General features: G+C 37.9%; 10 protein-coding genes and 1 pseudogene across 14 annotated transcripts; 10 read left to right on the top strand and 1 right to left on the bottom strand.

Moving 5' to 3' along the window:
* Positions 1-2831: 2831 nt before the first annotated feature.
* LOC146674568 (uncharacterized) lies at positions 2832-9390 on the top strand. 2 transcript variants are annotated; one of them, XM_085397124.1, is made up of 7 exons: positions 2832-3053; positions 5041-5156; positions 5357-6496; positions 6585-6821; positions 6920-7144; positions 7399-7462; positions 7854-9390. In XM_085397124.1, exons 1-7 carry the CDS (start codon positions 2918-2920, stop codon positions 8924-8926), a joined length of 2991 nt encoding a protein of 996 aa, XP_085253250.1. In that variant the 5' UTR covers positions 2832-2917; the 3' UTR covers positions 8927-9390. The 2 variants fall into 2 exon arrangements, with proteins under 2 accessions (XP_085253250.1, XP_085253242.1); XM_085397116.1 differs by having other exon boundaries at positions 2832-3092.
* A 727-nt stretch (positions 9391-10117) lies between these two features.
* On the top strand, positions 10118-14673 carry LOC146674567 (E3 ubiquitin/ISG15 ligase TRIM25-like; annotated as a pseudogene). Its single transcript, XR_014910629.1, has 7 exons — positions 10118-10648; positions 10923-11282; positions 11438-11533; positions 12002-12235; positions 12441-12575; positions 12680-12739; positions 12837-14673. The product of XR_014910629.1 is annotated as an E3 ubiquitin/ISG15 ligase TRIM25-like (transcript).
* Positions 14674-19254: 4581 nt separating this feature from the next.
* On the top strand, positions 19255-32697 carry LOC146674566 (solute carrier family 12 member 3-like). 2 transcript variants are annotated; one of them, XM_085397082.1, is made up of 28 exons: positions 19255-19280; positions 19502-19659; positions 19912-20062; positions 20207-20323; positions 20445-20520; positions 21002-21097; positions 22696-22835; positions 22968-23078; positions 23216-23327; positions 24024-24154; positions 24249-24333; positions 24515-24672; positions 25537-25644; positions 26334-26457; positions 26550-26651; positions 26980-27138; positions 27278-27377; positions 27636-27747; positions 27926-28060; positions 28671-28777; positions 29296-29378; positions 29469-29537; positions 29636-29740; positions 30139-30250; positions 30645-30731; positions 31014-31149; positions 31245-31312; positions 32345-32697. In XM_085397082.1, the coding sequence occupies exons 2-28, from the start codon at positions 19520-19522 to the stop codon at positions 32481-32483; spliced, it is 3063 nt and encodes a 1020-aa protein (XP_085253208.1). In that variant the 5' UTR covers positions 19255-19280; positions 19502-19519; the 3' UTR covers positions 32484-32697. The 2 variants fall into 2 exon arrangements, with proteins under 2 accessions (XP_085253208.1, XP_085253217.1); XM_085397091.1 differs by having other exon boundaries at positions 19267-19280; positions 19502-19596.
* A 14523-nt stretch (positions 32698-47220) lies between these two features.
* Positions 47221-53351, top strand: LOC146674565 (leukotriene B4 receptor 1-like). 2 transcript variants are annotated; one of them, XM_085397050.1, is made up of 5 exons: positions 47221-47376; positions 50382-50942; positions 51091-51291; positions 51410-51450; positions 52345-53350. In XM_085397050.1, exons 2-5 carry the CDS (start codon positions 50391-50393, stop codon positions 52646-52648), a joined length of 1098 nt encoding a protein of 365 aa, XP_085253176.1. In that variant the 5' UTR covers positions 47221-47376; positions 50382-50390; the 3' UTR covers positions 52649-53350. The 2 variants fall into 2 exon arrangements, with proteins under 2 accessions (XP_085253176.1, XP_085253184.1); XM_085397058.1 differs by lacking the exon at positions 47221-47376 and having other exon boundaries at positions 47437-50942; positions 52345-53351.
* A 2285-nt stretch (positions 53352-55636) lies between these two features.
* On the top strand, positions 55637-60620 carry LOC146674564 (leukotriene B4 receptor 1-like). Its single transcript, XM_085397036.1, has 4 exons — positions 55637-57352; positions 58069-58593; positions 59280-59547; positions 59806-60620. Exons 2-4 carry the CDS (start codon positions 58121-58123, stop codon positions 60181-60183), a joined length of 1119 nt encoding a protein of 372 aa, XP_085253162.1. The 5' UTR covers positions 55637-57352; positions 58069-58120; the 3' UTR covers positions 60184-60620.
* Positions 60621-66547: 5927 nt separating this feature from the next.
* On the bottom strand, positions 66548-75520 carry LOC146674563 (kelch-like protein 33). The gene is made up of 6 exons (XM_085397072.1): positions 74872-75520; positions 72732-73174; positions 71638-71880; positions 71306-71556; positions 68406-68576; positions 66548-68215 (listed from the first exon to the last, which is right to left on the bottom strand). Exons 1-6 carry the CDS (start codon positions 75518-75520, stop codon positions 67687-67689), a joined length of 2286 nt encoding a protein of 761 aa, XP_085253198.1. The 3' UTR covers positions 66548-67686.
* Positions 75521-77405: 1885 nt separating this feature from the next.
* LOC146674562 (solute carrier family 12 member 3-like) lies at positions 77406-90162 on the top strand. The gene is made up of 28 exons (XM_085397024.1): positions 77406-77532; positions 78493-78692; positions 78960-79116; positions 80362-80493; positions 80950-81025; positions 81683-81778; positions 82003-82142; positions 82288-82398; positions 82504-82615; positions 82744-82874; positions 82968-83052; positions 83290-83447; positions 83630-83737; positions 84202-84325; positions 84453-84554; positions 85296-85451; positions 85619-85718; positions 85905-86016; positions 86157-86291; positions 86442-86548; positions 86759-86841; positions 86947-87015; positions 87468-87572; positions 87782-87893; positions 88226-88312; positions 88403-88538; positions 88811-88878; positions 89136-90162. Exons 2-28 carry the CDS (start codon positions 78511-78513, stop codon positions 89272-89274), a joined length of 3123 nt encoding a protein of 1040 aa, XP_085253150.1. The 5' UTR covers positions 77406-77532; positions 78493-78510; the 3' UTR covers positions 89275-90162.
* A 7870-nt stretch (positions 90163-98032) lies between these two features.
* LOC146674561 (C-type mannose receptor 2-like) lies at positions 98033-99835 on the top strand. The gene is made up of 4 exons (XM_085402401.1): positions 98033-98066; positions 98169-98543; positions 98673-99026; positions 99489-99835. The coding sequence occupies exons 1-4, from the start codon at positions 98033-98035 to the stop codon at positions 99833-99835; spliced, it is 1110 nt and encodes a 369-aa protein (XP_085258527.1).
* A 7277-nt stretch (positions 99836-107112) lies between these two features.
* On the top strand, positions 107113-109209 carry LOC146674560 (uncharacterized). The gene is made up of 3 exons (XM_085401084.1): positions 107113-107463; positions 107557-107712; positions 109111-109209. The coding sequence occupies exons 1-3, from the start codon at positions 107113-107115 to the stop codon at positions 109207-109209; spliced, it is 606 nt and encodes a 201-aa protein (XP_085257210.1).
* Positions 109210-118636: 9427 nt separating this feature from the next.
* On the top strand, positions 118637-120293 carry LOC146674559 (macrophage mannose receptor 1-like). Its single transcript, XM_085402400.1, has 4 exons — positions 118637-118709; positions 118875-119267; positions 119409-119765; positions 119890-120293. Exons 1-4 carry the CDS (start codon positions 118637-118639, stop codon positions 120234-120236), a joined length of 1170 nt encoding a protein of 389 aa, XP_085258526.1. The 3' UTR covers positions 120237-120293.
* A 12175-nt stretch (positions 120294-132468) lies between these two features.
* On the top strand, positions 132469-134299 carry LOC146674558 (C-type mannose receptor 2-like). The gene is made up of 4 exons (XM_085402399.1): positions 132469-132502; positions 132881-133273; positions 133412-133768; positions 133953-134299. The coding sequence occupies exons 1-4, from the start codon at positions 132469-132471 to the stop codon at positions 134297-134299; spliced, it is 1131 nt and encodes a 376-aa protein (XP_085258525.1).
* The last annotated feature ends 8590 nt before the right edge of the window (positions 134300-142889 follow it).

Here is a 142889-nt window from a genome sequence, read left to right as displayed (position 1 = left end):
AAACTTTTCACAATGAGTACCACCTCATAAAATATATGGCTCTTGAAGTACCTCCCTTATGACCGACATTAAAGTACAGTTGCCTCAAGGTGCTTTATATTGTAAGATTTAAGGCGCTACAATAATATAAAAAAATGAGAAAACCCCAACAATCAGATAACCCCTTATGAGCAAGTGCTTTGGCATCATTGGGGAGGAAGGACTCCCTTATAAAAAGAAGAAACTTCTAGCAGAAACAGTCTCAGGGAGGGGCAGCTGCCCTCCCCATCTGCCCCTCCCTGCTGCTGCTGTAAAATCACCATTTTGTCATATTCATCCATCCATCTTCTTCCGGTTATCCGGGGCCACGTCGTGGGGGCAGCAGCCTAAGCAGCACCTCATTGTGGTGAAGGGGTTTGAGAAAACCATGGAGGGAACACTTCACCCTGCAATTCCTGTTTTTATTTTTGCATGTTTGTCACACTTGAATATTTCAGATCAATCAAGTTTAAATATTGGACAAACATAACACAAGTAAACACAAAGTGTTGTTTCTAAGTGAAGGTGATTATTATTAAAGAAAAGAAAAATCTGTGCTGCTCCCTCTTGTAAGATAAATTAACTGTGGTGTATCACATCTTTGGAAAGCAGAGTTCAGTTTCTCTAACCACACCCACACCTGACCACTGACACACCTGATCAGCAGATCATTTAAATAGAGCCTGCCTGACAAAGTGGAGTTGACCAAAGTGGGTCTGGGATAGGGTTACCGGGGCCCCGCCCTGGGGCAAGGCCCAGGGAGGGTGCCCAAGGGCGAGCGTCTGGTGGTCAGGCCTTAATCCATGGAGCCTGCACAGGCACAGCCCTAAAAGGGGACATGGGCCCATCCTCCTGCAGGCCCACCAACCACAGGAGGCACCGTAGGGGTCGGGTGCTATGTGTGCCGGGTGGCAGCCAGGAGCAGAGGCCCTGGCGGACTGATCCCCAGCTACCAAGACTGGCAAGCATTTTGTCAAATTTGAAATATAAATCTAATATATTATGTTTCCTAATGTAATTTTCTGTAAAATACACTATGTGTTTTTAATATTGTAAATATAATAATCCATAATTATGTGGATATAAATATTAGATCGTGTAAATAATAAGCTAATACTACTTTGTACTATAAACTATAGTGTACGCTGTACACCCTACTTACTGGTTTTTGTTGCATCAGTCTGCATCTCTCGATTAATTCTTGTGTTTCTCCAACAGCTTCGCTCCAACAAGGCGGCAAAAAATGCCCATGCTCTTTGTGAGCTCATTCCCAGGTCTTCAGTAATAATGAAGCTCATGTATAAGTTAAGTAAGGAAGTAATCACTCATCTGCCTGCTTTCCTGTGTGTTCAGCTGCTAGTCTATTCTTTACATCACTTCCACTTTCCCATGCTTACAAAATCAGTGCTGGCATCATTACTCTCATCCAATAATTTTCTTGCCTGCCTTCTGTTCTGTGTTTAAAATCTCAGTGCTTTTCTGTCTTTGTGCAACCCACCTCCTTCTCATCTTCATCTTCATCACCACCAGCATCAAATATAACAGATTGTAAAGGTATACCAAGGCTATGAATACTTTAAAACTAATGCAAAACTATGAGTGTACACTTAAAACAAATAATTGTTTCACCCTAACTAACACCCAGTAAATTTATGTAAACTGTTCTGAGACAATGATTGCCATGTATTGTAACTTTAATATTGATTCAGACCTCAAATGTACAGATTCAGTACTGCAAAAAACAACAACAACAAAAACAAATCAGTATTCATCTAAATTTAAGAAAGTTAAAACTACAGCCATAATTAAGAACTGATTAAAAAAGTGAAAATAAAGCATTGTAACAAAATGAAAACTTAAAACCCCTTCTATATTAAATATAGAATAAATCTAAAACAAAACCATTTTCAAAATCAATCAAATCAAATCTTTCATAAATGTCACAAACCCATAAACAATATATGAAGTAGATACTATGAAAACAAGTTTTGGGAACTAAATTTCCTCTAAGAGTCAGAAAGTCTGTTATTTAATCAGAGGTGTTGGCAGAGATAGTACATCTTCTAGTTGTAGTGTTTATGTAGAGTAAACATGTTCAAATTAAATGCAGAATATTTCTCTAAAACTAAAGTTATGATAACACATACGTCTTGCGCACTGGTTTTCAAAGTTAGAGCACATATTTCCTTTTGTTTTTTCTATGTGAACACATAAATGCTAAAAAAGTCTTGGATTCTCCTTCCCATGGGGATGTTGAGCAGGATTAACAAACTTTATGTCCCTTATTGTCTTTGGTCTCTTTCACATCATTGGTCAGAGTGGTCCCACAGTGATCCACGCTACTCTAATCTGTGAAAATAAGTAAACATAAGATGAATTAAAAACACAACAATGGATGTTCAGTGTAAAAAAAAAAGGTTGTTCAACAATAGTATGCAAAGGTGTATACAGGCTAGATATAATGTGTTAGTAAACAGATTTACATTGCATATATACATATAGAGGACTTGCTGCGACTTGATGTCCAATGTTTAATTTTTCTGCTTATATATAAAAAAGTTGTCTATTTGGTATTTGTTTCCTTCCAATCATATTCTTTTCCCATTAAGATCAGGATAAAAGTAATATCTATGGGACAGGGCTTTTATTTTTAACCTGTGTACCAACATTCATTAGGAGAGCAATTTCCTGGACTTGCTGGTTGTTTTGTGCCCTAGAGCTGTTTACTTGCTGCTGTTCTAAATTTATCACGAATTTCATGCAGTTGTTGGGTCACGTGGCCCCCGTGACGTACCAGCACTCATTTTGCGCCCGTGTCATAACGGCACAACTCATCTCTCAGGATCAGCTGTAGATCTGATACCTGCTACACGCTCTACATAGCTTTAGTTACAGCGGGATGATGGGTGATATGTACCATTACCCGGTTTTCTTTGAGTGCTACGGTCTCCGCGAAGAGCATATAAAAGGAATAGAAACATATTTCCGTCGCGCCATCTCGGGCGGAGGAGACTGCGGCCCACTGATAAGACTGGGTGAGGACGTCTATGGTATTGCTTTCAGATATGAAAGGGGTAGGTAAATCATTAATTTTAATATGGGTACATATATTTAAATATATTTCGTATGCTTTTTCACGAGACGTGATATAGTTGTCGAAGTATGCAAACGGCCAGTCATAATTATTTGTTTATTATTTTCCTTTTGCTAAAATTTGCTAAAAACAGTAAGAACAACGAGGTTTAAAATTTTGAGGAAAAACTTAATGATGAGCTGCATGAAAGAAAACCTGAACAGGAAGAGTCTATAAGGGTCTATCGAAAGTGAAAGTTAACCATTCAGTTAAGGCTGTGCGACAGAACTGAAACTACCAGTTATTATGTAACTGGTGGTATCTTCTTCTCTATGGATGAGTTGTTAAGGAGAAGACTGGAATATTGCAGTACACTCAAATACAAATGCAGTTTTTGTTGCATCAGTGGAACAAATGTGGGTTGACAGAGGTAGTAAAATCAGCAAGTAGGGGAGACCGGGGATAGTTGTAACATTTTTGACATTTCTGTCTGTAAATTGGAGCTCTTTTAAGGTGGTGGATTCAAAATGTAATGCAAAGTATTTACATGTCTCTGCTATTAAATAGTGCAGCTATTTTCTCTGCAGCACAATTACCCATTGCATGGTATGGCCTCAAACACAAAGAGTGAAATGTTACAATTAACCCCATAGTCTGGGTGAGTTGTAACATATCCTGGGGTGAAATGTAACACAATGAAATAAGGGTACTGACAAAACATTAACATGTAATCTTTTTTATTCAACGCATGAATGCACTTACATCCATTTATGTAGCTATGTGTGTGTGTGTGTGTGTGTGTGTGTGTGTGTGTGTGTGTGTGTGTGTGTGTGTGTGTGTGTGTGTGACAGAATGCAGAAATCTAGCTTTTGAACATATTCCAACCCCCCAAAAAAGACAAATTATGGAATTTTCTGCAACTGAATATTTCATTAATTTTGGTTGGTCTTCCTTGAGTTTGGCCTCATTGGCTCAGTGGGCATTATAACCTACAACTCTTGCACCAATTTTGAACATAACAATGAAGCTCAAAAAATGTAGTTGTTCACCAGCATCGCAATTCCATTACTTTTTATCCTGGCTTACCTTGGTGTGGTTTGCAAAGTGCTTCAGAAAGATGAGGAAATCTGTTTCGTGCACCCATCCTGATTTATTTCCACTACCAGTACTTCCTACTGGTCCATCTCTGACACAGTGGTCTGCATAATGTATGTGTGGGAACACAAACAGTGGAGGAATTGTGTTGCCAATGGCATTAACCGCATATACAAAAGCGACCAGTGAACCTCTCTCTGCTGATGTCATTGCCCCAAAGTGTTTAATATAAGTTAAAGTAATAGTGTGGTAAGTTCTAACATCTGCATTATTGTTACAACTAACCCAGACTGTTGCTGTTACAACTGACCCAGACTCCTATAGCCATGAACTAGCTAACATTACAGCCAACGGCTAAAACACTAGCACTAAAGACCTACACAGAATATATCCCCATAGACATACAAATAACATAATTTAAGTTTGATGAGTTTAACTGCAAAGCAGATAATGCTATTACAAATTGAAATAAAGTAGAAAAACTTACTTTTTGGCATACAAATTACTTTTTTTCATGTTAAATTGTCTGTGTTTGATAAAATGTGCTGATTTTTCACATGTGATAGCAGAACTGAATTGGGCATGTACAGGATGAGTCACATCATTTGAAACTTAGCCCTGATTGGAGAAATTGGAAGTGTTACAACTGACCCATGTTACAACTATCCCCGGTCAAGTAAAATCGGCTATAAATCCAAGGGCAAGTTGTTGAAAGGCATTTGTAACATATGACAGGCATGGGATGTAAAGAATAAAAGGAAGGAGGCTTTAAAGAAAATAATTTACTATATATATAACTTTTTTAAGTAAATGTAAAACAAATCCACTGTGTAACTCCAGATGTCTGTCTACAGATCAGCAGCGAGTCCTTAAAAGATCAGAGCATGTTTTGGAGCTTGGAGATCGTCATTTGGTGATCACAGTCCGAGAAAGTCTGGAAACTTACACCATCCCCACTGCTACAGTAGCGGTACATTTCGTATATTAATTTAATCAAGGTTTTTAAATGTGGAATAGCTAATAAATTTATAGCTATAAGAACACACACAACACACACACACATCATCAGATCATCAATTTATATATACACATATATATATATAAGGTGGTAAGGTGGTCTTTGTTGCCGATTGATACCTCCTCTTATTTGCATTTTCTTCCCAATCACAGACTCCTGAGAACATTCCCGCCTCGTCTCTTCCACCAAGCGATGAAGAGTATGAACTACACGTTGATAATTATCTCCTTCGTTACCTGAAAGAATGTCCACATGCTCAGCAAGAACTTGAGAACATGCTTGCCTGTTTAGCCTGCTCTGCTGATCTTTACTGTGAGGAGGGGAGAGTTTTAGTCAGGAGGCGAGCTCAACCTGGTGCTGCAGATGAAGTTAGTGATTGGAAAGCTGAGGTAGACGCTCTCTTTGGTGGCTACTTTTGCCATTATGAGGTCAACCCTGACAAAGTTGAAGCTTTGGTTCAGTCCAGCAGCTCTTGTCAGACTGCAGGTGAGGTGAAGGTGTACACAGATGAGTCTGGGATGGCTGTTGTTGTTGGAGAACTGTCTCTGGTTCATGCCAGGTTGTTAGACATTGAGCAACCTTCAAGTTTACGTGACAATATGGCATCTCTGAGTTTAAGAGAGGAAAGCACAACCATTGCTAGCTACAGCCTTTGTGATGGGCTCCAGGTGTTTGTGTGTCAGGGTGACATCACCAAGCAACACGCTGATGCTCTGGTAAATGCAGCCAATCAGGACTTGGAGCACTCTGCAGGTGTTGCTGCTGCACTGAGTCGAGCTGGTGGTCCTGAAATACAGAGAGAGAGTGATGAATTAGTGAAGTGTTTGGGGAAAATTCCCATAGGAGAAACAGTAGTGACCACAGGGGGTAACTTAAAGTGCAAGAAACTGCTTCATGCAGTTGGGCCTGTAGGTGGAAAAGCAAGTGACAGAGATAAGATGTTACTGGAGAAAACTGTGCATTGTGCTTTAAATTTATCAGAAATAATGGAGTTTCAGTCCATAGCCATTCCTTGTATCAGCTCAGGTGTGTCTGGGGTTCCTCTCACTGTGTGCACTGAGGCAACTGTTGCTGCTGTGAAGGACTTTGGCAGTGTGAGAGGTCGAAGTGTGAGCAAAATCATCCTGATTGATAACAGAGAGGAGGCAGTGAGGGCCATGCAGGAAGCATGTGACAGGCTTCTCCAAGGGATAGATGCACCTGATGAAGATACAGCAAGAGGAGCCACTGCCAGAGCTCCTGGAGGCAGAGTCCACATGGAGGTTATTCAGGGATCGATCGAGAGCCAACAGGTGAGAAACGCTGCTGTAATTAAAATAAACAACACCTTGCAATAAAACACATTTTCTAAGCCCACCAAATCTCCTGCTCTTCTCCTAGGTGGATGCTTTGGTGTCTCCTATGGTTGGCCATGATCCTCTCTCTACCCGTGTTGGAAATGCTTTGTTTGAAGTAGCTGGACCACAGCTGACCACAAGGTTTAGAAAGGAAGCAGAAGATGAAACAATGCCTGGTGACTCAGTACTGCTGGAGGGCTTACCTGGACTTCAGTCTAATGCAGTCTTCTTCCTCAATCTTGTTCCCTGGGATGGTGACCCAGACGGAGTTGCAGTCCAGGTGAGATAGTAAAGGAGGGATTTTATTATTCTGTCTGTTTGTGAGGACATTTTTTAATGAAGCCATTTGTCATAATGCAGCATTGTTATGTGTTATAGGTTCTTCGAATGGGCATCAACACAATCCTATCTTCTTGTGCGAAGAAAAGATTCAGATCTGTTGCTCTTCCCGTCCTCGGTGCTGGGATGGCCCTGCAGTTTCCTGTCAGTGAGGTGGTGAGGGCTTTAAAGGAGGAAGTTCATGTATTTGAAGAGGAGCAGGTGGGCATCACACCACTCCTGATCCGCATCGTCATTCACCCCGATGACGAGGACTCACACAAGGTAATGACAAAGCACTTTTCCTTAAATATTGGCTCCTAACCATTAGTGTGCTGAGTGTTGAAAAACACTTTGGAAAAGTAAAGTTACGTTCCATATCAATATTTGTTTCATTTTACTTTGTAATGAATCGTTTTTTCTTCACTCTATTACATGAACTACACAAGATAATAATAATTACTTTTTTCATCTGCATTTCCATCTGATGAGTTTTTACAAGGATTGCTATTGATGTTGATACTTTGTTGTCTTTGCAGGCATTTGATGTTTTCCAAAATGACAATTTCACTCAACATGTTCACCAAAAGGTCCACGATCTAGGTGAGTATAGAATACTGAGAAAGAATGAAAAATAATAATACCCAAAGTGCTGGAGTAATGCATGTAAATTTACCAAATTAACAGCCTGAGGGCAATAGCTCAAACTCTTAATGGAGTGGATTATTCAGACAGTCCAATATTTCATTATCCTTCCTAATGATTTCCTTTTATTAATTACCAGATACTTCTTCCAGTAAACCCCTTTGGCTCTAACACTAGTTTTTCATTTAGAAGTGTGTTTTTTGTAAGTAAAACTATAAACTATCTACTGCTTTCTGTTCAAAACCTCAAACCACAAAGAAACGTCTCTCTTTGCAGCAGCAAAAAAAAAAAAGAGAAAAAAAACAAGAGAGAGACAAATGTACTTAACAGAGTCAACTTTCTCCTGTAGAGTCAACAACGATGAGGTTGGTCCTGCTGGGAAAAACTGGATCTGGGAAAAGTCACCTGGGTAACACCATTCTTGGAGAGGAGCACTTTACCTTTTATGACTCTCCAAACTCTGGAACAATGAAATGCCAAACAGAAACCAAAACAGTCAGTGGAAGAAGCATCACTCTGATCGACACCCCTGGTTTCTTTGACACAGGAAGGTCTGAGGAAGATCTGAAGCCTGAGATAATGAGCTGTATGACAGAGTGTGCTCCTGGGCCTCATGCTTTTCTCATTGTGCTTCAAGTGGGTAAATTCACAGAGCACGAGCAGGCTGTCATCACTAAGATAGTTCAGTATTTCTCAGAAGAAGCTCTAAAATATGCTGTCGTTGTTTTCACTCACGGTGAACAGCTTGAGAAAGAGATGAAAATTGAAGATTTTGTCAGTCAGAACAAAAATCTGAGTGATCTGGTGTCAAAGTGTGGTGGTCGGTGTCACGTCTTTGATAACAAACACTGGAACAACAACCAGCCAAACAACTACAGGAGCAACCAGTTCCAGGTGGAGGAGTTGCTGAAAACAATAGAAAAAATGGTGGTGGAAAAAAACGGAGGTTACTACACAAATAAAATGCTGCAACATGTGGAGACGGCAATACAGAAACGGGTCGAGCACATAAGGCACTCAATGCCAGATAAAACTGCAGAAGAGATCAGAAACCAGGCTAAAACTGATGTGTGCAACAGGTTTCTGACCAAACTGACAGGGATTGCAACAGGAGCTTTGCTCGGTGCTTTTTTTGGTGTAGCAGCACTGGTTGGATTAGCTGTCACAGCCATGAATAACGTAATGTTAATGAACGCTGTAAAAAAGGCTCCAGCATTAATGGGAGTGTCGTCAGCAGCAGCAGGAGAAGCAGCTGTAGGAGTTGCTGGAGCAGCTTGTGTGGCAGTAGCAGCAGCAGGAGGAGTATTTGGTGGCTTCATTGGAAATGAAGCAGCTAATGATGCTAAGTCCCCATCAGATGCTGCACAGAGAGCGTGTGAGGCTATAGTGGAGAAAGGAAAGTCTCTTATCAGGTTTAAGTGAGATTTTTATAATTATCATCCAGGTAGTGGAAGGGAAAAAAGCATCTTATTATTTCTTGATGTTCTTACACTACACATAATAACTGCATAATAATACTACATACATCGAAGAGAACATGTTAAATTATTTGGAATCAGGTTTGTTGGCAAATTGTTGAATACTTATCTAGCAGTTACCTTTTTTGTGGACTTTTTGCATAATCTTCTGAGGGCCTTAATGCATTGTAGTCATATTTTTTTTCCTGTGGACGAATGTCTCAGACCGAGAAGCATCACAGACAAACAAGTCAACAAGTAAGTCAAAAAACTGTGGTGGGAGTTGGTTTTGTTAACTTGTCATGGAATATTTAGTCATGTTACATATTTCTAAGATATTGTTGACCCTGTTTTGTCCCTGTTGCTTTTAAGCAATAAAAAAAACTAATTTCTGGGGAGTTTTCCATTTTGTCCAGTTCTTCTTTCGTTTTGAGAATACTGCTTTTAGGCAGGATTGTCATACTGCACTTACATGCTCTGATCAATGGGGGGAACTCTAGCAAAGAAATGTATGTGTGTCATGAGATGCCACTACCAGCAATAAGAAGGTCTATTAAGTATGTTTGCATATGTGAAACACCCACAAGGCGGTGAGAGGTCAAGTTCTGGATCTTAAGAGTAAAGAAAGGCAAGAGCAGTGTGTTAGTACTACATGAAATGTTGGATGTTTGTGGTTTGTACTCGTAGTCCATATATTTACTGTGCAAGACTTGGATAGTTACCTTATTTTATTAATGAGCAAATCTGTCCTGGATGTACAGTTTGGGTCATCCCGCATTTACATTGTTTTATTGTATTTTTAGCTTAATCTACCAGCATTTAATCTCATTGCAGATTTAGTTTTTCTCCAAATCTGTTTTGCTAGCTTTTTTCACCCTTACAGACTTGGCAACCGTCAGTCTTTAGAACGACTCCTTTGTGAACTTGAGAAAAAAAAAGAGTGAGTTTGCATTTTTTGCATTTTCTTGTTACACATGTTTTAAAAACATGCAGTTGATTCTTGGTTATTTTAAGGTTACTTTGTGGTTAATAGTAATGTGTAGGAGATGACACAACAATGAATGGACAATACAAACAAGGCAACAAACAGTACTACAGTGTAAAACTACAATGTAAGCCTTGTTATTCTTCCCCAAGAGCATTCCTCAGACTCTGAAAGATGCAAATGCAGCAGTGAATTATAGACTCTGTATGCTCGCTAGTCTCTATGACTGATAAACTGATTTGTTCTATCTTCCCCTTTAAAATGAATCATTAACGCAAATGTGACGACAATTAAAGTGGGTGGACATTGACTGCACTTCAACACTTGACCTGTTTCCACTTCTCCACTTCTGCTGAAAGCAGACAGTTGCTGCTTTCTTTGCCAAGATCTTCAGAGATATGTCAACTCAGGGACAGTCCAGTTCTGTTTCTTAATAATACCACAACTAAAATGTCTTGCAAGCAGCAAAGTCAGCAAGATGAGCCACATGGAGTTGACCTGGACTGCATTCAGTTTTCCTGTTCAGTGTGTTTGGATCTTCTGAAAGAACCCGTCACCATTTATTGTGGACACAGTTATTGTAAAAGCTGCATTGAGCATTGCTGGGATGGAGAGGAGGAGAAGGGTGAATACAGCTGTCCTCAGTGCAGGGAGACATTCAGCCATCGGCCTGTTCTCAGGAGGAACAACATGCTGGCTGAGGTGAGGGGACAGAAATGAACTTAGCACAGACTCTGTAGTTCACAGATAACGTATTAGTCGTATTGTTACATAAGAAATCATCCCCCCTTTTTCCTGTAATTGTGTATATAATTAAACAAGTGGAACTGGTTTTGTACCAGTTTGTACCAACATATTTATTTGAGCTCCAGAGTTTAACCATTTTTATGTGAACACACTTCCTTATGAAGCCAGCCTCAAAAACATTCTATTTCTATTTACAGCACATCCTAACAGTTTCTGTCTTTCTGTCTAGGTTGTGAATAAGCTAAAGAGCACAAAGTCAACATGTCCTTCTCTGGTCTATGCCAGCCCAACAGATGTTGCCTGTGACTTTTGCTGTGGGATCAGAATCAAAGCCACCATGTCATGTTTGACCTGCTTGGCATCTTACTGTCCCACTCACCTCGAGCCTCACTACAGTGTTGCTGTGTTGAAGAAGCACGAGCTGGTGGCAGCTACAGTGTCAATACAGGAGAAAATGTGCACGAAGCACAGCAAGTTAAAGGAGCTCTACTGTGAGCAAGATGAGCAGCTTGTTTGCTCTTTGTGCACAGTGGATGAGCACAAGGGCCACGGATGTGTTTCTGCTTCAGCACTCAAGGATAAGGCAAAGGTGGGGGCAAGGAGTCGAGCACATAATGCTACCTTTCAAAGTCCAAATGTTTCTGTGCTCCCAAACGACACGTGGCCATCAGACGTACTCGTTAATAACATTACTGATTACTAATATTTAAATGACTCACTGGATGCAACCATGCCTTCTTGCAGAATCAGCTGGCTTTAAATCAAAGGAAAATCCAGGACAAAGTCGAAAAGAAAGAGAAGAAGCTGAAAGAACTGAGCCAAGCCGAGGAGAGTCTCAAGGTGTGGAAAAGCAATGTTTTCAGATCTGATATGTGCATTCAACTGCTGGGTGAATGAGATAGCTGCTGAAATGAGCTTTAGTGTGTTAACATAGTCTCAGTATTTAGCTCTGATCAAACTTGCAATAAGATTTTTACCCACTTGAGGGCACAAACAAGCACTGCTCTCAGCATTTGTTTTTGATTTGCTCTTTTTACCTTTACTTTGAGACACGTGCTGTTGATCTGCAAATTCATTAGCATCATCAACAAACACTGATTCCTCTCATCTGATGACTTTTAGTTTAGCATTCTGTCTTTAGGTGTGATTTGTGCACCACAGGTGGTTGTTAACTTAGCGTCTTTTAATGCTTAACATATCCTCTACAATTGTCTCGGTCTGTGGGGTTCAAAGATCAAGTCGGGTTGTTGTTTTAACTGAATAAAGACAAACTTTTAAACTAAAAACAGATCTGCGATGTGCCAACAGAGTTCTGCTCTGATTTCCCTGAACGACTGTGACAAGATCTTCGATGAGCTCATCTCTTCCATGCAAAGAAAACAGAGTGAGGTGAAGCAGCTGATTAAAGCCCAAGAAAAAACTGCCACCGCTCAGGTGGAGGACCACCAGTCTCAGTTGAAGGAGGAGATTACAAAGCTGAAGAGAACATACGCTGAACTGGAAAAAGCTTCGGATGCAGATGACCTCATATATCTGATGCAGGTATAGCTGCTTACAACATAGCAAAGGTTTTCCTGTAAAATACCTGATTTCAAAGGCCTAAAAAAAGAGAGAACTGAACACAATTCAATCCAAATGGCCAAAATGAACATCACACCAGATATTCTAGACCTGCATGAGATCGTTTAGATTTATGATGGGTTGCTTAAAAAAATGACCATTTTTGTCTTCTCCTTATATTTCACAGTATCTCTCCACTTCCTGGGATTCTCCAGATGGCTCACCTGGAGCTCCTTTAAAGACATAACCGAGTGTTTGTCTGAGCTCAAAGATAAACTGGAAATGTCACTGAAAGAAACATGGCCCATGATCTCAGCCACAGGTAACAGTTGGAAATGTAAAAAGAAAAAAGAAAGCATTGTGGATGAGTTGCTTCATAGATACCCAGTGATTTTTTTTTAATAACTCCAGTTTGTTTCTTCACAGTTTCATATGTTGACTTCTCACTACCTCCGGCCCCCAGCAGCAGAGAAGAGCTTTTACGTTGTATGAAATTCACTTGAAACATTATAAAATCATATAGTAGTCCGTTACAGTTGAAAATAGTGGTAATATTGATCGTACTTGCTATATTTTTTGCCAGATGTTTATCCCCTCACACTGGATGGGACCTCAAACTATCGTTATCTCCGCCTGATATGCGAGAATCGCAGGATGAGGCCTTCACCCGGCCAGGCTTCAGCGCATCTGGACAGGTTCACTAAATTTCCCCAGGTGCTGTGCAGAGAGGGTTTGTCCAACCGGTGTTACTGGGAGGTAGAGGGACATGCTCGCATTCTGTCTGTAGCAGTGGCTTATAAAAACATCAGCCGGACATCAGATGAGTCACAGTTTGGCAAAAATGACAAGTCCTGGAGTTTAGATTGCACTGCAGATGGCTTTTTATTCTGTCACAATAATGTAGAAACCAAGGTGCCCGGCTCTGGTCTCTGCAAGATTGGAGTCTTCCTGGATTATAAAGCAGGTACTCTGTGTTTTTATCGTGTCTCTGACCCAATGATTCTAATCCATCAAGTCCAGACTGCATTCATCCAACCTCTTTATCCTGGGGTTGGGATAAATTATGAATGGTATGATACTGGAGTATTTGCACAGCTGGTTAAGTTATGGTAAATCTTTTCGAAGTGATAGAGATGTTAAATATTTTAAGATCCCATCTCTAAAGGATTTTGTCATCCATCGCAAAAGCGTAGCACATGAAGTTGGGAAGTATAAAAATACAAATTCTTCGTTACTATACTTAAGTAGAATATTCAGGTATCTGTACTTGAGTAGTAGAGATACCTGTACTTGAGCTTCAACCTTTTTTAAACAAATATTTCTAGTGTAATTTCTAGTCTTATACTCAGGGATTAAAGCCGGAACGAGTGCAGGTCCTCGTAAATTGTGGCTGTGGTACCTCAGCATATATTTAGTGCTACTGAAAAGCAGCAAATATAATGAAAGTATTTTTTTAAGTGGTAGGTAATTTCAAATGCAACATTTCTATTAGCTCAACAAACGTCGGCAAAACACACACAAACTGTTTTAGCGCAGTGTGTTAACCCTAAAGGTTCAGCTGCTGTATCTCACAGTGTGACAAAGTGGGTTAACAGTTGGAATACTCATTACTTGTCTCATAAGTATTAACTTTTTACACATTTAGCACATTATTCTCCACATGTTAGTGATGGCCATATGGCACAGATTCAAGTGGCTCTGCATATTTTTGGCTGCCAGATGGCACCAGATAGGACTGTGTTGAAAAGCTTCTAGTGTTGAATCATGTTTTGATAAAAGCTTCAGTTTTTTTTTTTGTTTTTTTGTTTTTGAAAAAATAAATAAACAAATAAATGCCTGTCTAGAGTTTCTGGACTTCAAAGGGGTGATGAGGTCATGTCTGATGTACCCAGGCTAAACCAACACGTGCAGCATTAGGAATGTTTTCTTTTGTTTGTTTTCAGGTAACGAAGTGATTTTTCAAGACTATCTTTAACTTTAACAGAGCCATTTAGCTGTATTTATTCAATTCAATTCAATTTCATTTAAATAGCACCAAATCACAACAAAAGTCGCCTCAAGGTGCTTTATATTGTACAGTAGCTCCTACAATAATAGATACAGAGAAAAACCCAACAATCAAATGGCCCCTATATGAGCAAGCACTTTTGTGACAGTGGGAAGGAAAAACTCCCTTATAAACAACTGAATCAGGTGCTGAGCCTGTGATATACTGAATGAAGGTTCAGACGTCACTCATCATGTGGCTCTCGCCAAACGAACCAAGCCTCGACACAGTGCTTCTGAAGGAGTGTGTTATTTTTTTGGACACATGCGCTTCAACTTCAAATGGACCATCACTGCTGTAAACCCAAAATGTCTGCTGATTCTTCTTATTTACACCCTTCTTTGACACTTGAGCCAGACTACTTCCCACACAAGGAGAGAAAAGAGTGTGAGAGAACTTTACTCAGAGATAGAGAAAGATGTAACAAAAGAAAGGACAGGAAAGGAAGCCGAGAGCTTAGATTTAAACGTAAGGAGTGCTCATTCATGCTTGATAAACTGCAGACTTAAAGATTACATGTCATGTTGTCATTTGTAATCATATACTGGATCTGTATGTGACATGTGTTTAACCCTAAAAGATCGTTGGGTTTCCCCACCTGTGAATCGCACTTTAATCCTGGACTATACTAGTTTTGTGATTAGATGTGGAGGTTTAAATCAGACAACAGAATCTTTTTGTTTCTTTTACTGCTTGGTTCCTACATAACGCTTCACTCTGACCACTTTCATTAGAAGTACAATCCAGATTTAAATAACATTTGTATTCTTGTATACTAAAATTGTTTTGTTTTTATATTAATATAGCACAAGTTTCACATACATGTGCTTAAAAACAAATGGTAAAAATACTTTTAAGGAGCTACTTTTTTTTTACTTGGAGTACATTTCAGAGGCTGTTTTTTTCACTTTCACTTTTACTTAAGTTGACACATGTATCTCTATCTCTAAAGTTTTAACTTTTTAAAGTTAAAGAAAAAATCTGCACATAAGCGGCTTCTGTGGGGACCCCTTTCCCTTCTTGAGACATATCTCTCTCTTTTGATTTTCTTTTTTCTCTTTTGAATTTGATTTAAAACAGGAACTATATTTTCCTCATAATGGTGGCCAGTAATGAACTGTTCATGTTCCACCTTCAATAAAAATCAAATGAGCTCACCTTAGGCACATCTAGGCAACATTGGGGAGGGAGCTGCTGCTGCTTCGCTCTCTCTGACTGTATCTGAAATTAATAGCCATACATCTATTTGGATAGACATAGTGTCACAGCTATCACTGGCTTGCTGTCTTTAACAGCTGCCGATAGCTAAACTATTCTTAATCTGTTAATTGTATTCTGTTCACTTTTCTTTTGAAAAAAAAATATTATACCTGACTGCTCCCAGTTTGCTTTTTTGTTGGTCATTTTCATATCTATAATTTGCCTGAGAACTTGCCTTGATTGGCAGCTGTAGCCAATCAAAATTACTCTAAGAGTGCATTGATGATTTATCTACAAGGTCACAAAAGAATCTAGAACAACATCTAAAGAATAGCAGGTGTCACATTTCTTACTGAAGGTCAGGGTTAATGATTAAACAACAACAAGGAGATCAAATAACCATCCTCTGTCCTTTTGAACAATACTTTTTAAAAACACTAACTGGAAATGCTCTTGGCTTTTACATAGAAAGTTCCTTCTGATCAAACCAGTACTGGAGGTGACATTTTTGTTATTATTATTATCTTTTTTATTATTATTAATAATAACTGTTATCCTGTGTATATATATATATATATATTCTTGAACCAAAAATACAAACTGGAATTGGATGATTTTTGCACTGTGTGCATTACATAATGAAACAGTGATTCATCTTTTGAGGAACTGCACCCACAAAAAAATCTCCTGGACTGATAGGATGACCTTTGTTCATGAAAATGTATTGCCATGTCAGTGCAATGCAGTGTGCATTTTCCCCCGTTATGGAAAATGTGTCATTCATACGATGGCGTTTTCACAACAAGGACTAACGTTTAGCGTATTTTTAGTCTTTATACAAATAGCATGAAAGTTAGATGTAAACTCAAAGGAAAGGTATCTCTGGCATTGCTTGTGCTCTTGGTTTATGTTAAATTGGGTAAACTGTCTACATGAATTAAGAGATTCTAAATTCCTGTTTCAATTGATTCTCACTTCCTGATTTTTTTTTAACGTAATTTAAATTTTTGACTTTCTTTGCAGTTTCTCTGTAGGGAACACCTACATTTTTAAATATTATAAAGGTCTGTCTCTCTTCAATTGTTAATTGTACAAATTTGTCCTTTAAAAAGATGCTGATGAACCTGAAAAAAAATAATTCTAACAGTCCAGGACATTCTTGTTTGGGTGCAATTCCTGAAAGATGAATCACTGTTTCATAATGAATTTTATAAAGCGAATCTAAGATAAGATAAGATAAAAAAAAATCTGAGGGTGATCCGAGCAAGCAGGAGGACAGGCAGGTTGCAGACGCAAATGCTGGATCGTAACCACTGAGGGGTGATTGACGGACAGGCGTGGAGCATCCGTCAGCGCAGGGTTAAACGGTCCTCCAGGTAATTGTCCAGAATGGAAAGCAGGTGTGCAGGTGATGGCCCAGCCCGGGGGTGTGGCCACCAGGGCATCACACACACTCCTCAGACACAGGGCCATGGACCATGACAGTTCAATTACATTTTTTTAGCTGAGTCTACATAAAATGCCACAGATGGGATACAGTTTGAGATGCATCAAATAATATGACTCAGCTGGGTCTTAGCTGAAGACTTGGCATATCTTATGGTGTGCAGTTCGTCCTTAAATATAAAAATATGACACAACGCCATTATTTAACACGTGCTGTTTGCTGAAGCTTCACAAGAAATGGTTTAATGGAAGTATGGCAGTCAAGAAGATAAACATAAGGTAAACAGGGAGAAAAAAAAGTTATTCCGAATTACCAACAGTATCCAATACCATCTAGAAATTAAGATTGGCAACAACTTAATTTTTCAACATGTTGTTGATCCCAAACTGAGCACATTAAAAAAATGCATTCCACTTCTAAAGCAAAAGCAAATCAATGACTCCCTAAATCGGTTGCTCACAAATTACATGGAAGAACTGGTCACAGCTGTTTCCTGATCCACAGCTTGAAGGGAAAAAAGGTATACAACAAAATTCTAGTGTTTGTCACAGAAGATGGTACTTGTCTCCTGAAGCGAACAATAATTATATGTTAATAAAGAAAGATTAATATACATGAAGATAACAACAAATAAAAGTGAAAATAGTTGCAGTGCAATAGAAACACTTTATGTTACTAAAGTGATTTAATAATAAAGAATAACTTTAAAATTAATCCTAGAAACAATAATGTGATTCTTTGTCGGAGTTGTGTCTCTGTGTTCAGTCTGTGGAGTTCCTGTTTTATTTTGAAGGTTCATGTCTTATGTCAGTGTTTCCAGTTTCGCTTCCTGTCTCATTAGGTCTAATTTCTCCCGGCTGTGTTCCCACCTCTTCCTCATTCCCTCATGATCTTGCCTGTGTCTTTATAGTGTGTGTCCTCCATGTTCAGCGTTGCGTCTTACCCTTAATGAGCTGTGTGTTTTGCTTCCGTGGTCCCTCGTTTTCAGGTTTTTCTAATGTTTTATTAGCCTCATGTTTTCAGTTTAGGTTTGTTCTTGTGAGTTTATGTTTGGAGTTTCTGCCACAGCACAATAAAGCTGCCTCTCTTCGTTCACTGTGAGTCCAGTGTTTGGGTCCTCTTCTCCTGTCTGCGCACAGCACACCATGACAGCAGCACTATCAGTCACCGATTTACCTCTTCAGTGCTTGTATCTGAAAGTTGTTTAAGCAGCGCAGGATCATCTTGAGAAATCCCTGTGAAAAATAAGGCTAGACTAGTATTTAAAAGCACCTGCCTTGAAGGTTTTTAGATTTTTCGGACGTTCGTGATGAAACTATTGACATTAGTGTCAAACAATGTTTATTAATTCCAACAAAAGATATATGAACCCCCGATTTTTCCTCTCAAATAAAAGATGGTCAGGATGCAAGGGCAATGGGACATGTTTTTTCTGCTATGTGGAAAATAAAGTGTTAGTAATGTAATGTCAAATGTGCAAATTAAAGTCCTCAAAAAACAATTCAACCTAGGGAAATATTAGACACACGAGCAGCACATAATTCATATTTTGGACTAAGAGGAATCTTTGGTAAGGATTTGTTCAATTCATTTCAATTTTATTTATATAGCACCAAATTACAGCAACAGTCGCTTTATATTGATATCTCATTTTAGATTAGGTCCCGATATACATCTACCTACCTTATTCTTGCTTGTGGTTGTAACAAATAATTTTTGACAAGGGCACAATGACCTTATGAGAATGCTGATTGCACAAGAAATCAAAGCAGGGTCAACTATAGCATTGCACTGCCACAGTGAAGGCCATGCTGCCAAAATTTTGTTTCAATTTTAAAACACTCAGGCAGCTCTTAATCACAAAGTCAGTAGTGTATGCAAGAAAATGTTGTATATTTATGAATTACAGGCAAGGAAAGAATACCAAACTGTTAATAGCTTCAATTTTGATTGAAGCTGGAAACACTGCTAGCTCATGAGGTCCCAACAATTCTGAAAAACTGTAGGGTGATTCAGGTTGGTCAGGTATTACTCATGTTAAACTTAAATAAAATAAAAATAATCATTCATTTATGTTTATATTTCAAATGTTGGTGAGAAACATGACTACATATTTTTGTTTTCTCTTTTATTTCCTACCAATATTATAAATAGATCTTTTGTTTTTGTTAGATGTCACACTTCCTGTAAAGCAAATTGCGTAGATTTCTTTTTCAGAACAGAGGGAGGGGATGTCACATATCCCACCTATTTCATGCAGAGTATAAAAGCTGAGCTATGAGATGAACAAAGGGACATTTTTGACCTGTTGATTCTTTTATCAGGGGAAAACTGTAAGTATTGTTTTTTGCTTGTTCTTTTGGGTTTTTTTTTTTTTTTTTAGATATCTTCATTAGACATTATTACATTATACTTACATGATTTAAACAAAAGTCTTTCTCCAAGATTTCAATTTCATTAAAATATTTTTGTCTGTGCAAAATAAATAAATAAATAAATAAATAAAAATGAATCAGTCTTTCTCATTCATCTTTTCTTCCATAATCTCCAACAGGCATAAGTGAGACTATCAATGGGGCAGCTCAAGTCTAAGATTACAGGGTCAGGCCCAGGTATTCACCAGGCAAATCCTGAAGAAGGACCTCCCAGGTACTCCTCACACCATTTTGATAGCAGTATAAATCCAAACTCCACCATCTCAGGCATGTCAAGGTTTGTTAAACGCTAGATTTTTTTCTTTATTTATTCTCTCACTTGTAAGTCTTACATGATACTATTATATCACACTGATCCTACTTCAACTAGCTAATCTATAATCTGTTAAATATGTAAACATAAACAAAGTAAATTAATAAATAAAAAAAGAAAGAAAATCTAGCAATCACTGAAGGAAATGCAGTTTCAAACAGTTATGGTTTCATTATTTATTAACTTTTTCTTTCTTTTTTTCACTGGAACAAAAAGCGAATCAGGACAGAAGGACATGGAGCTGCGAAAAACTTCTATCTATAACACCATAGACATGGCACCACAGTTAGATTATTATGCAAATACACTGCCCCACCAAGAGATCAAAATCAGACCTTCCCTTGATGTTCTGCGCAAAACATTTGAGGTGAGATTTCCACCTGTGGAAAAAAGATCTCACTGTTGTGTTTTTTTAACTGTGCAACTAGTTTAATCAAAAACTGACATTTTATTATATTTCTATTCAGAAAACTAGCAGATCTATTTTCTAAATTATTTATTATTGTTTTAGGAAGTGGAAGCAGAAAAGGCTGCCGCAGATGATGCCGCCGCAGAGGATGAAAATGAAGAACCCCAAGGTCCTCCAGGGAAACCGCCTACTAGATTTGGCTGGTTTATTGCAGTCTGGGTGAACAAAGCTTTTGTGTATTTAAGTCTACAACATACAAATGGATAGAAGACTAACTAAAAAAAGGAACAATTAAAACAAAACAAAAAAGACATTTATTTTCTTTTCTTTTTTATCACAGATGCGCTGCATGCTGAATATCTGGGGTGTCATCCTCTTTCTCCGGCTAACATGGATTACCTCTCAAGCAGGCATTGGTGAGACAACATTCATTCATTGTTCAGCATATTGGGTCCTTTTCATTCCTGCTTTCTGCTGCCAACTCTGGTATATATAACATTGATTTAGGCTGTTAATTCTTGATAGTAGATATACAATCAAACAGAAAATGATAATTTGGGGTTGAATAAAATACTCACCTTGATTAAAATTTGTTCCTTTTCATCCTGCAGAAGGTACTTCATACTATTGGCATGAGAAATGTAAAAAATCAATAAATAAAACAAATTTATATACGTTGAGAGTACTTACCTAGACCATTTTTGTGGATATATGACAAAATAAATACAAAATGTATCATAATAACAGAATTGTATAAGATCTGTAGACAAGAAAATTGATACAGTACATGTAAAACATTCTTATTCAAGCCCTTTAAACAGGACTTTGATATAATAATTAAAGACCTCCATGATCATAATATTATAATACTGAGTCCTAACTTGTTTCTTTTTTTAGTGTTGGGCTTGGTTATCATAGCGCTGGCTGTGTCAGTGACCACAACAACTGCCCTCTCAATCTCTGCCATCGCAACCAATGGGAGAGTGAAATCAGGTGAGCCCATGTGCAATTTAAGAATTCCAAACAAACCGTCTGAAGTAATCTGAAAGTATGAATACTCTGGATTCCTGTTGAAAAATCGCCATTAAGTCTGTAAAAATGGAAATTTTCAGTTGGGTTAAATTTTTAATTTATTTATTTGAATATTGCATCTTAATAACTTTATTATTAACTGTGTATTATGTATATACACTTAGCATTCAAACTAAAAACTCCTAAAATCACAAATTGAATAAATGATTTTAAAATGGAATGACACAAGTATACGTGTGAGAGGACGCCGCTCAATCTTGCCTTTTAAAATCATCCCTTGAATTTCCAGCTTCAAACCCACAATCCTGTCTGACACTCTCTTTATCTCTATAACACTTTTAAGAAATGTTTCCTTTAGGAGTATTCTCACTACATTTATCTTCACATCAACATTATCATAGAACAGCTCCAATGCTCCTGGCGTTGCTTCCCTTCTTCCTGGTCCCCATTCAAACACAATATTTTTAGTATCCCCCATTCCATCATATCAGTGAGCTCTCTTTTTTGGTGAGATTTGCCCTTAACATTCTATTCTAGAATACTTATCCCATTTGAACTACAAATTTAAATGGAAAAGGTTTTATGCCAGATGCCCTTCCTTATACAACCCTCCACATTATCTGGGCTTGGGACTAAAACTAAGCAGATTGATTTGTCGCTTGTTTCCAATTAAGGCAATTCAGTGGACGGTGAATGGTTTTCTTCAAATGCTCTCGTCCAAAGTAGCTCAAGTAAAATAAAATTGGAAACCAGCCAATTCTGGTCTCTAACTAGGAAGTTTTTGCATCTTTGAGAAATAATATATCTGTTGGTCAAGATATTAATCCATTTCAAAAAGTTCAAATTATTGTTCTGCATCAAATAAAGAAAAAGGAAAATCCATTTGTTATTTGGGTGTAATATTTCTTAAATAATGATAAACTTAGATAATTCAAATGTTTGGTTAAATATAATCATTTTAAAATATCACAGTTATGTTGGATATTGAAAATAAGTGCTTTTCCACAGTCAGAATGTGAAAAACAGAAAACTCAAGAAAGAAAGCCTCATCAATGATATATATATATTTTTTAAAAACCTGAAGAGTAAATATGCGTTTGCTAGAAAGCATAATTTGATGTGATGTAAATTTAGATTTAGTGTTTTCAAGAGTGATGGGCACATCACTAAAAGAGAGGTAAAGTAAAAAAAATAAAAGAGTAAAAAGACAAAACAGAGTCACGGTACATGCCTGTATCATTAGCCAGAGTTTTCTTAGATTAATTTTTCATACTGATGCTCAAAAAATGAAGTCAGCTGATTGATAAATCTAACCCCATTGAGAATATTTGGAAAATACCGAATACTTTATGTAGCTGTTTGATTCTCCCATAATCATAAGAAGATGGTAACAAATAAAAAAATATTTGTGGACATAAAAATGATATTCCATAAGCTTATCAAAGTTATGTTAGAATGAAAGGTGTATCAAAGCTAAAGGCTGTCCAATGACATATTAGAGAGCGTGATTTTTTTTTTCACTTTAACAGCCTTGTTTCTGCTTATTTTTAAATATTTAGGTGGGACATATTTCATGATCTCTCGCACACTCGGTCCTGAACTAGGAGCATCAATTGGGTTGATCTTTTCCCTTGCCAATGCTTTGGCTGTTGCGCTCCATACTGTTGGCTTTTCAGAGGTTGTACGCGATCTGATGAGGGTAAACAAATAATAATATAACTAATAATAATAATAATAATAATAATAAATAGGTAACCACATCTTGTAAAATAATGCATTCTAAATCTTTATACTTTCATATTCCTGTTAATAACTTGTTGATTTTTTTTAGAGCTATGGTACCATAATGGTGGATTCGCTCAATGATGTCCGTATTATTGGTGTGGTCACGGTGACAATTCTTTTGTTCATTACGTTCGGTGGAATGGACTGGGAAGCCAAGGTAAGCAGACCCAAACACATTTCACTTTGTTTGCTGGACATGGGTTACAAATATTGTTGTTTCTTATTAATGTTTACTCTTCATTACACCTGTTTCAATTATCCCTCTATATTCTTTTTTCACTTTCACTCTCGTAGGCTCAGATTTTTTTCTTCATAGTTCTCATGGCTTCCTTCGTTGATTACCTTGTGGGAACACTGATACCTCCCACCCTACTGAAGAAGTCACAGGGCTTCTTTGGATATGACAGTAGGTTTATTCTTCTCACAACAATCTATTTTCCAAAATGTATCTTTGAAAAAATCATTTTGATTAAATTACTTTAGTTATCAGTACTTCTAATAAGTTCTGCCTACCAGTTCTAATGCACTAATCTTCATTCTCTGATGTCAGTTATTCTGGACTGTCACTGACAATATTGAACACGTTATAGGATTGACATGAATTAATTATTGGAAGTAATAGCTGAAAGAGCAAACTTTCAGCTACTTTACAAAATCCTGACGCAACTGAGTGTGCCTTTCATATGCTGGAGAAGAAATCTAAAAGGGCAAACAACTGAAACAAGTACAAGTTGAAGGTGGCTGCAGTTTTCACCAGAGAAGATTCTCAGCAACTGCTATTTTACATAAATTGTAGACTTCGAATACTCCTTGTTTGCAAGGGATCTGCAAAGAAGTACCAAACATGACTGTTTTAACATACGTAATATTACATTTTGTCAAACACTATGGTGTTCTGTTACTTTGAATCAAAGTGTGGAATGTGCAACTGCACTTTAGATCAATTTTCGATTTTACACTGAGGAACATTTGTTGCTCATGTGGGGTTACTCAACGAAAAATATTTATTTGTCCCAAACATCATATGTGTTTACAATAGGGACATGTTTTTAATAATTTAAAGTTTAATACTATTTAAGCTAATATCTCGTATCTTCTACAGGGGATATATTCATAGAAAACCTCACACCAAGCTGGAGAGGTCCTGATGGCAACTTTTTCCGTCAGTTTGCAATTTTCTTTCCTGCATGCACTGGCATCCTGTCTGGAGCCAACATCTCTGGAGACCTCAAAGTATGACAAGCATCAAGAAAGCAAGATGGTTCTTCCACTGAACCCACTAAGGTTTATATGTGAGTGATGACTCTAAAAATATTTTCTTTTGTAGGACCCTTCTACTGCTATCCCCAAAGGCACCCTAATGGCCATATTTTGCACCACTCTCAGCTACGTTGTGATTGTTATCACTTCTGGTAATTACTCAGTTTCCTTTTTTTCTTTGCATTAGACATGGCTGGAATCTAAACTTTAAAGCTTCATTCAGATTCTGTGGTATACAGGCATTTTTTTTCTTGTTGAAACCACCCGTGAGAAAAAGGTCAGACACTATGAAACTGTTTTTTAACTCTGTTCTGAAACTAAAATTGACTGCAGGCGCAAGTACAGTGAGGGATGCCTCTGGAAATATGACTGACCTCATGACTGGAAACAGCACAAGTGGCTGTTTGGGACCAGCATGTAAACTGGGCTGGAACTTCACAACCTGCGTCCAGTCACAGGCTTGTTCACAGGGTTTGGCAAACTACTCGCAGGTACTGGTCAGCTAAGAGATAAATAGCATTTATGTTCATTGAAATTTTAACCAGTTTTTTTATTTATTTAGGTAAAATAAACATTGTTATTGGTTGTGAAAGGTTGGATCAGGTCTTAAGTTATTTTTTATATTTACACGTAAAATAATCCCATGGATGGTTTTCGATTCTCATCTCACCTTTGGATCTAAAGATCTGAGTTTGAAACATATTGAGATTACCATGCTTTCATGTCTTCTATTATTGTAATGATCTTTTAACAGGTTAACCCAAAAGCATTGAATTGACTATAAATTAAATAAAATGATGTATCGAGGTTCATTAGAAGAATCAATTAAAATGAACATGTTACATTGTTTTTAAGGAATTTGTACTGACTGTCCACTACTTTCAAGATTTAAAATTGATTTACTAAAATTGATTACTTGTTACTTTTTAAATTGTCATTTCCTAGCGCCAGAATATATAGTTCGCCTTCTTTGCCCTTATCAAACAGTGTGCAGCTTTCACATACTTAGAAACTGTATTTTGGCTTCTTTGGTTCTAGAATGAGCTGCATAATGAAATCTAGCTTGCCTTATTAGTATCTACTTTTAAGTTATTCTTATTCTCACTATAAAATTGCCCTTGACTCTTTCATGGTCTTTTTTTGTAATCTTTTTTAATTTCCTTATATGTTGTCTTTTGTTCGTTTAGTGTTTCTTTTCTGGAACTGTCTCTTGTAATGCTGGTTCTATTTAAAAAGTGCTTATTTATTGCTTATTTAAACTGTACTGTTTATTTTTGTGAGCATTTATATTAAATGTGTTGTTTTGAATACATTATTCCAGTTTTTAACAATTTCATTTTGAAACTTTTCTACAGGTAATGGGCCTGATATCTGGTTCATATTACCTCATTGTTGCTGGTGTCTTTGCAGCCACCTTGTCTTCTGCTCTTGGATTTCTTGTTTCTGCCCCTAAAATTTTTCAGGTGAGAACCACCTGAAAAAAAAAGATATATCACAATGACTGAACCATATGTTTTATTTTTTAGACAATAAAATATGGATTGTCTTAACCAAATTTTCAGCTTGTGCAGCATAAAGTATTAATTTTGCAGAGTAGAACAGTGATAGACAAACATCTGACACTAGCTTTCACAGTTCTACTATTTCTGCCATAGTATTTATAAAGATGATCATAGCATTTGAGATGGAACTCAGTTCTTAGCCACATTCATCTTAGCTTTTATTTTGTTTTAATTCAACCTGAATTAATTTAACAGAAAAACTACGGGACACTGCTACCTCATGGGCTCGTGACTTGTCAGTCACATGGGGAAGCACATTGTTTGTTATCACCTTCCTGGAACAGATGGTGACCTTAATGACAAAGAAGCCACATACTTTTTTCCACATACCTTTACACAACTGGTTGCCTTTTTGACACAGATGTCAGAGAACCGATGATTATTAGAAATAAATCAGATTTCCGTCTCTCCAGCATTGCTTCAGCAAGGTTCTGCAAAAAAGAAAAAAAACTTAATTTTTTTGGTGCAAATTCCTATATCCCAACTAGAATAAGCAGCAAAACAATGAAACATGTAATATAGTCATCTGTAAATGTAGTAAAGTTATTATTGTTAAAGAAATGATGTTTGTATTTTATTTCATCCCTCAGTGTCTGTGCAAAGACAATGTATACCCGTATATTTCATTCTTTGGAAAGGGTTATGGCAAAAATAATGAACCACTTCGGGGCTATATACTCACCTACCTCATTGCTGTGGCCATCATTCTAGTTGGTGAGTGTAATTCAGAACTGTCCTCCTACTGTTATTTGAAATATTGTTTCATATATGTGCTGATCGTTTTTTCCCCTTTTGTATTATTACAGCTCAACTAAATATCATTGCACCCTTTATCTCCAACTTCTTCCTGTGTTCCTATTGTCTCATAAACCTAAGCTGCTTTCATGCATCAATTGTCAACTCCCCTGGTAAGTTATGTACTCAACTATCGCACTGCACTAAGACTTGATAAAAGCTCATGCCTATTCACTAAACAAGAAATTAACTATTTCACCAGGTCAAAAGTGATGTCTAAGATAGGTGATACTTAACAAGCTGATAAGAAATAATGTGAAGATATATTCCTTTGAGCATCACTTCAATATTTTTTGTGCTTATGCTTAGGGAGGGCAAAAAGAGGGGTTTATATTTCAGGTTTTTTTTGCATGCTGTACTGGACACAGTTCTAGAGATCTAAAATCAGAACGTTTGCATTATGCTCAGATCTAACTGTCCTTCTCTTGTCATCTCTTAAAGGATGGAGGCCAGCATTTAAATACTATAACAAATGGACAGCTTTGTATGGAGCAATGGCATCTTTTGCTCTGATGTTTGCGTTTACCTGGTGGGCTGCTCTAGTCACCTGGTTCGTCATCTCCCTCCTGTTTATATACATTACATACTTAAAGAAACCAAGTGAGTCAAAATCAAGCATAGGTTGGAAGTCAATGTTGCTTTAACAAGAAACATGTCTCAGATGGACAAGTGAAATGCACTGTATTACCTTTCATTTATACTGCATCCGTTTGCATAATGTTTTTTATTACATCAACAGATTTAAATTGGGGCTCTTCACTACAGGCAAGTTCATACAACATGGCTTTGTCATTCTCTGTGTCTCTTACTGATGTGAAGGACCATGTCAAGAATTTTAGGTGAGGGATCTTAAACGTTAAAATGCATTTGTCTGTTTTTTATTTCATGTGTTCTGTTTTCAAAGAGTATTTGTGTGATCATTGTTTTATTTAAAAAAAAAACAAAACTGTCAAAATAAATCCTGCTAACATATGCAGAATGGTGAAAGAAGGACATATCAACAAGTGCTGATCACATATCTCAATTAAACATTAGGATAATTCAAATAGACAGTAACTCCCGGACATTATCTTTGTTCTCTGATGTCCTTTTATTAGACCACAGTGCCTTGTCATGACTGGACCTCCAAAACAGCGCCCTGCACTGGTGGATTTTGTTGGCTGCTTCACTAAGCAAGTAAGCCTTATGATCTGTGGAAACATTATAATGGTGAGTTTCTTTGTTTCATGTTTATTTATAAGTTATAAATGACAACTGATTGACATTTTTGTATCCACTTATTAAAAGTCCTCACAATGGCTTTTTGTTAGAATTTTTTTTTTTTTTTTTAATTGCACATGCTCAGTTCCTTCTGCTTTTCATGGAAGGTTGAAATTGCCTTTTCCAGGAGCCAGACAAGCAGACCCAGTTTCAGGATTCCACAGATCAGTATGTTAAATGGCTAAACAAGAGGAAAGTTCGCTCGTTTTACACTCAGTTTACAGCTAACACCCTCAGAGATGGAGTTCGATATCTGATGCAGGTAGGTCCTCTATTTGACAAGCAATTGTTGCTCACTACCCAAAAGAAACTAGAAAATGAATAATGGCTTCTTACAAGTTATACTGTATGAGTCTCATAATGTTAGATAATGTTAAACCGTTTTTATCAGCATGTGAGTGGCTCTATTGAGCCTGAAAAATTAAAGGTTTCTCGTTGAGTTGCAGAAGACACAAATACCTATGTGGATGTGTCAAGAATGGCATTCTACTTACAAATCAGCTTTTGGTTTGTAATCATGGCATATCATTCCTTTTTTAAACTATAAAATGTTATCAAACATTTCAGTACTATAATACAATTGAAGCAAAGGGTTGTGTTTAAATGGTCTGTTTAAAAAGAAATGCTATAATTTATATTCTTGTTTAGGGGTGGATTTATGTGTTTTTCCTGCATCTTATTTATGATGTCATTTTAAAATTCCACTATCTTGAAAATATTGTAAAGTTTTTTGACATTTTCAATATAGATATCCAAGAGTTTAACTCAGTTTAACTTAAAATGTAAAATGCCTGAAATCCCTAAAACTTTTGGATGTTTCTGACAGCTTATTATTATTATTATTACTATTATTATTATTTTTTTAATTCAAGGCTTCTGGTCTCGGCAAGCTAAAGCCTAACACGCTGGTCATTGGCTTCAAGTCAAACTGGATGGAAAGTTCTCCTACAAGCATTGATGATTATATCCACACTATATAGTAAGCTTATCATTTTTTTCATATTCTGTATGTGTGAGCATCATTCTATTGTAAACATCAAAGATTACATCTTTGAATCAATTCTGAAAAAAACGTTATGGTGTTGTTATGGTTTTCATTTTGGGAGATGAAGAAAACATGAAGGAAAGCCGTGATGCGTAGGTTTATTCTATTTTAACCTCTGTTTTGGTATTTGAATTGACAATATCTGTATTTTTGAAAAACGTTATTCATAGATAGGTAGGGTGGGGTCACGTTACCATCCACGAAAATTTGGCTTACATACACCGTGGTCTTAAGGGTCAACTTAATGATTTGGTCTAAAATTCATAAAAAGCCTTTTAACGATTCTTTTAAAAGTGTGGTGTGCATTTTTAGCATATCGAAAGTACCATACAATATTATGACAACTTCTACTTAACACTGAAATGAATGCTACACTTTTTTTTTTGTTTTTGCTGTAAAGAGTCCTTAAAAGTATTTCTGTTGCTCACACACTCTCTTTTACTGTTCTTCAGTGATACATTTGATGCCAACTACTGTTTGTGTATCTTGAGGATGATGGATGGGCTGGACATCAATGACCATGCTGATTTTAAAGGTTGGATACATGGCCTAGAATTCTTTTAGGCATCAATTCCCAAACGTATATATGTATAATTTATATATATAATTTATTTTTTAACGTTAGAAAACCAAGGCTTTGAGCCTGATGAAGCCATTGAAAGCAATGACCATCAGCTTCCTGAGAAAAACTCTGGTAAGCACTTCTAATACAAATATACATTATAATTACTGCTTCTTAAGTACGAATATGGAGTAATCTTTATGATAACACATATCTATTGCTTTTTGCAGCTAATGACATTTCTGAAAACAGCAAAAGCGATCAGGTCAAGACTGTGTTTAAGAATGCTGGGGGAACAAAGACTATCGATGTCTATTGGATAGCTGATGATGGAGGTGAAACATGGCACACGGGTTACATGACAATTTATTAATATGTGTGTAACACTTAGTTGAAACACTGAGTTGATATAAAAGTGTGTGGATTGGGTATCTGGTCAGAATTCCGGGCCACCAGTTTGGGATTCTGACCACTTACTTTGGTCATCTAACTATGATGTCTCTTGGACACATTGTGAATGTGAATCAAAGGATGAGTTGGTCTGTGAGCTAATCTGGAAACACCTAGATCAGTCAGTAGCCAAAGACAAGGAGGTCTCAACATTTCAACTTAGACTGGTGGATGGATAGTTGATAGATATAATTTTAGTGCCAATATTGGCTTTAGTCAAAACTGAATCTTCACCTATCATGTTGAATATAAAATAAACCACCGCTATCTTGCTCTTCTCTAGGACTAATTCTACTGGTGCCTTACCTGCTCACCAGGAGAAAATGCTGGCGAAGCTGTAAGATTAGGGTATTCATTTTGGGAGATGAAGAAAACATGATGGAAAGCCGTGATGCGTAGGTTTATTCTATGTTATCCTCTGTTTTGGTATTTGAATTGACAATATTTGTATTTTTGAAAACCCTTATTCATAGATAAATTGAAATTGAAAGGCGTGGAGGTAAACATTCTTCCAGTAAGTTTTTATTTGTGATCTATTTCTTTATTGTTAAATAATGTATTGATTAAATTGATATAATTTTTTCCTTTAGAAAAGTTTAAAACTGTATATTTTAGATGTACAACACACAGTCGGCGATCAAATTTGAAATAGCACCAGGACTGAAAGAGCGTTTCCCTGCATGCTGTTCAGATTGGGGTGAAAATGTTTAGGAATGTTTCAGGTTATATGACATGGTGTTTGATTTTCAGAAACTGAAGTGCTTTAAGGTTGTTTTTGGTTTCTTTCAGAATGATGGCCCTGCTGAAGAGATTCCGTATCAATGTTACTGATGTTGTCGTCATGACAGACACTGAGAGGAGTCCCCAACCCAAAAAGTATGAAAATCTTACCATCTTTTTCAAATAAGACAAAATATACACTTTTACAAAACTCTGTGAAGCTTTTAACCCCATAAACAAACGACAGGCATGGAATTTCACCTTAACGTTTCAATTATGAGTCCCATTTTTATTTAGTGAAAAAGATATTTTTAAACATGATGTTGAATTAACTGTAATAGAACACTGGAAGTAAAATTATTTAGAGCATGTTTAATTCTAGCAGGGTGTTTCTTTCCTTGCCAGCAAACTCATTTGTGTCTTTTTGATGCCTTGCAGTATGAATAGGTTTTTGGAGACTGTTGCGCCCTACAGGCTATATGACGAACAGCAGGAAGATGTTTCGGTTCAGGAACTAAAAAAGAAGGAACCATGGAAAATATCTGACAAACAGTTTGAAGCTTTTAGACTTAAGGTCTGTCTCTCTGTACCTCATTTCTGACTAAAGGAGGAGATGACATGCATATGATTGTCCACCAAATTAATTTAAAAAAATTTTTTTATTTACAGTCTGAGAGAAAAGTAAGGCTGAATGAAATCATCCGGAGGAATTCACAAAATACCACCCTCGTGCTTGTGTAAGTCGACTGTTTTTATTACCGGTGAAATTCAGAACCTTTTTTGGTGCAAATTTGTTAAAACTGTCTATTATCTATAACATCGTATATGCTGCCATTGTTTTGGTGTATATTTAGTCCCAGAATTTAGGCAGTTTTATTATACATGCATACACCATTTAACATTCCCTAGATGGTTTGTATTATACTATAATGTGGTGTATAATATATAATATGAAAATGCAGATCAAAAATAAAAGGGGATAATTGTAATGGATTCAGCAATGCAACCTTCAGGAACTAAATGACTTTACATCTGTTTACCATTATAGTATATGTTTAAAAATTTTAAAACATAAATTGCATATTTTAGCTATAACAAACATGATAATAATAAGATCTAATATTTAATAAATATTTTTAAATACACAAGGGACAGTAAAAGGCATTATTAGGATCTCAACCCACTCTGCCTAATAGATATTGGAAATTATATATATACGTGTGTGTGTGTGTGTGTGTATTCATATATATATACACACACACACACACACACACACACACACACACACACACACACACACACACACACACACACTATTGGTCAAAAGTTGTTTCGTTTTTAACTGTAGTTGCTGATTTGTTTCTATGCTTTCATTTCAGAGTACAATTAAACTGCATAATAAAAAAACTGTGGTGTTCTAAAACGTTTGACTCGTAGTGTACAGTTACAATTAAAACAAAAAAGAAAAGAAAAAAAAGATAATTTTATGCCAAACCACTTTGTTCTTTAGAATGTAAGATTTCAAATACAAAACAAGAACAGTCTATTTTTTTTATGGTACTTCATTTATTTTAATGCTAAACCACAAAATACAGTGTGTTTATAAAAAGAATAAATAAATAAAAATAAAAATAGAAGAAGTGTATTTCTGTAGTTGCTGCAAAAAAAGTCCCCAAGCAAGGTTATTTTTAATTTATTTTGCCATTTTTTTATGTTGATTGTAATTCAATAATCTTTTTTTTTTTTTTGTTATAATTGAATTATTTTAGGAGTCTTCCTGTGCCGCACGGCGACTGCCCCAGTGCTCTGTACATAGCCTGGCTGGATACTCTGACCTGTGGCCTCCACTGCCCTGCAGTGCTTGTACGAGGAAACCAAGAGAATGTCCTCACTTTTTACTGCCAGTAAATCCTATGTTAGTGCAATGAAATCTACAGAAACAATATTTTTGATACTCTAAAACGATGTCCTGACAATAAAGGAGAAAAAAAATCACACAAGACAAATAAGTAAATAAGAAAAAGCATAAATGCGTGTAAATGATGTGCAGTTGTTACAATGATTAACAAATCTGATGAATAATAAAGAATGATCAAAAATGGAAGATAACACCATTGTGGTTATTCACTTTGTGCTGAATAATTTCAAACTGTGTATTCCACAAATAATCACATACAGAGCTTACCCAGTGTATTACACTAATTCAGTGCCACATCACAACAATATATATATATTAGGGGTGCAACGATACACAAAATTCACGGTTCGGTTCGGTTCGATACTTTGGTGTCACGGTTCGATATTTTTTCGATACAAAATAAAATGTTCATGCCTTTTTAATTTGTCATTTATTAAAATTATAAATATATATTTTAACTCAAAAGTACAGTTTTTAAATTTAACCCTAACCCTTGTGCATGTTTTTTATTTTGACAGCGAATGCGCACCTGCGGACCACTTATGTGCAGCCCTGGTTATTTAGCTCGTCATATTGCAGCCACAGAAATTCTTTTGTCCATGAAACCATAAAGCTGCACTTTCTTTTTGCCTTATAGTCTGATTTGTCATAACTTCTCCGTTTTGTGGTAAGCTTTTCTTTGGCTGTCACTTCTTCACCCTGACCTGTCTTATTTGGCTCAGCAGAACTGAAATATATATCCTGCTGCTTTTACACACACACTCAAATAAGCTCAGCGATTCTCTGCGCGATCAACCTCTCACATGTTTAAGCTTGCTGCGGGAGATTTCACTTGTCATGTTTGCATAGTAAGCTAACGATTAATAAAACGATGTCAGAGGAATTGGTGCACAAATTATCATCACTCACAGATCAGTGCTGTCGCTCTCTATACACAGTTCGCAGGATTGCAAAGTGAAAGCAAAAAAACAAGCACAAATTCAAACGCGATTTCAATATGTCACATATTGACAGTGGCTCACCGATGCCAATGACATAATTACCCATCTACATTTCTGAAAGAATGCAAAAGCATTGACATATATTTTTCCTTCCTACAATAGCCCGACGGGCAGGGAAGAGATAGATTTTGGTAGCCCGACTGAAAAAAATCGCTAGCCCCAGGACTTCGGGCTAGCGATATTGCAAGCCCTGTATCTGATTGAGGAATCACTCATCTTTGGAAAAGAGAGTTTATTACAGAGAAATGTCTCTTTCCAAAATAAAAGCTATACTATCCGCTTCTTCTGGGCTATATTCTCAGCAGCATAAGGAGAATCATGTGCTAACAGCTGTCTAAATGACTCGGCTAAAGTTAGTAGCATGCTTGTTGTTTTTGTCTTTGCACTAGGATGATGTCGGCGTAAATGTGCAGTCATATTCGTTGTGTTCCCACTAGTGCTTTCAGGTTAATCTCGTTGAAATGACCTTAACGCCACAACACGGCAAATCTCCGTTAACGAGCTACCACCGATCACCCCGTGCATGGGGCTAGACGGCCAACACGTTAACGAGCTAACTGCGCTAACACACTAGCTCCCACCCATGTAATTGAGCATTGCGTGGCACATCCAACATACTGTTTTACTTTAGTCCATGACTCGCTTACCTTCAGGGTCATACGTCACATGAAAACCAAAATAATTTCAAACGCCAGATCTGAATGAGAGTGGGGGAGGTCCATGTTGCAAGGAGAGCTTAACTTCTGTCTTGCTAGCTTGCCCTGCGCTCTTCCTTCTGACTATGCTGTCTGTGTTGAGCGCTCAGTGGATCTGCGCTCGACAGTGCAGCCTAGGCGGAGTAGTCGAACGCAGATTCACTGAGCGCTCAACACAGACAGCATCGTCAGAAGGAAAGTTGATAAAATAAATTACAAATGTTGTATTGTTCGATACATATGCGTACCGAACCGAAAGCACTGTATCGAACGATTCAATATTGATACGAATATCGTTGCACCCCTAATATATATATATATATCTATCCCATCTGTAACAACTGAAAATAAAATAAAATAAATAAATAATAATAACAAAGGTAAATCAATTGGACCAATACGGCAAGGTTGTGATGATCCACTTGGTAAAGTAAATCCGTTGGGCATCTTCTTTGGCCTTCGGACAGTAATTCTGACAGCTAAAGAACCAAACGGGACAGGCCAAAGGAAAGAAAGAAAAAAAAAAAGCAGCAAATGAATTTTTCATGCTAAGTAATAATCTTATAAATTTGTGACACGCCATTTCATCTCTGCTTTAAGGTGCACATTTGAGAGTTATACAGGAGAGTCAAATACTTCTAATTTGAATAATTGTTTTTAACAGGAGCTACAGTCTCCAGAGACGTATGTAGTGAAGCAGTAAAATTATTAACAAGATAATCGACCTCTGTTGGGGTAGCGTTCAGATAGCTTCTCTGCTCTATGTTAGTACAGGGCATTGAAGATGGATTACATTCATAAACTTAGTTACAGCACTTTCAGAAAGACATCTATTGTGATAAAGTCTACTCTCCACTGCTGTGTAATCAATTATCATAAATGTAAATGTTATCAGGAAATGATCAGACAGGAGAGGGTTTTCAGGAAACACTGTTAAATATTCAGTTTCTATGCCATATGTTAAAACAAGATCTAGAGTGTGATTAAAGTGGTGGGTGGGTTCTTTTACATTTTGAGAGACGCCAATTAAGTCTAATAAAAGATTAAATGCCATGTTGAAGCTGCCATTTTTAGCATCTACATGGATGTTAAAATCACCCACAATAATTATTTTATCTGAGCTCAGAACTAAATTAGATATAAAGTCTGAGAAATCAGACAGAAACTCTGTGTAAGGCCCAGGTGGACGATAGATGATAACAAATAAGACTGGTTTTTGAATTTTTCAGTGGCGGAAAACGTGGACAGGGCTAAGCATCAGACTTTCAAACTAATTAAAAGTCTGTCTTGGTCTTTGGTTGATTAATAAGCTTGTGTGGAAAATTGCCGCCCCCTCAGCCTGTGCTTCAAGGATTCTGATTGTTAGTATGACTTGGTGGTGTTGATTCAGTTAAGCTAACATAATCATCCTGCTGTAATTGCAGTGCAATTATTTGCAGTGTATTCAAAATAGCTAGATTTTTCATTTCACAGTACAATACACATTTTCTCACATGCCCTCTTAATGTCCATTTATACAGTGGCTACAAAGTGTACACGCTCAGGGCGACCGTGGCTCAGGGGGTTGGGAAGCGCATCTGTAACCGGAAGGTCGCCGGTTTGATCCCTGGGCTCTCTGTCCTGGTCGTTGTGTCCATGGGCAAGACACTTCACCTACCGCCTACTGGTGTTGGCCAGAGGGGCCGATGGCGCAATATGGCAGCCTCGCTTCTGTCAGTCTGCCCCTACAACTGTAGCTTGCCTCCACCAGTGTGTGAATGTGAGAGTGAATGAATAGTGGAATTGTAGAGCATTTTGGGTTCCTTGAAAAGCGCTATATAAATACAATCCATTATAATTATTACTCCTATTTATTTAGGGATGGGTATCGTTTAGGTTTTATCCGATACCGGTGCCAAACCAGTACTTTTGAAACGGTGTCGGCGCTTAAACAGTGCTCGAACCGGTGCTTAAAGAATGGAGAACACAAAATTGGTCCAAAAACCTCTCATGTTCAGCTGTTTTTTTTGTAAAAAGATAACAATGTTAGCCTTTTTTGCAGCTATAGGGCATATATGGTATCACTCTTGGCTGGAAGCAGTGCTTAAACAATGGAAAAAACACAAACTTTGTCCAAAAACCTCTCATGTTTAACTGTTTTCCACTTTTTCTTTGGTCATTTTAGCCTTTTTGGCCAGGGTGAAGGGAGTATCTGCCATCAAACAAGAAGACAGCCGCATGTAACTACGACGGTGTTTGCTAGTTCACCTTACATGCATTAATGTAATAACGTGGTTAGCCTATTCAATGTAAATTATACACAAACAACATTAAGCTACTCACGCAGAGAAGAACGGCTGCTGCTGCATCATCATCCGTCATCATTTCTGCTACACTGGCAGGGCTAGGGGCCAGGACTCTACTCTTCGGGTTTTGGGAGATGTTGCTAACTCTGTGTTCGATAACAGGCACCACACCCACAGTAGATCAGTGTGAGGTCTTGCAGCAAGCTATCAAATACAGTTCATTTCTCGGCTTTTAAAAAAAACGCTATGCGTCGCCAGTGGCGGTCCTAGCCTGTTTGCCGCCCTGGGAGAACACTCCATCCATCTTCGATTGGTTTTAATTTTGCACTCCAGTATGAACACAAATCCCCCAACTTGAGGATCAGCACAACATAACCTAATAGACCTACACCTTAGTTCACAGATTCACTTTGTCTAAAGCAGGGGTCGGCAACCTGCGGCTCCTAGTGCGACTCAGCGTAGTTTGGGAAAATAAATTAGAATATTTAGCTGAAGTGTATTTTATTTATGTTAGTTCTTTTTTAACTTGTAGTTCTAGAAATATAAAAATAAAATTATATTCTATTATTTTTTCATCGCTCAAAATAAGAGTCACACTTGCGGAAGCCGGTATACCCGCCGAAACGCCATGCATTTATCGAGACTTTCAACCCCAGGTAGGCCAATTATGGATCTTTGGATCCACATTATGTCAGCAGCTATTCTCCACTGTGAACTATGTTAAAAACAAACACCGCTCACGCCTCACAGATGACAGCTTACAGTCCTGCCTAAAGATGAAGTGACTTCTTACAGATTTGCAGACGCTGTGCGCAGACTGCGGGTGTCGCTCAGCTCCCCTACAGCGGCGCTGCAGACCACGCCCCACCACACACATTAACCAGGTAAAATACATATTTAGGCAGAATTTTACAAATATCTATTTTTCATTTTTTAGCAGCAATAATTCTTTTTTTTCCAATTATTTTTTAAAAGTCAGGTCAAGGCTCCAAAAGCCCAAAGGCGATATAACAGTTTTTGTTTGCTACACGGATCATTTTAGTTCAGCTGGGTGTCTTTCCTTTTGTTATATTTTTTTAAGAGTTCAAAATGTGTTAATTACATAAATAAAATGTCATTTTCTCTGTAGCACTTCATGGATTTCATAAGAAACACACCTTGTTTGTTCACACAAAGCATAAAGGTAAAAAACAATATATACAGTGTTATCTTCATTTTAGATGTGAAAAAGTATTTGCGGCTCCCAGTGTTTTCTTTTGCGTGGAAACCGGGTCCAAATGGCTCTTTGGGTGTTATAGGTTGCTGACCCCTGGTCTAAGGCGTATTTCTGGGATTTCACACAACCCAGGATTCAAATCATGAATACATAATGGGCTTGGATTTACATCATTATGAATGAAATGCGCTCTATTTGGAAGCAGCCGCCCCCCCTCCCCTTTCGACGGCTTGTGTGTGAGACTTTAAATCATCAAACTGTAAATTTTAAATTGTTATTGATCCCTTTACCCCGAGTCCTAAAGTGTATATTTATTTTCTTTCTCTTCTTATATTTATTGTTTGTTTACTTGCACTGCTGTAACTGGAACCTCGTCGTCTTGTCTCTCTATATACTGGACTGTATGTAGCGGAGATGACAATAAAGTTTACTTTGACTTCAGCAGTGAGCAGGCGCACCGAGGGCTCTCGAGAATTTCGAAAAAACATCGGTGCAAATTATAAGTCTGTATCATAATGTCCGCTGTTTTAGTGTTTGTTGTTTTGTTTTTATTTTGTTTTATTTTGTGATTTGGTATTAGATGCCGCTCCAGCCAGCCAGAGAATCCCCCGCCGCCCCGCCCTCTCCTCCCTGTGCTGCAAGCAGCAGGTGCACCTCGCAAACGGAGGGCGCCCTTACTCCCAGCAAATGGGCGATAGAAAACCGATCAGTGCCTATGCCATTCCCAATATGCGCTGGCTGATGTCGGGGCAGCATGAGTACGAGCAATTTTTTTTTTTTTTTGCCGATGCCCGTGATGCCGCCCCCCACCACGATGCCACCCCGGGAAACCGCCCGTGTCGCCCATATCAAAAACCGCTATGGTGCGTCGCAAGGTGTTTCATCAGATTCGAGGTGTTACCTCCTTAAATCACCTTAAAGCACCTGTTGCAGGCTGCTGAGTTTGCATCCTTTGCTGTGAAGCCAGACTTTTGACCACTTTGCGTTGGGCATTTTTAATCTGTAGCTCTGCTCTAAAAGAACGTAGGTACCTGGGCCCGCCTACTATCCTCGGAAAGGTAAAATGATTGGCTAGAATCCAAAGTGTTTGACATCTCAGGAAAGAAAAGCACCGAAATGTGCGCTGCTTTTCGTTCTGGTTACTACCGTTTATGTCAGAACCTACCCATCCCTATATTTAATTGCCATTTTTATAGTAAAAATTAAGAATGCAAAAAAAAAATCCATTGAAAAACATAAAAACATGTACAGTATAAGTAACACCCTTAAACGAATACATTGTTAAAGCACATTTTTAGTTAATCATAAAATTTAGTTTTTTGGGTATACAAACCCCATCATTTAGAGACTGATTTTTCTGACATTTACTCTCTTAACTTCTAAAATAAAAGCCATGGTTTTGCATATAGGTTTCAAAGCATCAAAGATATATCAATATTACATTAAGATCTCTTAATATTTAATCAATATTAAATTAATAAATAAAGAACAATTTGTTTGGTGCAAAATGAACACTACACCTCACCAAAAGAACGTACCTACAATGCCCAGACTGAAGCACGGCAGTGGCAGAATAACGTTTGGAGGTTGCTTTTCGTCAGCCTCAACTTTTAAGGTGGAGGAAATTTAAGTTTCCAAATAAAAGTCACTTTTGATCCAAAACCAGGCATCTACTAGAGAGATGAAAATGAAGAGCAATTTCACCTTTCAATGTAGCAATGATCCAAACCTTCACCAGAAGAACTTGAAGGTTTTGAAATGGCACGGCCATTGATTGGTTCAGACCTAAATCCAACAGAAAATCTGTGGGGTAACCTGAAGAGGCTGTCCACAAGAGATGCTACACTCTGCATTAGTGATGTGCAATACCCCTGATTTCTTTTCCGATCCGATACCAAGAAAAATTCAGGGTGGTATCGGCGATACTGATCTGATACCGATATTTTGTACAAAAAACTTAATGTTTCATTGTATTTCATATATATTTGTATTGTGTAATTTTAATAATAATATAATAATATAGCTTCATAATGATTAGAGGACATCAGACTACTTGTTCTTATTGCTTAATAATGCAGAATTATCATATAGAAATAAAAAAACTTGAAGTTGTCCGCTATTTGAAAACGCTGCCTGCCTGCCTGCAGCACTAAAGTACTCCGTGAGAGACGTCTGTCTCGCCCTAGAAGCACCCTCTCCTATCCCTCTCCTCCTCTTCAGTAGTGATGTGCGATACCACTGATTTCCTTTCCGATCCAATGCCAAGTAATATTCAGGGTGGTATCGACGATACTGATCCGATACCGATATTTTGTACAAAAACTTATTTTATTTATTGTATCTCAAATTATAGCGTCATAATGATTACAGGACATCAGATTACTTGTTCTTATCACTTAATAATGCATAGTTCATCATATAGAAATAAAAAAAACAGAAGTTGTGCGCTATTTGAACACCTTGCCTGCCTGCAGCACTAAAGGACTCCGTGAGAGACGTCTGTCTCGCCCTAGCAGCACCTGTCCCTCTCCTCCTTTTCAGTTCGTCTCAACATACATATTCTGAGCCCGTTCTCACTCACGAGGTGTAACATCCCGACGTTTTGTCACGTCCCGCGGCGTACCTGAGGAACGCGAAAGGTGACCTTCCGCGTTCTTATGGTACGCGCCGGGTTCCAGCCCTGTATTCCATAACCTTATTTCTAACCTTAACCAGCACTTTAATGACATGAAATAGTGTTTTCCCAAGCGATTTTAAGGGAAAGAGCAAAGATGTGTGGATTGAGTCCAAACAGTTCTCACGTGTCCTCAGTTTTCCGATGTCGTCATGTAGGAACGCATTGGGTGCCTGAAAACGTAATATGTTGGTGATTTGTCACCTAGCGTAAAATCTTACGCTTTGGGAGTGAGAACTGTTAGGATGCCTGGGTCGTTGACCCAGGGTTTTTGAATTTATTCAGAATCAGAATACTTTATTCATCCCGAGGGAAATTAGGGTTACAGCAGGCAGCACGCTAATGGCGCATGCGCACTTACAAAGGAACCTTCTGACCAACTTTACACAAACATCACATTGGGCAGACATGTCAGAAAGGTAGGCTGATAGGAAAAAACAACGAAAATACACTACATGAGGTAAGAGGAGGAGAAAAAAAACTCCACTCAGACTGAGCTCCTGGTGGGAGAACAGTTTGATAACAGAAAAAACACCTCAGCACAAAAGCACATGACTATCAATACACCATAGAAACACAAGACAAGCAACAGGGGCGGGTAAAGGGTAAGAGAGAGCCGGTGTAGACAGCGCATCCGGTCCTGCAGCATCTGTGCTGGTCCAGTTGACTGCTATTTTCCCCGGTAGGGCACAAGCATCGAAGGCGTTGGAAAGGGAGGGGGGATGAGTGAGTGCTTATCAGTGTAAGTGTGTGTGTGTGTGCGTGTCCATTGTTTAGCTGAGACAGTGTCCTTCGGCCTATCAGGCTAAGTAAACAGTCCTCCAGCCAATCCAGGTGTCCTTGCATGGGATGGGAAGAATAGCCGTAACACAGTCATTATCAGGGAGTGATTGTTCGGCTCCAGCCTTGGGCCTGCAGCTGGCGCCGTGATGGGGATCCGCAATGTTTATGTTGGTTTTGTTAATTTCCATGCGAGCAGCCCAGGAGAATTTTTCAGGCTGCTCTTTAACACACTGGCCTCTCGATCTCCCGTTGGAGAGTCGCGAGCCTCCCCATGATGGTATCAAACTTCTGTTCCATGGTGTTATCGTTCTTTTGATTCTGAGACCTCACAACTGCAGTAATCCGTTCCGCGATGTTTTCCAACTGTCGCTCAAGGGTCTCATTTTGAGCAGGCCTCTCTCTGATGTTTCCCCTCATACGCTCAATGGTGTTGTTTTGAGCCTTCACAGCAGCTGCAAGCGTCTCCAAGGTGTTGACCATATTACAATTATTATTATTATATTACAATTATTATATTATTATTATATTATTTATCATTTCTAGTCTTTGGTTTCTTTGAGTTCTGTCTTATGGTTTATGTTTCTGTCTTCTCTAGTTGCTCTGTCTCCCCTGTCAGCTGTATCCCCTTGTCAAGTTCGCGTCTCTGTGTATCCTTAGTTGCTATATCCCCGTGTCCAGTCAGTGTCTGTCTGCCCTGGTCCCGTCTCTGTTCCCTCTGTTGCAGTGCCTGCATGTGAGTCTGTGTCTTTAGTTCAGTCTGTGTTATGTTTCCTGTTTTACTTTGAAAGTCCGTGTCTCATGTATATGCGTCTGGTTTTGCTTCCTTTGTCTCGTTAGGCCTGATTTGCCCCAGCTGTGTTTCCCTCCTGTTACCCATTCCCTGATTGCTCCCCTGTGTATTTAAGCCCTGTGTTTCTCTGTCTGTGTTGTGGTCTACCCTCATTTAGGCTGTGTGGGCTGCTTGCTCATGTAAGTTTAGTTGGATTTTTGTTACGTTTTGCCAGCAATAAAAGCTGAGTTTTAAAATACACTTTTGCCTCCGAGCGTCTGCACTTTGGGTCCTCCTTATCACCACTCTTGCCTGCACACAGCCCTAACCTGACAAGAACGTGTTGATATTCTATGATATGATTTACACTGAGGTGTTTGACAAGATTAGTGATGTTGCCACAACCATACATGCCAACCCTCCCGATTTTTCCGGGAGAATCCCGAATTTCTGTGCCCCTCCCGAAAAACTCCCGGAGCCACCATTCTCCCGATTTTCCACCCGGACAACAAAATTGAAAAACCATATCGCAGAATTCATAGCGCGGCCCAGCCAATTCCAGTTTCCAACAATGGCGGCAGCTACTTAGTTTTAATATTGCTCTTATTTCTCTTTCTGGGTCGCAAAATCTTTTAACATATTTTCAGGTGAGAATGTAGCTGTGTAAACTTCAAATATCTGAGCTGACCGACACATCGTTTTCAAACCCCCGCGGTCTTTCACTACTCTGGTTGAACATGATATATAACTCACTTTGATAACTTAAAAATGTTATTGTTTGGCTTTTTCAGTGTTTTATTTGTTCGTGAGTAAATCGGTTTGGCTGAGATTAAAGTTATTAGATTAGATTAAATTAAATTTAACTTTATTAATCCCTCAGGACGGTTCCTCCGGGGTTTTCACACAGCTGAATAAACGTCAAACAGAAAACTGATTAAACAGAAGTGTGAGACGGTCGAGAGTTTACGTCAGCGCCCGGTTATATTTTAGATAGCAAGGAGCAGACGGCAGAGTTTCACTCCACTGAGGGAGCTCATGACGTACTACCCGGGTTTCTTTAGACCACGAAGGCCGGGTCCTCAGGTGGAAGCAGCCTCTGAATTTGGACACCCCCGCGGTTTCCGGGCCGGCCAATAATAACGGTGACATTTAATGTATTTTATCAGATAAATAAACACTGTAAAATGTATTTATCACCCCCCCCAACAGCCCTTTTGAATGTCTCCCTAATTCTGAGGTCTCAAGGTTGGCAAGTATGGCCACAACACCTCACTTTTTTGCCACATGTATCGCAAACCACGTCTCAGCTGTTTGTGGAGGTAAAATACATCCACACAATTACACTCAGCCATTGTTGTGAGTGCGCACGCCAAGGGGCTGCGACACATTTATACAGCCGTATTTCGCACATGACTATAAAATCATATATAGTTTATAGTTGAAAATAGTGGGAATACAGCACTCGCTGTATTTTTTGCCAGATGTTCATCCCCTCAAACTAGATGGGACCTCAAACTATTGTTATCTCCACCTGATATTAGAGAATCGCAGGATGAGGCCTTCACCTGGCCAGGCTTCAGCACATCTGGACAGGTTCACTAAATTTCCTCAGGTGCTGTGCAGAGAGGGTTTGTCCGACCGGTGTTACTGGGAGGTAGAGGGACATGCTTGCACTCTGTCTGCAGCAGTGGCAAAAATGTTTGGCAAAAGTGACCTATACTACAAATATTTAGCACAATGCTCCATGAGAAATCAAGGGACATATGCTAGATGAGAAAACCAATTAAAAAAACAAACAAAACAAAAATCCTTCTTAAGCTGTTTGTTAGACACACACACTGATTTTGTCTGTTTTCGCACAGACAAAATCAGTGTGTCTGTGTGAACGTAAAATGAAAGCATGCAGGTTATTTATTTTCCATAGGGAAAAAAAAATGTTTGTGCTGGCAAAAAGATCCAAAGGATTGTCATCACTGAAAAGAAAAAAAAAAACTTGCAAGTTATTACAGGCCCTAAATCCTTGCAGTTACTCGGATTTGGAAACTTTGCCACTGTGGCTTACTTTATAAAGCCGGACTGTCAGCTTTACTTTGTGGGGAACATAAAGCCCAACTGAAAGTATTTTAACATGTAAAAAAACTTTTTTTTTTCATTTTCTTTTCTCTTAGCCCAAACAGTTAAAACATTGTAAAAACCTGCAATTCATTTATATCATTGTTGATCCATCCATCCATTTGCTTCCGCTTATGCTTTCCGGGTCGCGGGGGGTGCTGGAGCTTATCCCAGCTGTCATAGGGCAAGAGGCAGGGTACACCCTGGACAGGTCACCAGTCTGTCACAGGGCTAACACATAGAGACACAGACAACCATTAGCATTCACATTCACTCACAGATTCACACCTATTGGCAATTTAGATTAATCAATTAACCTATCCCCACTAACTGCATGTCTTTGGACTGTGGGAAGAACCCACGCAAACACGAGGAGAACATGCAAACTCCACACAGAAAGACCCCGGCCTCATGGTGGAATTGAACTCAGGACCTTTTTGCTGTGCGGCAACAGTGCTAACCACCATTGTTAGCATTGTTGATAATAATGGTAATAATAATAAATCAGTCTGGATGTCTTAAAAAGAAAAGTGGAATTTCAAAAAAACCCAAATGACTTTATTCTTTAGATCAATGAATTATGGAGTTAATATTTACACTTTTTTTTTTCAAATAACTGCATTTAACAAAATAAAATAAATGAAAAGATACACTGCATATAGGGAATACATCATTAAATTTTATGCAGAAGCTGCTGCCACCACATGTTGGGCCTGCATGTGCATCTGTGAATGCTCAACTTCCCCCTTAATCGTCAACAATGTGAAAGTTTTTCTACTTCTGTTTTTAATTATAATTTCTTAATCACTTTTAAGCACAGATTCACTATCTCTAATCCCAGTCATTGTTAACATTATGCATTTGCCCTTTAAAACAATGGCAACATGCCCAGTTTTCACCAGGCACATCTGGGTTTCTGTTGACTGCAGAAACACTGCTCGAGTGAGTTCCACAGAAAAGTGTCAGTGATTTCTCTACCAGAGGAAGTAAGACAGTTATCTTTGTGTTTTAATGTTTCATTTCTAAAGGATGTTGTAATCAGTGCTTGAGGCGTAGCACAGTACTCTGTGCCCTATAAATAAGCTTCTTTGGGCCTTTCTTCCTTCCTTGATCTATATCTCTCATGCATCTTTTGATTTTTTTTTCTTTTGATTTTGAAGCAGCAAACCAGGAACCTTGTAGTGCTAACAATAAATGAACTGTTTATATAAAATGATGATGATATTTGAAAAAAATCGATGATCCATCCTCACATTTTAACTCTAATTTCTCAACACGCTGCACAATTATTCCACACTTACTTGAAGATTTGCTTAGAGTATCAACCTTAAAAGTGCATCATTTTCTTCATTTTCATTTAGGTATTAATTTTAGTCCTGGATCCTAACTTTGTACCTCCTTCTCGCTCATCCTCTTCTGCCTTGTCCTCTTTCTTTCCATTACCCTTCAGGACAACCTTAATTCTCTTTACTTACATTTTAAACTAGTGCATCTTGTCTCAAAAAGTTGATTCTGTTCATCTGGACGTAGCGTTTTGTGGGAGAAACGTTTCGTCACTCATCCAAGTGACTTCTTCAGTCTCAGCTGACTGCAGGTTTCCCCAATCTTATAAACAGTACATTTGCATAATGACTGAAACCAGCCCACTGAAGGAACAATTGGCTGGGAGGTCAGTTCCTTAATCATAATTATGCAAATTCTCATGACCATTGATCAACAACCACTGACCAAAACCCACTGATCAATGGCCATGAGTACCATTCACAGAGAGTTGGGGAATGGCTGCAATCACTGCATTGTATGATGGCGAAAGATGTACCCTTAGGCCCCCTCCTCGATTCAGAGATGGTCTTTCCCTTTTCATGTAAATGGCCTCCTTGACCGAAAAGCAGCGCACATTTCGGTGCTTTTTTTTCCTGAGCTGTGATACACTTCTAGCCAATCATTTTACGTTTCCGAGGATAGCAGGCGGGGCCAGGTACGTACGTTCTTTTAGAGCAGAGCTACAGATTAAAAATGCCCAAGGCGAAGCGGTCAAAAGTCTGGCTGTACTTCACAGCAAAATATGCAAACGCAGCAGCCTGCAACAAGTGCTTTAAGCTGATACTGTGATACTGTCAAAGGAGGTAACACCTCAAATCCGAAGAAACACCTGGCGACGCATAGCGGTTTTTTTTAAAGCCCAGAAATGCGCCATATGATAGCTTGCTGCGAGACCTCACACCAAGCGCATCTACTGTGCGTGGGTTGCCTGTTATCGGACCCGGAGTTAGCAATATCCCCCAAAACCCCCGAAGAGGAGAGTCCTGGCCCCTAGCCCTGCCAGTGTAGCAGAAATGATGACGGATGATGATGGCAGCAGCAGCCGTTCTTCTCTGCATGAGTAGCTTAATGTTGTTCGTGTGTAATTTACGTTGAGTAGGCTAACCACGTTATTACATTAATGCATATAAGGTGAACTATCAAACATCATCATAGCTACATGCGGCTGTCTTCTTGTTTGATGGCAGATACTCCCAAAAAGGCTAAAATGACCAAAGAAAAAGTGGAAAACAGTTAAACATGAGAGGTTTTTGGACAAAGTTTGTGTTTTTTTCCATTGATTAAGCACTGCTTCCAGCCAAGAGTGATACCATATATGCCACATAGCTGCAGAAAAGGCTAACATTGTTATCTTTTTACAAAAAACCAGCTGAACATGAGAGGTTTTTGGACCAATTTTGTGTTCTCCATTCTTTAAGCACCGGTTTGAGCACCGTTTGAGCACCGGCACCGTTTCAAAAGTACCGATTTGGCACCGGTATCGGATAAAACCTAAACGATACCCATCCCTAGTTATAGCCCTAAACCACGAAGGATGTGTGTTCTTGTTCAACAGTCATATGGGTGCAAGGTGTGTGTGTGTCCTAGTAGTAAAGTGAAAATTTTAGTTAAGGTTTTGACATATGCCTCTAAAACAACAACTGTTGCTTTGACAGCAAAGGTCTAGAAACATTTTGGATGCACTAAACAGTGGAAATGAGATGAACAGGGATTTGGATGAACTATCCTTTTACTGGTTTGCTTTTGGGTTTATCTGCTTGAGAATGTTGACGAACTACCAGAGCCAAGAGAGGCGAGGCATAATGGGGACACACCTTCCTCTGCTCCCTGCGTGTTACAGCAAGCATGACAAGTCAATGGAGAGAGGGCTCAGAGAGAGAAACAGAATGAAAGTAGGTGGGGGAAAGTGAGGTGGGACCAAAAGGTTAAAAGAAAAGGAAGAAACTACAACATCTTTAACATATTCAGACTCCTTTTCAAGCACATGGTGTTTTCTTTTCTGTATTGGGATTTACATTTAACTTGGTAAGTCTTTTCTTTCTTTTCTGATCTGGGATTTGTTTGTTCTTATTAATGATTCTTTACAATAGCTCATTTTCTGCAGCCTAGTGAATTATATATTTATTTTGAGACTGCATGGCATATTGCATGTTTCCATGGCTGATACTGTTCTCATGTATATTAGAGCTTTTGAAAGTATGAATATGTCAGGTACAGCTACATTTCTGGACACTTATGTTCAATGTGTTGTACCCTTTCTGTGCGCGTCCCCTTTCTCTGTGGGTGGAATAGGTATGCATGTGAATCACAGAGCACACAAACACACCCTCTAAGTTAGGCATGTTTTTATTAATCATGTGGTTTAACAGGAAGGTCTGTGTGTATACATGGTAATAAAAATAGAGATTAAGCTGACAAAAACCAAAGAAAATAGAAACACTGCGACAACAAGCGTAATAGAAACTGGAGAAAAAAAATCTGCCATTTATCCATGACCTGGTTATAGTTGGTATAAGTTGTAGGTGTTGCACAGCTCAACAAGAAAAAACAGTGTCAGCGTCCACTGCTGCTTGGATGTCACTGCCCATGAGGTTTGACCAGCTCTTTGTAAACAACTGTCATGTGGTCACATTACTTCAAAATCAAGAAAAAAGCAGAAATCAACTGAAATCTGAAAACACTTATCATTAACTCTACATTTAAATTTGGTCTTTTTTTTCATTCATCTTTTTTCTATGTATTTATTTTAGAAGAATCTTCATAGTTATATTTAGCGACATGATTATTAAAATGGGTTTTTTCAAGATAGAAATGATTTTCTTTTTAGTTTTGTTTTCACTTATCGCTTGTTGTGCTTAAAACAAAAGCAACAGGAGAAAACTGGAGAGTGTCTCTTAATAATTTTACTACTTTATAAAGATAAGAAAGAATCTATTTCTACTACTACTCCTTAATTACCTGCACCTCCTCACATTTAATACATGCTAAATGTATTTGTGCTTTAAAGCAGTAGTCTGCTGTAAATCTTCATAAAGCTTAATATTGACTGCTTTGATTGTGCCTGCCGTCTCACCTTGTGTGAGCTTGCTTAACTTTAAAAACAACTGCACGCTTATTGACTCTGTAATAAACACCAACTACAAGACAGTTTGCTAAGAAATATCAAACAGGTTTGTTCAGCAAGTGTAGGTGTGAGTACCTGATTATACGCAGAGGCATACTGACACTGCCTGACTGGAGTGACAGAGAGTGTAGATGTGTAGATCATGTAGTGACACGTTTTTTTTGAAAAACATTTTCAGTAATGTGAAAGGACTCTGATTCTTGAAGTCAGCTGCTGGAGAGGGGAAAAAAAGAAAATACATGTGAGAAACATTTGATGTATGAGCTAAAATTTATTTTGACATCAGAATTGATGTTGACACATGTTTTCTAAACTGGCGCTTGTGTACATTTTCTTGAACAACTATGGGCTTCCAGTTAGTTACAGAGAGCATATTCACACATCAAAGTGTCTCTGCTAATGTATAAATGTCTCCAGGGCTGTAAATGTTAGATATACATACACATATTTTTATTACCTTAGTTTACGTCATCAAATCCCCCAAAATAAAACTGTCTCAGTACGACAGGTCCAATTTCTATTGCCCTGCGGTCAGTTATTGCAGGAATTACAAGGTAATTATACTAAGTTTACACCACAAGAAAGGACAGAGGGAAGATCGGACTATTTATATACAAAGAGCTGGTTGGGAATGGCAAACAGAGTCAGAAATAAGGCTCGGGTGAAAGTAATGAGGGACAGATAGGAAGCAAAACACACACAAAAAACTAAGATTCACAGTAAAATTGAAGAGCAACGGTTAAGAGGAAGTACTAGACAAGGAAATAAAAATGGACCAAGGCATACTTAAAGAACAAGGCATAGAAAGGCACACATAGAAATACTGATGAAACCACTACAAATAACAGACATACATTACCACACTGTGAACCAGCAAACACAACATCATGTAACTGAAAAACATTAAATAGCAGTCAAGGATCCAAACACCAACTCAATGCAACTTTTGCTCAACCTAAGGGACACAGTGTTAAAATGCATTCACTGAAGTTATTATCCTGTTAACAAATGGAAAAAAAACTTCCTGGTTTAAGTAAATGTCAGAAAGCTTATTAATACGTATATACTTCACATTTGAACACACATGTGTGTTAGCACCAAGACATTATATCAACACACGACTGTTCATTTCAATGCCATTGCTATGAATATACTGAGACTGCGTTTCTCTCACAGGGCAATGATAAACAATATATTGGACTAATGCATAAATGCTGCAGCTGGTTAAAATGGGAAAATCTCACTGATTTATTCACCACTTGGCCAGTAGTCTGCGCTACAGCACGGTGCTCTATTATTTTAAAATGAGTGTCAGTTTCACATAAAGTGTTAGGCTGTAAACGAATTAATTGTCAGAAAAATAAAAATAAAGTAAGTGATTATCCTCATGTATCCACACACTTCTCATACAGTGCATATCATTTTTAGTGTATATTTAATACTATAATGCTATTTTATACTATTTAAATACTTTAATACTATTCTCTCCTGACTGTATTTTGAAGCTTCCCAGTAAATTTTTTTTTGTTGTGTTCGGTTCTGTTTGTGTAAATCACCTTCCCTCAATGACCCTGAAGAGAAGGAGCACAGAAGTCTAAAGTACAATCTCTGGTTAAATACTGACACCAACACACTCACTGGTGCTTTCCACTCATGTCTGGTCTCGTTTGTTCAGGAATTAAGAGTCCCCGTTAAAACCTGTTGCACTTGCACCACACTCCCACACTTTCCTGCATGAAATTCATGCTTTTAAGCCTGGCACTCGTGGGAGGAGGTGAAGACTTTTATTATTATTTATTATTCCTTTGCCATATTCTTGCTGCAGCCCTGAGATGCTGTCTCTATTTTCTTTATTCTTGTTAAAAGGGAGTAATAAAATGACCGAATGAATCATTCTCTTTGACAGGAAACAAAGATGGCCCACAGAGATTGTTCAAATTTGACAAACACTGCTGTAGGAAATGAAACCATTATGGATAATCCAGTTGCCACATCTATGGGTGCCTTCATCCTCAGCCTCATCTTTCTCCTGGGCTGCCCAGGAAATTTGTTCGTCATCTGGAGCATCGCGGCACGAGCCCGAAAGCAATCTGTCACTACTCTTCTCATCCTTAACTTAGCTATCGCAGATGGCTTTCTAATGGCTTTAACCCCGTTTTTCATTGTCTACCTCGTTAAACAGAACTGGGTGTTTGGGAATGTAATGTGTAAGGTCCTCTACTACCTGTGTCTAGCCAACATGTACGCTTCCATCCAGCTCATTATGATGATGAGCCTCTACAGGCTGGTGGCTGTGCTGTGGCCACAACGTGTCGGTGTTATCACCACCCAAAAGACGGTACCGCGTGTGCTGGCAGCGGTGTGGGCACTGGTGATTGTCGCCTCCATTCCTGCACTCCTCTTCAGAGAAGTGAGGGACAAGGGACCTATGCATGTTTGCGATTCCTTCCATGATTTATGCAGCCATGTGAGTTGAGAAGAATTCTGATAGAGGAATACTGAAAATGTTTAAATCTACCTCTCTATCTACCTATTAATCTATGCATACATATATACACATTAGCACCTCCATTCTACACTATTTTTCATCCGTCTTGTGTTTTCTCCCTGTACAGGTGGTCCTACAATACACACTGGAGATCATATTGGGATTTCTAATTCCTTATACTGTCATTGTAGTCAGCTACATATGCATCTTGCGTCGGATCCGACAGACCAAGTTCCGCCGTCGCATTCGTAGCGAGAAGCTCATCCTGGCCATCGTGTTGACCTTCTGCCTGTTTTGGTTGCCCTACCATTTCATAAACCTGGTGCAAGTATGTCCCACAGTCTTAATTTTATGCATAATACCTTCTTCCAAAAATGCTTATAAAATTCATCATTATGATGATTCTCAACGAAAAAATAATTTAACTATTTTTACATTTTGCTCAGGTTACATGGGCAGTGTATCCAGAGAGTCAAGTAAAAACTATGTAAGTATAATTTAAGACACAAGTTTACAATTACTATTGAGAAGAAGTGAGTCAGGTGGTGCTGAAGTCAAAGTGAACTTTTTAGTCATTGAACAGTTTGGAAAATTTCACCTTGATATGTGATATGTGTGATGGAACTAGAGCCATGGCACACTATTTTCAAAAACCTAATTCCTGTATGCTAAAGTTTCATGACATCTAAAAGCTAAAGTTCATTTACATCATTAGCATTTAAGAATTGATATAGATATAGGAAAATTAATGTTTTTTTGTTTTTTTTACAGAGGCCTAAGAGTCATTTGGGGATTTTTATTTTTTTTTATCTCATTATCTCAAGGGATGTGGTCGTCAAGACAACATTTCTGCTTTTACTATCACAGCCTCTGGTCTCTCTTTTAAATACCTTGTAAATAACTATAATCTGCAACAATTCATGTAGCTTATTGAAATGCTGAAGTCTTTCTTTTTTTTTTCTGAAAGCTTTTTACTCCAAATGTATTTTATTGCTAAAAATACTTCTCATTTTCAAATGTACTTTTACAAAAAGGAAAAAAAGGTTCGGTATAGATATATATCTATATAGATATATATGTATTTATTTATGGGTTCCCTTGGCAGTTAGTTACACACATAATTACTGACTATATGCTGACTTTCAATGCAGAAAACATGTTTTTGGCAGATGACCTTTAAGGTCAATCTTTCATCTGTGTCCCAAAAGAAATGCACATGATAAAAAGTTCCCCCAAATTTTCATCTCTTCTAGAAAAATCTCTGCCTGCATTAATCAGCTGTAGGCAAAACCAAGTTATTTTATATTTGATTAATTAATGAATTAATTATTTTTCCCATCATGTTTACGTTTGTATTGTGCTCACCTCTCTTCCCTCACAGACTGCATAAAATATGGACCAGGAGTCGTGCTGTCACCTCTACCACAGCCTTCATGAGCAGCTGCGCCAACCCCGTGCTGTACTTTTTCGCAGGAAAGTCTTACATCCGACGAGAAGGACTTGCGTTCATGGCTCGCTTGTTTGAGGGCACTGGGTTGGATTCAGTTACAAGGAAGAGTAGACAAAACAGCCAGAATAGTCATGATAGAGACAAAGATGCAGATGCTGTAATGCTAAAAGACAGAGACCCAGATTCTACCACTAACTCAAGTTCTAATATCAAACCAGTGCAGAATGGTAAGTAGACGACATGAGGCAATAGGCCTGATATAGTGCTGTGCCCTTGAAATATTAAAATTATAAATTCTTCCTCCATCAACGGTGAAAGCACATTTTTTAGGACAAAATTGGAAAGGTTTTAATAACTTACTAACAGCTGGTTCCTCACTTCTGAAATGAGACTATAACAAAGGATATAACTTGACATCGCATTCCTGGAACAGGCTGCACCTGGAAGCATGATACACTGATATATTTTTGAGGTGATGCTTAAAAGAGGAACTGTATACCACACAAATGAGCCTTGCTCAGCTCTGAACTGTCCCACAAGAGGAAAAACTGCGAGGAACTATGTAGGACTTTCAGATTCCTACTTACCTCTACTTTCAATTCAACATTTACTCCTTAAAGGAGCTGGTGCACTGTACATGTGAATTTTTTTAAGGTTTGACACTGTTATTTTCTTTATGCAATGATGTATTTGTAAAATGCCTAAAAATGCTAAGGCAGATCAACTGTTACATTTTATACAGTTGAAAGTTGAGCTGCCGTGACTTAATGGGCTTGAAAACTTTAATTTTGATATTTACTATTAAAATTCACAAGTATGTCTCAGGATTCTCTTTTCTCTATTATTTTTAATTGGAGACATGTCATTTTATTAGCAGCTTGAAAAAAGTTTGAAATCTTAATTTAGGTTCCACTTTTCAGACCGATTTCATTTATCGCCATCTTTCGTACCCTAGTCAATATTTTAACAAAATTTAACAAAAAGTCCCAGGGAGGCTGAGGAGTGTGATCCCTCTATAGCTGGAAAACACCCTCTGGTCCTCCTTCTTAAAGATGAGAATCACCAACTTGGTCTGCCAATCCAGAGGTAGCGCCCCTGATATCCATGCAACATTGCAGAGGCATGCCAACCAAGACAGCCCTAAAAGATCCAGAGCCTTCAGGAACTCAGGACAGATCTTATCCACCCCATGGACCCTGCAACCAAGCAGTTGTTTACCCGCCACGATGACCTCGCCCCTGGAGATAGGTGACTCATCCCTCTTGTACCCAGACTCTGCTTCCTCCACGGAAAGCTTGCCAGTGGGAGTAATTTCTTCTCTAACGGTTAAAGTTTTATTTGTGAAGAAGTTCATGAAGTCATTATTTGTCATTATTAATTTTGTCAGATTAAAGTTATTTCTGTGACCATTGTGAGTTTTTCTTTCATTGGCCGAAGGGTACCAACAATCTTGTCCAAGTCTGTATGAGCTACTTCTTCTATCTGCTGATGGTACGTGCCATCCAGGGACCTGTTCTTCCATGATAGTTCCTATACTTTCTCCTCTTTTTTCTTGGGTTTCTGGTACCTGAGTAGTTAGAAAAACACAGAACAAATACAGTGGGGAAAAAAAGTATTTAGTCAGCCACCGATTGTGCAAGTTCCCCCACTTAAAATGATGACAGAGGTCAGTAATTTGCACCAGAGGTACACTTCAACTGTGAGAGACAGAATGTGAAAAAAAAATCCATGAATTCACATGGTAGGATTTGTAAAGAATTTATTCGTAAATCAGGGTGGAAAATAAGTATTTGGTCACCTCAAACAAGAAAAATCTCTGGCTCTCACAGACCTGTAACGTCTTCTGTAAGAAGCTTTTCTGTCCCCCACTCGTTACCTGTATGAATGGCACCTGTTTGAACTCATCATCTGAATAAAAGACACCTGTCCACAGCCTCAAACAGTCAGACTCCAAACTCCGCCATGGCCAAGACCAAAGAGCTTTCGAAGGACACCAGGAAAAGTATTGTAGACCTGCACCAGACTGGGAAGAGTGAATCTACAATAGGCAAGCAGCTTGGTGTGAACAAATCAACTGTGGGAGCAATCATCAGAAAATGGAAGACATACAAGACCACTGATAATCTCCCTCGATCTGGGGCTCCACGCAAGATCTCATCCCGTGGGGTCAAAATGATCATGAGAACGGTGAGCAAAGATCCCAGAACCACACGGGGGGACCTGGTGAATGACCTGCAGAGAGCTGGGACCAAAGTAACAAAGGTCACCATCAGTAACACACTACAACGGCAGGGAATCAAATCCCGCAGTGCCAGACGTGTCCCGCTGCTGAAGCCAGTGCATGTCCAGGCCCGTCTGAAGTTTGCCAGAGAGCACATGGATGATACAGCAGAGGATTGGGAGAATGTCATGTGGTCAGATGAAACCAAAGTAGAACTTTTTGGTATAAACTCAACTCGTCGTGTTTGGAGGAAGAAGAATACTGAGTTGCATCCCAAGAACACCATACCTACTGTGAAGCATGGGGGTGGAAACATCATGCTATGGGGCTGTTTTTCTGCCAAGGGGACAGGACGACTGATCCGTGTTAAGGACAGAATGAATGGGGCCATGTATCGTGAGATTTTGAGCCAAAACCTCCTTCCATCAGTGAGAACTTTGAAGATGAAACGAGGCTGGGTCTTCCAACATGACAATGATCCAAAACACACCGCCCGGGCAACAAAGGAGTGGCTCCGTAAGAAGCATTTGAAAGTCCTGGAGTGGCCTAGCCAGTCTCCAGACCTCAACCCCATAGAAAATCTGTGGCGGGAGTTGAAAGTCCGTGTTGCTCGGCGACAGCCCCAAAACATCACTGCTCTCGAGAAGATCTGCATGGAGGAATGGGCCAAAATACCAGCTACTGTGTGCAAACCTGGTAAAGACCTATAGTAAACGTTTGACCTCTGTTATTGCCAACAAAGGTTATGTTACAAAGTATTGAGTTGTATTTTTGTTATTGACCAAATACTTATTTTCCACCCTGATTTACGAATAAATTCTTTACAAATCCTACCATGTGAATTCATGGATTTTTTTTCCACATTCTGTATCTCACAGTTGAAGTGTACCTCTGGTGCAAATTACTGACCTCTGTCATCATTTTAGGTGGGGGAACTTGCACAATCGGTGGCTGACTAAATACTTTTTTGCCCCACTGTAATGTTTGTTCAGATGGGTGGATAGGAGAAAGCCTGTTCTTTGTAACAAACAAACAAACAAAATTTTTTTTAAAAAAAATTAGCGAGAATGGTAACAGATTAAGTTTCCAAAGTTGAATCTGAAAAAACAAGATTACTAGAAGTAAACCAAAGTGGAGATGTTTGACCGTAAAGCACAACACTGCATTTGGCAAAACTCAAACTCAAACTGAACAACTCATATCAACTGTGAACTGCAGTGGTGAAGGGGTTTTCATTTAGACTTGCCATCACAAGCCCTGAGGACCTTACACTGATTCACTCAACCATCATCTTTTCTGTACACTAAATTGTTCTAAAGTCAAACGTGAAGCCAGTGTGACCCAAACTTAAATCTGAACAAGTGGCCTTGATGCCTAAGTGGGTAAAGATAAAATGATGAGATCATGATAGAGACAATTTATGTGCTTAACAAGCATCCATTATGTCCAAGCATCTAATATTGCCTTGTCTGTTGCATAAAGTCATAGACACCTTATGCACCTCTGCTACACTCCTCTCACTGTAAAAGTCACTAAAGTAGGAAAATAATTTACGTTGATCACTTGATGTCCATTCAATCTTCCACAGATGATCAGAAAATAGGTGAACAGAAAGACAAGACAAAGGCATAAACAAAGACAGGCATTTGAACTACAGGGAAACCAAATTCATCCGCTTCAAGCCTGTGGTCTCGCTATCAGGATGAAGGATACATAATAAGCAGCAAGCTGCTACTACTCCATGTAGCCAAGGACTGGTGCTGAGTATGCGATTATTCCTTCTGCATTTTCAGTCCTCCCCATCACATGTAATCATTTCATTGATTTTTAATGGGTAAATGTTTATTACACAACTACAGCTTTACACCTCTTGATTCTTTTAAGATTGTAAAATAAATAAATAACAATACAAATTAATCAAAACATGACAAAAGCATGACACATAATACAGGTCATTGTGTAGCTGGATATGTCCTGTTCTCCTAAATAACTTAAGACATTTGGATTATGTGGTAAGAGTTGTTGTAAAGGTCTGCCAAAAAGTCTGTTGCAAGAGAAATTGTACAATACACAACTGTGACTTAAAATCGTGTATCAACAAGACACTGAAGGTTTACTGGAATACCCCTCCGTCACGCACCCCACTTAGTCACACTTCTGATTTCTCTTCTTTCACAAAAAACACATCATCAATTTCACAATATATTAGGGTACTCTGGCTTTTTCCTTCTTTTTTCTTTCCTTATTTATTTTTAGTTACAGTGAGTTGCTAAATGAATATGTCAATAAACTATGTAAAATTACATAAAAGCTTTACTGTTAGCATTTCATTAACTTTATTCAAGTCTGTTTTCTGAAAGGATGGAGGGCAAACACTGCTCCACAATAGGCAGCAGATGTCATGTCAATATTTCCCATAAAGCGTACCAGTAACACAGCACAGTGCACCAATAAGAATACAGTAACAAAGTGAGAAGTGTAGGAGGAACAGCAGCTACCTCGCAACAGAGTGAGCACAAAGCTGGCTTCCTGTGGTCATTGATTTCCTCTCACATGACACTTCTTACTCAATATATTAAAAAACCTGTTTTCCTCCTCGCACAAGATCTTCAGAGTTAAGAAGGGAACTCTGGAGGTTAGGTGTGAGGTGTTACACAGAGGGATATTATTTTTTTGCTTTTACTTTTCTGATTTTAAGAGAGACACCACCATTTGAAGGTAAGCATGAGAGTTTGATATGCCAAGATTCCCAGCCACTAGATATCACAGAGTTTGGCAAATTCATTGTTTTCTAATAAAATCTTAATATGGATGTAAAGAGTAACAGAAATCTCAACAGGTTTCCCAGATTATTTATTTAGTCATTGTTACACATTCATTTCTAGATTGCCATTTTTATTGCTGCTCTTAGGTTTTGATTTGTAACAGAGGAGTTGCAGCTTTCTGTGGAGCACACAGATGTCTGTGTAGCTTCTCAGTGATCTGAACTGGACTTCTTTAATTGCCCAGATGTTTCAGCGTGGTTCAAAAAATAAGTGCATATTGAGTATTTGTTTTCTGTGTTGTCGTGTGCTATGTGTCCAATTTTTCCAATAACCGAAAGTGATTAAACACATATTGTTATCCTTCATAAGATTTGTACATTCATATATTTACTAATGATAAAGTTAGGCCTTTGAGAGCAAGAAAGACTCGACTAGACTAGAACATTTCAGCACATTTTGATGTTCAACATCTCTGGAACTTGTCAAATAATTTCATTTGGTTAAATAAATGTTTGCTCATTCAAAGCAGCTCTGGTGTACACACTTTTCTTGTGTTAGATGCAGTTGTGGAAATCAAAATGTTGTGCAATATTTTAAGCACAGATACAGAGTGTACTCACAAATCTTAACGCAACATATCCTGTTTCCTGCCTCTCTATTATTTTTAAGGTTAAGTCAAGTTCACAGCTTTTGGAACTAAACATCTTCAGAAGCTTTCTCAATGGCATCCAACACAAACTCCACCACCTCCACTGCCCCTCAGATGATCTCTGCTCAGATTGGTATTGGCATCTTGACCCTGGCATTTGTACTGGGTTTTCCGGGGAACCTGTTCGTGGTTTGGTCAGTGGTCTGCCGTGTAAAGAAGCGCTCAGTGACATGTTTGTTGGTGTTGAATCTGGCTGTTGCGGATGCTCTTGTCCTGCTCAGTGCACCTTTTTTCCTGAGATACCTGGCTGGAGGCCGAGGCTGGGAGTTTGGCTCAGCAGCATGCAAGCTGATGCATTACCTATCAAATGTGAACATGTACGTGTCCATCTACCTTATTTGTCTGATGAGCATGGACCGTTGCCTTGCTGTCACAAGGCCTTTTGTTTCCCAGAAAATAAGAACTAAGCGCTCCCTGCTGTTTCTCCTGCTGGGAGTCTGGATATTAGCATTCCTGCTGTCACTGCCGATGCCTTTCTATCGCAGGTGAGACCAAAGGTTTTTTTCACATTCAAAGCAATTGTGTATTAATGTGTTTACTGCTGCGGATCAGTGAAGGAAAGTGAACTGATCTTAATGGATATCTGCTCCCATTAGCTTCATGTGGATAATGTAGTTTTTTCCTTTTTTCATATAAAACATATAAAGATAACCTTTTTGTAGTGTATCTCAACTACTCCACTTAGAGACAGCACTACTGGAAAGTAATACACCTATAATAACACGCAATAAAGAAAAAAAAAAAGAAATTTTGATTTTTAATATCTCCTGCAGATAAATCTTTTCAACAATTCATTTCTAAATTTTCTAAAATATTTATTTTTTCAATCTTTTCATATCTAATTTATGATATATATATATATATATATATATTTCATATATTTTTTCACTTTTTTTAGTGTTTTCTTTTAAAATTATTATTTTATTATTACTGTAAGGGCGTATTGAGTAAACTGTAAAACAGATTTGACTGTAGTCTAACATCTAACCCAAACTACTTTAAAAAGGTCCTACAAATTTATGCCTGTACTCAAACTGTCACAGTTCTTTTTATTTTGCTTTGTTGTCGACTCATAGTTTAGTTCCTACATGCACACAGAGTCATGTCTCTCATTTTCTTACGTAGTATCTTTTGGTGAATTCATAATCTTTTCCCTTTAATTCTCTGACAGTGTTCTCAAGAGTCCCAAAAACAACATGAGCGGTTGTGTGCTTTACCACTGGGGGAGTGTGGCTCATCCTGTTTTCCAGTACATTTTTGAGACCATTATGGGATGCCTGGTGCCCTTCACTCTCATCAACACCTGCTACTCCTCTGTCATCTGCCGCCTGCGAAGTGCCATGTTCCAACGTAAAGGACAAAGCAGTCGCCTGATTCTGCTCATCATCTCGGCTTTTGCAGTCTTTTGGCTCCCCTACCACATTGTCAACATCATAGAGGTGTGTTATCTATTTAACGCTGGGTTGACAGCATCAAAACTCTCTCTTACTGTAAGACCCAGACGTAAGCACTTCAGGCATATGTTGCACTTCTCCAGTTACTCTAGCAAAACTTTTGTCATGCTACCACAGGAGTGACATTAATAGCTCTGACTGATAACGGAATAAATTCATAAACAATTTACTTTCTTTTTGTGTGTTATTTTGTTTTGTTTTCCCCCAATAATATTTACGCCTCTTTTCTTCTTCCTCATTCAGGTGATTGGTTTATTGATGGGAAGTGAGACAGTGAGCCGTGCTGCTAAAACAGCCCGTCCAAACGTTACAGCCTTTGCCTACTTCAGCAGTGCTGTCAACCCCATCCTCTATGTGTTTGCAGGCAGCTCACACATCCGCCAGGCTGGGTTCAGCTTCATGGGCAAGCTCTTTGAGGGCACCAATTCAGAGAGCAGGACCACATCTTTTTCCCGTAGCGGCCGCAGCAGCTCTTCACCAGATGAGAGCTCTGTCCTGCACACACTCTCTGTCAAAATGGGGAAGCCTTTCAAAAGCAAGAACAGAGGCGAGAGCAGGAGTGCAGTGGAGCAGGAGATTGATGCGCCTGAACTAAAGACTCTGGCCACCTTTGAGCAGTAACTGTAGCATTTAAAATAATGTGAATTGAGTTGACCCAAACTCGCATATACTAACAATGTAAGCTAACTGGAGTAGTCCAGAAAGTAAATACTGTAAATATAATATTTTTGTATTGCTGAAGCAAATCATTGCAGAGTATCATATATTTTTTGCATGTATGTCTGTGTGTGTGTATTCATATTCTATCCAGTTGTACAGAAATGGACAATTTCATCAGTATTTTTGATGTAATTTTTAATTCTAATCAGAATTTTTCTATAGCGCACAACACACAGTCTGACTGTGAGCTCAAATTCAGTTTGTTAAAAAAATGAAAGTTTCTTAATGTTTGCCAATCTCTTATTGTGCAAACATGGCTTGTTTAATATGTGAGACTGTACTGGTTGCTTTGTTGGACAAACAGAACATTGCATCAAAAACATGTCACGAAAGCATCCTTTTTTGTCACGGTTTCGTGCATTGCTGCCTTCTCTTTCACAACATCTAACTGACCTGCATTACAACACTGTATGTGGTTATTATGCTGTTGAGCTACCACCAAAAGTCCCAATAAAATAGGTGAGCAAAAAAACAAAAAGTGCTCACCTTTGCAGGAAACGAGTTGCAGTCATAGTGACGTCAAAGAGTGACACATCAGTGGTTACCGCCATTGTAGGATCCTGGAAACACAAAACTGTTTACTGTTACTCAACTGGTAACTTATGTAGGGCCTTCAAATAATGTCAAACAGACTGTTTTTGTCCTCTAACTGTATGGTTCTGTTACGACTGATTCATTTTCCTTTATTAATAATCATTTTTCTCTGAGTAAAAACATATAGGTAACAAGTTTGAACTGAAATATATTTGAATTGTGTTGTAAATTTCGTTCAGACTGCTCAGGAGCATGATTATTTTTATGATTTTACATATGGGCTATACAATTCTGATTGAAAACCAAGAAAGCAAGCATTTCTTTCTTGGGTAGTGAGGTTAAATCCCTCTATAAAGCAGACATATATATAAAGTAAGAGCAAAAATATGCATAATATGAATGTGAATAATAGAAACGAACACATTTTCTATATGTATTACAAAGATGTTCTTAAAAAAGTAGTAGAATGTGTTACGTTTTAAACACTTGCTATGTTGAGTTAGCAGGGGTTTCAAACTCAAATACACAGTGGGCCAAAATTCAATCTGGAACAAAGTTGCGGGCTAACGTTAATATTTATTGAAAAAAATATATATATTCCTCCAGATATAAGAATGAATCTTTTCTTATGGACTCAAACAAGTTTTGCTGAAAAACTGAATATGGAACAAGCAAAGCTTAATACTAAACAATATATATATATCAGCTGTATAATACCAGTAGCCCAGCTCTAATAGTAATTTGGTATGGCTTCGTGGGCCAAATGTAATTAGGCTAAATTTGACAGTTTGACACCTATGAGTTAGAGTATGTTGTTTCCTGTTCACCCTGAGCACCTGTACTTGATTGCAGCAGTACAGTTACAGGAAAAGAAAAAAAATGGTCGCATGAACTTAATCCAGAGTAGTATAGGAAATGAGTTTCACTTAGATTTAAGAAATGTACACAACAACAGTGCAAACTGGATTAACTCGGAAAATCTGATTCTGAAAGGTATTTTATAAGACAATAAAGAACACTTGCTGGTGCTGGGTTCGACTTCCCAAAGGTGCTCTAATGGATTGTGATCTGATGACCGTGAAGGCCACTTGAGTACAGTAAACTGTTTGTGGTGTTCAATAAACCAGTTTGAGATGTTTTGAGCTTCGTGATGTGCTGAAAGCAACCACCAGAAGACAGTAACACTCTGATCATAAAGAGATAGAAATGGTCAGCAACAATATTTAGGTTTAGAAGACGCACACTTGCGATTAAGGGGCCCAAAGTGTGTGGAGGAAATTACATGACTATCACCAGCAGCCTAAACCACTAAGACATGGATCTGTGCTGTTTTGTTGCTGCCAAGTTCTGACCCTGCTATGCGAATGCTCCAGGAGAAACGTTCCCCACTTTTGTTGACCTATGTGATCTTGAACTTACAATGTAAAAGCGGCTTGAGGCAACTGTTGTTGTGATTTGGTTCTGTATAAATAAAATGTAATTAAATTAAATTGTAGCTTCAATTGTGATTTTGTACAATAAAACAAAAACAAATAGTCACATCACACTGGGAAACTGTTTAAATGGAAAATGCCTTGACTACATGTACTTTTCTTTTTGTTGCTGTTATCTTATTTTTTTTTCTTCTTCATTACTAGGTCAATATTCACTTATGACTAAGCTGAAACATAGAATTCAGGTCACAGCGGTGTTCAGTAATACCACTTTAATTCACTTCAAAGACGACAAAAACACAGAAACCTCCTTTTTGCAAATGTGCATGCCTCAAACAGTGCATTTCCAGATGCAAAAAACAGCTTGCGATACAGAAAATTTATCAGTAGTAAACAGAAAATAAGCATGAAAAGAAAACAACAGTCAAAGATAGCATGATTAGAACAGACTACAAAGAAATGGAGCTATTCATTGTTTGTTTTTGCAACCTAATTCTGTTACTCAAGCTGGGAAGCTGCGTATGAAGAAGACGTGTGAAACATCAGATAAATAGGCCAATTCTGTATCACAATGCAGAAAACTGACTGTTCTGTGACCTCATTTAGTGTAATTTGGACTATTGAAATTTTAATGTAATTAGCATTTTAACTAAAATGTCAAGTTACTTTTGGATGTCTGGTTTTTTTATGTGTATTTTTAACATTTGAATGAAAGTTAAAGATTAAAATGTCATTAATCCCATTAAACTGAACATAAATAGAAAACACATTTGAAATAGCGCCTGTCCATAATTGTGCAGGATTTTGCATAATATACAGTCATTAGAAATGGGAGACAAAACTCTCTGCAAACTGATTGAATTAGTTGGGTACAACAGTAAATTCACATGAATATTTCATTGCATCTTTAGGCGGAGGTGGAGCACAGACATCTGGACCATATACAGATGCATTCTCTGTGATCTTAATTCCTTTGTTGAGTCATTTCTCTTGTACATGTTACGGCCTTAGCAGGGCCTGCTGTGATTTTGACCTGTATGGGTGTGTCCTACCATCACAAGTGGGGGCTCATCTGTATGGAACGCCAGGACTGCCATAATGAATTAATTAAATACACCATTAAATAATTAATTAAATGTGGCAATAATTAATTAAAATTGGAATTAATTAATTAAATAAATAGTTATGACACATGTAATTAATTAATTATTGACACATTTAATTAATTATTTATGTATTTCACATTTTAATTAATTATTGACACATTTAATTAATTATTGACACATTTAATTAATTATTTAATGATATATTTATTTATTTCATTTTGGCAGTCCTGACGCCTGGCTCTCGTCATGAAATAATTTTATCTGTCAGCCTCACCCATCAAACTCAGGGGGCGGGGTTAACGCTGCCCATGCAGCTTCTCTAACATTTGATTGGTTGCCGTGCAAAGTAAGTCAAAACAGGTCGATCCTAGAAAATCGATTGCTTGTGTAGACTTGGGGCAGCCAGTTATCCCAGAATGCAGATCAAATCACAAGCAGCAATGGTGGTGGTGTAGTTTTAACCAGCTACACTTTTAACAGTGTTTTAGCCGCGAATGTCGCGACGTATGTCTGGTCAGGTTGTCAACATAGAACATGTTTGCAAAAGCGCTCAGATGTTTTCAGAGATTTCACTAGCTCTGCTAACAGTTAGCATGCAGAGTGCACCGAGGGGGTTACGTTAACCGGTTTGTTTACATATTCCACTCTCCGTGTTCCACATGTTGCATTCGCAGATTCTCATTTTCACCGAACGATCGTCTCTTTCCGCCTGGTCTTGTGTCTCTGTGCTTCTGTAACATAAAGAACGAGCTGACATTTTTCTCACGAAACCAGCGATCAGCTCAGCAGACCCTCAGTTTACCTGCATGCATCCTCCTCCTCATCTGTCAGCTGTTTAACACCTGCTGCTAATTCAAGAAACACGCCTACGTTACCTGGTGATAGTCACAGTTTAACTGGGCAGCCGGTGCTCGATATAACGCAATGTCAGCGCATTTTTCTGCACAAGATAAGTAAATATAGTGTTTTCCCCGAGCGCAGAGCTGCTGGAGCTCGTTTCCTTACAGAGCACTTTATAGGCGAACAGCTTCATCAGCGGCTGATGTCCAATCACCGGCACACAGCTTTCAAACCTCAGCTGAGTTTTAGCTCTCAGTGGTTAAACGCTGGACTTCATTCACTCAGGTTCTGTCTGTCGGGTCACGTTTACTTCGCTGTTTTATTTACAACTGAGCAAATCGGTTTGGCTGAGGTTAAAGTTACGTTTCATAACTGCATAGTTTCACAGACGTTTAATGGTTCACTGGCACATGTGTTAGACTGAACTATCATCTAAATATCATCTGTTTTTTAATAGTTATTCAACTGTATTCTAAGCACCAGCTGTCTGTTAGAATGTGATTTTTTTTCTCTCTCTGTTGGCAGAGGTATAAAAATGCGCAGGAAAATCTGACGTGCATGGCAAACTTCACCGACGATATTTAGGGAGGAATAAACACACATCAAACATAAATGAACCATTTGTCTGTCTCCATAATTGAGAGAATTTTCTCTTCTTATGTCAACACTCTCTCTCTTTTTTTTTTCTTTTTTTTTGCTTTTTCGGTCATGTTATGTTTACCTGTCAAAGGCTTGTTACAAACTATGAAACACATTGTGCAGACTTCTGGATGTTAGAAGAAAACTAATACTGCTCATGAATGAGACTAAAGGCAGGAAGGTGTCCTTTAAAACTAAACATGTTAATAGGACCTCCCTGTTTATATCATAGTTTAAGATATAGCACGTGTATTTCAGTAATAGCCTGCTGAGGCCACTATACGTGCTGGCCTCATATCAAATGTGAAGGCAGACTGAGTCTATGTTTGACGTTTTTTATATCTAATCTTCCTTTTCAAACATTTAAACAGCAGCGAGTCTGCAGCTGAGGGAATACAAATTCAAATTGTCGGAACAGGTTTGCTCGTTTCTTGGATTCATTTGGTGATTTATTAAATGTATAACTGTTATTCTAATCTGCTGCTGAGTCTCTTACACTTTTCTTTATGCTGTATATTTTCACGTCTCTGGAATAGTTGGAAGTTAGATAGTCAGCTGGGAAACTTTGTGTTAACTCATGGAGCTGAGGATATCGTGGATATGCTGACCTCGCTGCGTGGTGTACAGAGCGAGGTCAGCATGATTAATATTCACAATAAAAATATTAGCCAAACATCATGAAGTCTGTATGTGTTTCATAGTGTCGAACAACCTTTGTACAGTTAAAGCCAGCAGTTACTACATGACGGAAACACCAACGTTATCTCTTTTATGTGTTTATACACAGGTCACGCTGATTACTGAACAAAAACCCAAAGATCAGATGTTAAACAGATTTATTTGCTCTCTCTCCTCCTTAAACATGTTTTTAATGTTAGTTATAATTCAGAATTGGCGACTGAAACACGTAGGACACATAAGAACATCAGGAAATAAAACATCGATAAATATAACCTCAGTAAAAGAAGTCAGCGGGGGTTACTACAGCTGTGTACCGGGGCCTGCGCTTTGTCGGTGGGATTGCTTACGAGGCGAGCGGGTGTATCCCACGCTTTGCCGTGAGACTGGGCAGACATCTCCGAAATCATCGAAACACTTTTGCAAAGAGGCTGTATCTTGACAAACCGACCAGACACATGAAGATTAAACCACTACATTCTCGGCTAAAAAAATATTAAAACGGTATTTGGTAACACACAAACAGGGTTTTTCAAAGCTCAGTTCTGTTAGCTTCCACATGCCAGTTGTTGTGTGCTAGAAACAATGGCCACCAGGCCAAAGCAATGGTTTTGACTCGATCAGCGTTAACCCCGCCCCCTGAGTTTGATGGGTGAGGCTGACAGATAAAATTATTTCATGATGAGAGCCAGGCGCCAGGACTGCCAAAATGAAATAAATAAATATATCATTAAATAATTAATTAAATGTGTCAATAATTAATGAAATGTGTCAATAATTAATTAAAATGTGAAATACATAAATAATTAATTAAATGTGTCAATAATTAATTAATTAAATGTGTCAATAATTAATTAAAATGTGAAATACATAAATAATTAATTAAATGTGTCAATAATTAATTAATTACATGTGTCATAACTATTTATTTAATTAATTAATTCCAATTTTAATTAATTATTGCCACATTTAATTAATTATTTAATGGTGTATTTAATTAATTCATTATGGCAGTCCTGGCGTTCCATACATCTGGGCCTCAGATCAATATGTTAAAAAGCATTACATTAAATTAGAATTAGTTTATACATGTGCAATGCCACAACATTTTTATTAGTCTTCTTGTGATGTTATTAAACAGAAAAGTTAGTGCATTCATATACTACAGTATACTTTGATATGACATGTATTAATACCTCAAAATATTTGCAAAAGCATACAAAAATATGTTAGTGTGCTTGTGCTGCCAGAGGGTGTTTGATTCAAACTAGCAAAAGGTAAATAATCACATCCATTGCCTACAAACATTTGTTTTTATTTGTGTGTCTGTGTATTTTAAATGAAGCAGTGTCACTGTGGTATTTGAAAATGCGTTTTCATGCACCTGAAATGCACTGGCTGCTACTTTATGGCAGCATTGATAAGCTTTCTGTTGAAACTGCTCAAGATACAAAATGATTACTTGGAAAACTAGTTTATTGAGCTCAGATTCACATCTAATCTGAGCTCAACTCCACGTGTTTTGCTCTCGCATTTTCTCTCTTGACTCATTAGTTTCAATGATTCATTTTATGGTGTTAGGTTATGCAAGGACATTTTCAGATAGTGTAAATGGCAAATGGAAGGGTTCTTATATAGCACTTTTCTACTGTAACTGAGCACTCTAAGCTTAGATAGAAAGCACTTTACACAACTTGCCTCATACAAGCAACTTTTTTTCGATGGTTTTTCTATGCAAGTGCTTTCTAGCAAACATAAACACCCATTCATGGAGAGAACAATGTTTAGAGTTAACAGTTAGTATCTTGTACAAAGATACTTGGCATGCTGGAGCAGCCAGAGATCGAACCACCAACCTTCTGATTACTTCTACCAGTTAAGCTAGCGCAAACCTGTGTCAGAATTTTAAAAAAACTGACAAAAGGAAAAAAAAAATTATCTGATGGGCTTCAAGAGCCTTTATGGTTCATGGAAGGAATTAGTATCAAAATCTGCTTGACTTGACTAATGTGGTCCACACCTAACCTATTGTCTGCTTGCAAATGTAATCATTGTTGGATCAGTTTAAATTGTTCTACTGTGCAATAGTCTGTTATCAGACTCCTGAGTTTCAAGAGCAGATTTGCATGTAACACTCTGAACCACTACAGAGAATCAACTACTACTTAAAGATTTTATTGATGATTAACCACGTCTGGGCACGGCAGTGAACAAGCTGCCAGATCAGTATATGGGTAGGGCATAGCACCCAGGTTTTCCCAACATTGCTCTTTGGGGTTATAGCAATGCACCCACTTGGTATCCCTTGCTGTGTTTGCTGAAGACCCTCCTACTACATACAATTTACCATCAAGTACAGTTCCTCCTGGTGATAGATGAGCTCGAGGCAGAGTGGGAAACGAGGACCAGGAGTCCTGAGTAGGGTCATACAGCTCACACAAGAGCTGATCTCCAAAGCCTATCCAGAGAGGCTGTAGCCCTCCAGCTACTACCAACCGCCTTCCTAAAGCTAACATTGTATGGCCTGCACGTCCTGCTCCCACGCTCATGGGTGATCTGGGAAAACAGCCACGGGAGGGATGGTAGCGCCACATAGATGAGAGGCAATGGTGATGGGAGTCAGAACCACCAGAAATATAGATCTGCCCATCCAGAACAGCTGCAGCATGGCCACAAACAGCTGTGTCCAGAGGGTGAGCCAGCCTGCAGGACAACAACAGCCAAATGAAAGGGATTTTTTTTTTTTTTTGGGGGGGGGGAGTTAGTCCCATTAAGATAGACACAGAACTCTTAAACTGACCTTTTTATAGTGCTTCAAATACATTCTTCCTACAAGAGCTCAAGATATAAGATATCAATGAATATAAAAAAAGCCATAACTTAATGTATTCACCTCCAGGTGTTCTCCTCAGGACTGTAACATTCCACAGCATCGTGGTATTGATGGTCATTGCGATTTCCCCCAAGAGCAAAAACCTTCCCATCTAGGCACAGTGCGGAGAAGTAGTCCCGTTGATGCAACATATCAGGGAGCTGTTCCCATTTGCACTGTGTCAGGTCAAACCTAAGGCAAATGGGATTGTGCTTGTCAGTTAGGACTGAGCCAGCTGATACTAATTTGCACTAAGTAGCAGGATTGCTTTCTGATTGCCAGAGATGGAAAAAGTACAGATATTCTGTACTTAGAAATTAGATAGATACTAACTGCCACAGTCCTGGGTCAGTGACCCGGTGTTTTGAGTTTTGCATTCTTATTGAACTTCGATTTTGTCTCTGTCTCCCCTGTCAGCTGTATCCCCTTGTCAAGTCCGCATCTATGTGATATGTTTCCTGTTTTACTTTGTCTGTCTCATGTCAGTGGGTCTAGTTTGGCCTCCCCTGTTCTTGTTGTGTTTGATTACTCCCAGCTGTGTATTTTAGCCCTGTGTTTCACTCAGTGGGTGTCGTGTTGTCCCCTCATACTGTGTGTGTTTCCCTCCGTGCTCCTCGTCCCTAGTCTCTTGCCTCCAGGTTTCTTAGCGTTTAGTTTTAGTCTCTAATGTTGGTTTGTTTTTGGAGTTCTGTCCTGTAACTGCAATAAAGCAGCCTCTTTGAGTTTACTCCTCTGAGTGTCCTGCATTTTGGGTCCTACGTCCTGCTTGCCACAGCCGTTTCATGACACTAACAAATACGCCAGTAAAATTTGAAGTAATGAATCAACCTCTTTATTCTAGTAATAAAAGGGGGAACGTATAGGCTATGAAATGTACTCAAAGTAGGAAAATACAGCAAAAGTCATTTCTTATAGGAAAATTCTACCATCTGATTTTATGCAAAGGCAACTGAACCATATTAAAACTGTAATAAAATAATATTAGTACAAGAGAATGTAACTATTATTCAAATCTAAACTCAAATTAATGTACTCATGTTTAATCTGTAATGTATGACACCAGCAGAAAGAAAGTAAAAAAAATAACTATTTTTTCTGTTGCCTTCATTGTACATGTACTTTCCCTCCACACCTACACAGGAACATAGTACAATCATTACAATCAGGGGTAAAATTGAGATCTAGCATGTGGGGTAACCACAGTTTGCGGTGTAGTAGCTCAGCATGGGGAAAAGAATCGCAATACACAAGAGGTTTTAAGAGGACAACACACAAATTAAAAGGAAATTGGGGCGGGGCAAGACAGCAGTTTCACAAGATATCTTGACCTATTTCTATTTCCTATACTGACACTATACTGTACATTACCTTTATACAAGACTCTATAAAGCTGGTATAATGGTGTAATTCAGTGACTTAATCTAAGCATTATCAGTGTAAATACAAATTAGTCTACTACACTTGATGTAACCTAATACCGACCAGCCCCTGTGCACCAATAAAAATAAAGTGAATTCATAATAAATTCCCCACATTGCTGGAAACTAACCCATTTACTGTGGACAACACCACCCAGTATTTTCATGCAACATTTGCATAACACAAAGTAACTATAGCTTAGTTTGTTTTGCAGGACATTTTGCAATATAAAAATACAAGATCTATTAAAGCAAATCTTCTATAGATCCAGTATGTGATTTGAAATTAATATTGCTTCAGTGTCCTTCTTTTCTGTATTGCCAGCTAAATGCTCTGAAGTATTGAAGCCACAACAACACACCTGCACTCCTTCCAGCCCACTTTGAGTTCCCAGCATAAATGCTATGTTATACCACTGAACCTAAAGTAACCAGCCTGAGTAGAAAGTAAAGTTCCTCATTATTACACAACCTAATTTATGAAAATCTGTGGTTTCTTGCATGTATGGATCGGATGGCTTGTTATTGACATCTGGTGAGAATTTCATCTCAATGGTAACGTGTAAAATACTTATTTTACCCACTCTCATGGTGCTGCATATATTCCATAGAAATTTTGGTTCACTGTGACATGATAGCGATAGTACTGAGGTAGGCCGTGATGTTTAAACAATGCCCAAAGTGTGGAAAGAAATGTCAATCGTACCATTACACCACCCCTACTACCTGGCCAGCATGCAATGGACAATTAGGTCTGCAGAATGGATCATAGGCACTGATTTTCCCTCTATTCAGATCCTTTGAAGGTCCAGGGTTATATAATGGGCAGAAAACATCTTTGCAGAGCGCTCACATCCCTGAAGAACATTTATGCCCCTAGACTTCCCTCACTCTGATGAAATAATCCACTCATATCATGCAGTCATATGCATATTGCACTACTCAGTTTTGCACTATAGTTTGTGTAATTTCTAATTTCTAACTTGTTTTTTCCCCACTTTTTATCTCTCTCTCTCGCTTTAAACTTGGGCAATTAACAATGATTCTGATTCAATACAGATCTGCCCAGACAACTGGACCTCACTGGATATTTCCTTTTTTGGGGGGTCTTTTCTGTAAACTCTAGATGTGAATGTGCAGGAAAATCCCACTAGATCAGAAGGTTCTGAGAGTAAAAGACATGTAGTTGTAGTTACAGATTAAAAAGCTACATTTAACTAAATTTACACAGCAGTTACGCAAACATGCACACACATTTCTGCAATTCATTCAAGGAGGAAGTTGCATAATGTATCAGTTCAGGGTTTGTGTGAGTCCCTTTAAAAAAAATCTCTTCTGCCAATGACTGTGCTGTTGATGAGCTCTGAACTCAAACAAAGCTGTTAATATCTTGACAGTTTATATATCAAGCACGTGTACAACGTACAAGAAGAACTCTTTTCCAAAATCAACCACAAACACCTCTGATGTCTGTATGACATCTGTGACCCACACAACACTAACCTCACTGCTGACTTGAGGATGTCCAGTGCTCCATAGTATTTGCGTCCTCCCAACACATACAGTTTGTTGTTCAAGAGACAGACACAGTGTCTGAATCGCGCAGGTTCAGGAAACTTTGCAAATGGTTTCCATTCTATGCTCCTTCTTAAACCGGGGCCACGGTGGAACTGTTGAGCAAACCACAGGGTCTGGCTGGGAACCCTCTTCATGAATTCATCATCAACAGTGTCCCCACCTACCAAAACCAGGACCTAAAGAAAAGTGGTAATATTGCTTAAACAGACATAGCTTTAATTGAATTCCAAACATCAGTGAAGTAAAAGAGTATCAACCTGGTTTTTGGTGCGAGGATGATATTTAGGCCCTCTGTAATCCCCTTCAATGAGACTTTGGAGGGCTACCAGTGTTTTCCTTGCACCAGGGCTCCTGAGTAAGATGCTGCAACTAAGGGCCTCCTGAAGTTCAGCATAGCTGAAGAGTGTGATCCGAACATGACGGAGCAGGCTGGACAGGCATTGGAGTCTCTCTTTAGGGTTGTCCTCCACCCAGCTCACTACTGCCTTGAACACCACAATCTAATTATAAAGAAGAGAAATGCTTTAGAAATATTATTTTACAAAATAAACAATAAATTGCATAAATAGCCTGTGATTACTACTCCAACTGTCCTTAAGAAAATCTATTCATTTTAAATTTGAGATAATAATTTATATTTTTTTCACATATACAAACGGAATATTTTCAGTTACAACTACTGAATGCTGCACTTTGGATGGTGTACAATTGTGAGCAATGTCACCTACACAACATTTTGTGAGCAATACATTAGGCTAATTGTATATTCTCTTCCATTTGTAAATACAAATAATTAATATTTTAATGGTCAAACTTTGCAGTTATAAAGTATGTAAAGACCCCCAAAACAGCACTGAATATAAATGTGTCTTATTGCAATTTTTTGTTCTTTTATATAAGGCTGTTGAACTGTAAGCATAAGTAGCACATTAGTTGTGAAGCTAAAAGCCTATAAGCTGCTGCATGTTTCTGGTTCTGCCACAGGTTTCATCCTTTTAAAAAGACGTTTTTCTCCAAGCACTTGCTCAAAGTAGACCGTTTCATTGTTGTTATCTCCCTTTTGTTATTACTATAACAGTATCTTTACCTTACAGTATAAATTGCTTTGAAATGATTGTTACTGTGATTTTATGCTATATAAATAAAAATGAAATGAATTACAAACCCATTGCATTGCACATGGATAACAGCTGTTATCCCTGGCATTACCTTGGGAAGAGATAAAAGATTGAGAAATTTGAGAAAATTGAGAAAAAAAAGTTAGATATGATAGACGAAAGGAGGAACACGTGATGAGAAATTTAAGCTAAACACAAAAAGAATGACTGACCACCAGAAATAAAAATACTACCTCACTCTCTACAGACAAGGAGTCCTTCTTAAGAAGCTTGTCAAGGAGGTGAAAGGGAATATCCTTGAACTTTTCCCCATAAGAGACGCACTGGAAGTGGGCTGCAATATACTCCTCGGCTGCCTGCCCTAGCTGGACCAGCCCGTAGGTCTCAGCCAGGACCAGCACATCTAGACATGTGCTTTCATCCATTCTGTCCTGCAGGAACTCAATGCACAGCGACAGCGCCCCCTCCAGCTGGAACTGAAGCATGGCATCTGTAAGCTCCCAAATCCGACTCCAGTTCAGTCTGAGCTGACCAGTGTAGATGAAATAGAGCATGGATTCAATCACCCAAGACGACACACCTCGCAGGCACACCACTTCCTGGCAAGACTCCCGTAACCCTCCGCACAGCAATGCCCGGAAATAGTCCCCAGCTGCTGCTAACACCACACGATGTGCTGAGAAAAGTCAGGAGATGATAAAAAGTCACAGAGAAAGATGCGGATAAAGTAGAAAAAGACACAAGGTAAGAAAACGTTTCTAACTCCACCTAGTGTTAGCATACTGGAAATGCATTTCCAGTTTACTTTCTCCTTCAAAACAACAGCGGGTGATCATTTTGTGTTTATGTCATGCTTTTTTTTTTGTCTTTAATTTTTCTTTTTACAGCAGCACATGTCTGGTCAGCATGTGTCACCAAGAAATTACACATTTTTAACATTTAAAAAAAATTCCTATATTAGTAAATGACATGATTTTGTGTATATATTTACTTTGTGTTGACATTATTGACATTCCATTTCTCTTACCTGCATAAACAACAGCTGACTGTCACACTATGAACTATTCTGGGAAAAGGATTCTAGGAAATCTACAAGTTTGTGGAGGAGCGTGTAGTACAGTCACCCTTTCTGTGAATGTGATTATCATGAGTAAAATAGTTGCACACCAGCTACAGTTGTGGTCAGAATTTTACACACATTCATCATGTACATAAATGTCATAGCAATTTAGGACTTTTATATGATTTATTTGAACTGTTCTTTTTCCAGGGTGGAACAATTGTGCAGCATGCGTCTTTAGTGACTCAAGGAAAAAAGAACTTGATGCACAAGTTTGAATTTATTTTAGATTTATTTTGGATATAATACAACAGTACAATATACTGTGTTGTATACTGTTCAGATATACATTTCAGAGTGTACAGATAATGCCACTGCTTTCAGAACAACTACACTGACTGACTACTACAGTTAATAGATTTTACATACAAAACATACATTCATCTTCATACACAATATACTTTTTGTACACATACAACACCCCATGTTATATGCTATAAAACAGTACGTTTGAGTAATGCTTTAAATGGAGTCTTGTAACCTAAAGCCCTGAGCTCAACCCTACTGAAAATAATTAAAGCCAGGTATCAAACCAACTAATTTGATTGAAGTCTACCACTTCTGTTGAGAAGAGTAGTCAAATATCCAAAAAGAATTAAGCCAGAAACATAAAAGAAAATCCAAAATCATTTAATTTAATTCATGACAGACATATGATATACAATGATTCCACTCTGGGAAAAGATCAGTTGAAAGAAATCATTAAAAACTCCCAAATTATCATGACATGCAAACCCATAATGAGTTCATGGAAACGTTTGACCACAATTGTATGAAATGTGACCAGATCTAAGAACAGTATTTGTTTCTCTTTTAGTGATCACAATAAAAATGAAGGGCAGTATGCATTTGCAGATCTGAAATAAATGCTTTGGGAATTTTCTTGTAACTATTTATTTAAAACAATCGAAATCTTTTCAAAGCACTATAATTGAAAACTGTTTAAAAGAAAAACTTTAATGCCAGTATGAACGTATGGAACTTAAATTGAAAAGTAACATACTCTAGTTTCTGGGGATTTTCCTTTTCAGCATGTGACTAAAAGCAGTCCCAGCTCTAATTCTAATTCTAGATGTGTCATTGTTGGGTGTTAAGAGATTAAACCTTGTTCGGGTCATATTACCCTACATCATAATCTCAAAGGCTACACTGGTCAGCTAGTGGACATTCCTCATAGATTACTTTTCATTTGTTACCACTGTAAAGTCATGTAAAGTCATATATGATCCCATATATGAGTGTTTGGGCCTCACCTGAATATTTCTCTCCAGTCTCTGCTTGTATTGTGACATCACATCCTTCTCCTCTCTTCCACATGTCTCTGATGATAGCCAAGCTCTTCTCTCTCTCTTTTGCAGCAGAAGTTTTGATCTTTGATATGCAACTTTCTTTCAGCCTCTCCATCTGGAGACATTGAGAAGCATTTAAAACCTCCTCAATTACCCGCTCTTTACTCAAGTCCATGGCCACATGTCCACAATATGCAAACTCCATGATAGCCCTTAACCCAACTGGTGTCAAACATTGTGCAATTTCTCCCACTCCAAGCCCTGGCATTTCTTTTGAACCTAAAAATGCATTTGGGGTTTGACTGATAGCTGCTAGAACAAGCCGGTGAGCTTGGAAGGATTTTCCTTGAACGATAAAGGTGCAGTCCAGGAGTAATTCTTCCTTGCAAAGGTTGTGTAAGTGAGTGAAGAGTCTGTCTGAGTGTGAAGAGAAGTTGTAAGAGATAAGATCAGAATTCTCTGAGAGACATGAAGAAAGGCCGTGAGGAGTTTCTTGAGCTTTAGAGTCTGGTATATGCTTTGGTGTTTGAAGAATAGTTTTTGAGCTTTCTTTTATGCCACTATTGTCCACATGTGTTGCACTTTCTCTTCCGCTTGCTCCACTTCTTCTCATAATGTCTTGCTGTGTGCACTGTCACCTTATAGACTTGCTTGTGTCAGAGCAGACCGCCAGATGTTTACATTCAACGTGTACTGTACAAAGAGAGAAAAGGCAGAACAGCGAGAGTCAGGATAAGTCAGTAATAAAGACACTAGAAAAGTGTGACTACTCTATTCCTGGAAATGCCACTGTACTTATTCACTTTAACATTAGACATGCATCAATTGTCCTCATGACCTCTGAAGTGTCTTTTACGCAAAGAAAACACAACCTAGCCTAAAAAAAGTGTGTCAATATTGTCATCATGACAAACCTTTAAGTTCAGGAGGCCACTTATTAGCAATGCTGTAATACACGAATGTGTCAAGACACAAACATCTGTCTGTTGCACCTTTTCACAGAGTTCAACATGTAACAACTTACAGTTCATTTTGACAGTAAACGTCCTCGTAAGAACAATTTCCCACGAGATTAGAAATACCAGCAGCATACGACTTATTGTAATTTTGTACTAAGACGAGTCTTGCTTGATTACAATTGGTTAATATCTTATTTTAGATTAAGACTCTGCATAGGCACCTACCTTGCTTTTCCTTTAGCAGTGTGGGTGGAACAAGTGACTTTGACCAGTGGCATTGTGAGCATGTGGGGCGCACAAGGCACTAGAGCAGGTTTAATTATAGCATGGCACTGACACTATAAAGACTACACTACAAGAAGTTTCCAGTACGCTCAGGAACTGCCTGCTTAAAAAAGTTCAACATGAAGTGAAGTATTTTGAAGTATTACATGAAGGGACTGAAGGTGAAAACGAAGACTGAGAAGACAGTATTGCCCAAATACCTTAAATAACAACAATAACACAGCCATTACTGCTGTGTCTAAAGTCTGACAAAGCATTAATGAGTATAAATAAAACACTCTCTCACTATGTCCAGCGTACGTTTTTTAAATTATGCTCAAAGTAACATCAGGAAAATCTATTAACCCAAAAAACAATAATATTTGTTTCATTATGTGTTTAATTCAGTTTTTAACATCCATGTTGAAAAGTTGTTACACAACAGAATGAGTGAAAAGAAGAGTTCCTGAAAACGTTTTTAGTGCAGTCATTGTGAAAGTTCCTTCCTGTGCATTATTGACACTGATAGCTGATGAAAAGCATGTAGGCTGAGTCACAGATCAGCTGTGTTACTCATCTTGAAACGTATTAACTTTGTTATGTTAGTTCTACAGTTATTATTTTAAATAACAGTTATTTATAACTTTTTTGCAAACAAAATTAAAATCAGGTTTTCAGCTCTTTGTTTTTGGAGATAAAGATTTTTATTGGAAATAAAAAAAATGTATTTCCTGTAGAAAATATCATTGGTAGGGTACTTTGTTACCTAATGTTTTTGCTTTTTTAAAATTCTCTCTTTTTTTCTCTACTTCTGATCAGATAAAAGCCAGAAGATCATTCAAAAAGTATTCTATGACACATATTTCCATTTTAAAAATATTTTCATCTTTAGTTGCTTCAGCAGAACTCAATTACTCTCCTGTTACTCCACACTCTGCTTCTGCCTGAAACTCAGGTTTCTTATGCTGTATAGCCAAGTGTTTTCTAAGAGCACAGGTACTAGAACCTGATATTGAAAATGGATAACAGTAGAGGTTAAGGTATTGGAAAAACAAATATTATTATAATAACAACAATCTGTTAATTTTTATCCAAAGCCCAATATAATAACTTATTTGTGTTTCAGATAACACAACTCAGATAAACATTTATTGTGTGTGTGTGTGTGTGTGTGTGTGTGTGTGTGTGTGTGTGTGTGTGTGTGTGTGTGTGTGTGTGTGTGTGTGTGTGTGTAGGCAAGAAAATTAGTGTATGTGTGTGAGTTTTTGCCTGAAAGGAGGGGGATGAGGTAAATGGGAGGGGATGTCACCTACCTCACTGACAGTATAAATTCCAATTATTTCACTGTGAAATGAACAAAGGCTGATTTTCCCTCTTCATTCAACAAGCAAAGAAAGGCACTGTAAGTACTGCTTTTGGTTTAACATTTTCTATAAAAGGAGCTAAAATTTTTTGGATGTAAAAGTTATTATGTCAAAGGTTTAACAACATGTAATATTTATACTAATGTGTACTTTTGTGAGTTTTAATACTAAACTAAACATCATTGAAAACAACTATTTTCTCCTTTGACACATCAGTCGAAATGATTTCTGCACATATGTAATTTACATGATACTTTTACCAGTACTTCATTGTAATATATTGTAGCTAGTATAGTATTTCAACCACATTTGAGAATATATTTATATGGGAAATGAATTCCAATAATAATGACAAAATACTAACATGAGTTAAGAATATTCTGCTTTGGTGAAGGTTATTTCTTATCCAGGTTCATGTCCTTTAGAAATAAGACATTAGCACACACTGATGTTGCATCGATAACTGAACTATTATGAGAGTAATTACTCAAATGAGCTTCTTTTGTAAGGGTGAATCATTATCCGTACTCACCCACTGCACAAAATTACATCTAATCCTGCTGAATTTTTCTTACAAGCTTTTTATATTCACAATAAGATAACTTTAATTTCTCAGTTTTCAGTATTTTCATTAAGATGTTGGTTCAGTGATAAATAAAATGACTATAGCATGTGTTGCTTTTTCTACCAAAACGACAGAGAATTAATACTTTATTCTACCCTGCATGCCATATATGCCTAGAATAAGACAATTGGTACAAAGTGCTAAGCTGAAAAGGTTAATTTAGTTTTTCAATTTTCTTTATTGAACACAAAGCTAAAGATAAAATCAAATGATTCAAATATAAATGTTGATAATATTTGGTACAAAAGAATATTATCAATTATAAACTCATATTTTGAGTGTCTGTTGAAAAATAGAAAACAGAAAATCACACACAAATCTTGTTAACAAATATGAATCAGCACTTCTAACTGCTCTCCATATTGTTCCAAAGGATTTAATTGGTCTTTTAATGGGGCAGTTCATATCCAAAAGTCCCATAGTGGGTCAAGGTACTCGCCACCATGTCCAGTTCTCAGTTGGTGAAGAAGGGCCACCCAGGTACTCTTCACACCATTTTGAGACCAACAACAGAAGAGAAGGTGCTAGCCACCAAATTCCTCCAGCGATCATTATCTCAGAGGAGGGTTCAAGGTTTGTGTTATCAACTTGTGTCTATTTTTATTTTCCACCCCAGCATAATTTCCTCATCATTCCATTCTGCTGTTTGAAAAAAATGGAACTTGCAAAATTATAATAATAATAATAAAAAAAAAAACGATTTTCAGGAAGGAAGGAAGGAAGGAATTATTAGAATCTAATGTCCATTAAAGGAACTAAAGCCTACCATCATAGATATGTTTTCCGCATTTACTAATCTTTGCTATAGTTTCTCAGTTCTCATGTTTTTCCCTCTAACAGTACATCAGAGCAGCGGGACTCAAGAATAGAGCTGCGGAGATCTTCCTTCTATAGCACCATAGACCTGCTGCCACAGCTGGAGCACTATGCCAGCACGCTGCCACACCAGCAGGCAAGGAGCAGACCTTCCCTGGAGGTTCTCCGCAAAGCATTCGATGTGAGTTTTCCACTTCTGGGAGCATTTTCTCATTGCTGCTGTCTTTTAAGAATCACGTATTGACAGTAACACCACCTGGGGGAATTAACCCCACTAGGAAATGAAATGTTTGGCCTCTACAAACAGTGAAATGATTCTCACAGGTCTGAAAAACACAGTAGGCAAGGGATATCATTTTACGGTAAAGTTGTTAATGCAAAACCTTATTTATTTATTTATTTATTTATTTTATTCATTTATTTTGTGACGATTATTAATGAGAAATAAGCGAAACTTTTAACAAAACTGGACATGCACGTTCAACAGGGCTTTGGACTAAGCCCTGCCTCTGAGGCAAGTTAGTAAAGAATTGCTATAGTGTTTACCAGTCCTGCAGCCAGGGATTGAACATCAACCTTTCCAATTAGCAGATGACCTGCTGGGTCGGCAACCCTGCGTCCAAGGGTGCCCTGGTGTCATGTGCAGTTTTCTACATCCTTATGCTTTAACATCGTGTTCATTATTCCAGTGGAACAATAGATGCCCGAGGTGGGGCACCATCCAACATTCTGCTCAGTAAAAACTGGGCTTTCTGAACTGTTCAGCGTATAATCACAAGCGATGTGATAATACAGTTAAAAAATCAATCATCAACCCTGCAACGTAGGGTGTCCTAATGACATGTGCATGCATGAACACCTTTATGGGTGACATAACAATAACAGCAACAGAACATCACTTGGAGTCAGATCAGGCAATCTGTTCTTCCCAATCATGGCACTTCAGGTCCCCCTTTCATTAACAATGTAAGCGTACAAGCCTCCCAGTAGAACAATGGAGTAGAACACCCTTCCGCATCTCACCAGTGAATGCTGAGACTGTCCTTCACCACATAAGCACAAATGACAGCCAGGAGCTATGGAGAAACAACTCCCACTGTCCACTGGGGAAAGCCCCAACTTACAAGCAGCGCACCAGGGTGTACCTACCCCTGCCTGCCGTATATTACTGAGGCAACTACAGATTGGAACAGAGTTCAGCCCCACTCCACCAGAGTGGCACCAGAGTCCAAGATGTACATTGAGGTGAGTCTGAATATGTCTAGCCAGTATCTCTCAACCTCACACGCTACCTCAGACTCTTTACCCATTTAGGAGGCGATGTTCCATGTCCCATGAGCCAGCCTTAATAGGAATCAGAATACCAGGGCCTCTGCCCTCAACTTCTGGTCGATACACAATGTACTATTTTCTATACTATTTTCAGGAAGTGGAGGGAGGAAACACCAACACAGATCCAGGAGCTTGTGAGATTTCGGCCACAGATGCTGGAAGTGAAGAGGCTCAAGGTTCTGAGGAGAAAGCTCCTGCTAGATTTGGCTGGGTTGTTGGAGTTATGGTAAGTAAAACTTCTGGGTCTTTGCATCCACTGGTCCTATAGAACAGCGGTCCCCAACCCCCGGGCCTCGGACCGGTACCGGTCCGTGTGTCGTTTGGTACCGGGCCGCGAGAATTGAGGCTCAGGTCTGAAATGTATGGTTTTCAGGGTTTTTATCGGTTTTCAGCGTTATTTTGTTATTGTTTTTATCGTTAACTCGGTTTTCCTGGGTCTTTTCACGTGTGTTATGAATAAATCTTCTTTTTTTCGGTACCGGTACTAGTTTTATTTTGTTGTATTTATCCGCGACACCTTAGAGGCTGGTCCGTAAAAGTATTGTCGGGCATAAACCGGTCCGTGGCGCAAAAAAGGTTGGGGACCGCTGCGATAGAAAGTTTAAAAATACACAAAATAATTGATCTTGATCACTCTTAAGATCTGTTAATTAAAAACATATTACTTTCATTTTGGTCACAGGTTCGTTGTATGCTTAATATTTGGGGAGTAATCCTGTTCCTCCGCCTGTCCTGGATCACTTCTCAGGCAGGCATTTGTGAGTAATCAGTTCATTTGCTCCTCCATTTGTTCAGTTCTTTTGCTTTTGCTTTCATTTTCTTGTAAAACTTCCCCACGCCTGTTCATATAGTCTTATCTCTGGGTCATGTTGATTTAGTTAGTTTCTTAATCATATCAACATGAGCACATTGTTCGTAGAGCTTTATCATAGGAAAGCGTGAAAGTTTGAAAAGAAGGGAAAAAATGATATCTAAATATTGACAAATGAAGTCAAGTATAGTAACTTCACCAGGAAATGAAAATATGGGATTGGGAGAAATGCTAGTTTCCTTGTTTGAAAAGTGAGCTGTTTTTTAAAGTGCTGACTATGTGTGAGTCTGCTTGTTTTTTTTAGCACACAGTTACTACATTTATTCACTGGGATGAATAAATGTAAGTAAAGTAATTTTTAAATTGCTGAATTTTAAAGGCAGCATAGAGGGTCTATTATATCGCTGAGTATTAAAGTACATATTCTAAAATATATACACTCAGATATGGATTTGCATGTAAGGTAAATTCTTATGCATGGGCAAAGGAAAGTTCTAGAAACAAGTTCCTTTCTGGATGAAGGATGTAAACCTGATTTGTTCATAACTGAAAATTTATGATTGTGTGATTTTAATGAGTCCTAACTTTATTCTTCTTATGTTAGTGTTGACCTGGCTTATTATCCTGATATCTGTGACGGTGACCTCAGTAACTGCCCTCTCCATCTCTGCCATTGCCACTAATGGGAGGGTGATCTCAGGTTAGTCACTGTTCAAAGTAGGAAGTCACACAAATAAACCTTATATACAGTTTGAATCTGAAAATATGAGAATACTTGGGACACCTTTAAAAAATGGTTGGGCCTTTTAAGACTGGAAATCTGCAGCTGAGCTCAGAATTGTAATTTTTCTAATTTGTATGTAGGATCTAGCATTGTATTTAGGATATGTTCTAACAATCTTGTTTGTCTGAAATAATTTGCAGGTGGGGCATATTTCATGATCTCCCGCACTCTGGGTCCAGAAATTGGAGGACCAATTGGGGTGGTTTTTTCCTTTGCCAATGCTTTGGCTTGTGCACTCAATACTGTTGGTTTTGCAGAGGTGGCCTGTGATCTAATGCAGGTAAAATGTATTGAAAGTGCTTTGTGGTATTAAATGGATGGTAGATTTGTTTTTGTAATAGAAGATGACATATTATATATAATGTAAATAATATTTCATACTAAAATGCTATGCAACAGAACCTAAATTTGGTTAATTGATGTAGGAGTTTGGTGTTGTCATGGTTGATTCAATCAACGATGTCCGTATTGTGGGCGTGATCACTGTTACGGTTCTTCTGCTGATTTCATTGGCTGGAATGGAGTGGGAGTCTAAGGTGAGCACATTTTGATATTCAACATGACAGTTGTACTTGGACAAAGTTTTGTCTCTTAACAACTTCTCTTCCTTTTTGATTTCTTTATTTGTCTTTTTCTCTCAGACCCAGATTTTGTTCTTCTTAGTTCTTCTGGTTTCATTATCCAACTACTTTGTGGGCACATTTATTCCTCCCAATATAGAAAAGCAGGCACAGGGTATCTTTGGATACCGCAGTAAGTTTAGGTTTCTCTCAACAATCTATAGTCTTAAAAACCACATCGAATAATTGATTTGTTTGTTTCTTCCATCTTTCTTTCCTTCTTTCATAACTACCTAATATTGTACCTGGCATGTTTTCCAGCTGAGATCTTCTTAGAAAACCTGACACCAAACTGGAGAGGAAATGAAGCCAACTTTTTCCAGATGTTTGCCATTTTCTTTCCCTCTGCTATTGGCATCCTGTCTGGTGCCAACATCTCTGGAGACCTTAAAGTATGAGGGACATAAAAGAGAAATGCTCCTTAAAGGAAATATATGAATGCATCGTTTCATAATGTTTTATATTAATTGTATTTCCTATCTCAGGACCCTGCTACTGCTATCCCCAAAGGCACCCTCATGGCTATTTTTTGGACTACTATCAGCTATTTAATGATCTCTGTCACAGTCGGTAAGTTACCCAGTACATATGTATTTGATCTAAATAGGTATAAATAATTTAATTAATACAAGACAGAGGCTGAAGGTGTTTAACCTGGCACTCTATAAGTTATAAAGCTGGGGACTTGTTATCTGAAACAGGTTTCCGGTAATAGCACAAACTGAGATCAATACAGCCTTTTTGGGAGTAAATACATTTTCATGGTTATCCATGAAAATTATATTAAAATCTGTACTTTTCCTCTAGCGTCATGTGTAGTGAGAGACGCTTCTGGAAATATGACTGATATCCTGACTGGAAATCTCACTGATGTTTGTGTGGGGCTTGGATGTAAAATGGGCTGGAACTTCACAGATTGTATACAGCAGAAGAATTGCGAATATGGTCTGGCCAACAATTCAAAGGTACTAGTTCATTCAGTTAGCCACATTTTTTTCTCCTTTTTGTTATTGGGAAGAAAGATACTAAACCAAACAAAAGCACATTTTTGGTTAAATCTTTAACTCTTTGTCAATATTCCTGCTATATTCATTGCATTTAAAACTTTATTCTGGTTTGTCTCATACTTAATGGTGACTCAAACCAGGTCTTGGGCCAGGTTTCTGGTTTCTACTACCTCATCACTGCTGGGGTATTTGCAGCCAGCTTGTCCTCTGCTCTTGGATTTCTTGTCTCTGCCCCTAAAGTCTTTCAGGTGAGAAATTAACTTTTTTCCTATTGCATTCATTATGCATTCATTTGCACTTTTATTGATGAACAAAAGATGAATCCATTATTATAATTTCAATGTACCTAATATTGCTGTATTAGAGACCAGTTTACCTGGACTTTACAAACAAAACAGCTCTCTTTTTGACACAATAATGGGCACATTTTGAATCTGATAATGATTTAGTTATAATTAATGATTTTTAAAGTCACCTGCAGTATAAAGAAAACGATTAATAAGGTAAACTAAAGCAGAACAAGCAAACAGCACGATCTCATGTAGCTTTAAAATCATTGCTCAAGTGTATTCACATTTTAAAGGAGCAAAAACATGGAGGACACTTAAAAAGTCAGCTATCATCTCATAGCTCAAATGTTTGATTAATGAAAGTTTGTATAAATATAGTAAAGTCTCACTTTTTTGTTTATGTTTTATGTTCTCTCTATCAGTGCCTGTGCAAAGACAACTTATACCCATACATTGGGTTCTTTGCAAAGGGTTATGGGAAAAATGATGAGCCGCTCCGGGCTTATGTGCTATGCTACATCATTGCTGTGGCCTTCATTCTCATTGGTGGGTGTGATCAACATGACTAACACATTTTCACCTCTTACTAATGTTGTGATTCCCATATAAAATGTCTTGTCAGCTCTAAATTTGTAGTGTGATTTTAAATACTCTCTCATCTGTGTCATTACAGCGGAGCTGAACACCATTGCAGCTCTGATCTCCAACTTCTTCCTGTGTTCCTACAGCCTTATAAACTTTAGCTGCTTTCATGCTTCAATCACCAACTCCCCAGGTGAGTAACATATTCAGTAATTAAGCTATACTCAATATTAAACACGTTCACATTAAACCATTAGTTTTGGTATTTTCTAAGGTTTAGTACATTTTGTTCAGTCACACTAATAAGAGAGTTTGCTACTCTATAAAAGCATGTGACAGCCAGATTTTCCACAGTTTAGCATGTGCACAAATGCCCACATACACAACCACCACTCACCAGTTTATTGCTGCTTGGCCCCAAAATTAAACAGTCCCCCATTATGAGGTCGGAAGAAAAAACAAATTGTTTATATGCAGCTTAGTGTGGAAAAGAGATCATCAATCTGACTTCAGTGGAAACTCATATTGCTCCTACAACCAGTGATGGTAAGACAAGGTTTTATGTAACACTCAAATCAATTCTACCAAAATTGTATCTATCATACCAAGTTATATTGGAGAAATCTCCGTACACAGAGGCACACATAGATCTAACCCGCTGTGAGATTAAGTGCATGACAGTTCTCTAGTTAAAGTTTTGGCAAGAGAGTCAATGTGTTTCTATTTTGACAAAATCAACTACGTACAATTCAAAGCTCTATAACATTTAACAGCAGGTTGCTGGTAATGCCTAAAAAACAAACACAAGAAATCATACATAATGTAAATGTAGGCCATAATGGGTGGACATTGGGATCAGAGTTCTGGCCATGTAGCATTACAAAGTCTGCCCTGTGCCACTTCATAATCCTTTTCTCACCGACTCCTCCTGTAGGTTGGAGGCCCTCATTTCACTACTACAGTAAATGGACGGCTCTGTTTGGCGCAGTGATATCTGTGGTTCTGATGTTCCTGTTTACCTGGTGGGCTGCTCTAATCACCTTCTGTATAATCTTCTTTTTGTTTGGATACATCAACTACAATAAACCAAGTGAGTCAAAAACCATAAGTTTTTGAGTGTAAGTTGGAACTGAGCAGTACTTTGGTTAGAATAACATGCCTCAGATTCATAAATAGAACAGAATGCATCAACGTGTACTTTACACTTCTTTTTTTGTTTTTTGCATTTCTCATGTAAGTGTCTTTTGAAATCAACAGAGGTAAATTGGGGTTCGTCAGTCCAGGCAGGCACATACAACATGGCTTTGTCATACTCTGTCTCACTTACTGGTGTGGAGGATCACGTCAAGAATTTTAGGTGAGTGATCTAAAATTTCAGTTTAACAAGTCAAAGCTTTTCATGAAACATGCACGAGTGCTAAAGTCTATAAGTGTACTCATTAGTGCTCTTTTCTAACAGTATAAATAGATTTTAGTTTCGAATTTATATTTACTGGATTTCATCCAGGAGCTTCCTCTTTGATCCCTAATGTCTTTTTTTTAGACCACAGTGTCTAGTCCTCACTGGACCTCCAAACCAGCGACCTGCACTGGTGGATTTTGTTGGCTCATTCACAAAACATATAAGTCTTATGATCTGTGGCGATATTATCATGGTGAGACATCCGCTCAGCTTTTTCTACAAGAAAACAAAATAAATTATTAGCATCATTGTGGCAAAATAGCCACACCAAACACTTTTTATAGTTATCCTTTGTTGTAATTGGATATGTGAGTTCCTGAGTTCCTTTTCCAGGAGCCTGAGAGGCAGACACGACCACAAGATGCTACAGATCAGCTAGTTAAATGGATGAACAAGAGGAAAGTGCGTTCGTTTTATACTCCATTTACAGCTGAGAGCCTCAGAACTGGAGCTCGATACTTAATGCAGGTATCTAGTTAATATTGTTGTGGTGTAATGTGACTTTAAATGCCCCGAAAGTTACCAACAAATTATTAATATTACTATTAGCATGTTTCTGCCATTAGAACTAGTTTGTATACTTACCTGTAGGATGACTTTTATGCTTTTTGTTCAAAGGCTTCTGGTCTTGGCAAGCTGAAGCCCAACACTCTGGTCCTTGGCTTCAAGTCAAACTGGAGGGAGAGTTCACCTGAAAGCATTGAAGATTACATTAACACCATATAGTAAGATGGTCCTTTAATGGTGCATTTAATAGATATGAAAAAAATCATGTATTTTATAGTATTGCTATTTTATTTATTTTATATTATGTGTGTATTTTTACTGTCTTTGTAAGGCAGTGTAAAAAAATAGTATTTATAAAATAGCCTAAAGAATAGTTGCAAAAGAACAAAGTCTTCTCAACTTACTCATCTTCTCTTGCTTTTCTTCAGTGATACATTTGACGCCAACTTCTGTTTGTGTATCTTGAGGATGATGGACGGGCTGGACATCTCTGACCAGTTTGATTGTGAAGGTCTGATGAGTATAAATAAGTAGAACATTCTCTAAGTGCTTAACAGCAACATGATACATTTGTGGCAGCGGTTGACAACATATTTTTCTTTTTTTTTTTTTTTAGTAAACCAGGGCTTTGAGCTTGATGAATCTGCTGAAAATTATGACCATCAGTCTACAGACAGGGAATCGGGTAAGAGCTAATTGTGTGCATAGGTACATATTAGATTACTGTACCAAGTCACGTTAAATTTCAAGTCAGAATCTGTAAATCATAACTACTGTGAACTAAAGTACGGGAAGGGATTTTTCTTAGAACTGAAAAGGATATCAGATTTAAATAAGATTTCCACTCTGTAATTTCAAAATCTAATAAAGTGAGTGGTCTATTTATGATTACATTTCTTAAAGTTCAAGATTAAAGTTTTAAATTGATTTAATTTGACTAAAGTACCTCTAATGGATTGTTCCCTTCCTAAATTAATATGCACTGCAATGGTGCTTAGGATAATATGTGAGAGGATGAGGACAGTGAACAAGAAATCATGATTGCACTGGCACACCTTAGATTGCATTATAACTTTCTAATTATTAAGTCAGTAATCACTGCCCACACATAACACACGCTTTCTCTTGTGTTTGCAGCTGATGACGTGTCCGACAACAGCAACAGTGATCAAATCAAAACAGTGTTTCAGAACACCCAGGGGAAAAAGTCTATCGATGTCTACTGGATAGCAGATGATGGAGGTGAGCCCACAGAAGTGCTTTTCTTTCTTTCCCCCCCCCCCCCCCCCCCGTCCTGCCCGGCAGTGTAGCAATAAATAAACAAACAAACAACGGGAAAAAAAGTTAGAGGAGCCTCTTCGGTTTATTCTTCTAATAAATAAACAAAAAATAAATAAATTTGAGTTGGCCTGGTTTTCTTAGCTGCTGTCATGTTCTTCTTCTATTTTCAGGACTGACTTTACTGGTACCTTACCTGATCACCAGGAGAAAGCATTGGCGTAACTGTAAGATCAGGGTTTTCATCGTCGGAGATGAACTAAACATGGACGAAGGCCGTAATGAGTAGGTTTACTCTGTTTCGCCCAGGGGGAAAGTGTTGGCTTTTGCATTGGCAAAATTTGTGGTTATCAAGATGAATTCAGAATTACTCTTTTCCTCTAAGAACTGAAAATGTTCAGTTTGAAGATTTTACAATAGACAACAAATTTGGAATTATTTATTTATTTATTTATTGTTTTTTCAAAAAAAAAAATTAAATGTAGGTTTTCATGCAGTTTGATATGTCTTTGTTTGGATGTAATTCTTTCAGACCCTTTGGTGTTTATGGACATACTAGGAAAGGGTGCTTTATGATTTCTGGAACTTGAGAACTTGTGGACTGTTGTGTGTTTCAGAATGATGGCTCTGCTGAAGCGCTTTCGTCTACATTTCAGTGACGTTATTGTCATGACAGACAGTGAGAAGCGCCCTCAAGCCAAGAAGTATGTCGGAAAAAAGTTGCAATTACCACCACAAGGCACACCTATGTGAATGTGTTTTTTTCTTCATAGCAGTTGTGTTTTGCTTTGCAGCATGACTAGGTTTGTGGACAGTGTCGCCCCCTTCAGGCTGCATGATGAACAGCAGACAGGCGTCACAGATCAGGAGCTAAGACAGAGAGAACCATGGAAAATATCTGATAAAGAGTTTGAGGCCTTCAAACAAAAGGTGTGTGTGTGTGTGTGTGTGTGTGTGTGTGTGTGTGTGTGTGTGTGTGTGTGTGTGTGTGTGTGTGTGTGTGTGTGTGCGTGCGCGTGTGTGTGTGTGTGTGTGTGTGTGTGTGTGTGTGTGTGCGTGAGTGTTTGTGTGTGAGTGTATCATTGACTTCCAAAAGGTCCAGAGCAAAACACTTTAAATATATCTATGCCTCATGATTGTGTAATATCCCCACATTATGTGACACTAAGTCAGTTTCCTACTTGTATTTCCTTTATTTACAGTCTGAGAGAAAAGTACGGCTTAATGAAATCATCCGCAGGAATTCACAACATACTGCCCTTGTGCTTGTGTGAGTACACGGTTTATATCGCAATACATATTTAATAGAAATCAAAGTTAGTTAGGATCTCCCATTTCCCTCATAGTCCCCATATTTATATGTACACAATTTACTAAAATCATCATGCGTTAGGATTTAACTAATACTGCACTGAAAATATAAATCTATTACTATCCTGCTACCCATCATGTAGCAGACTTTGTTCTTGTTTTACTGTCCCTGCTTATGTAATTGTTATTTAATGATTTTTTTTCTTCCCCACGTAGGAGTCTTCCTGTGCCACACAGTGACTGCCCCAGTGCTCTTTACATGGCCTGGCTGGATACTCTCACCTGTGGCCTTCATTGCCCTGCAGTGCTCATACGAGGAAACCAGCAAAATGTCCTTACTTTCTACTGCCAGTAAATTGTATTTTATTGTGAGTCAGTCATGGAGGACTATTTTTATTTTTAGGAGTCACAAAACTAAAAAATTCAAGCCTTAGAAGTGAACAATAATTAAAAAAAAAAAAACAAGACAGAGAGAGTGCAATATTTGCCAAATTAGGGTTTAACAAATCTGGTGAATAATAAGGAGACAAATTAAAATTAAGATAGACACATGTTACATGAATGATTCTGAGAAGGTCATTGTAAGTACTCTCCCCTTATACAAGTGAATATCACCGTATCTCAACCCAAGCAAGAACATTTGGAAGCCACCACTTTTATCAAACTGCTAAAGGAGGTGACATCTTTTGGAAAAATTATGTCCATCCTATCAGGAGAGTCCCAAAGACTTGGAACATCAAGGTAAATTAAAGGTCTTCTGGTAACAAAGAAATGAATCCAAGATCTTGATAATGTTTAACTGAACATATATTTGAAACAAAACTGTCTTGTTTTAGCAAGCTAGTTACTAAGTCATTTGTGAAAAATGTAGTATGAAGTATAAAACAACTGCTGACAATTTTAGTGAGTAACAAGAGAAAGTAGCATCCAGTGCTAATGTAAATTAAACAGAGAAGAATATTAGACTTAGTGGATTCTTTTACAGTCCACCACTGATGGGTAGGGAAACTTTTTGCTCTTTATGGTTAAACTTGTACTACATAACCACCAACTTTGTTGTTAACACACGATAATGTAACCATGTTTGAAAACTGAGACACAAATTGTTGATTTGAAAGTGATAATTTAAGTAAATGTAAATTAGTAATACATTTAGACTTTACATTGTATTCACTATATTTGTCAATATCTTTTACATTTATATTTGTTTGCTTAATCTGTGATGTGTTTTGTAGAATATTAAATTATGTATAAACTCTTCTAAGATGAGTTATTCTGTTGATATTTTCCAAAGGTAAAAGTTTAAAACCTCTGAGTTGTACTATTTAAATGCTGACAAGCAACAGCAGGAATATAATACTGTAAAAGATTTATATTCTGTTATAAAATCTGCTGTTCCTCAAATCGCTACTTGACATTTTCCCAAAAAGCAAGTCACCCTCTAATTTTACACCCATTGTAATACTGAATATCAGTAACTATAAAAATAGGCTGCAGTAAGTACAGTTAACCTTTTACATTACTTCTATCAATACTCAGTTGCATGTGCAACATTATGTGGAATAAACACAGGGGGCATTTGTTATTATTTTTGGCACTAAGCAACATTAAGTCTGGATTAATCTGCAGACGGGTTACAATAACATGGAAATGCATCACCAACAGATTAACTATAAGTAGATAAAAATTACGCAAAAAACTTGTAAGTAGACATACTGTAAAAGACCAGTATGTAGAGTAAAGTGCATTGCAGCAAAGCTATTAATATGAAATGCTATATAATAATTTAAATGTCACATTATCAGCTTTAATAGTGTTAAAGATTTTTAAAGGCATCCTTCATTGACAACATTGTATCTCTTTGACTTCACATAATGAATAACAGATTTTTAATAACAATAAGTTACAGAGTGATAACTTGGATCAGACCATTGATACTGTTAAATACAACGATAACTGTAGGAGTTTTCAGCCTCTTTGATCGGGGGGATTGATCTCCCTGATAGCTGTGATGTAGTTTAAAACAAATTTTGATTAATTAAAAAATAAAATAAATATTTTAAAATTCTTTTTTTTTCCTTTGACATATGCTTAGCTATGATATATATGTCTGCTTCATCCGAATCATGAGATTATTGATTCTTACAGCAAAAATTCCCTCGTCGTGATGTGAAGAACTCTTTAATAGGTTAACTATAATTAAACAGTACATTTATCACAATCCTGTGTGGGTGCTGGCTGCAAAATGCAACTGATACAGAAGAAATTCCTGGTATTTTGGCATGCTGCATTTCAAATACTGGGATGTACTAAGTCTTTTTTTCTGGCACATTAAATACGAGATGCCTCACTGTATTATGCTAATGGTAGCTAAACATTTCAAATGATGCAGTGAGTTAACATCAGTTTCCATCTCACTTGAAAAACTGAAGACAAACAGCAACACCGGCCATTAAATGTGCAATATGTGGGGGCAACATCCTAACATGACCTCTTGCTGAGGTCACCTTCTTTAAACAATGTGCTAAGGCTATTTATGATGTGCACAAACCTGACATTGTTAACTAATTAACTAAATGGCAGAACATTATTAACAGCTTAAATTACTGGTTAATCTATGGATCAAAATTTCAGTTTTTGTTTTTTCACATTTTATAATAACATCAATATGTTAATATATCTATATTTATAGGTATATAATACATAAATAATACTATTTCGCTGTAGGCTTAGTTAAATTCAATGAACAAACAATTTGTAAATAGATTTTTTTAAAACTAAGCCAATAAAGTTGGCACAATGGTGCACTGTTTGGCATCATTGCATTAAAGGGTCCCCAGATTTGAATATAACTCAGCTGGTCCCCTTTCACCTGGAATTTGTATTTTGTACAATAACTGTGCTGCATGGGTTTCTCCCAGAATTAGTGCTGTGAGTACAAGAAAATAATTATTATAATATGATGTGTTAAATTTGTTTAGATCAGAGGAATAAGGAAGGATTTGTCTGTGTGTTTTAGTTTGGCTTAGTTGTAGCCTGAGAGTGTGTGTAATTGTTTAGAGAGAAAGGAATTTATGGACACTGGGGGTCTGCCTGCCATAAAAGGAGACGGGAAGCTACAGTTGGGGATTGCTGATGCTGATGCTTGTACCTTCAATAAAAACTCATAATTGTTATAACTTAGAAGCAGGTTTGCAGGAGACTCTCCACATGCTTATCTGTAAATGTAAGACAATAAGAGGCCAATGGCCCAGTGGATGCAGAGTGGGGCTCTCAGTGTTTGTACTATATTAACTCTGTTTTGTATGTTGTGTAGAGGAATTTGGTGTAGCTTGGGTGAGGAGATTACTTTTATGACCCCCAGGAAGTCACGTATACAGAGACACACATACACAGTGCTTTGACTGTTACGACGCACCCACACCTACATGCACACTCACTCACATGCTCGTGCATACACACACAGACACAGAGTTTGCAGCACACCATGGGGGTTTTATGATGGGGTCGCTTCTATAAAGCTGACTGTAACAAACAAAGGAGGGAAGATCTGCAGAGGCCTTGCACATCTCCCCTTCTAGAAGATGCATGCTTAAATGAAGATGAATAAAGGTTTTGTGAAATGACTACTGAGTCCGGTGCCGTCTCTGGATGCCTCGAGGAATAAAAAAGAACCGGGGTGAAACTAATTTCGTAACAGTGCCTAATTATAAAGTCAGCAGATATTTACATGAAGTTTTAAATTGACGCTGACAATTACAGGTGTAAAAACATTGATTTTGCGCCCCAAAAATGCTAGAGCATATTTATTGAACTTGTAGGTAATTATATTTTATTTTTGTTTATATCATCAATACAAACGTAAAACAGTTACTAAATGAGCTTGTGAAATGAAAGTAAATTGGTATCTTTAATGGGGGGGGTTTTCTCAGAAAAAAATCGAAATCTTTCTATGCATCTATTTAAAACACGTGTCAAACTCAAGTCATTTTACGTGGCCAACAAAAGTTGTGCATGATTTAATTAAAATGAGTTTACTGTATGCTGCTGAAATGTGCACGCTGACTGTAAACTATTTTTTTTTTTGTTTAAACCTCAATGTACCAGGGATGAGAGTGATGTACTGCCAGATCTGTTATTTAAATATTGACATGTGTGGTATCCACAGAAACTTCACAATCTCTGCTAAAAGCTAATAAAACCATTTCAGTGACCATCTCACAGATTCTGAAACTCCAGATTTTCAACCAAAATTCACTGAACCAGCAGCAAAAGAAGGCAACTACACTTCACGGTTGACAAACATTGTTATGACTGCCCACATACTGCCTGTCTCGCTTCTACCACGATAAAATCCTTCCTTCACAGCTCTATCTCTCATTATGCTTCCAGACTAGTTTCCCAACAAAAATATCTATTTTCTGCCTTATTTGCTTGCCTATTAATTTCTGCTTTACAGTACCAAAGAAATTTTGAATAATTACGCCAAATTGCAAAACACTTAGTTACAGAGTGTTTTTTTTTTCTATTTTAAACACAAAGTTACAGAGGTTTTATTAGAGACATATATGTCTCTAATAAAACCTCTGTAACTTTGTGCAAAACAGAAAAGTTTATGTTTTTCACTTCCTACTAGAAATCTTTTTGGGGGTTTTTAAACTGGACAGTCTGTAAAAAGAGTTACTAGAAGTTGTTTTGTAATTTATTTATCACAATTTGAGTCCAAAGAGTCCTGCAGACAGATTTCTTTCTTTGTCACAGCAACTTTTTCTTTAACATGTAGAAAAACAGTTAAATATGTGACTTCTTTACACTGATGGAAAATTGAGTTTTACTCGTCGCTTAAGATCAAAGTGGGCTGTATGTGGCCCGCACTCCTGATCTAGAATCTAGATAGATAGATACAAATAATAACACTACGCAAGTCTCTCAGGTTTAGCAGGTTTAACATGATTGTTAGTGCTTAATTCCTACATTATTACAGTAATAACATGATAATAGCAGTGTATTATCCTTTTATCACTGTGCTCTAGAAAAACTGCTAGCTCTATCACAAGTCATTCAGAAATTTAGCAGCAGATGGTGCCGAATCAAAATAATTCACATTACAAGCTTTAACAAGTGCTGCACTATAGATAATTATGAGCAATGGGAGGATGTTAACAACACACTAGGTAACCAGTATTTTCTCCCCCTTGGTTTATTAATACAAATAATTAACTGCTGAAAATCCTGTGAGTGTTAGAATACAAGACTTAAGTTAGATAGGTAAAAAGGAGGATTGTAACATAAAAGAGAATTAATAACAACCATAAACAAAGTAAACAATATCACCGAATTCTCTACACACCTTCTTAGTTTCTTACCCTGTGCATTTCGGGGAAAGCCAGTATCTTTGGACTTCTCCCCAGCAGAGATCTATTGGAAGTGGGATAGGATATAACCCTCTGCAGCAAGCTGTGGATGGACCAGCCTTATAGATAAGCCAAGATGAAAACCTCAGAGGTAAACAACTTTCTAAGTATAAACTCCCACAACCCTTTGTAGAAATGGTAAATGGCCTGTATTTATATAGCGCTTTACTAGTCCCTAAGGACCCCAAAGCGCTTTACATATCCAGTCATCCACCCATTCACACACACATTCACACACTGGTGATGGCAAGCTACATTGTAGCCACAGCCACCCTGGGGCGCACTGACAGAGGCGAGGCTGCCGGACACTGGCGCCACCGGGCCCTCTGACCACCACCAGTAGGCAACGGGTGAAGTGTCTTGCCCAAGGACACAACGACCAAGGCTGTCCAAGCCGGGGCTCGAACCGGCAACCTTCCGATTAAAAGGTGAACTCCCAACTCTTGAGCCACAATCGCCCCCTCAAACCAGAGGGGCCATACAACTGTTAGCTGTTTTTTCTTGGAGTTCTCTGTGTGTTTCTGTAGGGTCTTACCTCACAATATGAAGTGTCTTGAGGTCACTGTTGTTGTTATTTGGCCTTAGATTTAAAAAAAAAAAAGCACAAATAAAAAACTGCATTGAAGTGATGAGCCAAATCTGGTAGAAGGGAGCAGTGGGACTTAAATAGATCATACCCAAATATCTGCAATGAACTGTGTATTAAGTTACCTCAGAAAATTGCATACTTTATCTTTAATGTTTGACTGGTGGACCAAAGTCGCTTTCAGCATCCACATACTTTTCATTTCTCAGTTAATGGCTGATGTATTGATGTAAACTAGGCAGAGTGACTAGCAACTTCACTTCTGCTTTCAATAAACAAACACATGACACAGTCTGCTTCTGTTTGCCCTCCTCCTACCAAAGCATTTGTCATACTGACTTTGACCTCGAGAATAATTCACTGCAAGAATACAATAGAAGAAGAAGAAGAATAGCAAACCTTATTTCTTCTTGTGTAATTAATGTAATCTAAAGAAAAACTAGATGACTGTCATTATTCTGGAAAGTTACACTTTATTTGCATACTTTTAAAAACAAAAATCTATACTTTTATCTACTACAAACCTTAAATAAGACCTTTAATACAAGACAACAAACCTGGCATGAAGCCCAGATACCAGAGAAAGATACAGATCTAATGAAAGTGTTTCTTTTTCTTGTGTCCTATTTTAAACCATTGCATTAGGTAAATGACCTAATGTTGTGTCATTATGGAAACAAGAGATTTTATTTTTAGAAGTGAGGCTTTTTTTTTTCATTCATTTATTAATTTTTAAACAAGGGAAAAAATATTGAGTTGATAATACAGAAGTTCTTTGAAGAAGTTCTCATGCTCACAGCATACACACCATAATCAAGATTAAATGGACGACTTTCAATAATGCTGTCTTCATTTGGACTATGGTTTGCATATTTCCTACCACATACCATTCACTTTTGATACACTTTTTATTTGCTGATTGTTGATATGCAGTGGTGGCATGGTGGTTAGCGCTGTTGCCGCACAGCGAGAAGAACCTGAGTTCAGTTCCACCACCAGACTGCAGTCTTTCAAATAGTACATATATATGGTAGCATCTTAAAGTGAAATCTTGTGACTTTAAAAGTCAGTTTTTTCCTTCTGCCAACATAAACACTGAACAAATTTGAATATGAATACCTATTTAATTATATACTATACTCAAGAGAATAAAATGAGATACTGCAGGAATCAGCATGGCCAAAGTGTTGACATAAAAACAGTTAACAGTTATTACAAGTGCATGAAAATGACACGTTCTGCTCTCGGTAACTCGGTGGTGCATTTTTGTTTTTTTCCCCCATTGCATTATATAATTTACCTGCAAGCTATCTAAATGATTATCACATTTTCATACAAGTAACAAAAAAAAAGGTCAACTACAGATTGTGAGAAACACAACACTCAACTCAACCTGCATATTTCAGAATTACACTTCATGGTTTTTTCTCTGGGTAGTCCTCTTCTTTTTTCCTATTTCCACTGCATCATGTAAATGAGTGTAACATAACCTTTACAGAAAATCTCTCCATCTGTGCATCACCATGGGAGTAAGAGATATTTGAAACGTCTGTATTTTAATATTCAAATTCTGACCTGAGCAAAAAGACGTCTCTGTGTTAGTATAAGAAGCAATATTTGTGACAGTCCACATGAGTGCATCCAGAAGACATATCAAAGTGAAAGAAGAAGAGAAGAATTAACCACATGTAAGTATAAAATCTTAACGCCATTACATGCTCATGATGGAATGCAGAGGTGCAGTTTAAAGCTGTATTTATGGCACATTTATTATAATTTTCATCATTACAGGAAATCAAAGGTGGGTAAAAATGATTTTTGGCTAACCGTAACATCGTGAGTGACATGCCAGCACCCGAAAACTTCAGATACTTCATGAGCTGACTTTACAGTGTTTCAAAGATGTCCACAATGCAGAAATGTACTTTTCTTGGGGAAATGATATCTAACAGTAACAGAGACTCCAACTTACTTACCTGGATGATTGAGCATGCACCATGACAGTAACAGAGACTAATAACCGAGTGTTAGTTCATTATTTTTTTAAAACACATTTTTCTCAGTGTTACAGAAACACACAGAGTTTATCGTCAGAGTTTTTCACTCTCTGATTTTCTAAGGTTTTCTCTGATTTCCTTGAAGAACATAAAGATGAGCAGCATTGCTGCAGACTGACATTCCTTGTTTGCAGCATATAAAAAGCTGAGGTTATCTTTTAGATTTGTGCTGGACTGTGCACAGCATGTTGTCTCATGAAGTAGATCAGCTTCTACTCACATCAGCAAAGCTAATGTTGGGACAGCTGAGGACTGGGAAAATGAACCCTGGTCTGATAAATGAATGAACTTCAAAATAAAATATTAGATTAAGTTTTGAACTGGACAAATTAATGGACACAGTTTTGTTGGCATGCTGTTGTGTAGATGGTTTTCATGATTTGAATACTACAGGATATTTGAATAGGGCATCCTTTTATTTTTTAGAACACCCCTGGGATCATGTAGAAGAATAAATTATGTAACATAGAAGTAATGCAAATATTTTATTTCCCCATAAAAGAAGGATTTTTGAGTCTTTAGGCAGCATGAGAACCAGAGACAGACAATGAAAGCAGGTGTCACTGCAAAAGCATTGGTAACCCTGTTAACACTATTATATCTTTATTCTTGGCACCAATGCATGTAATTATGGATCTGCAGCTCATTTCTATAATGTCACAAGTTTAATATTACATTTAATTTATTTTAATATTAAATATTAAATTCTGATTTTAATGAAGTAATCAAGGCTTACATTACAGCATAATACAGGAGCAAGAAAAGAAGGGCGAGACAAGAGCGAGCAGAGTCAACGGGAAAACCATGTAAGTTCTTAATGTTAAAAACCTCTCCTTTCACAGATGGAGTCATTACTGTCAGCTGAATGTCTCACTCATCTAGTTTGTGCTGTAGTGACAGTCTGTGCATTTTGTAGGAAGAACAAACCTAATTTGCATGTTCCTAACATGTTCTAAATATCTCCATGAACAGAGAAGAATTGTGACATACATGCATTAGTCCAGCACACAAAATCTGTTGGAATCTTTATTTTCATTTTCATCTGACAGGGCTAAGATGCACTGGATATTATTTCTGCATATTCTGATGGGTAAGTAGATAATTTTACCAGTGCTGTCGAGTTTGAGTTTGCTCATTGAATGCTTTCTTCTAACAGAACATATATTATGTTTATCATATTTCTGTATTTTAGGTCAGTGTTGCCTCTTTACATGCCGCCTGTATGAGTACCACTTTATTAAAGAAAACAAGAGCTGGCATGAAGCACAGACATACTGCAGAGAGAAATATACAGACCTGGCCAAAGTGTTTGACATGACAGACATGAGCAGACTCCGTAACTCTGCACAGAATCAAGGAGAAGCCTGGATTGGACTGAACAACAACACAGGTGGAAACAGGACGTGGCATTGCTCTCTGCCAGGAGTGGAATACATTCATAATGACAGCAGCTGGAATCTGAATGGAAGACAAGAAACTGAACCTGGGCCTGGAAACTGTGGGAGGAAAAGAGACAAGCTGGTAGATGTTTCATGTGACAGTACTATGTGGTTCATCTGCTATGATGGTGAGGAGATGTGAAAATAAATAAAAAGTATGAAATGTGATGTTATCACATGTGATTAAAAAGGTGGAGGGTTTCTAAAGATAAATTATTGGGGGATGTCTTTGTGTGTTTTTTATGTTGGTTTCACAGGAATGAAGAAAGACAATAAAACATATTTGATTGAGGAGTATAAGAACTGGACAGAGGCTCAGAGCTACTGCAGATATAATTACACTGACTTGGCCAGTGGACTCGATCAGGTAGATGGAGAAGAAATTGAGGCCCTTATGAAATCGAAGGCAACTCGTTTTAGAGCATGGGTTGGTCTGTTCAGAGACAGCTGGAGGTGGTCAGATGGGAGTGATTTCTCTTTCAGATACTGGGATATGGAGTTATTCAATGATAAACAAAGCAACAAGACATGTGCTATGACTCTGTTAAACAGATCAGGAAACTGGAGCTCTGATGAATGTGACAAAGAAAAACCCTTCTTCTGTTATGATGGTGAGTTTTTATCAACATGTGTCTGACTGGTTTTCTCTAAAAGGAGGATCACTGGAATCACTGACAAGATCCAGCTGAACATGTTGTATATGTTTATACAACCTATTTATGGATGATGTATGATTTTCTTTTACAAATGAATTTCTAAGACATGAATGAATTTATGAGTTTATGAATGCAGCCAAATCACTTTAATTATCTGTGGGATAACTTACAGCAACTGTTGAACCACTTTTTTTTTAAAGTCTCTCTTGTCTGTAAAGAAGTTGAATATTTGAGGATCTTGTTGACCTGAGTGAGGATTGTTACTATTATCACACTTCGTTCTACTGAGGGTAGAGAAACACACAAACTTTCCATAGTTTTTTTTTTTTTTTTAGAACAAAATAAACAGTTAATAGAATTTCTCAATTGTACAGTTCAATAGATTCAATTGAACCTGTTATTTTGTTTTTATGGCAGATAAACTGATCCTGATCAAAGAAAACAAGACCTGGAAGGAGGCCTTGGATTACTGCAGAGAGTCTCACAGGGGACTGGTCTCCATCACTAACCCTTACCAACAGAGATGGGCAGAGGTGAGAGCCAAGAATGCCTCGAGTCCTTTTGTCTGGCTCGGCCTGCGCTACTCCTGCACTCTGGATCTGTGGTTCTGGGTCAATGACAAGCTGGTCTGCTATGAGAAGTGGAGCAGAGAGGGAAAGACTGAGGAGTGTGGCAGGGCTGTGGGCATGCAGAGTGGAGGACAGTATGAGTGGGTCAGTCAGAGAGACAATGAGAAATATAATTTTATTTGTTCTTTAGAATAAGATTTAATCATAACTTAAAGATTTCACTCTGAGGTGAAATTGTTTGATTGTGTAGTTTCGTATTTTTTAGACTTTTCATGTTCTTCATTAAATTTGGTTTCCTTAGTTTCTTCTTGACTGTCTGATTCAGTGATATTAGACTTACTTACTTCACAATTGCTGCATTATTCAGTTTTTACACTTTTATTGTTAGATGTTTTGTTTATTATATTTGCTGTTATTTTTTGAGTATAGAAATAGCAATTGAATAAATATAAATAAAGTATTTTAATATTTTTAATCTTTAATATTTACCATATGATATAAATCAATCTCACTGAGAATTCAGGACAATTCATGGCAGAAAAGACTTAAAACTACTCTTTTTTTCATAATTATGTATTTGAAGCGACATGTTGTAAACTGATCATTTGCGTCTGTGAGGACAAATAAACTGAGTTGCAGGTGTAACAGTCTACACTACTTACAGTAGTTCTCTGAGCACCTATTTCTACACAGATTAGCATATTAATATTTATTTTAAATCATTAGGAAACCAATTGCACTGTGTTTTCAAATAACATTTAAAATTAGCCAACACAAAACTCTCCAACAGACACACAGAGTGAACTGAAACAGAGTTCATGACAACATCTTTTCTAGTGTTTTATGACGTTTTCCACCAATAGAAACCTTCCACTTGTGGTTCATTCATGGCAAGCTTTCACCTGGGGTGAGAGTTGAATATTTCAGCAGTGAAGCTCCAAGATTTAAAGCCACCACATCTACAGCAACAACAAAGGAGTTGAAAAAGCAACAAATAGCAGCGTCAACCACAGACCTCTCTAAAGACAAATATGAGCTATTAAAAAGAAAGTCATCATTTAAATCAATGTATTTAATTGTTATTTCACTGTAGTGTAGTTCAGAAACCAAAACAAATTCGAGAGTATTCACATAGACTATGACAGCCAAACAGTACCATCTAGTGGCTTTACAGGTTCACACCAGAGTAAACATGTATTACATTTCTAATGCGTGTACAGATGTGACTGTTACACTTTATCCACAGCAAATAATACACGATGCTAATGTGATTTTACAGGTTTCTACTACAGACCATGTTAGGAAACACAAATATTTAAGTCCTTCCCCAACTCACCTATGGTGGGCTTTTTAAAATGTAAAATGAGTGCTAAAGAAACCTGTGCATGAAGATAGAAGTGAAATGTTTGGTGTAAGTAACCAGGTCAAACCAGATCTTTTATAGGATGTGAGCTGGAAAGAGTAGGAGTTTGGTTGTTCAACCATTTGCAGAAATTTAAAGTAATTCGAGAAGTGTGAAATTACCTTTAAATTGTGTATGTGCATATATGACATGTGATTTATAATGTTATGATTATTTGTGAAAACTCATGTTCTTTGTCTCATAGGCCAGTTTGAATTGAGAAGGCTTTGCTTGAGAGTGTGTAAAGGTGGACTGTGGGATGTGGGAGAGATTAGTGGGTTGCAGTTTTGGAAGTTGATGTGTGAAAGATTGTCCAATAAACTAATGTTGTTGTCTGTTCAGAGTGATGTCTGCTGTTTTCCACACCACACCTCTCTGCGTAACAATGGTGCCAGAAGTGGGATTAATTATGTCTGTGAATTAAAGATGAAAACAGGCTAAAAGAAAGGAGTAGGATGTAGAAAAATCTGTGAGACAAGGATAAGCTCCCTTGCTGACATGGAAGAAGGAGAAGGTGGAAAACAGCTGAGCCAGATGGCTGATGAGGATGATTTTGAACCAGCGGTACGACCTAAGCAAATAACAGTTGGGGTTGTGAGTAAAGAACTTTCTGAACCTGATCTCTTTGATGAAATTTGAGAATTTATGTGATGATCCAAAAGAACAGAAACAATACTGTTAATAAAAACATTAAACAGCTGAGCGATAATTAGAGATGGACCGATCCGATTTTAGTATTGGTATCGGTCTGATACTGACCTAAATTACTGGATCGGATATCGGAGAGAAATAAAAAATGTAATCTAATCCATTAAATATCACAAAAGTGCCTCACAAAACTTGCGTCATAGCGTAACCCAGCTCATGAGCTTAGCAGTATGCGTCTGGTGATAGAGCGGCTGTGGCATGCCAGACCTGTCAGCGGTCTGGTTGAGCATTTGGAGCCTCGTTTCCAAACCGGCATTTCATCTTGGAGGAAGTTATCCCAGAGAGAAGTAAAGCAAGTGTGTAAGTTCATCTCTGAATGTTTGTAAAGCATTCCCACGATAAGCTTAACAACCGATATATGGAGCGACTGCCTCTCTCTCCCTCCCTCTCCATGAAACTGCTTAATGATCAGCTGATCGGCTTTTCTGTCGTGAGTCCATCTCTCTTCTTTGTTTTTGGCCCACTTTGCGCCAGAAAGAGGAAACCAGCAGCTGAACAACAGCAGCACGTTTAACCTTGATAAGCTGCTGTTAGAATTTATTTAATATTACTTTCTACACCAGGATCCTTTTCTACGCAGCTGACGGCTGGTAACTGTGCAGGGGCGGATCTAGCACAGTTTAGCCAGGGGGGCCGATAGGGCATGAACAGGGAAAAGGGGGCACAAAGACATACTTTTCTTTCTAATTGTCATGTCTAGCTTTTAATAAATAATTATCTGAATCTTACAACCAAAGTTGTCATCTGATGTAAAATGTATAGAAGTCCATTACTGTATAACTATTAAGTCAAATTTATAATCTAGAAAGCTACAGTACTTTTTCCTTTGCAATTCTGTTGAAGAAAGATGTTGAATCTATTTAATTATTGTAGAACAATGATTGACTTCTGTGCATTTTTTTTTACACGCGCTTTAAATTGAAGTCGATTCCGTCAATTAAGCATTATGAGGGTGCACTGAAAATAATGTTATTTTGGCCCTGTAGTTATTATTTCAATTAGCTATATAAATTTTACAAAAAAAATACAAATTCAGTGCTATTACTCTAAAATAGCAGTTTTTCTTGTAGTGCATTACTTGAGGATTGTTTGTAATTATGTGTCCTCAGTTTTGTATGTAAATTGAATCATTCGATCCAAGTAATATTCACTAAACCAATTCATTGGCTTAATTAGTTGATATTTCCAAGTAAAATGTAATGGAGTGACATCAGTGAATATGGCCACCTTCTCTGCATTCGGAGCATGACGTCAAAGCCCCTCCCCACATTTGAGCGGTCTTTCTTCAGACATACCATGGTCCACATTTCGACGGTTGGCAGACTTGACGGAAACGGGAAGAAGTGGAACCATGAATGTAATTTTTAAGCAGAACAAACTTTGTACGTTCCTGTTGGCTCACCTACTTAAGTCAGTTTCTCCGCACTGAAAGAAGCTGCGCTAGCAAATAGTGTATTTTCCTGCTAGACTTGCTGACTAACTTTCCTGGCAGGAGGTATGTCCAGAATTTCCCACAGCACTTTACAGCTTAGATGGCCACCTAAACAACACACGCCTGCTGCCTTAACTAACGTCTTTGTGAATAAAACGACCACGGTCCAGTTTAAAATAATTGCTGCACCGCTGCCATGAGGTGTATTTTGAAAAAAAAAACAACAAAGCAAACAAAAAACGATTTCACTCAAGTCTTCATATTGACCTGTTTTAAATTTGCCACTGAGCTAACATATGTAAAAAAAAAAAAAAATTAATATCAGTGTGCATCCTTGAGTTAGTAGAAATTAGTTGAAAAGCCTATAGATAACCTTTTTTCTTTTTTTTTCTTTTTTTTTTTTTTACAGAACATAGGACCTTCTGACTGCTAATTTGAACTCAATCAAATTAGTAACAATTAGGTTTAACTTGTCACATAATTGCTTTGTGTGGCAGTTTGGTTTAATTTTGAGATGGTCAATTTGTCTGTTTAAGGTGCCACAACATGAGATGGATGTGTAAGATATGTAGCTTTGAGTCAGAGAAGAGGTTGGGATTGTTAAAACACTACAGACTAAAGCATGGAAATGGTGGTCGCAGCCAGTCAGTCCCTTGTCTTCACACTGATTGCCCTTGCTCGTTTAAAACATTTAATGCCCTTAAGACCCATTTGTCTCGACACCATGTGAAGATGGTCACACAAAGTGGACCTCTTTCATTTACTTGTCTACTTTGCGGCTCTGTTTTTTTTAATTCAGAGAAGCAGTTTTTTGAGCATCTTAACAACCACTTAAGGAAGTTTGAAGTAGTTGCATGTGTTTTCAAAAACTGCAACTTCAGTACAAATATTTATTCCACCTTTGCTACACATAGACACAGAAAACACCAGTCACACACCCTTGAGGATTTTAAAACTGAAGTATTAAAAAGCAAACCTAATGAACCCATGTTTGCTCAGGATGAGACCTGTGTGGAAGCGAGCTTAGAGCTTTGGGATGGGGAACCACAGGAGTTGTTTCAAGATATGAAAGAGAAATTTGGCCATCTATTTTTAAAGTTAGAAAGCATGTTCAATGTTCCAAACAAATGCATTGATGAAATAGTAGATGAGCTTCAGTTTATATCCACCTCTGCATCTGGTCCACTTTTAAGAGATGTGGTGGTGTCCACCTTGAAAAGCCATAATTGTGATCTGGATCCAGCCATTATCTCAGATTTAGTGAAAAATCTTTGTGAGACACACCCTATAAGTACTGCCTTGGGGACAGGTGGCCCTTTCACAACTTATTACAAGAGAAGAGAGTTTATGAAGAAGCATTTTTCAGTTGTTGGAGAACACATACTTGATATTAAAAAAAAAAGGGCAAAACCTTCCAGTATGTCCCAATATTGCCCTCCTTGGTGCAGGTCCTAAGTAAGTCTTTTCAAGAAAACACATTTGAAGGTGAAAAAAAACCTGAAAATGACTTTAAGTACCAGACATTTCGTGATGGATCTCACTATCAAAACAACAAGTTTTTCTCTGTAGAGGAGAACAGAGTGAGTCTCATCCTGTACGTTGATGACTTTGAGGTATGTAATCCTCTTGGGACATCTCGAAAAAAGCACAAAGTCACAGCTGTCTATTGGGTGTTGGGAAACATTCCGGTGCAGTCACGTTCCACATTGACATCAATCTACCTTGCAATTCTGTGTAAGGCTGAAGACACCAAGCAGTTTGGATTCCAGCGAGTTTTAGAGCCACTGTTAACAGATATCCAAAGCTTGGAGAAAGATGGTCTTTTTGTTCCAGCGTTAGGGAAAGCCATTAAAGGGACTGTGGTCAGTGTGGTGGCAGATAATTTGGGGGCGCACTCTGTGGCAGGATTTGTCGAAAGCTTTGCAGGGTCATACATCTGCCGGTTTTGTGTTGGGGAGCGATCCAAGTTTCAGTCCAATGAAGTGAGATCTGGGTCTTTTCATCAAAGAACCAAAGATCAACATACACTGCATGTACAGACAGCTGTGTCTAGTCCAGATCACCCTCATTGTTATGGTGTAAAAAAACAGTGTGCATTGTCAGAAAAACTTGAGCATTTTCATGTTACATCTGGTTACCTTCCAGATGTTTTACATGATCTGCTGGAGGGCATTGTTCCAGTGGAACTGGCTTTGGCATTTGATAACTTGATCAAGAAAAAATATTTTTCTCTCATGGAACTGAATGATGCCATTTCCAATTTCCCATACAAGTGGAGTGATAAAACAAATCGCCCTCATCTCATTCCTGCTAACTTTTCGACTCGAAAATCAGTAGGGAGCAACGCACATGAAAATTGGTGCTTATTACGTCTTTTGCCTCTGATTATAGGTTTAAAAGTACCCCAACAAGAGCCTGTATGGCAGATGCTGATGACACTGAAAGACATTGTGGACCTTGTCATGTCTCGAGCCCATACTGAAGAAAGCATTTGCTATCTTGACAGCATCATTTCAGAACACCGAAGCAGATTCCTTGATGTTTTCCCCCAACATAAGCTCATTCCCAAGTACCATTTCCTTGAGCACTATCCTCAGCTCATTCGGGAATTTGGCCCCCTAGCTGCCCTCTGGACAATGAGATTCGAGGCCAAACACAGCTTTTTCAAGAAGGTGGTAAGACACACTGGTTGTTTCAGGAATATTTTGCTGTCCCTTGCAAATAAGCACCAGCTCATGGTTGGATATCATCAATCACATTCTGTCAAACCATCACTTGCAGTCACAAAAATAACAGAGGTCTCTTTAGATGTGCTTAAGGATGATCTAAAAGACCTGGTGAAATGCAGATTCCCTGCTGTTACAGCTGTGCATGTTGCCAATAATGTGTGCAGTTTAGGCACCAACTATGCAGTGGGAATGTTGTTGTGTTGTGGTTCCACTGCAGGACTGCCTGACTTTTCTGAAGTGTTACAAATAATGGTGATTTGTAACAAACTGACTTTTTTCGTGAGACAACAAAATACATGGTACAATGAACACCTGAGGAGTTATGAGCTGGAGAACACAGTGAGTGTGCAGTTACTTGAGCAAAGAGAGCTTAAAGATTTTTATCCTTTACTTCATACACCCTTGCAGGAAGACGCCTGACAACTTTAAAGCACCACATTTGCCTATCCTTTTGAAATGTGAGGAGAGAAGCTTGTGAATAAATGTCTGTGTATTTCTCTTCTGTTGTTGCAGCTTCTTCCTGTTGATATGGCACCCTCAGCGAAACTGCGGATCATTTTTGGGGAGGTTGATGTCCACAAATTACTTTTACCTGCAGGCATCCCAAGCACACTTCAGGACCTCAATGATGTTCTTCGAGAGACATTTGATATTACAGGACCATTCACTGTTATGTACCAGGACATGGATTTCGACAGTCAGTTCTTCACTTTGACCTCGATTGAGGAAGTACAAGATAAAGCTAACCTCAAAGTAGTAAAAACTGAACCAGTAATTTTGAGTCTCACTACTGTGGACATGTCAGAAGTCGAATCTCCAGTTCCACTATCTAAAGAAGCAAGCTCCTCCTCATCTGTATGCGACACAATCCTGTTGTCCTCCCCAGATGAGAGTGGACCATCCTACAGGTCTAAGCCATGGCCATTTAAGTTTGAAAAACCAGACTTCTCTTATGATATAGACCTTGCACTGGAAGCAGGAAAGCAAGCTTATGAAAATGATGGCACACTTTTGAACAACCCAAGCGTAACTAGTAGCATTCTTGAGAAGCTTGCAGAGACTATATTTGGCTTCACAGCATATCCAACTGGTGTCCAGATTTTAGCTGTTGCTGAAGCCTTGGTAGCAAAATACCCATGCCTCAAAGAGCCAGGGTCTTTTAATGGCCTTATATGGTTGGCAACAGAGGATAAAGTATAAAATGGGCAACTACAGGGCAAAGTTAAGAGGTCGCCAATTAGCCATTCCAGAGCTCGAGGTGAACACACTGAAGAGACGATGCTCCAGTGAAGAGGATTCACTTAAAGGCTTTAAAAGGGCAAAAAAAGCTGAAGTCAACTATCTGCAAGCACTGCCATTCGGTGAGACTGAGGAAACCTTAGAGATGGAGAGACTAGATTTGCTGAAGGAAATGAAGAAGAAGAACAATGAGAGGGCAATTAATGAGAAAATGGAGAAGTCTTTCGCTATGAGAAGAAAAGAGGTTGTCAAGGATTGCCCCGCAATCCAAGACCTCTTAGAGAGGTGGCCTTCTCTGTTCTGTGAAAATCAGGTAAATCCAGTTCTTGTTCATGCAGCAACTAAGTGTATGTGAGATCTCATGAGTCATCTTTGACATGATTTTGTGTTTTATCTCTCATTTCAGATCAAAGAGGAGTTTAAGCGAATAACCACAATTCATCTGGAGCGAACGTTTTTGTCCAGATTGGACGGGTACACCACCAAACTCCTGGAGATATTTCGAAGGAAGGGCGGGACTGCAGGGACCAAAATAAAACCAATGTTGGACTCACTGAATAAGGTAAAATTTTTAATTATTTTAATTACATAATCTAATGGAAAAGATGAGGTCATACACACTGAGAATGTATCACTCTTATTTAAAGGACAAGTTTGTTATTTTACACTTAAAGCTTTGTTTTCAGATTGTTTATGATGAAATCAGACGATTTTGATTGAAATTTGGACACATGCTGCTGGCCCGAGCTTTTTTGGTTTCTGTGGTAGCACACCCCCACCTCCACAATTATTACTTATTATTATATATTATAATTATTAATTACTTAGAAATAGCCCGAGTAAAGATTACAAGCACTTTCTGTGTGGAAAAAGTTGCCTAGCTTTTTTTAAGTAAATGTCACTCCAATTTTTTTTCAGTGTGGGGGGTGGTTCCCTTTTTTCTTTTTGCTGGGAGTTGATAACCCTATTAGTTAGGTTGTTTAATATTTCCACTAAGTACTCTTTAAAATACCAGAATAGGGAGGATGGTGCAGGTTTAAGTTTATTAGATCGGTCAGTTTTGCTGAACTATGAAATAATTTGGGTGCAGTGTATTTTTTACATACAGGTATAACAGAATAGCTTTTGTTTTGTTTTGTTTTTTAAACTTGAGTATGAACTTATACAAAATGCAGCAAGATATTTAAAAGATATTTAAAAAAACATTTTATTGATTATGAAATACGCTATATCGGCAGTTATCCAAATATATGTTATCGGTATCGGACATAAAAAAGTGGTATCGTGCCATGTCTAGTGTGGGGATGAACAAAAGTATTTTACCAGCACAATATAATCTGCAGTGTGATCATTGCTTTAACAATGTAACAGATAGCTTTAAGATGGCCTTAAGATGTTTATGCATACTGTTATCATATTAACCTTGTATTCCAGATGCAGTTATAACTATTTTATACATATTGCATATCTGTGCTTATTTTGAGTTGATGTTCAGTTCATTAAGGGTTTTAAGCTTCACTGGCGTGACTGTCCAGGTGATACATGCTGAGGGAAACTAGAACATAGAAGGAATTGCAATACATGCTTACAAAACACTTATATCAGGTCATTTTTATTATCGTTTATAAGTTCATATTCTTGTATTAAGCCTTTAGTAGAGGTTCTGGATTAAAACATTTATTTAGTAGATGACATATACATAGTTTCAGTTCGGTTATTACATATATGAGAGTGGCTTCTGTCTCTCTGTCTGGTGAGAGGTCAGGAGCTAGTCGGCGAGGTGAAATAGGGTGCAATTGTGGTTAGCACACAGACATACACACACACACTCAGTTAGAGAGAATAATTTATAGGTGAGAGGTTAGTTATGTTTGCTCACAACTGCGAAAGAGGAACAATTTCTTGTTGTCTCTGCAAAAAGAGGAATAGTTTCTTGCAGGATGTGTGTCTGGTGTTCTAGACGAGAAGTGGAAGTCAGAAGGGAAAGGAAGCACCTGGCGTGGAGACGGAGACAATGTTCTTTGTAATTGTGTTAAAAGTCATTGTGGTTTTGATCTGACCTATGTATGAAATGGATCTGACGTTGAGGGGGCGTCATTAAATTCAAGCCCTGATGGTATAAAATATCTGTTTGTGCTATGATTAAGTCGGAGATCAGCCCTGTCGGCGAACTGAGCTGGTCCCCCCACGCGTGTATTTCATTAAAGTCAATTGTTTGACCAAGTTCTGGACCATGGTTGTTTGTACTCTCCTTCCTCAATATTTGAACCTTAACACTAGCGATAGTAAACCAAAGTTGCAACATGATGTATATTCTGAACTTCATCAGCCTTCTGTCCAGAGGGACGTTTCTACAACAGCAGCTTTCCCAAAGCAAGAGACTGAGACTCAGCTATCAGCTTTGCAGCTACCTCATAGAATCGCTTCTCCATCTCAACCACTCCATGCACAGCCTCAGCTGCATGTTGTACAAACTGCTCTGGTACAGAGAGCAGAAAACCTTCATGTAGGTGAACCAAAAATACCTGACTTCAAGGAAGGTTAGGATCTTGAAAGTTTCTTTGTACAATTAGATGGCAAAGCTTAAAACCACCATAGGTGAGATTGAGGACTTAGTACTGAAGCTGCAGCTGATCCCACATGATGTGGGGTGAGAGACAGAGTGCAGCATATCTGAATACTGATGCTGGCAAGCTGCATCCTGTTGTCTCCATAATTTAGATTACTTTATAAAAATGCATTTTCATGGACATTTTCATGGGTTTGGTCTTCTTTTCATGTTTATTGATTTATTTTAGACTGTTTATCTGTCCTTGATGTCTCTACATTTCAAGTGTTACAGTGCAGAAAAAATACCTAATACTTAAAGTGCAGCTCAATGTAAAAAAAAAAGAAAAAAGGAAAAAGAAACTAAACAAAATATAACAAAAAATTTCAAACGTTTAACTGTAATGTTACATCACCTCACCGCTCTTAGTTTATGCTTATGTGAAACAGTTTAACAGAAGCAGATTACACCTGGTGTTTGTTTAAGGAAAACAGAAGCAGAGCTAACATTCATGAAGTCATTTAGAGTAACCTGATAAAATACTCAAGTTTGAAATGAGAGTGCTGAAAGTAGAGAGCTGACAGTCACACATTAAAGCCTTGCACATTCAGAGCATGATCTTCATCTCCCATTTCCAGCACAGAATTTATTACAACTGAAAGCAGAATTAGAGTTAGAAACTCAATCTAATTTCCATCAATGTACAAATTATTTAAAATTACTCAAGTTTTTATGTATATAAAAGTGCAAAGAAATACTTTTAATTTATCATTTTGATTTGATAGTCCAATATCCGGGCAGCACGGTGGCACGGTGGTTAGCACTGTTGCCGCACAGCAAGAAGGTCCTGAGTTCAATTCCAACATCAGGCCGGGGTCTTTCTGTGTGGAGTTTGCATGTTCTCCCCGTGTTTGCGTGGGTTCCCTCCGGGTACTCCGGCTTCCTCCCACTGTCCAAAGACATGCAGCTTGCGGGGATAGGTTAGTTGGAAAATCCAAATTGTCACTAGGTGTGAATGTGCGAATGAATGAATGTGAGTGTGAATGGTTGTCTGTCCCTGTGTGTTAGCCCTGCAACAGACTGGCGACCTGTCCAGGGTGTACCCCGCCTCTCGCCCTATGACAGCTGGGATAGGTTCCAGCGCCCCCCGCAACCCTGAAAAGGATAAGCGGAAGCGAATGGATGGAGTCCAATATCCCCCTTTAACATTACATGTTTTGTTAAACAATATATGAATAATAATAAAATAAATGCAAGCAGCCTCACACACACACACAGCTGGAATATCCTCCAGGCTGGCCTGCAAGTCTGAGTTGGATAAGTTTTTAAGAGGATGGATGTTATCTACTCATTTTATGTAATGTTCATGCTCTCCCTGTGCCTCACTCCCAGATTAAGATAATGGATGAAGTTATTAAGCAGCATAAATAAGGAAGACGTGTTTATATGTTTTTGCTTCTTGGACTGTTAGCAGTGCAGCGGTTTCTGCACCTTTTTTCCTGTTTCCTCATCATGTAAATGACACCTTTTATGAGTCTTGTATAAAATTCCTCCCCCATCTGTGAGTCAGTCTGTCAGAGGAAACAGATGCACTTTTTAAAATTTAATATTCAAATCCTGACCTGGACAAAGAGAGCTCTCTTTGAGTGTATTTTAATATTTACTTGAGAGCTGTCCTCATGAACACATCGAATAGAGAATAATTTATCACATGTAAGTTTAAAACATTTAATATTATTACATATTTGTGGTACAGAGGTGATGTGTAATGCACATTTGTGTATTCAAAAAAGAAAAAAAAACATATTATACATAATTATTACTAATATTAATCAAAGTACCAAGAGATTTCAAGATAAGTAACATTAATGGTTCAATCAGCTTGTTCATGAGCTGCTGAATTATTAAAAAAAACATTAACGTCGATTCTGGTTTATAATGGTTCACATATATTTCATATTCCCTACCATCTTGTCTTTCTTTCTTGGCATAAAGTGAATCGAAGAAGTTCTGTTCAAATCTTTGTTTCCTTGCGCAATAAAATATCACTTTCATCTGTCAGATCAAAGATGGAGTCTGTATCTGCTTATTCTGATGGGTAAGTGGATTGTTTTACCAAATATACTGTTTAAGATTTAAAATGAACACAGATCAATGCTGATTCATTAAACTTTTGCAGTATTTTTTCCAGAATATATACTGAATACAGATCATTGTTTATCTGACCAAGATTTTTCTATCATCTAATTTTTGTATTATTTTAGGTCAGTGTTGCTTCTTTACATGCCGCCTGTATGAGTACCACTGCACAGCTGCTAACATAGCCGCTAGCGTAGCCTAGCATATTCACTAAGCTCTTGTTCTGCTCTGTTTTTATTTATTAAGCTAATGCTAAGATTGAATGTTATCGCATGTGAATTGGCATTTAGCGGGGTTGTGTGATTCAGTAGGAGGAGACAGACGTCCTGCTGGCGTGTCAGAGATGTCCCTTCTGCTGGTGTGCTGGAGTTATGTGTTCACGTGGGAGCACGTGGAGAAGGTGACTGTGAGTGCTGCTGCCGCGGCCGGCTGGTAGCTTTGATCCAGTTTCCCCGCTATCCCCTTGAACTGCCTGGAGGTGGGAGTACTGTTATTTGCATGTGCTTTTTATTTTACTGCTTGGCAACAAGTGAAGCGACCATATTGTTTTAGGTCCCAACGCACCTGAGCCATGACTCAGGCCTGCAACGAGGGGTTTGCTAGCAGACAGACTGTAGCACTTGAGGTGTGTGTGTGTTGGTGAGAGTGCGTGTGGGCCCACAATATTATTTGATTATTTTGTTTCTGTTGAAGTAGATACCTTACCATTGTTTAACAAACTTTATCTATTTTACTTATTTTCTTTTGTGTTGTTAATTAATCATTCACTAAAGTGGAGTTAACTTTATAATTGACCTGCTTGTGTGTGATTTTTTTCCATATAGTGTAGTTTTATTGCATATTTTATACCATAAGCATTAAAAATCAGTAGAAAAGTAACAACAGGAACCCAGGGCCCCTCTCATTAGAACGTGGGACGGGTGTTACATTATGTTACTATTCTATGTGCTTCATTTGATCTTAATTATCTACATTATATGTTTTCTTAAGTTCATTCCTAAAGGCAAATCAACTTGAATGTTCTCCATGTCTCCGTGCTTTATCACACCTAATTTGACTGGTCTGATAGTTTAATCAATGTGTGTTTGGGTGATCACAAAAAAATTTAAGTTAATACTGCAAATATACACAATCTAAGGTATTACAGTTATCAAGGATGGTTAAGTTTGTTTTAATAGGGAGAGAGTAAGCCTGTTCTATACTCCTGTCTGGCTCTTCCATGAACATGATATTCCAGTTCTAACTTTTGTTCTTTCTTCTTAATTTAAGCTTCCAGATTCATTGCCTGTGGTACTGACACATAGTCAGTGCTCCCGTGTGCCAGGCACTGTTACGTGCAGTCACACAGTGGCACTGCTCTTCTGAACAGCACACTACTCACAACTCAGAGTGCCGGTCGTCCCCCCTGACCAAACAATGTGATTGGTCACTTGCAATGTTGAACCTGGAACAACATTTTCATGATGATCTGGGAACAACACCAACACGACGATATCAGATCATCCATTAACACATAGTGAGTGAGAAAGGTGACTGGAAAGAAAAAACTCAATGCATCATGGGAATCCCTGGCAGCCTACGTCTATTGCAGCATAACTAAGGGAGGATTCAGGGTCACCTGGTCCAGCCCTAACTATATGCTTTACCTAAAAGGAAAGTTTTAAGCCTAATCTTAAAAGCAGAACGTGAAGTGCTCTAATAGGGTGATATGGTACTACAAGTGTCATGATCCTGGGCCATGTTGGCCCAGTATTCTTAGTTCTCATGTGTCTTTGTATTCAGTTCCCTGTTTAGGCTCTGTTTCCTGAGTTGCCCTGTTGTGTTGTTCCCTGAGTGCTTTCCCTTCATGGCTTTTACCCCCTGTGTGCCCCTCTGTGTATTCATGAGCCCTCGTCCCCTTTCGTGTTTATTCCGTGTCTCCCCTGCCCGTTATGTTGGTGTTCTACTCGTGCTCTCTCTCCTCCTGTCTGAACCTCTGTACTTCCTGTTTCACCTCTCCCGTCAGTGTTGTGTTCACTCCTGCCATGTCTCGTGATTATTATCAGTGTCACCTGTGTTCCCCGTGTGCTCCCACTTCCCTCGTTAACCCTCTGTGTATTTATGTCTGCGTCTCCCTCAGTTCTGTGTCGCGTTCTCCCTCATGTTGTGTGGATCTTCCTGTGTCTTCCTGCGAGTGTTAGTTTACTTTTTCCCAGTTAGTTCTGTATTTCCTGTATTCTGCCGTGCCAGCATTAAAGCTGTGTTTCTCGAGTTCATCCCCGTGTCTATGAGTTTTTGCATTTGGGTCCTCATCCTGCCTGCCACACAGCGACCCTTGACAACAAGGTCATTAAGATAAGATGGGGCCTGATTATTTAAGACCTTGTATGTGAGGAGCAGGATTTTGAATTCAATTCTGGATTTAACAGGGAGCCAATGAAGGGAAGCCAAAACAGGAGAAATCTGCTCTCTCTTTCTAGTCCCTGTCAGGACTCTTGCTGCAGCATTTTGGATTAGCTGAAGGCTTTTCGGGGAGTTTTTAGGACTTCTTGATAATAATGAATTACAGTCGTCCAGCCTGGAAGTAATAAATGCATGAACTAGTTTTTCAGCGTCACTCTGAGACAGGATATTTCTAATGATGCTGCCTAAGGGAAGCATGTATAATGTAAACAGAGTTGGTCCTAGCACTGAACCCTGTGGAAACCATAAAGCAGAGAACTTTCTAAACCTGATGTATTTGATGAAATTGGGGAATTTATGTGACCTGTCCTTGATGTCTCTGCATTTCATTGTGGATCATTGCTATATTTCATTGTTGAATCTATGATTTCTGTGCTCTAAGGGAGAGTTAGTTTTATCTGTTTTGTTTTCAGTTTTCAGTTCAGTCATGTTTAATATTTACTCTTACCTTCATTGTGTCCCCGTGTCTCAGCAATTAACAGAAAACTAACAGTCACTGAATATTGTATGATGAAGTTAACCTGGAACATTTTGCAACCATAAATGGGAAAGATTTATTTATAGTTTTACATTTTTTTTCCTGTTCCTGCTCTTGCTCATTCAATGTTCAACAGTGCAGTGTTATATTTCTGTTTCCACAGCATTACATAAAATCCCCATTTCATCCTCGAAATATAGACTGGATCATTCTGGTGGAATATGTTAATATTCAAATGTTGACCTTTGGCAAACAAGATCTCTGTGTTAGTGTCACATACAATCTTCTTTTGACAGCAGTCTTTACGAACACACTGAGGAAAGACATCAAGGAGAGAACTAACCAGATGTAAGTTTAAAGTTTTTTAAGTCATTTAATCTATGTGCATATGCACAGGTCGAGTGTAGATGATGTCGTTACTGAGTATTTCTGACAGTGTTTCTATTTTTCTGGTTTTTAAATTTTGCGACCAAATATAAAAACTAAAATATTTTACATGAGTAATTTTTTAGTGCAGCAGAGTACTTAAATTTGTCCACGACACTCATCTAGTATGGAAGCTGTCCAGAAGACAAGAGCTAAAATTTGGGACTGATTGTGGATAAAGTTTCACTCATGATTAGCACAAAAACACAGGATCAGACCAAATCACAAAATGAGTCTGCACTGCTTTAACCAAACAAAATTTCTTCTTGAAAAACTTAAAAGTCACTGAAATATATCACACAATATAAGACGCATACAAGTGTATTAAGTGGACATGAACTTGTGTTTTTGAATGACCTGGCATTTGGCACTAATTTACAAGCATTTAGCTGCACATCTTTATTCTTTCCCTCTGTCCTCCCTTTTTATTCCTCTACATTACGCCGGGTGACTTGTGTACTGTAAAGTGTGGAGTCAGTTTAAAGTATTTCAGTTATTTTTATATTACTGCTTTAAGATTAAGAATATTGCTGTCTATATGTCAGCTCAAATATATCTGACATAAAAGATGCTGTAGAGTTTCTTTCTTTTAATTCTAACTGGCAAAGGGATTTTCTCTATTCATCAGCTTTATTTCAGCTGGTTTCATGAAACCATTTAGACTACTGACACTATTTATGAACCCTGTGGCTCAAGCCGCTCAGTTCTGATCAGTTTGATTGTATGATTTATCAGATTCTTTCTCCTATCAGCAACATTAGGTCAGTGTTTCTTCTTCATGTCTCACCTGTACCACTTTATTAAAGACAAGAAGTCAATTCAATACAAATCTTTTTTTTATATATCACAACAATTTCCTCACAGCCCTTTATATTGTAAGGTTAAGACCCTACAATAATAAAAATGAAATGAAAACAGAGAAAACGAACATTTGCAGACCTTGCCAAAACGTTTGACATGGAAGACATGACACTCCACACAGCATAAAGTTGAAGCCTGGACTGGACTTCACGACAAACAGATAGAAACATGACAAGCCACTGGTCTCTGCCAGGCGTCAAATTATTATTTTTAAGTAGTTAGGAAAGTTTGGAGTCATAATCTTTGGTTTATCTGGGGCCAGCAGCCTAAGCAGAGAAGAGCAGACTTGCCTCTCCCCAGCCACCTAATCCAGCTCTCTTTTCACCTCGATGTTTTGGTACAGTGTCCACATCACTGCAGCCACAGCACCAATCTGTTCATAGATCACTCTCTGCCCTCACTCATCAACAAAATACTTAAACTCCTCCACTTGGGGTAATAAGTCATCGCACTCTGGGAATGCTGGTGAAGAGTTGTGAGCTGAAGATCTTGACAGTTGAGACCATGTCAGGCACCTGTCTTTGTGCCTGACATGCTCGTCCTGTGATGTTTGTCATCACATCTGTGTTATACCTGTGTCACTGGTGTATTTTCTCGGCGGTGTGGGTCACTTCAGCTCAGTTTTCTCTGTTTTTTCTTGTCTGCTCTTTGCAGAACTTGCAGACTTTTTTATATGAGGTATTCAGATTTGATAAGACGAATGGAATACTTAGAATGTTTTATATCTTGAAATGTAGCAACCCGCCCCTCCATGTGTTACAGTGCTGAACAAAATATCTAATACTGGAATTGCAGTTCAATGTAAAAAAACAACAAAAAACCCAAAACTAAAAAAAACTAAACAAAACATTTCAAACGTTTAACTGTAATGTTACATCACCTCACCACTCTTAGTTTATGCTTATGTGAAACAGTTTAACAGAAGCAGATTATATCTGGTGTTTGTTTAAGGAAAACAGAAGCAGAGCTAATATTCATGAAGTCATTTAGAGTAACCTGATAAAATACTAAAGTCTGTTTGCCTTACACATGCAGAGCATGATCTTCATCTCCCATTTCCAGCACAAAATGTATTATAAAAGCAAATTGAAGTTACAAACTCTGTCTAATTTCCATCAATGTACACATTATTTAAAATTACTCAGGTTTTTTATGTATATAAAAGTGCAGTGTAAACAAGACTACTTTAATTGATCATTTTGATTTGATAGTCCAATATCCCACCTTAACATTACATTTTTTAAACAATATATGAATAATAATAACAAAATAAGTGTAATCAGCCTCACACAGACACGCAGCTGGAATATCCTCCAGGCTGGCCTGCAAGTCTGAGTTGGAGAAGTGTTTAAGAGGATGGATGTTATCTACTCATTTTATGTAATGTTCATGCTCTCCCTGTGCCTCACTCCCAGATTAAGATAATGGATGAAGTTATTAAGCAGCATAAATAAGGAAGACGTGTTTATATGTTTTTGCTTCTTGGACTGTTAGCAGTGCAGCGGTTTCTGCACCTTTTTTCCTGTTTCCTCATCATGTAAATGACACCTTTTAAATCCCCCCATCTGTGAGTCAGTCTGTCAGAGGAAACAGATGCACTTTTTAAAATTTAATATTCAAATCCTGACCTGGACAAAGAGAGCTCTCTTTGAGTGTATTTTAATATTTACTTGAGAGCTGTCCTCATAAACACACCGAATAGGGAAGAATTTATCACATGTAAGTTTAAAACCTTGATGTAATGTACATTTGTGTATTCAAAAAAGAAAAAAAATGGTATTGGGTCATTTTTTATTCATTTGTGTTCTAGTTTCAGTTTAGCTCAATTTCTAGGTTGCTGTTAGTACTTTGTTTCTTAATTTCTTTGTGTCGTCTTCTCCTGTGTTAAAGTTGTTGTTTATTGAGTGTTATTGGTCATGTCTTTTGACTGCCTGGTTAATGTTGTCAAGTTCGTGTCACGCCTGCGTCTTGTCATGTTTTCCTGTTTATTTTGAAAGTCCAGTTTTCATGTCTTTATGTTTTGGTTTACAGTTCCTGTACAGCATTATGTTCATCCTAGTCAGCTGAATCCTCTTGTGTTTCTCTACCTCCCCTGATCACCTCATTTTTATTTAAGTCCTTTGTCTCTTACTGTTCTTTGTCAGATCGTCTGTTATCCTCACCACAGATTTCATAGTTTTCCCTCATTGTTTCACTGTGTTTCATAGCACTTTCATAGTTCTTTCACAGAGTGCCATAGTCCTTTAGTTTACACAGTGTTCTTAGTCCCCTTAGTTTTCCCAGTTACAGTGTGTCTCTAGAGTTTTTCTCATGCCATCAGCCACAGTAAAGGCTCGCTTTATTTTTTGGGAAGTTAGTTCTGTCTCCACCATGTCTGCTTTTGGGTCGATCTCATCTACACACCGTGACAAGATTTCAAGATGAGTAACATAAATGGTTTAATCAGCCTGTTCATGAGCTGCTGTATTATTATCTATTCTGGTTTATAATGGTTCACATTTATTTCATATTTCCTACCATCTTGTCTTGATCCATCTTTTCTTTCCTGACATAAAGTGTGCATCAAAGAAGTTCTGTTTAAATCTTTGTTTCATGAGCAATAAAACATCACTTTCATCTGTCAGATCAAAGATGCAGTGGAGTCTGTATCTGCTTATTCTGATGGGTAAGTGGATTGTTTCACCAAATATACAGTTTTTAATTTAAAATGAACACAGATTAATGTTGATTTATTAAACATTTGCAATATTTTACCAGAATATTCACTGAATATAGATCATTGTTTATCTGACCAAGATTTTTCTATCATCTAATTTTTGTATTATTTCAGGTCAGTGTTGCTTCTTTACATGCCGCCTGTATGAGTACCACTTTATTAAAGAAAACAAGAGCTGGTCTGAAGCACAGAGATACTGCAGAGAGAAATATACAGACCTGGCCAAAGTGTTTGACATGACAGACATGAGCAGACTCCGTAACTCCACACAGAATCAAGGAGAAGCCTGGATTGGACTGAACAACAACACAGGTGGAAACAGGACGTGGCGTTGGTCTCTGCCAGGAGTGGAATACATTCAAAATGACAGCAGCTGGAATCAGAGTGGAAGAACTGATACTGATAAAGAACCGCCTGGGAACTGCGGGAGGAAAAGATACAATAATGGAGATAAAAACCTGGCAGATGTTTCATGTGACATTACTATGTGGTTCATCTGCTACGATGGTGAGGAGATGTGAATACTACTAAACGTTATTATAGTATCATGATATTAATAAGTAATCACATAATTGTCATTTCAGAAAAAAGTTTCAGGAGACAAATAATTGAAGGATGTCATTGTGTTTTATTCTGTTGGTTTCACAGGAATGAAGAAAGACAATAAAACATTCCATTTGATTGAAACATTTATGAACTGGACACAGGCTCAGAGCTACTGCAGATCACATCACACTGACTTGGCCAGTGGACTCGATCAGGTAGATGGAGAAGAAATGAAGGCCCTGATTAAGAAAGAGGACTTCAAGTTTAGCGCATGGGTCGGTCTGTTCAGAGACAGCTGGAGGTGGTCAGATGGGAGTGATTTCTCTTTCAGATACTGGGATATGCAGTTATTCAATGATGAACAAAGCAACAAGACATGTGCTATGACTCTGTTAAACAGATCAGGAAAATGGAGCTCTGATGAATGTGGCAAAGAAAAACCCTTCTTCTGTTATGATGGTGAGTTTGTACAAACGTTTTCTCTGTTTTCCAAAATGAAATACCGCTGTCATTACTGAGAAGATTCATTATGATGTGTTTGTGTAGTCATTACTGTCTGTTGTACATTTTGTTTTTATAGCAGATAAATTGATCCTGATCAAAAAAAACAAGACCTGGAAGGAGGCCTTGAATTACTGTGAAAACAACTACAAGGGGCTGGTTTCTATCACCAACCCTGAGGTGCAGGGATGGGTCCAGGAAACAGCCAAGGATGCTGACAGTCCCTACGTTTGGATCGGACTGAGCTACAGATGCACTCTGGGATTATGGTTGTGGGTCAGTGACTACGTAGTCTGCTATAAGAAGTGGGCCACAGAGGGGAAGACTGAAGGGTGTGACATGTCTGCAGGCGTGGACAGAGGAGGACAGCATGAGTGGTTCAGTCGCAGGAATAATGAGACGTATAATTTCATTTGTTCCAAACAGTAAGATTTAGACTTAAACTCACTTACTGCTGGGTTAACCTGAATCTTACAGCTACTGGGTTGCCAAAGTAATCCCTGCATTTAATCTATGTCCAGTTAAAATCAAGAATGTACTCAGCTTTATAACCCGGTAAAAGAAACATATTGTTGTGTTTTTTTATGTGCAAAGATATTTACTCAGTCGTTTTATGAACACAATGTCTCCAAGTTGTGTAGTTTTTGTAAATTTAAGTTTTCCCTGTGGATCAATGAAACCTAGCGGACATTTAAAGACAGAATAGTTTGTTTCAGATGGATTAAATGTAGATAAAAATACTAAAACGATAAAGTAGATGATAAGTAGAGTGATTATTGAAATACTCTGAAATGTAAATACTGCTAAATTAAAAGGAAAATATAAATTAAAAAAAACAGGAAGTGATGTGGACATGAAGACACATCATTAGGTGGAAAGGTCTGTCATGGTCCCCGAGTCTTTGACTGTCTTTAGATTTTCTCTACGTTTGTGTTTTTGCTGAACTTTGGATTATGGTTGTTTTTTCTGGGTTGTTGATATTTAACTTCCTGTTATTTCCTTTTTATTTTCTTTATAAATGATACAAATGTCTTTGAGATTATTTGATGTCTTTAATTCTGAGCTTCTGTTCCAAAGATCTTCAGATTCTTTCTGTGTTTTATGACGTCCTCGTGGTTTTAGGTTTGTTGATCTCCTTTTGTGCTCCATTCTGTTCTTCAGTCTCATGTTTGTCTTCTGTCTCTGTCAACTTCATATCTTTGAGTCTTGGTCTCAGCGTTTGTTATTTCCTGTTTTATTTTGATATCCTGTTGTGACTCGTGTTTTGTGTTTAGTTCTACTTCCCCTGTCTCATCCTCTGTCATTAGTTTCAGCTGTCCTGACCTGTTTCCTCTCCCCTCATTGTCTGCTGTGTATTATTGTCTCAGTCTCTCCTTGTCCTTTGTTTCGTGCTCTCGCATAACTGTGTTTCTCCTCCTTTGTGGTTGTTTTGGAAGAGTTATTGTTTTGAATTGTCTGTGCCTGATCTGTGGTGGTTTTGTATCTTGTAGAAGTTCATCATTAAAGATGCTTAAGTTTATATCAGTTTCCCGAGTCCTGCATTTGGTTCCACATCCTGTCTGCCACACAGTTTTTGATAAAGTCACAGAATCCAGTATACTGCTGATTGATGTATAGCTGCATTTGCATTATATGTTAGCCTGTAGTTGGCAATAAATAGTGCCTTTGATGACTATTTACCCCTTATGGCATGGCTATTCAACTAAAAGGTTAGTTGGGACAGATTTTCAAACCGAGGAATTTATCTGGGCCAGATATTTTTTTTGCAGCCAGTAAGCAGCAGATCATGATCAATTTCAAACCCACACAACTGTATTGAAAAGCAAGTAATTTTTTATTCAAACCTTTTTTTTTTTTGCACATTTCAAATAATAACAAAAAACATTTTGATAATTCCCTTTCAAATTAAAATAAATATTTTGCTGACCACTCATTTTTCATGGGTTAGGGTTAGGGTAGGCCATGGATGGAGCACCCCGTCACAAGTATACAACGACCAGGACAGAGAGCCGAGGGATCGAACCAGGACAAGGTTATTATCGTTAACAAAAACTAACGAAATAACGAAAACTAGAAGTGAAAAAACATTTTTGTTAACGGAAATAAAAATGAAAACAAGACTTTGCAAAAAAAGGAAAACTAACTAAAACTGTAATGAGTGTTCACAAAACTATCTAAAATTAACTGAATTTATAGCGAAAATGTGTTTAGTTTTCGTTGATGTGTGTGTGTCATACAATAATCTATGGTGAAAATGAAGTGTAGTTTCCAGGTATTTTTCTTGCTGTGTCTCATTATGCCAGCAGGTACGTTAGTCGAGTCGTCTGTGTTGCTGCTCTGTCCTCGCGCAGAATCCTGTCAGCAAAAGTCGGGAGAAATCGCCAGAGTCCAAGTTGGGATTACTTTGAAAATGATTGTGTTTTAGATAAAGCAAGTGTCTTGTAGTGGAATGAGACAAAATATGCGGAACATTTCTAAAGGGAAAAAAATTCCACAAACCTTAAAGTGCACTGGAAAAGCTCGCACAAGAAGGCTAACCTAGCTTACCTTGTGAAGGTAAGGGAGCACGCCCAACCCTCATCCCCAGAAACAGAAGCTAACCCCAGGCAAGGCAGCGTGATGCATCCTGAGACAACTCCACAAAAAACATTAATGCAGTGCTTCCAGCAGCGACCTGATGGCTGCTGGTTGGTCAATTCGCAGGAACATCACAAGCGAGAGGAAGCATTGGTGAATATTTTTATTGAGACTGGGATATCTACACAACTGTGTGAGTCAGTTGCCTTCAAAAAGTTTAGCAATTCACTTGAACCAAAATTATGAACACCCGGTGCTGCAAGAGTTAATAGTCAAGATATATCGTTTATAGTTGCCTGGTATCAATGGTTGTTCATCTGCCCTAATTTTATTTTATTTTTTTTAAAGAACCCATAGGTGGGAATGTGAGTTGTCTGTCTCTGCATGTTAGCCCTGCGACAGACAGGCGACCTGTGCAGGGTGCAGGGTATGGTAGCTGGAATAGCAACATACCCAAGGATAAGCAGAAGAGCATGACTGGTATGATGAAACTGGGATTTTGTTACACTTAATTATTGCAAAAACGACTAAAACTATAACTGAAACTAATCAAAACTAAACTGAAACTAAGGATTTTCAAAAACTAAAAACTAAACTAAACTAGCAAACAAATGGTAAAAACTAATTAAAACTGATATAAAATTGAAAATCTGAAGTCAAAACTAAAGAAAAATAAAAACTAATGAAAATTGCAAAACTATTAAAACCCTGAACGGGCAACCTTGCGGTTACAGATGAGCTTCCCAACCCCCTGAGCCACAGTCGCCCCTGCTGCTAGACTGAAAAAAGTCTGCTCTGATGATGACCAGGCTGCAAATGAAATGATCAGAAAACCAAAATAGATCTGTAGACTTGTATCAACTGTGAGTGCTGAGTGTGATGTAATAACGTGGGAAATGTTCTGTTAGACTGCACAGCATATCTGAAAACTATTGGCGACGAAGTGAATTTTACTTATTTAGAGAAGACCTTTGGGTAGACCAGAAGAAAGAAGGAGTAAGAAGACTGACACTTCCTACATGCAGTGAAGCAGAACAGCTTTAAGATTATAAATGGGTGTGGGTCACACTCAGCCAAGGTTTCGGGTGAGCTAATTGTGAAACCTGGCCCCACCCTATCATGTGATTTCCTGAGATCACATGGCCCAGGATGTGAGTGGGCGTTAAGGCATCTGGGAAGGGATCTCAAAACTGGATTATAGATGGCAGACAATTGGTGTCGTAAACCCCCGCCTCTGTTCAAAGATGGTCGCTCACAGTGGACATAGATGGCTTCTTTCACTCCTCTTTCAAACCATCTGTCCTCTCTGTCCAAAATGTGAACATTGGCATCTTCGAAAGAGTGACCTTTGACCTTTAGATGCAGATGGACCCGTGGAGGTGGCTCTTTTATGCTGTGCCATGTGTTTATGAAGTAGCTGTTTGGTCTCTCCAATGTAGAGGTCTGGGCATTCCTCGCTACACTGTACAGCGTACACTAAATTGTTGAGTTTGTGTTTAGGAGTTTTGTCTTTAGGATGAACCAGTTTTTCTCTGAGTGTGTTGCTGGTTCTGAAGTAAACTGGAGAGTCACGCGTAGAGAAAACTCTCCTGACTCAAAGAAAATTAATTTTAGCAAAATGCCTTTTAAACCAGCGACACAGAATACTTTTTCATCAAAATTGTTTGTCAATCATACTCTACTTAATACACGATCACATTCTTACTGAATCCTATAGCTTAAATGTCAGAGAGTCAGAGATCAGTGTGTCCTGTGTGATCTCATTCACTCACAAAAAACCCCCTCATACACACTAGGTTTATTTTTCCTTTGAAGCAGGCTAACCCCCTGACAGCCTCCAATTTCAGCCCGCCTCCTTTATCTCCCCTTCATAGAGAATGGCTCAAATCATTACCAAACAGCTACTGCCACTAGTCAGGTCCACTCAAGTCAGTTGGCAGCTGGACTTGAGTGGACTGCCAAATGGCTGTGACATATATCTTACACAAAACACAAAAGGATGCAATAATTGATATGGAAAATAATGCCAAGCCAATGTTTACTGGGAGAGTCTCCCAATTATTCCACACATTCTACAATATCTCTGTCTCTGCTAACATATTGATCAAACATATTGATCAAATTTATATTTTCATTCATTTTTTCAAGAAAGAATAAAGTCACCAGCAAAAGCACACAAAGAACAGAGTGATTTAGGCTCTATAAATCACATGTAACACTGGAGGTTGAGCCTTTCACTTCACTTCTGGCCGGAGAGATCTCAGTCTCCATGGCACTGCCTGACAGTCTGTGTGCCTTACACAAACATAGTTAGAATTTCACAGAGCATGATATTTGTTTCCACAGCACAGAATTTGTTTATGAGCAAAAGCAGAAGTAGAGTTAGATACTCAGTCTAGCGTGCCTCGATACACAAATGTATTCAAATGACTAAAATGTTGAAAGCAGAGACTTTATCCTAGTCATCCAACAGTCCTGCATCATTTCACTAAGCATAAATTATGGAGGGCCAGGGGTGACAAAATGAATTCATTAAATATGCTAGTAAATAATTAATTGAATGTTTCATTCATTCGTTTAAATTGAAATTAATTAAATAAATATTTCAGTAATGACTTTTTGTCCATTGGTTTAATTTAAAACATGTAATAAATTATTTATGTATTTATTAACTTATTTATTTATTGTCCAGTTTATTAACTCATTCACTGCCATTGACGTCTATAGACGTCAATTACGTTTTTCAATGGGAGGGGCTAGAATACAACCTCGGGCAGCTTGTCAGTGAATTTTATTTTTTCATATATTTGTAAATAAATTGTTTTGATAAAACATAACCTTTCTCAGTGTTATTTCTGTTTTATAGAAGTGAAAAACTATTTTATATGTTAGAGGTGTCACAAAGCAAGAAATATTAGTGTCAAAGGCACTTTTCTGCTTGAAATGTATTTTTCACAAAAAGCTCGTTTTCTCCCTTTTTTTGGTCAAAACAGGCATTTTTGGTGGAACCCACCTCTCTTCTACAGATGATTACTAAAGAATGGAAAATGGTAGAAACAAGCTTTTTTTTTTGGATGAAAGAAGAAAGTCTGTTCTTCATTTTGGTAGGTTCAGCGTTTATATGATCATAACACACAGTTTTCTTTGGCTCTTCAAAAATGAGTAAAAATGCTCAAAAACCCTGGCAGTGGGGAGTTACCTGATTTGAAAATGGCTGGCAGTGAATGAGTTAATTAATGATAGGGATAAACTGATCAGATATAAAGTATCGGTATCGGTCTGATCCTGAATTAAATTACTGGATCAGATATTTGAGAGAAAAACAAAAAAGTAATCCGATCCATTAAATATCCCAAAAGCACCTCATAAAACGTGCGACATGGCGTAACCTTAGCAGTTGGAGCAGTATACTTAGATTAAGAGTTCTTTCCAAAATTTTAAATAAAAAGATCAGTATCGCTGAACTGTGAAATATTTTTGGGTGCAGTGCAATTTTCGCATACAAGAATAATAGAATAGCCTCAGTGTTTTGTTTTTTAAAAAGCAGCAAGACATTGAAAAACAGTTTTATTGATTATTAAATGGATCGACTATAGCGGATTCATATCAGTATCGGCAGATGTCCAAATTTATGATATTGGTATCGGATTAACTGTGCCTCACACCCAGTTTAAGATAATGGATGAATGTTTATATGTTCTGGCTTGGTGAACAGCTAGCAGCATAGTGTTTTCTGCCCCTTTTTCCTGTTTACTCATAATGACGCCTTTCATAACTGGAACATACAAATCCCTTCATCAGTGGATCATTCATTCAGGGGAAAGTCACACTCTTGTACTTTGATATTCAAATCCGATAGACTACAAAGAGAGCTCCCTTTTAGTGTATATCAATATTTACTTGAGAGCTGTCTTCATGAAGACATCAAATAGAAAAAAAATGTCTCATGTAATTTTAAAACTTGTTATATAATTTCATGTTTGTGGTACAGAGGTGATGTGTAGAGAATATTTGAGATAGTTTTTCTCTTTGTACTCAGAAAAAAAATATTAGATTTATGTTACGCAACTCTTATTGAAAAGAGGAACTAGCATAAAATGTTTATCAGCTTGTTCATGAGCTGCTGAAATAATAAAAATGAATGATTGTGTCTAGGGCAACACGGTGGTTAGCTCTGTTGCCTCACAGCAGGAAGGCCTTGAGTTCAATTCCACCATCAGGCCAGGGTCTTTCTGTGTGGAGTTTGCATGTTCTTACCGTGTTTGCGTGGGTAGGTTAATTGGAATCTCTAAACTTCCCACAGGTGTGAGTGTCAATGTGTTGTTAATGTGTTGCGACAGACTGGCAACATGTCTCTCATCCTAAGACAGCTGGAATAGGCTCCAGCCCTCCCGCGACCCTCGAAAGGATAGGTGGCAGAGAATGAATGGATGAATTCATATCAAGGAATAATAATGTCCTTGTCCTAATCATGTTTATGAGATGATTAGTTTCTCCTCTTGGATTCACTGAGTCTTCTCATGTCTGACAGTTTTAACCTGTACTGTTTAATTTCTTTAATCAGGCTTTTATGTATGTCATATTTCTGTTTTTCAGGTCAGTGTTGTTGTCAGTGTTGTCCGGTCTGTCAGAGACAGCTGGGGGTGGTCAAATGGGAGTGATTTCTCTTTCAGATACTGGGATGATATAACATGATATACCAAGTTCTGACTGTGGGGTTTCTGAAAAGAACTAAAACGAACGGCTCTGCTATCATTTCTGACATAATGAAGACAGAAAACAGCAGTGACGTTTCTGAACGCCAGTGAAGTTACTGAAGTTGGGCTAGCTGGTATATAATGATGTTCTACATGATCGCTAGCGACACAGCTATGTTAGCATAATATAAACACAGTGAAGATGGAGGCTGAACGCTAACCTTTTTCCACTCAATAAAAGTTAACGTGAGGGTTCCTGATGGTTAGGACCAAACTTCAGCCAGGAGAACGACTCAGATGGTCCGTCCGCAATACCAGGTTAGTCATTAATATACTGCTGCATGGGCTGGGCTGTAGTTACATTGTAAAAACTAAGCTTTAAAATGATTAGTGGTAATAAAAACCGAGAGAGACCGACAGTGATCACTGACTGTTTTAGGGGCTTGTTGAGATTAAATAGAATAAGATACAAAGCATTAAAACATGTTAAAAACACAACAGCCTAATTAAAAGCAGGGTAGTTTGGGCCCGGAAGCAGGTTTCATCACGTCATCACAAAAGATCAGGTGGTGATGTTAACTTGAAGCATTTTCGTGTACAACTTTTGTCTAAGTGCTGAGTGTTGCATTCAGTAAAAATGATAAATAGGAAAGATGTATTTCCATTTTCTTTTCTCTTTATGCTCTAAATAAATTTTTCTTTGTTGATCTATTTCATTGTGGGTTGTTATTCAGCTTGAGTCTGTCTGGACATCCTCCCCACTGGGAGTAACATGATGACGAGTGTTCCTCCTCTCGCATCCACACAGCCCACTGCCTCAAATGTCCCAACAGCTCCATTTGCTCTCTTCCTCTCGATATGCCTGCAAATATGACGAGAAACACCTGCAGTCAGAAGGAGAAGGACAAGTCCTGAATTGGAGGATGAGAGAGAGAACCACAACCACACACACACACTATTGACGCTAAATTGTTTGGGTATTTATTTCCTTTTTTTGTCAAGTGCTGATGGCAGTTTTATTTTTGCCTCAGAAATAAAGACAATAAAACACTGTATTTGACTGAAACATTTATGAAGTGGACACAGTCTCAGACCTACTGCAGAGACAGTCACACTGACCATACTGCTGGACGACACCAGCGAGATGAAGATCTAGATGACCTTCACAGCTGGTGAAGCCAGCACACAAAGATGACCCAAAAAGAAGCAGATTCAAAACAGAGGCTTGGAGTGACATGAACTTTATTTACAAAGACATGATTTAAACGTGAGAGACAAATATTAATAAACATGGGCAGGGGGCTATATACACGGTTGATACAGGAGTATGAGCACAAAAACTATGAACATGAATGAGGGGCTATATACAAGTGTGTGACCTAGGTGCTGGGACTAAGAAAAAGACTATATACAAGGACCTGAGAATAACACTATAAATAATAACATGAGCTAGGTAGGCAAAGACATGAACTTGGCAAAAAAAGGAAATCAGAGCTAGAGCATGGGGGCCGAGTGGAATAAGGGACCTGACGAATAAACAGGGATAAGAAAAAGGTGGTAGTGAGAAACATTGTTTACAGGTGCATGAGATGGGGAGGAGTGGCTGCAGAGCTCCGGGTGAGTATCGGAATGATCCTGCTGGAATTCAGAGTTCCAGGAGGTGAAGCAGGGAGGTGAGAGCGAGAATGGAGTCTAGATTCTAATCTATTAACAGTTTAATAGAAGCAGGCTTTACCTGAAGTTTTTTTTTTTTCTTTCAGGAAACAAGTTGAACTAATAATAATAACTTGCCTGACAGTATCATATTAAAGTCCACATGCACAATGAAAGTCTCCTTTTCACTGAGCATGATATTTGTTTCCCACTCACAGCAAAGAATTTCTTTGCAACTAAAAGCAGAAGTGTTAGGTGACGGCTGTGTGCGGACAGGGATAGGACCCAAGATGCAGACTCCAGAGACAAACTTAAACCAAAACAGCTTTAATGCTGAACGCAAACATAACATAACAGGAAAAAACTCAAAATAAACTAACACCGGTGGACTGGCAAACACACAGCAAAATAAACGGTAGATCGCGACACGGACACAAAGAAACACAGGGCTTAAATACACAGAGGGAGCAATCAGGGAATGAGTAACAGGAGGGAAACACAGCTGGGGCAAATCAGAACTGACGAGACCAAAGAAGCGTAAACTGAACACACCGAGATAAGACAGAGACCTTCAAAGTAAAACAGGAAACACATAACACAGCCTGAACAAAGACACAGACTCACATGCAGGCAGTACAGAGGGAACAGAGACGTGGGACCAGGGCAGACACAGACACTGACTGGACACGGGGATATAGGAACTAAGGTTACACAGAGACGCGAACTAGACAAGGGGATACAGCTGACAGGGGAGACAGAACAACTAGAGAAGACAGAGATAAACCATAAGACAGAACTCAAAAAAACCAAAGACTAGAAAGTATAAATAATATAATAAACTCAAAAACCCCGGGGTCAATGACCCAGGCATCCTAACAAGAAGTAGAGTTAGAAACTCAGCCTAATTTGCATCAATACACAAATTTATTAACATTACTCAACTTTTGAAACCAGAGACCTTTTATGCATATGAAAGTGTAGGATAATCACAAATGTGTGGAAATAAATGTAACCAGCCTCTCACACAAACAGCTGGAACAACCTCTGAGTCAAACCCAGAGTTAGATTATTGTTATATACACCTTTTTTTTTTTACTGGCTTTTATACAGAAATAAGAAGACGTCTACAGATTGTTGATGCTGTACAGCCAACAATGTGTGTTCAGACAGTTTGTAGTTTATGATTTATACTCATTTGTTAGAGCTGAATAAAAATCTAAGAGGACTTTTTGGAACTTTGCTGAAACAAGTTTAACTGTAAGGTTGATGGAACCAAACTTATTATACTGAACTAAGAGTAAAATTTAAACCTAGATGTGAAAACAATATATAGTTAAGTAGAATAAAAATAAAAACTGGAGTTTGAAAAAAATAAGTCAAATACAGTGAAACATTTTATTTGATTAGGAATGCTAAAATAAAATATAGTTTAGTATTGTTTGGAAAAAAAATTATTACAACTTGTCTGAAAGGCAGTGAAAGTACATGCACTCATTTTGCCTCTGCATGCCGTCCATACAAAACAAGAAAATCCACTCTGGAAACAAACTAAAATTAAACTGAATTCAAAGCAAAAAGTAAAAATGAAATAATCATTTATAAAACTAATTATACAAATCAGAACTATAATAACAGAGTCACTGACAGTTGTATGATGAGGTAAACCTGAAGCATTTTTATGTACAACTCTAGTCTCACTGTGACGAGTTGCATTTATTATCAACTATAAATGGAAAAGATATATTTACATTTTCTTTCTCCTTCCTGCTCTTGCTCGTTCGACAGACAACAGTGCAGTGTTATATTTATGTTTTCAACAGCATCACATCCCCGTTTCATATCTGATATATACACTGGATCCTTCTGGTGAAAATTTTTAATATTCAAATGTTGACCTTTGGGAAATAAGATCTCTGTTTTAGTGTAGCCCATAACATTTACTCGACAGCAGTTTTCATGAACACACTGAGGAGTGACATCAAGGAGAGAACTAACCTGATGTAAGTTTAATTTTATTTATTTTCTTTTTTTGTCATTTTATCTTTGTACATAAGCACAGGTCGAATGTAGATGATGTCATTACTCAGTTTTTTTTTTTTTTTTATTTGACGTAAATATTTGAATTAATCAATTTATATTTTGCGACCAAATATAAAAAGAAAAATATTTAACATTAGTAACGTTTCAGTACAGTCTAGCACTGACATTTTTCCACTACGCTCGTCTAGTATGAAAATTATCCAGACTACAAAAGCTAAAATTTGGGACTGATTGTGGGTAAAGGTTCACTCATGATTAGCCCAAAAACTCAATATCAGGCTGAACCACAACATGCACTTCTTTAACCCAACAAAACTTTTCAAAGGATTATCTTTATATTTAACCATCATGTGTAAGTATTAAAAACTTCACAGTCAATGAAATATAACACACAATATAAAGCACATACAAGTAAATTACTAAATGCATATGAACTTGTGTTTTTCAATGACCTGGCATTGGGCACTAATTTACAAGCATTTAGCTGCAACTCTTCATTCATCTTTCCCTCTGTCCTCCTCCTTTCTTTATTCCTCTACATTACACTGGGCGACTTGTTTAATGTAATGTGTGGAGAGAGTTTAAAGTATGTCAGTTCACTTTGTATTATAATAAATTCATGATTTGGAGTTTGTATGAATATGTTTCTGCATTGATCCTTTTGATTGTGGTTTGCATATTTCAGCCTGACATACACTGTTCATGCAGCACATAAGAGTTACCAAACTGGCTCTATGTCAGCTCAAATATGTCTGATATAAAAGATGCTGCGGAGTTTATTAATTATTTATTTTATTTATCAGCTCAATTTCATCTGGTTTAATGAAAACATTTGGACTCCTGACACTCTTTATGAACCCTGTGGCTCAAACAGCACAGCATTCATGAGTTTGAGTTTATGGTTGTCAAACTTCTATCTGATTGATTCAGAACTTATAAAATCTATATAATTTGCACAATGAAAGTCACCTTTTCACCGAGCATGATATTTGTTTCCTACTCACAGCACAGAATTTGTTTACAACGAAAAGCAGAAGTAGAGTTAAAAACGCAGCCTAATTTGTATCAACACACACATTTATTAAAATTACTGAAGTTTGGAAAATGGAGACTTTTTTATATAAAAGTGTAGCGTAATCAGAAATACTTGGAAATAAACATAACCAGCCTCTCACTCAAACAGCTGTAATAATCTACAGGCTGGCCTGCACGTCAGAGCAGGATAAGTGGTTAAGAGGATGGATCCATCTTAACATTATATATTATAAGAACTTTATGTTTTTTATGTAATAATCTTCATTTAGTTGATAACCTGTAGCAAGTACCTGAGTAACTGTAAAGTGGTTACTATTGTTATAAACACCTGCTTCATGAGGCTGATAACATCCAAAGCGTGTGTATATTAAACGTTGTTGAACCTGAAAAGACTTGTTTCGTCAATTAAATACTGTCAGTTTGAGAGGTTTGGATTAAAAATGATTAGATGTCTGAGTAACTGCAGCTGAAACAGTGATGTCATGATTCATAATGCTTCACACTATTTTTCCTTATCAGGCTTCTTGTCATATATATTTCCTACCATGATATATTGATCCATCTTTTCTTTCCTGACATAAAGTGTCCATCGAAAAAGCTCTGTTCAAATCTTTGTTTCCTTGAGCAATAAAACATCTCTTTCATCTGTCAGATCAAAGATGCAGTGGAGTCTGTTTCTGCTTATGCTGATGGGTAAGTGGATTGTTTCACCCGATGTACTGTTTCAAATTCAAAATGAACAAAGATTAATGTTGGTTCATTAAACATTTGCAATATTTCTACCAATGTATTCACTGAATATAGATTCATGTTTATCTGGCAAATCTTTTCTCCATCATCTAAATTAGTTTCTTGCATCAACACATTTCTTTCAGTTTTTGGGGGTCAGTTTCTTGTTGACATGTCAGCTGTATAAGTATCATTTTAGTGAAGAAGCTCAAAGATATTTAAAATGATTCGACCAAAATGTTTGACAAATCATTGCACTCATTCTCATTTATATGACAGTTTTAACCTGAAAAGTGTAATTTGCTAATCAGATTTTTATTTTATCATATTTATGTATTTCAGGTCAGGGTTGCCTCTTTACATGCTGCCTGTATGAGTACCACTTTATTGCAGAAAACAAGAGCTGGTCTGAAGCACAGAGCTACTGCAGAGAGAAATATACAGACCTGGCCAAAGTGTTTGACATGACAGACATGAGCAGACTCCGTAACTCCACACAGAATCAAGGAGAAGCCTGGATTGGACTGAACAACAACACAGGTGGAAACAGGACGTGGCGTTGGTCTCTGCCAGGAGTGGAATACATTCATAATGACAGCAGCTGGAATCAGAGTGGAAGAACTTCTACTGATAGAGAACCGCCTGGGAACTGTGGGAGGAAAAGATACGAAAATGGAGATAAAAAGCTGGTAGATGTTTCATGTGACAGTACTATGTGGTTCATCTGCTATGATGGTGAGGAGATGTGAATACTACTAAACGTTATTATAGTATCATGATATTAAGTAATCACATAATTGTCATTTCAGAAAAAAGTTTCAGGAGACAAATAATTGAAGGATGTCATTGTGTTTTATTCTGTTGGTTTTACAGGAATGAAGAAAGACAATAAAACATTCCATTTGATTGAAACATTTATGAACTGGACACAGGCTCAGAGCTACTGCAGATCAAATCACACTGACTTGGCCAGTGGACTCGATCAGGTAGATGGAGAAGAAATGAAGGCCCTTATGAAATCGAAGGCAACTCGTTTTAGAGCATGGGTTGGTCTGTTCAGAGACAGCTGGAGGTGGTCAGATGGGAGTGATTTCTCTTTCAGATACTGGGATATGGAGTTATTCAATGATGAACAAAGCAACAAGAAATGTGCTATGACTCTGTTAAACAGATCAGGAAAGTGGAGCTCTGATGAATGTGACAAAGAAAAACCCTTCTTCTGTTATGATGGTGAGTTTTACAATGAGTATATTTTTACAATGCTAAAAATACTATCAATATGAAGTATTTTTTCTACTTATTTTTTGTTTTTCATAATATAAAAAGAAGTAGTGACTGTAAAATAGCCACAGCACTCCTTGCTCTGTCTCCTTTTTTAATACCAATACTCATTGAAGTTATTTATTTTTAACAGATAATTTGATCCTGATCAAAGAAAACAAGACCTGGGAGGAGGCCCTGTATTACTGCAGAGAGAACTACAATGACCTGGTGTCCATTACTAACTCAGATAAACAGGACTGGATCCAGGAGAAAGTCAAGCAGGCCAACTCTACCTACGTATGGCTGGGACTGCGCTACACCTGCACTCTAGGTTTCTGGTTTTGGGTCACTGATGAGGTAGTTGAATATAAAAACTGGGACTCTGACGGAACGACTGATGGCTGTGACATGTCTGGAGCCATGAATAGAGAACGCCCACATAAGTGGTCCAAACAAGCTGATAATAAAATGTTTAATTTCATCTGTTCTAAGAAGTAAAATCCTCTCTGATTCTTGATCAAAAGGGTTTGCATTTATTTACTTTGGGGTTGGGTGTGTGTTGATTTTTAAAAAGTTTCTTCAAAAGCATTCTGGGAAATGTGGATTCAAGTAGTTTTGGTGGGAGTTAGTATGGTTTGTATTTTGTACCTCACAATATCTAAAGCTGCTTGAGGTGACTGTTGTTGTAATTTTTGCTTGGTAAGTAAAAATGGATTGAATCATATTTTTATATTTTTATAAAATATTGCTGGTAGTTTTTTCTTTGTTTGTTTTTAAAAATATAATTTTAGACTTCAAAAATGTTAACTTTTTCACTTCTTTTACTTCAATGTCGTTTTTAATAATTCATCTTGGCACTAGCTGCTCAAACCCCAAATTACTGTATTGATTCAGTAATAATTGAGGTAAAACCATAATTACAGTTGAGAAGCTGTAATTGTGATTTACTCGACATGAAAGAAAAGCTAAATATCAAATTGATTACAGATTAAGTAGCTTAAAAGATCCAATTTCATAAGGACTTCCATTTCTACATGGAAACGGTTTTATGTAAATGCTATAATGTATAATATTATGAAGTTTAATATTAGTTAGTATATGTTGCATTAAGGTAAAATCCCAAGGTAAAGTTCCTCATCCTTGTACAGTGCACAGTGGTACCTCACACCTGCTGCTTATTGTCTTCATCAGCTCACTGGAACCAGCTGATTGCACCAGACTGTGTGCATGAGTGATGAGCAGGCTCTTTCTTCTTCTTGTTCTCTTTCAAATTGCAGTTTTTCTGCTGTGAGTAGTTCAGACTGAGTCTGGTAAAACAAGGCTTTGTGAAGCTCTGAACCTTGTTGAACCACTGTGTGAAAAATTGATTGAAGCTTCAGTTATTACACTCTTGGGGGACATCTACTGGTGACAGTAGTTGTTGTACAGCCAAATGAAGCCTTACAAATGTGATTGAAATATTTTATAAAATTGTAAGAAACAGAAACTTCCAAACATTATTCAAATGTCCTGACTTCATTTGATATGTCTTTGGTGTTTGTATCTCATTTTAAATACTGCCTGAATATGTTAATCTATAAAATAATGAGGAATAAAACATGTTAAAAAGAGAGTGTGAAATCGATCTGTTGATTGTAAATTTCAGGAGAGAGGAAAGATGTATCCTTACAATCCAGTGAGCCAGTAGGTGTGATTGATGTTCTTTTTTAGAAACTCCACACAGATAATGTCAGTTTCATCATCATCATCATCATCGTCATCATCATCGTTTATTATATAGCGCCAGACAGACCAAAGTGCTGAACAACACAAAAACAAAGAAAAGCAAAGCATAGTATAAAATAATAGGAGGGACTTAAAAGCCAGGGAATAAAACGGGTTTTCAATCCGGACTTAGAGAGCTGCACTGAAGACACTTGTCTAATATGAAAGGGAAGGTTGTTCCAAAGCATCGGAGCTGCAATTGAGAAAGCTCGATCTCCTCTGAGTTTCAGCCGCGACTTAGGGACTGACAACAGCAAGTGATCAGCTAAACGGAGAGAGTGAGTAGGAACATGAGGCTTCAACAAATCAGATAAATAAACAGGGGCCAAACCATTTAAAATTTTTAAAACCAATAAAGGACTTTAAAACGGATCCTAAAAACAATAGGAAGCCAATGTAGTGAAGCCAGAACCGGAGTGATACGGTCAAATTTCCTTCTACGAGTTAAAAAAAGTGCTGCCGCATTTTGCATTAATTGCAAGCATGACAGGGTGCCTAACCCAACCCCAATTAAAAGGGAATTGCAATAGTCCAAACGTGAGGTAATAAAGGCATGAATAACAGTTTCCAAATTACGTTTGGAAAGTAAAGACTTGACCTTCGATAGGTGTCTGAGGTGATAAAAAGACGATTTATCCACCCCATTTACATGACCATCAAAGGTAAGTGCAGAATCAAAATTCACACCAAGATTTACGATTGAACTTTTCAGATGGGAGGTCAAAACACCAATGTCAGCATCTGGAGAAACAATAGAGCAATGTGGGCTAAATAAAATTTCTTCCGTTTTATTATCATTAAAATTTAAACAGTTATTTGCCATCCACAGTTTAACGTCACTGAGACAGACAAGTGATGATTGACAGGGAGAATATCCAGGTAGCTAAAAGCTAAATAAAGCTGATAATCATCCGCACACGCAACAGCAAAAGCAAATGGCCAAGTTCACATAAACAGAGTGAGTTAAGCACTTTAATGACCTATTACCAGCTGGCTGTACCTTTTTTAATGTTCAGAGAGTTTCTGGTTGTGGAGGAGGGCTCGCTAAGGTTTTTAAGACACGTTTGGACTTGAAACAGCTGTTCCCATCAACTCGCTACACAAGCTTTTTTGATATTTAATGGATCGGATTACATTTTTTATTTCTCTCCGATATCCGATCCAGTAATTTAGGTCAGTATCGGACTGATACAGATACGTAATATCGGATCGGTCCATCTCTAGTCAGAACTGCTGCAGATATCTTCACACTGACTCAACCAGTCAGGCAAAGAATTTGGCTCGCTGATGAGTGTGTGGATCAGCCTGTTCAAAGACACCTGAAGGTGGTCAAATGAGAGTAATTTCTCTTTGAGAGAAATTGATGAACTGATTAGAACAAAGCAACAAGATATGTGGTATGACTATTTTAAAGAGATTAGCAAAATTGACTTTTGATGCTTGTAAGAAGACAAAATCTTTGCTCCAGTATGGTGGTAAGTTTGTACAAAGATTTTTCTCAGTTTCTCCAAATGGAGCACCACTGGCATCACTGAGAAGATTCATCATATTGCATTTGAACAGTCATTTGTACATTTATGTTGAAAAAGCAGAACAATTTTAATCTAATCTGGAAGACAAGATGTATATTGTTCAAGAAATATGAACCTACAGAGGACTGAATTTAAAGACAGCCTAAAAATCTAAATGAAAATGATCAAGCAGGCTAGCAAGTATTTAAATGCAGTGTATTTAGATATTCACAAAGGTGGAAAATAACGAATTACATTTACTTGTGTTACTGTAATTGAGTAGTTTTTTTGTGTATTTGTACTTTTTAAAGTCATTTTTCAAGTCGGTAATTTTACTTTTACTTAAGTATATTTTTTAAAAAGTATTGTACTTCACTACATTTTCAATCACACCCGTTACTGAGTAAATTAAAAGAACAAACAAAAAAAAAAAACCCAACATTGCGCTTCGGAAATACTGCAGGGAATGATGGGTAGTAGAACAAATTAGCGTTGGGTCACGATAAAGATGGAGTCTGACATCGGTGGTACGGATCCAGCGAAAAAAGAAACCCCATCGAATTCTGCTGACCCTGAACTCGAAGAAACCGATGTGACCCCCTGGCCGTATTTAAGGGACCATTTTGGCTTCAAGTGCAAGAAAGGCAACAGCTTTATTATGCAGTGTAAGCTGTGTTTGCCCAGAGAGACCGAGTTAGCAGCTTTTACAAATTCCACATCAAACCTGCGCAAGCATGTAGAGGTAAGTTAAATGAAACTTGTACATTTATTTTAGCAAAAAAGGCTGTGCTCAAGTTAATCACATTAAGTTAAGACATAAGCTGTTATTGGGCACGTTGTTGTCCACGCAACTTAAAAATTTTTTTACTTGATTGGTAAATTGCCAAAAGAAAATGTGTTTACTTTTCCTGTTTGTTAATAATAATAATTTATTTAAAAAAAATTTGTTAAATTAGACAGAAGACAGAAGTGGCTACTTTCTTACTTGACCCACATATGTTCACACTGCAGGCAAAAGAATAACATGTGCTATGTGCAGAGGTGTTTTTTCTCTGTTCTCAAATTAAATCTCCCTGTTGGAGCTCAGTCTGGGGGGAGTTATTTTTTTCTCCTTATCTTTCCTCATGTTGTGCATTTTCCATCGTTATATCTCTCTGACCTGTCTTCCCCATGCAATGTTTGTGTAATGTATGTATGGTCGGAGGGTAAGATGGCTCTGGCAAAGGTCGGCAGCCTTAACCCAATTTCCTTCGGGGTCAACCTTCAGGATTAATAAAGTTTTATTGAATTGAATTGAATTGAATTGCTCCTCAAAATTAACAGAGCAGGGTCAAGTTTAAAAAATTAGAACACATTTTTATAGCAGCTGCCGTACAGCTCAATTCAGTACTTGTTCTCTTATTTGACAGTTTAGAACACATTCACATGTAAAAGAATTAAATGGTTTTGACAGTTTGGTTGGTTGGTTTGGTGACCATTATCCATTTTGATGTATAGACTTGCAGTTTAACTGCCACTGCACTTTAATTTGTAAAGATTTTCTTTTAATTAAAAAACAACTACTTTGAGATTTATCCCATTGTCTGTTTTGCACTACTCAGAAGAGGCTGTCCTCCTGCTGACAAAAAAGTAACTATGTAACTTTTACTCTGAGTAAATTTTAAATGAGCTACTAGGTAATTTTACTTGTACTTGAGTAAAATATTTTAGTACTCTTTCCACCTCTGGATATTCATCATAAGATAATTGGGCACTAAAGCTGTAGCTTCACTTAATCTACTTGCTGACTCTGTAAACAGTGTTGATTTGCTGGTGAAAATGTTGATTGTCAGTTTAGAGATTTATACTAAATGCCCAGAACACTAAGAAGTTCTAAATTTTTTTTTAAAAAAATTATCCTTTAGTAAAACAGGTACACATCAGGAGTTTGAATTTTACCAGACCTGAAGACGGTGTAACTGCAAAAATAATAGCTCGCATATTTCTAGCTATGATCAGCACCATGCACAAGAACCACAGTCAGATCGGAAGAATGGACGCATTTATCTAAAGTGACATAAAGACAGCTGTGATGTCTGAAACAAAAGAAGCAACCAGTCATTTATAGATTAACTGACTGGATGGGGTTATTGCACCAAACAGCGACAGTTATTATAGAATTCTTCATTCAACAATCATTTCCAAAGGACCAGCTTCTACATATATTACACACATATATTGCAGCATGTGTGCATAATCACAAGTTTTCATAAAACATGAACTATCCACCCTTCAGAACGTCAACTTTCAGACATTGTGCTTAGCAAACTGATTGACAGCATTGCTCAAATCCAAACTGTTGGGGGTAAAGTCATCCTTTTTTCCTCCCTCCTCTCCTTAGCATCGCTTCATTTCCTGCTGGTCATAAGATGCTACTGTGCTGACTAGCTATTCTATGAGATGCTTGCCAAAAAACAGACTTTTTTTGGTGCTGGGTATTTCAAAAATAAAGGTCCATTAAAGGCAGTGATGTGAAACACTACAGGCCTCAGCAAAGATCACACAGTAATCCAAGAGCTGTAGCTCACAAGTTTCAGCCAGTGAGCGAAGCAACAGAAGCAGCAGAAGTGAGGCAGGAAAGTGCAGTGTAACCACCTCATGAACCAGCAAAAGTGTTAGTGTCTTCAGTTTCATCATCATCTCTGTAAATACAGAAGGAACCTGCAACAGAAGATGGAGGATACAGAGTCAGAGGAACATATGGACAACAAGGAACCGGTACCAGAGCCAAGATACAGAGGAAGTACCACGATACAGAGATCAAGCACAGCATGTTTACATATATACAAATGTGCTCGTGCAAGATGGGTGAAGGTAGGGTGCATTTAACAAAAGGTGAGCTGTTTATTGAGGCTTGTGTCAAAAGTACAAAACCAAGGAAAATTACAAAATAAAAAGAGAAACTACCAAAACTAGACAACATTGACACAAGAGGACACAGGTGAAGTACATGAACAGACACTGACAAACGACAGAGAGAAACATAGACAATATATACATAGAGGGGTAATTAAGAAAATAGGAAACACCGGGGAACACAGCTGAAACTCATCAGGGAAACAAGTCTGTGGAAAGTGAAAATGAACACTGAGTGCACAGTACAAAGATTACCAAAATAAATCAGAAAGCAGGAGGACATTGGACTAAAACACACTAACTTGACACAGAAAATAAAACAAACACAAATGGCTGTTTGTTAGAGACACACAGGACAAAACAAAGGAAGGTTAAAGGAAGCAGGATGGAAAATAACTCAATGGAAAAATAACATAAACACATGAATAGTGTTAAATATCAATGTGTCACCATAGTCCTGTCCCACACGGCTCACCCTTGCGTCCGCGAGCGATTGGGGCAACCACACCCTAGGTTAATTCTGCTTACTCTTTTCAGTCGCTATCCACAACAGCCAATTAGTTTACTCGGCTTATTTACTTAATACGTCCCCAATTTAGTTGCTCTAACGCACTGGGACGGATCACACACCGCCTCTTTGTCTACTGCAGCAAATTGACCTGAGTACTCGAACAACTTAGCGAACAGGCAGTTTAGATAAGCTCCAATATGCACACTTTAGATTAAAGGTGGTGCTTAGCTTTTTAAGATGACCCGGGTCGCTGTTCGCTTCGCTGGTCGAACTCCAAACCACCCAATCTGTCTTGCTAATCCCGGACAAGCCGCAAATTGTTAAATATCAACACTTCACTGAATTCTTTTGATTCCTCAGAGGCATCCGATGGGAGACAACACACTGCTCAGTAGACTATTTCACACTTTACTCTCTTACACAATTACTTCTAGAGGGGAGATGCGTCCTGCATGATACGTTGCAGCGGACCTCAAAATATTGACGGACACTTGACAATTTTATTACTGGTCACCCGATTCTAGTCTAAACAACAGTGTTTCAGTAAGTTTCCACTAAAAGATGGTTCCCTGTTATCTGGGGAGTACAAAATACAAACATAATACGTAATACAAACTGACACATGAACAGAAAGGGAAACTAACATGGAAACAAAAACTGACTGCGTTCAGGGGCCGGTAGGGAGGACATACCAAGATATGACCAAGACAGCCTGGGCATGAAAAGAAACAAAATGAGAAACATTGTTGACTAAACTAGGAATGACCGAGAAATAATACAAGATACTGTAGAAATACAAAGAAATCCCATCATAAATCCCAAACTAAAAAGATTCAAAAGTCCAAAAACAAAACAGTGTGTCAAAGACCCAGAGCCATGACATTCAGCTCTGGAGAGCTAGAGCAAACTAATGCTTGCATGCGTTCCCTGCCTTGTGACTGATACTGCCCCAAACCAATATGGACATGCTAAACTGGAGACCAACATCAGAATGTTGAGTGCATTTTAGCTATATAAGTAATCTGCAACTTTGAAAATGTGTTGTAGAGTTTGTTGCAGTGCTCACCAGACAGTATGAAGTACATGAGTTAAGAGAATAGTCTGTGTTCTCATGTGGTTTGATGAGCACAGCACTAGAGGCAGCCTGTCAACAATGTCATGTTCAGGAATAATCATATATTGATTGCAAATGTTATGGGAAAGCTGAGTGTGAGTGTTAAGTGTGCATTTTGGGTTACGACCAATGAATTCAGCAGTTATTTTTTAATTCTCTAAGTTAGGGGTAGGTAATTTTATGTTAATTTGTTTTATTTCATTTGCAAATGTTTTAACGTGGAATGATGTTAATTTAATGTGATTCTAAAGTAAATATGTTGAATAATGAGGGAATGAGTGAAGTGCAGTCAGCCTCCTGTGGCACTGCTTCCTGAACCCACTGTTGCAGAGCTTTCTCTTCACTGAGTCTGCTTGCTTGCTCTCCAAATAATGTGGATTTTATGTTAAAATCCTAGTGTGTTTTCAGTTCACAGACACTAAATCCCTGGGACACCTTGAAGTTATTCATTGTTTCAAAAAATTAACCAATGTATCCTGTAACACAGTCAAGAGCTTGAGTTGTTTTTCTTATTAATCTAAGTTACGGGTGTGTGACGATGTAATAATCCACAATTTTGGTCAAATTGGCTACACAGTGCTCCCTAACCTGTGTGCCACTTGATGAAGGCCCAGATATCCCCATGGCACCAGTAACATTTGCTCTCTGCAGTGACTTCCCTCGTGTGCTCCTAGCCTGTTTCTTGGATTACATTTGCCATGATGTGTTTTGTTTTTATTAAGTCTGCCTGTGGATTCTCAATTTATGCTTCTCATCCATCCATCTTCCTCTGTTTTTCCAATCATAAACAGAAGAAGATGGATTGTCATAGAGGTTATTAGAAAGAAATATATTTTCACCAGTCTGATAGTTTAACAAAGGACATCAAAGGACATTTGAAGTGTATTTTTTTTCCATTGTCACTCACCTCTCCCACACAACTGTGAACACATCTCTGAACACCTGATAGCACTTCAGGATTATTATATTTCTTCTGTGTCAGACTCTACATTTTGTGCATCTCTCAACCTAAAAGAACACCATCCTTAATATGATAAAGAGATGTTTCCACCGTTGCTTCACAGATATACATTTTTGGGTTGTCAACAAAAGTCCTCAGGAAAAAACTTTGTTTTGTTTTAAATTTTTGAACAGTTAACCAATGCAGCCACTTTCCCTAAAATTTTACATTACCAAAGTCATTTACTGCACAACCCTTGAGTTATCGCACCACAACCTATTATTTATTCAGGCTTTACAGTAAGCATCCTATATTTATTCAAATAAAGGTAACCGGTGAGAATTATTGTGTTT

The sequence above is a fragment of the Rhamphochromis longiceps genome, linkage group LG3 (genome assembly GCF_057381845.1).
Source record: "Rhamphochromis longiceps isolate RC_006_pf linkage group LG3, R_longiceps_female_GT1.1, whole genome shotgun sequence".
Lineage (NCBI taxonomy): Eukaryota > Metazoa > Chordata > Actinopteri > Cichliformes > Cichlidae > Rhamphochromis > Rhamphochromis longiceps.
Note: the sequence above shows the minus strand (reverse complement) of the source record. Positions and strands in the feature narration are given on the sequence as shown.

Bases quoted from the DNA above. Each gene is read 5' to 3' on its own strand.
- LOC146674558 (XM_085402399.1), top strand. From the start codon at position 132,469: ATGCAGTGGAGTCTGTTTCTGCTTATGCTGATGG. The intron at 132,503-132,880 runs GTAAGTGGATTG...TATGTATTTCAG, and splicing joins GTTTCTGCTTATGCTGATGG to GTCAGGGTTGCCTCTTTACA. The intron at 133,769-133,952 runs GTGAGTTTTACA...TATTTTTAACAG, and splicing joins ACCCTTCTTCTGTTATGATG to ATAATTTGATCCTGATCAAA.
- LOC146674565 (XM_085397058.1), top strand. From the start codon at position 50,391: ATGGCCCACAGAGATTGTTCAAATTTGACAAACACTGCTGTAGGAAAT. The intron at 51,292-51,409 runs GTATGTCCCACA...CATTTTGCTCAG, and splicing joins ATTTCATAAACCTGGTGCAA to GTTACATGGGCAGTGTATCC. The intron at 51,451-52,344 runs GTAAGTATAATT...CTTCCCTCACAG, and splicing joins GAGAGTCAAGTAAAAACTAT to ACTGCATAAAATATGGACCA.
- LOC146674562 (XM_085397024.1), top strand. From the start codon at position 78,511: ATGGGGCAGTTCATATCCAAAAGTCCCATAGTGGGTCAAGGTACTCGC. The intron at 83,053-83,289 runs GTAAGTTACCCA...CTTTTCCTCTAG, and splicing joins AATGATCTCTGTCACAGTCG to CGTCATGTGTAGTGAGAGAC. The intron at 87,894-88,225 runs GTAGGTTTACTC...TGTGTGTTTCAG, and splicing joins ATGGACGAAGGCCGTAATGA to AATGATGGCTCTGCTGAAGC.
- LOC146674561 (XM_085402401.1), top strand. From the start codon at position 98,033: ATGCACTGGATATTATTTCTGCATATTCTGATGG. The intron at 98,544-98,672 runs GTGAGGAGATGT...TTGGTTTCACAG, and splicing joins GTGGTTCATCTGCTATGATG to GAATGAAGAAAGACAATAAA. The intron at 99,027-99,488 runs GTGAGTTTTTAT...TTTTTATGGCAG, and splicing joins ACCCTTCTTCTGTTATGATG to ATAAACTGATCCTGATCAAA.
- LOC146674559 (XM_085402400.1), top strand. From the start codon at position 118,637: ATGAGCAATAAAACATCACTTTCATCTGTCAGATCAAAGATGCAGTGG. The intron at 118,710-118,874 runs GTAAGTGGATTG...GTATTATTTCAG, and splicing joins GTATCTGCTTATTCTGATGG to GTCAGTGTTGCTTCTTTACA. The intron at 119,766-119,889 runs GTGAGTTTGTAC...TTTTTATAGCAG, and splicing joins ACCCTTCTTCTGTTATGATG to ATAAATTGATCCTGATCAAA.
- LOC146674564 (XM_085397036.1), top strand. From the start codon at position 58,121: ATGGCATCCAACACAAACTCCACCACCTCCACTGCCCCTCAGATGATC. The intron at 58,594-59,279 runs GTGAGACCAAAG...ATTCTCTGACAG, and splicing joins CCGATGCCTTTCTATCGCAG to TGTTCTCAAGAGTCCCAAAA. The intron at 59,548-59,805 runs GTGTGTTATCTA...TTCCTCATTCAG, and splicing joins ACATTGTCAACATCATAGAG to GTGATTGGTTTATTGATGGG.
- LOC146674568 (XM_085397116.1), top strand. From the start codon at position 2,918: ATGATGGGTGATATGTACCATTACCCGGTTTTCTTTGAGTGCTACGGT. The intron at 6,497-6,584 runs GTGAGAAACGCT...CTCTTCTCCTAG, and splicing joins GATCGATCGAGAGCCAACAG to GTGGATGCTTTGGTGTCTCC. The intron at 7,463-7,853 runs GTGAGTATAGAA...TTTCTCCTGTAG, and splicing joins CCAAAAGGTCCACGATCTAG to AGTCAACAACGATGAGGTTG.
- LOC146674566 (XM_085397082.1), top strand. From the start codon at position 19,520: ATGGGGCAGCTCAAGTCTAAGATTACAGGGTCAGGCCCAGGTATTCAC. The intron at 20,324-20,444 runs GTGAACAAAGCT...TTTTTATCACAG, and splicing joins GCTGGTTTATTGCAGTCTGG to ATGCGCTGCATGCTGAATAT. The intron at 25,645-26,333 runs GTGAGAACCACC...TTCATCCCTCAG, and splicing joins CTGCCCCTAAAATTTTTCAG to TGTCTGTGCAAAGACAATGT.
- LOC146674563 (XM_085397072.1), bottom strand. From the start codon at position 75,520: ATGAGAAGAAGTGGAGCAAGCGGAAGAGAAAGTGCAACACATGTGGAC. The intron at 73,175-74,871 runs GTGAGGCCCAAA...GACTTTTCTCAG, and splicing joins GACTGGAGAGAAATATTCAG to CACATCGTGTGGTGTTAGCA. The intron at 68,577-71,305 runs GTTAGTGTTGTG...CATTTGCCTTAG, and splicing joins ATCCTCAAGTCAGCAGTGAG to GTTTGACCTGACACAGTGCA.
- LOC146674560 (XM_085401084.1), top strand. From the start codon at position 107,113: ATGGGCAACTACAGGGCAAAGTTAAGAGGTCGCCAATTAGCCATTCCA. The intron at 107,464-107,556 runs GTAAATCCAGTT...CTCTCATTTCAG, and splicing joins CTCTGTTCTGTGAAAATCAG to ATCAAAGAGGAGTTTAAGCG. The intron at 107,713-109,110 runs GTAAAATTTTTA...CTGGTGTTCTAG, and splicing joins TGTTGGACTCACTGAATAAG to ACGAGAAGTGGAAGTCAGAA.